This window comes from Athene noctua, chromosome Z (genome assembly GCF_965140245.1).
Source record: "Athene noctua chromosome Z, bAthNoc1.hap1.1, whole genome shotgun sequence".
Classification (NCBI taxonomy): domain Eukaryota; kingdom Metazoa; phylum Chordata; class Aves; order Strigiformes; family Strigidae; genus Athene; species Athene noctua.
Genome location: NC_134077.1, coordinates 52,911,397 through 53,018,950, shown reverse-complemented (window position 1 = coordinate 53,018,950; position 107,554 = coordinate 52,911,397). Strand labels below are relative to the sequence as shown.

The following is a 107,554-nucleotide window of genomic DNA, read 5'->3' as shown; positions in this document are numbered from 1 at the left end:
TGTTTGAGGAATGAGGTTTTGTTATTTTAAATTTTTTCCTCCCAGTCTAACATAGCTGTTCACCTATTTATGCAGTGATTATAAAAATGGTACCTTAAAAATCAGATTACCAGCCTACATCCTTCGAAAGACCCAGTCTAATTCTGCAGCTTGCGAGCACAAACTGCTGCATGCAGAGAGGCTGCAGGTCAGCTTGGGTGCGAAGCTCCCGCAGCCACAGGAAACTGGAATTTGTGTCGGCTTTAACTCATGAGTGAGAGCTTATGTGGCTGACCTGCAAAAGATTTGGTGGTAGTGAGAAATGATTTGGAAATATGCTGGCATATCCTGGTCTGTCTTTAGCTGGTAAAAACGTGTAACAGGTTATATGTTCAGTTTTTAAATCTACAGTTAGACATTGTGCCTCATTTACTGAATCTTTTAGTAATCTGGTTACTTGAAAGTAAAAAGACTTTAGCTTATCAGATACAGCAGTACTTCATTTACTTCATGCTGGTTTTCTGCATTTTTTAAAGAAGTAGATTGCACTGCTCTAAAGCAGGGGAACATTTCTTGGCATTTGGTGCAGGCCTTTTAGGCTGAAGCTCACTAGTAGCATTACATTAACGTGCTGCTTTTGCCTCACTGTTCTTACCATGACAGTGAGTTTTGCTGGCTAGTTATAAGTTGTGAAATAAGTAACTCACATTTCTTACGTTAACAGATAAATTTTGAGACAACTATTGGGAGTACAAAGAAACCATGAAGCTGTAAAAAACGTGAAGGTTTTTTTTTTTTTCCCCTGTCCTGCTTTGTTGACTGCAATTTGTATGCTGTAGACTGCTGCCTTATAAGAGTGTTAGCAATCTTCACTGCTGACAAGGAACAGGAAAGTGCCAGGGAGAGCAAATGTGCAGTGTATGACTACTAACTAACCCCTCTCTGGATAATGGTACACTCCTACCATTTTTTCCAATGTAGAGACTATATAGTACTGGACTGCAGTATTAAGTATCCATCCAGATATAGGCAGCCCTTTCATTATGAATTACAGTTCAGTTTGTCACAACTATCCTTTTAAACTAACTTTAAAAAAAAAACCCACTATTTTTTGCTTAGGTAAATTCTTCTTCACAGTAAGGATAGCTCAGCTTCTGAAAGTTGTTGGTACCTGTCAAAGTCCTGCTACTCTGCCAGGTCAGGCTGTCCTTACCAGGGCAGAAAAAAAAAAAAATTACAACCAGTAACTTTGTTTCCAAAATGAGCAAACAGTTTCCACGTGCTTAGGTCTGACCCACTTAAAAAGCTTCAGCTCTAAAAATAACTGGTGGAAGAAAGTCCTGGTAACAGAACAGTATAGAGGAGTGGTAATACAGAGGGATATATTAAAATCTATTGGGGGGGGGGGGAAAGAAAAAAAAAGACTCATGTTAAAGTAACTGCATCCCAAAACTGAACTGTGAATACCTGTCATAACTTTCCAAAACTAAATGACTGATTCTTCAAGTAATACATGTGGCTGCTGAGGAAGTCCAGTGACCAACGGTATTACTGTTACAATGCAGTACATAAAATTGTAGATATTGTGAATGGTGCAAAGCATTGCAAGTAACTGAATATATCCACACTTATCCTATGCCACCTCAGTGTACACATTATATTTTGTAATGACATTCAAGGGTCTGGCAGCAGATTGACTTCTTTACATGGATCTTGTAAATCTTTCTAGCACCAAATAATGGATCTTTGTTACTGGAAGCAGCATAAGAAAAAGCAGAGGCGAGTTGATGCCACTTCTAATATTTTAACTGCTCTGAACAATAGTGTTTCATGTAGTAGTAACAATGACCAAAAAGAGAGAAGTGACCTCTGTGTCCAGATCCTGCTGCTGGAAGAGGAAACATGCACACAGAATGCACATGGCCTAAAGGGTTTAAAACACACTGCTTTTGAGTACATACAGTCATACGTATTAAAATATTAGTTCATGTATCGTTATGTAAAACCAGTTCTAAAGTAGTCATCTGAGCTATAGTATCTTAGCAATATTAAACATGTTTGCGCTTGACAGTATTTTGATTCTATCCTGCTAGCTTAATGTACAAAAGCATTAATATTTTAGTCTTATTGTAAAAGCAAGAAAAGTTCTCTCTCAGAGGTAAAGGACCAAGATAATGAAACATTATACAACCTATCAAATATATACCATCAAATCTACTTATTATTATAACAAAGTCTACATTTTATTGCACACCACATAATACAGAAATAGTGAAAGGATAGGGAGCATGGATTCAACAGAAAAAAAAGAAAAAGTACCCATGTTCTATCTGGCCAGTTAGGCTCAAGAAGGACATCATGATTCAGGAGGCTGAAGGTAATAAACTCTTTCAGAAATAAAAAGTGGAACAACTAACTCTCTGAGGTAAGTAAATGCTATATTTTTCAAACTAAATCAAAATACTAATACATGATAAATGAAGAGGAAAGAATGTACTTTGTCTCTCTGAAGGATGTTCAAATCAGAAAACTTGGAGACAGTGATGGCCTTTAGGTAGGTAACAGCAAATACTTAACCAAATTGCAAGTAGCTTTATTGTATGTTGTAATATTGATTTATATAAGAACTTAGCAATTGTCATAGTATCTTTTATCTAATTATATATGATTACATTTTCCTAGTTTTGCCTTATGTCAAATCAATATATCAAGACAATAGAACTGCTTATGTTAATAGCTTGACGCCAGCTACTGAATGTTCCAGAGTGAAGGAAACAGTGAGGTTAGAATGCCCATAACAAAGATGAACTCCCATTATTTCATGTGAAGGTGATGGAAGAATAGTAGTTACCATGAGCAGGTCTATCTTTGGTGATGTAGCTCTTTACTGCTCAGCTTACAACTTCATGTAGTCAATTGAGTTCAGTAGAATTACACTGCTGGAAAATGTATATGATGACTAGGTCCACTAAGGAACACAATGTCACCCTCTCTACCTGTTTGGGTGCCCTTGCCCCAGAATGGGACCTTGGGCCCTGCAATGGACTTGGGATGTTTCTACTCCAGGCAGGGGAGATTTAGGCACTAGAGAATGAGATTCATGTTGGGGGATGAGAGAGTGGCTGTAGGAAAGGTCAAGGTCAGAATGCCCCTCACTGGTGATTAAATGCTTAGCAGTAAAGGTCAGAGGAACATCAGCCTCCATTCACAATTCTCTGTCTCCTGTAAGGGCACCTTTGCCCTTTAAAAAAAAATGAAGCAAGGGGTCTTTTGGTAAAAATGCCATATTCCTTATCTATACCTGTTGAGAAGCTTGTGTAGGGCTGATGTTCTGCCCATGTGAAACATCCACTTGTGGAAGGAACCTGGATGGAGGAGCAACTTTGGCAGACAGCCCTTTCCTAGACTGAAACGAGTAATCTGGTGTCAGAAATGTTAGGCACCTGTGCTCAGGACTGCAAGTTCAGGCTTTGCATGCAAATACATAATCATACTAAATCTATCACTGATACTTATTCAGTGTAAAAATCCCAACAAAATGCTTGGTTTCATGTCAGCTGTAAAATTCAGGTTTTCTTTTGTCCGTTTCTTGTTGTTTGTGTATGTAACTTGACAGTCACACACTGCGTATAGTGAAAAGCTGCAAATGAAGACATTACAGACTGTTTTCATCTGCCATGCAGGACCTTTAATCTGTTTGGAGTTTGAAATCCGTATTACGGAAATTTTGTTTTGCTTGATAACTCAGAGCATCAGAAAACTAAGAAATTTTTGTAAAGGTTTACATTCATTTTAGAAACCAATTAAACAGACAAAGATAAGACAGGTTTATAACTACTGCTATTTGGGGCTATCATTGTGGAATCTCTTGGAGAAGTTATACTTTCTTCTTTTTAAACTTTCTGAAAACAAAGCCAGATTCTCCAAAACAAAAAATCTCTAATTTTACTGCTGAAATATTTCTGAATTCCTCATATTTGTCCCTTTCCAAAGATACTGTGACCTCCAAAATGCCTATTAAAGCTGCAAGTGCATTGTCTCTACAGTCAATAATGACATCCCTTTGTCTGCTATCTTTCATGAGCAGCACAACTTCAGGAGGCTTTCATTCCAGCTTGTAGAACGTTTTAAATAAAGATATTTCAACAATTGCTAACACGCTGTCTGGAGACAATGTTTGTTGAAGAAGTCTAGTGTGGATGCTGCGAGTGATGCCAAAAAGCTCCGCAAAGGCCTGCAAAAGTTTTGTTGCAGGTTTAGGGTTTTTTTGGTTTTGTTTTTTTTTTTTTTTTATGTGTTGCAGTAACGTGGTCGTAACATTAATGGGTTTCTCCTGACTAAAACAGGACAAAGTAGCTTTCCAATTCCTTCTCTTCACTGAAAATACATGTAGTTTCATCTACAAAATAAAGCAACTATTCAGAGGCAGGCACAGATGATCAAGATAAACAGTTCTTATACAGTATTTTATTACTGTTATCATATTCATGGAAATATCTACATAAAATTTTCTTTTGTTGCTAATTATGGGTAGCTATTTTTTTTTACAATTTAAGAATTGTGCGGAAATTCATATTCTCTTTGCTGAGTTAGAATTTCCTGTTTCAACATTGAAGAATGTCAGAGCCTAAGAGATATGACTTGACTACCAGGATTTTGTAAAGCTGTTTGTGAGCAGATAATAGCCCTAACTTAGTTACTGTCATTATTTCCACAGATGCAAAACTGTTTGTGATGTCTTGAATGAGGAGGAAGCTAGAAAGGGCACAGTCTAATGAAATTAATTTTATTCTGTAGCAAGCATGTCCTGCATAAGTGGATCTATGTGAAACCTAAGGGAGACACAGTGGTAAAGTTTGGAGCTTGGACTAAAGTGTAGTGGAACTGTATTTTGTTTTACAGTGGTGTGCTGAGATATATCTGCACTCTGAGATGGAGGAAAGAGACTGTTGTTACGAAACCTGTACTGTCTCTAATCCTACATTTTGAAGGACAGCAGGCAGTCTGGTTTAAAACGTTTTTAGGTCCTGTACTAAGGATAAGATTAATTTCAAAGCAAAGTCGGATGTACAGTAAAGGCATCATAACAGAGAAAATGTTAGGATAAAAACATAGCCTCATCACATAAATCAGAACAGTGACTGGCATTCTTTGGGCAATTGTGTCTGAAGGGCTGAGATTTTTACAGCGTGTTTGGGGTTACTGTAACTGAAACAGTTGCCTGTGTTCCCTGAATGAACCCTGTTGAGTGTCCAGGAGTATTTGCACTGTTTATAAACCTCGGCAGAAAGAGGACTTGCAGCTCGCTGCAGGCATCGCTGGCGGTGACCCGCCCACATGGCTGCTGTGGTCACAGGGGTGCCTGCGTGTATGGTCTCCTGTCATAGAGGCTTAGCGATGGCCGGGGAGCTCCGTTCACTGGTTTTGCTGAACAGAGCAGCAATTCGAGTTAAACCGTGAAACCTGTACGTCTCACTGTAGAGTCCCACTTGTAAGCTGATGGAAGCGTTACCGCACGTGTTTGCGGAGGTTGGCCGATGTAATGAACGCTGCTGCGGTTTTAAGCGGAAAGGGGCAATTCAGAAATTTTGTGGGAATACCAGGCTAAGTTTATACAAGTGTGCTGGCCACCTAAAGCGGAGTTGCCCTTGGAGCTCCCGGGTCAGTGTGCTCCGTCGTCCGACATCAGAGTCGCTAAAGTGGACGTGAACTATATCAAAAGACTGGTGACGACACAGTTATGTGATGACACCACATTATAAACTCTTACTAATAGCCTGCCTAGGCACGCGTACAAGCAGACGGGGGTTCCGCCAGCCTCAGGCGCAGGTCGCGGCGTCCCAGGAACGGGCAGCGGTAGGGCGCGGCGCCGCTGTCCGCATGACGGGCGGGGCGGGGTCAGTCCCGAGCGCACCGCATTGGCCAGAAGAGCATTTTTTGCCAGCGCTGGTGCTGTACGCTAATTGGCCGCAGCCGCCCGTCGGGGGCGGGCCGTAGCCTAAACCCGGGATTGGTTGCTCGCTCCTGCCGTTATTTAGGATTGGCCGCGCGTGTTGGCGGTGGGTGGGTCCGGCGGCGTTAATGGGTGGTGGCTGGGGGGCTGCTCGGAGTTCCGAAGCTCGATTGGCTGTCGCGGCTCGTCGGGGGGCGGGGCAACGGTAGTAGTAGTGGTGCGGCGGTAGCGCTGGTCGCTGCTGGCCTGCCGTGCCCCCCCCCTCCCCGCCGTGCCCCCCCCCTCCCCGCCGTGCCCCCCCCCCTCCCCGCCGTGCCCCCCCCCCTCCCCGCCGTGCCCCCCCCCCTCCCCGCCGTGCCCCCCCCCCCCCCGCCGTGCCCCCCCCCCCCGCCGTGCCCGCCCCCCCTGCCGTGCCCCCCCTGCCGTGCCCGTTGGTTCAGCCCTGCGCAGCGGCCGCCCCGGGACCGCCGCCACCGCTGCAGCGCGGGGTGCAGGGGAGCCGTCCGCGAAGATGATGAAGGGGGCGGTGGGCAGCCAGGTGGCTGCCGTCATGCAGGAGAGCTTCAGCTGCGCCGTCGCCAACCGCTTCTATCACCTCCTGGACGACGAGTCGGACCCTTTCGACATCCTGCGCGAGGCCGAGCACCGCCAGCAGCAGCGCAAGAAGCGCGATGAGGCGGCGGCCGCCAGGAGAGCCGGTCTTGGAGGCAGGGCGGGCGGCTGCAAGAGGGGGTCCCAGAAGGAGCGTAAGCAGCCCAGGAGTCCTCCCGCGCTCAGGGCGCTGCCGCAGCCCGGTAAGCCGGCGGCGCCTCCTCGGCGGGGCGGGAGCGCCTCAGAGGGCGCCGGGGGCAGCGGCTCGGGGCGGGCGGGCGGTCCCGAGGGGCGAGCGGCCCGGCAGCCGGTTTTCCGAAGGAGCGAGGTCCCGGCGGCGGTGCGGGCAGCCCGGGACCCGCAGCGCGGCGTGTCGCGGCGCTGGCTCCGCGCTTGCCCTGCCTCTTGGCAGCCGTGGCGTGGCGTGCAGCCGCTGGCCGGTGGCGGCCTCAAAGCCGGGCTGAGAAAACCCAGCTTGCTGTATTTTGGCCGTGGCTAATGCTCACCTGGAAGTCCCCTTGGACAAGCGGATAATAACCGTCGCGTCACTCCGGGTGGCCGTGCTTGGGCACGCTCCCGACGCGGTCTCGCGGAGCTCCCGCGCCCGACGCGTAAGGCTTCCGAGGGGAAACGGGCCTCTGCACGCGTGAATGAAAACTTAAGAAATAGTCCTAAGAAAGAAATAGAAGAGCTTTAACTCTTCCAGTGCAGCATCTGACGTTTTCGTGCTGGTTTAGCGTCCCTGCCTATGCTTTTCATCGCTTGTCAGCCTGGCGTTAGATGTTTTCTTGGTACCTCTGAGTTATGTGGCACTTCAGCTTCTTCAGGGTTATAATGTGCATGGGGATCTGTGCTTAGTTTTTCTTAAGCTTGCACTGATGTCCAGCTTCGAATAAAAACTCGTTTGCTGGGTGAACTCTTTAGTAGAGTGTTCAGGCATGGTCTAGGTTTCTTGGCAGCTGCTGGGTTTTGATGGAAAATGCTGCTTGAGGGAATAGGAAGCCAGTCCTCTTGGCAGCAGAAGGCTTTGCTGGGCTATATAGCTCCTTGCATTTGTAGGCGTTTTTGTTAGTCTGATTGTTAATATTTACCTGGTGTTGAGCTTCAGGTTGCTGGATTCAGTATTGTAAGTATCTGAGAGCTGACTGATGGTTTCCAGTATTGAGAATCTCTATGCAGAAGATCCAGATCTTAGCCTCTTGAGTTGTAAATTCTCATTCTTCTGCAGCAGGCAATGAAGCTTAACACATTAACTATTTTTAAGATATTAATTTCTTCCTGTAGTAAAAGGTCCTGTCAAATTAACAGTAACTGAACTGTGTGTTTCAATGCCCTAGAAAAAGGTGCGACCTTTTGAATTGGGATTCTTGCTTATCAAGTTGTTGACAGTGCTACCAATTCTATTGCTTAGACTTGCAGTCTTACACTGCTCCAACAGTGATTATCCAGCCTCAGGGAGCAGAGAATCTTTCAGTGTGAAATATTCACCAGTCAATGAGCATCTTTGTAGAGGATTATTTTAACAAGTTGTCACTGTCCCTTTGTGGTTGTTGTGTGACTTTGTTGGAGATCTCTGCCTGTAGGACCAATATGCACCGTAGTAACAGGCTTATTTTATTTAAATGATACTTAGCTGTCATTATCAGCAGAAGTCAAATGAGCCTGTTCAGTGAACAGCAGAGCCTTAAGTTTTGATGAAGAAGTTCTTGAACAGGAATGCATGGTTATCGGTAACCTATCAGGAGTGTGGAATTTTGTGAAGAGCATAATTTACATTCTATTTGTCTATAAGTATCTTAAACGTACAGGTTCAGAGTGCAATTCTGTGGTAATACACAGTGACCCAGTGGAGTGTCTTTGACTATTTGCTGCTACCTTGATATTAAGAAACTTGATTTGTCATCTAGATGCAGCAGGCATGTGCACTTTGTTTTAATTTCCTGCTAATTTAAAATGAAGAAAAGACTGATGGCTTATAGTAGCCTTTGTGAAAGTGAATTAACATCTATCTTAAGAGTTATTTGCTCTGAAATTGCTGTACTTCCATCTTTAAAGGAAGTGGCCATCCTGGATTTTGTGTGTGCTGTATGTTTATATCTTAAGGGGCTTGTTGTGAAGTAAGGACTGTAAATGTATAGTGCCCAGGGTTCTAAATCAGGGCAGAGAGTTGAGACTTGGCCCTGTCTGCATGCTTCTTCTTTGCAAGTCTGCTCTGAAGGACAGAGATCACCCTGGTTGTGAAACTAATGACTAAACTTGTATTAAAAAAAAAAAACCAAACCCAAAACCAAAAAACCAAACCCAAAACACCAAACCACAAAATATTTTGTTTCCAGTCTAAGTATTTTTTTTTTCCCCCCCCTGGATTTTGGGCATAACTCTCTGATTTAATTTCACTGATTAGGAATTAAACACCATAAATAAGCATCTAGAGCCCTCTGAACAGCTGAATCAGATTCTGGTATTGCAGTTGAAATGACAAAATCCAGTCTTCATTGTACTAGTGTTCATTGAATCATCACAGAACAGCCCAGGTTGGAAGGGACCTTGAAGGACTGTCTGGTCCAATCTTTCCTGGAAAAGGCCAGCCTAGAAGAGATCATCTAGTGCCCTGTCCAGTTGCATCTTGAAAACCTCCCAGTGACAGATACTCCACCATGTCCCTGGAGAGGTTGTTCCAGTGAATGACGGTTGTTTCTTTCTGATACTAAGGTGAAACCTTCCCTGTTGCAAATTGTACCTGTTGCCCCTTGTCTTCTCCATGTGGCTCCTTGTGAAGTGAGAGCCTCTATCCTCTTTGTAGCTCTGTGATGTGGCCCCCACTGAGCCTTCTCTTTTGCAGAAAGAGGAGACCCACCTCCTTCAGTCTTTCCTTACAGGGTAGGCTCTCCAGCCCTTTGATCATAGCCCTCCCTTGGACCCCATCCAGACTGTTTTGTCCAATTACTAGGGTGTTTTGCTTGTTTGGGTTACAAAAAGTCTCCTTAAAAGTTTCACGATTTTTGCTTTATTATTGTTGTGCTGTATTATGTGTTGTTTCTTGAGCATATTAAATCTGAACAAAATAGTCTTCACCTTCAGAAAGACTTGAAGAAAGCCTAGTACTTTGATCCTGCAGTATATAAGAAGTCTTACAGCAGTCTGAGAGACTTCTTTTGGTGCTATGTTTTGGTGTTAGAGTGGAAGATTTACTCACAAAGTTATGTAAGTGGACATTTCTTTATTTAGTTCTTCACTGCCTTTTCCAGAGGAGTTTTTACAGAATTTCTGGATGTTTTCAATTTGAAACAAACCTCCCAAGAGGACTTTGCCATATAATTCAGTACTTCGGCATTTAGATTCCAAAATATTTATTATGAATTGATGCTGTAAGGAGACTGTTTAAGTAGAAAATAGACTCCTATTTCATAGTCTATAAAAACCTACACTTCTGACCTTAATGATGTATCTTTTATTTTTTACTGTCTGTCTTACTTTGATTTTTAGACTGTATGCTGAGAATTTGGGTGAAGGCTGTTTGTAGGTATTACAGCTCTTATAATTGTATCACTTAACATTAACTCAGTTCATTCTTAGCACAGTGGCCAAATTGCGTTTGCCAGCTCTTTATTCAAAAGGCCCCATTGCAGAGCTTGCATTCTTTACCAGCCCAGGCAAATTAAATTTGTTGATCATGCAGTAATAAGCTCTGTTCTGTTGAAATCTCTAAACCTTTGTTGCTAATACCTCTAAAAGGTTTTCTTCTTTCATGTACATTTGATGACTCACATAACATTTAGATGTAGTTCCTGAATACTATGTGTTTGGGGTTTTAGCTACAGTTTTAAGTTAACATGGCACAGAATCTTTCTGGGGAATTTTATTCTGACTGAAATTTTCTTATTTTTAAATAATTTATTCCCATATCATTCTCCCAGCTGCATAGTCATAGGGATTGTCTAGAGGAAAGCTGCAGCAGACAATTTAGTAATTGAGTACTGGCACACATGGAAACAAGATACCACAGAATAGAGTAACTCCATGAATGTTTCTTTAGTGTGTTGCATGCAATAGCTGAAGTCTTTTTTTTTTTTTTTTTTTTTGTATTTTGGGATACTGTGGTGGTATTCTGAAAATCATGCAATTAGCCATGCTTTAATTCACAAAATTAATCGCCTGAAGTTTGGAATTAAAATCACATGGATACACACACGCAAAGAGGGGAGGAAATAAGGTTGTTTGTGCAGACTTAAATCTGCTGTACTCTGAAATAAGTCCCTGAGAGTGTGAACTGCCTTTTACTATTTCCAGTTAAGCAGCTTTATTGTAAAGGAAGATTGGTTGTCCTTGTATAGGTATTATTGTGTTACTGAAGTGCTAATGAAATAGTGTCTTTGCATGTAACCGTAATTAATAACAGAGATCCTTGCATTATACCACAATTTCTCCACTTGCCCTTATTCCAGACCAACTGGAACAGTATTCCTGTTTGGCTTTTGTACTTCTGAACTCCCATTAAATTGTTTCTTGAAGCTCAGATTTTTTTTCATTTTAGAAATGAGCTGTTAAGCTGAAAGCAGAGAAGGGTTTCTTTGAATAAGTGGAAGGAGAGATTTGAACCTAGGACCAATGATTGTGCTGCTATGGTCTTTTTTTTTTTAACATCTAAAATGCTGTTGAATCTTGTTCAGAATGAAAAATTTTAAGCCTAGTTTAAATTTTTTTATTTTGTGCATGTGTGGGAGGTCTGTGCTAAAAGATAAATAACTCAAGTTTGGTGGTACAATGTTATTTAACCCAGAAGAGTTGCAGTGCAGTGATACAAATTACATTCTGTAAAGCAGCTGTAAAACGACAGAGGAAACTAACTATCAATAAGTGTAAAGTAATACGTATGGGAGAACATGGATCGAGGTGGGGGGCAGTTGTTTCCAGCTATATAGCAACATGGAAGATATTTCTAACTCAAACTATTATGGTTTAGGAAAGAGAGTTTGGAGTCATTGGGACTGTTAAGAATAGAACAGCAGGTCTATTTCCAGTTGCCGTCTAGGAGAGAAGCAGTGTTGGGAATTACTGAAGTAGCAGTAGCAAGGAAAACAGAAAAGACATTCTTATGCCTTTGAAGTAACCTTACCTTCCCATGTCTTGAAGTGTGTCTGCTCTTTTGGCCACCTCAAAGATGTTAAAACTAGAAAAAGCACACTAGAGTGACATGCATGATGAAACTTGCAGAAATGTTCATGTATTGGGAGAAATGTAGATTAAGTTTTTTGTTTTGAGGGGGGATGTCTGAGGATACAAAAGGAATGTATATGTAAGTGCAGATGAGGCTTGGAGAAGGTGAAGAATATTTATTGGTTCTTATTTTACAGAAATAAAGGGATATAATTTCAGACGGATTTTATGAAATAAGGAGAAAGAATGTTTTTTCTACAGGGAATATAATTGAGCTGTGGCCCTTGCTCTAGGGTGATGTTGATATATCAAAGCATATATCTATTCAGGCAGGAGTCCGGATGAAGACATGGCAACCCATCTGTGGATCTGTCCTCCATAAATCAATGTTTAATAGTCTCTGATTTAGAAAACCACTAAGGGTAGATTGCCAGGTGGAAAGTATTTTGTTGTTGGTTTTTTTCCTTTCTTCAGATACATGCTGTAAGATACATGAGTCTTTCATCCAGGTACTATAGGTGCTCTAATGTTCATCTTAACTGAATCAAAACTACACAGAAGTTGCCTTTGCTCTGTTCCTGTGTGTGCTACTTGGGCAAAATAGGAATGTTCTTAATTTGACACTTCATCCCAGACTGCATTTGTGGAAATGCAGTATGGATGAAATTGTCTCACTGGATTTGAACGCCACCTATTTTGGTGAGATGAGTTGGTCTCAGGCTTGTGAGAAATCATAAAACACTATGATGCAGTGTTGTCAGCTGGATTTCAGGTCAATACAGTGTTTTGGTGCTCTTGGCAGCAGTAACCTCCCTTAGACTGTGAATTGCATGCCAGCTGCCACCTTCACCTGCCATGCTCCTTACATAAGGGAATGCAGGAAATGGAGCAAGATTTCTGCTTTAACTTTTAGTTACTGACAGCATTTGCAAGCTGGGCTCCTTGTGGTGCCCGTCTAAAATCAAGGTTTGCTGCACAGAACTGTTTTTTTCCCTTAGAACTAAAAATTTATTTTTTTTTAAAAAAAAGAGCACACTGTCTCAGTGGGGGCCAGTGAAGAGCCACAAAACCTAGAAAACAATCTCTTTCCAAGCAAAATATATGGATAGAGAAACTTGGTGAGAACTAAACAGCAATGCTCAAAAGGCAGCTAGATTTTGCTGTGTTGTTTTAAATCCATCTGTTAATACATAGCAAATCAGGCAATGCAGGTCTTAAAAATACAATTTCTGCTTTCCCGGTTGCAAGTTCTGTGATACATGCATACTAAAAACACTTTTCTAGAAAGTCTTCCTATCTAAATGCTGCAGCATAAACAAAACTAATACTGGTAGTAAAGTACTAAAGTGAGGAAGGTCAAATCCACTTAAGTACATTAGCTTTGTATGATTAGAGTTTTAACAAGGGCTTGTAGAACTGGGCTTTTTCTCTTTAGCAACTTCTAGTTCTAGTACCTGGTAATTTTAGTGTTGACAGACTTCTTTCTAATAATAGCTCAGCTGCTGCTTCTGGAAAAAAAAAAAAAAAGCTGTGTCTATTGAAACAGTTTAAGCATCAGATTTCTCTTCTGATTCCTCAGTTTAGAAAGTAAAGTGACAGACAACCAACAGACTGGGCTGCTGCAGTAACCTCCTGGGGAAGCAGTGGTAAGGTGTGGAATAGTGGGCAACTAAAACACAGGAAAACCACCTTAAGAGTCTAAACTTGGTTAGTAGGTTTTCAGCATGATATTTATTTGTAAGACCTCAGGTAAATAATCCACAAAACTCCAGAGCTTTTTTTGTGGTTTTGAAAAAAAGCTGCATACCAGTCTGTATATACAATTAAGCAGACAAAATTGGGGTGTACTTGGAGATGTAGTTAATGAACAGTCAAACTATACCCCAGTTCTTTATAAGTAAAAGCTATTATGGCTGTGCTACACAAGATTGTGGTGGTTTGTTTTGGCTTCTTTTTTTTTTTTTTTTTTTTTTTTTTTCAACGGGTAGGTGGCCCTTCAGCTCCTTAAATAAAAATGAGCCTGTGTTGGGACAGACATATGGCAGAGGATTAAAATCAGATAACTTATGCTATCACTGGTGCCAAGGTCCAGTTTAGTTAGTTTGCCTTTATATACAGAGCTGAAAGATGTGCTGGTATTTTAACTGATACACAAACAGGTCACAAGCTTCTGCCCTGAGGGTGACTTATTTTATTAGAGAGGTGTAGTGTAGCATATGTTTTTAATCCACTGCTGCATGTATGACAAACCATTTTAAAATATTTTTATACAGGTAATAAGTGCCACAAATAATCTTTCTAGTACTTAAAAATCCAGCTGCAGTAATTGTTAGCATCGAAGTGAGATAGCTTTGCACTGAAATCAATGTAGAGCTGTTTTGTCTAGCATGGTCAGTGCTAGTGATAAGTAATACACTGGCATATCTGTCAGGAAGACTTGTTTTGAAGTACTTTTAAGTACTAAAAGCAGAGACCATCTTTTTAAAATGACTTTCGCATCTTCATTTTTTTTTGCCATTACTTTATTAGTTCTAAGGAGCTCTTTGAATCTTAAGGTGACATTGAAGATAATTCTAAGTATGCGGAGAAGGTGGGCTCTGACTACTGCATTCTTGCCAAGTTACTCTGTTTAGAATAACTGATGTTTTTGATAGCCAGTGAGAGGCCCAAAAATAAATTAAAATGCACTCTTGTATTGCAGTTGCACATCCAGATCCAAACAAAGTAAAAATTAGGTCAGAAATAAGCAGTCACTTTTTCCACAGCAAGGTTTGGAATTAACATTTGTATAATTGGTGGTGTAGTTGAGATGTACATAGAATGGACATGTTTCCCAGCAGCATGTCAATTCTGTATTCTTTATAATTTTGCTTTTTATTAAAGCATCCTTGTTTGAAAAGCTTACTCAGAAACTGATTTCAAAAGTTGTCCTTTATCCAGAGATTCCATCATAATTTTTGGGACACAAATATACTTGCTGCTTTAATGATCAAGCAACTCCAAACCCTGAAAACAGAAAATTAGTGGAATACACTATGTCAAGTGGTTTGTAGTTTAAAGAAAACCAGAGCTAGGGTTGCTTCTGCAACAGAAGTACAACTATCTTCTGTTTACAGATATGACTGTCATTGCTAGATAATAAAAAGCTTTATTTACCACTCTTCTACCTTATTCACTGAGTGGATAGTTCTTTGAAGTTTTCTTTTTAAAGAACTTGTTACAGACTTCATGCTTGCCACCTAAGCTTTGATCAGAGATCATCTTATATGAGCATTTCTGTGGAGCTATGAATTAATTTATATCTTAATACTGTGACATAGGATAGGCTTTTTTCCCTTTATGTGCTAGCGAGAGAGGCATAGTAGCCAGGACTGTCATTTGTCCACTAACCTGTGTTCAGTGACTCCCTCAGCATTGCAAGGCTGCTACTTGTGGAAAGAGTATCTCAGTTTTGTTGGTCTGAGAAGAGTGTTTCTTTAGTTCTGAGACTGACTGACTTAAACCAATACCTTTTTCAGCAAATAGTGTAAGTATAGGGGCCTAGCAGACAAAAGGCTTGCTTCTGGAAAACTTTGTCCTAAATAAAGCACAGAATTTGGGAAAATGGGGAAGGAAGCACATAATGAACTTTATTCTTATGATAGATTGTGTATGAGTTGAGTGGATAACCTCTGTTTATTCTCTCCTATAAATACACCATTTCTCTGCATTCACCTTACCCAACCTGCTCTTCCTTAACCCTGACAGTGGCTGAGCAAACTCCAGAAAAGCTTAAATACATTTTATCTTGGAATGTGTTGACATTGTAGAATCAATTATTAGTGTGGAAGCCTTTGTGCTTACTGCTTGGGTTTCTGTCACTTAAACTTAGTGACTTGTAGTGTTGGTGAATGGTCCTCTTCTCCATAGAACAATAATAGGAGGTGACCCTCTTCTGGTTGTTGGATACCATAGCTCTGAGCTTAAAGTAGAGGTGCAGGCTCATACTTCTAAATTCAGCTCATCAGGCAGGAGGTGTGTTGTCTAATGATCAACAACTAACACCTGTCTTTAACAGGCCTTCTCTTTCACTCACTTTAAATGCTCCTGAAGTCATCTTGCAATTCATGTTTTCCACTGAAGCTTCTCTGCCTTGTCCTGTAGCACACTAGGAAGATCTCTGAGAAACCATGAGAGAAACAGTTTTTATTCTTGATTTCTGTAACTTAGTGTGAGTGAAATGAGATTTTTCTTCAGCCTGTCTTTTCTGGAAATGTCAGAGCTGTGTCAACACCCATAGCGTTTTTGCCTGAGGGCTGGTTCATCAGTGCAGAAGGGAAAGTAAGTAAATGCCTTTAAAATACACAGTGTCTGGCAACATTAATTGCTTTTAGTATTTTGGTGGACTTGGGAGTGGAGAGGGTAAATCAGAAGACTGTAATCAACTCATTTCAGTCAGTAGTTTGGTAACTGCAATTCAGCTTGTTATGAAACTGTTAGTAACCTGTATCTGTGTGTTTGTGTAGGCCAGAAGCGAGCACCTAAACGGGGAGAACAGCAAGGATTCAATAACAGAGAAGCAGAGGTGAAACAAGACAAAACTGACTGGAGACCAGCTTTCAGGGAATACCATTCCTATGAGACAGAAAGACAAGTGGAATTCACAGTGGAAAGGTATGTGTCATACAGGGAGAAGTAAGGTGCCTAGTGGAGGATCTGCACAGGGGTGGGAAGGAAAAGACTTAATCTTCTTAAGGCAGATCTAGGAGCCAGACATCAATTGAAGGTGTGGTTGCACTATTTGCATGTACATTTGTTGCAAGAAAACTTAGTTCATGCCCATCAGAGCTGTACTTTCAGCTTCCTCACAGATTGGTTTGGAGCAGTTCTGTTAAATGGTAGAAATATATAAGACAAAACCGAAAAGTGTAAAGATCTGAAAATGTAATCCCTAGTCTGGAACATAAATGTTCATTTCTGAGCTTGCCTACCAAGCTTTGCAGGACATGTGGTGCAGGTTCCAAGTTGAATGAATTTTACTGTTCAAGCTGAAATGTTTATCATACTGTTTACTGCTTGGTCAGTGAATGCATATCAATTTTGCTTTCTTTATAAGCACTAGAAAATTCCACAATAAACCTTTAACATTTGAAGTTGTTCTTACTTTACATCACAATAGTTGGTATTTAACAAGTTCCCTGAAATTTTTAGCAGTTGCATATAAATCTGGGTTTAGACAGTGGAGCTATTGCCTGATAAAGTTGCTGAAGATTTGATAGTTTTATAATGTCTTATTTAATGTTTTTAGTATTATCAATAAACAGCTGAACTTTCTATTCCTGTTATCTTTAATAATTCACCTGAGTTCAGTTTATGTCTGTTTTTAATGACAAAACTAAAACTGTACTGTGTGCTGTGTAAAGATGCACTCTAAAAATTGTACAGTAGCTCTCATACTGATGTCTCACAGTTGCACAAATACAACCACATGGATTTTTTTTTCTCCTTGTTAACTGTTTTGTAGGAACAAAAATCTCACTAGAAATCTTCTTTTTAGGCCAATTGAAAGATTAGACCGTGAAAGGCCAATAAGAGGTCGTGGTGGAGGAAGAGGTAGAATCCGAGGTAGAGGAAGAGGTAGTGGAATAAATAGAAGTTTCGATGGCTTTGACCAAAGAGGAAAACAGGAGTTTGAAAGACAAAGTGGGAATGTTAAAACGTAAGTGTTCTGTGGGCTGCTTCTTACTTGGTGTACAAGTAAAAAATTGTCAGCACTGCAGTAGTGTCTCCTAAGTATTCTGTTCCCTTTTTCTATATCCAGGTAGGCTGGCAAAAAGTCAATACTGGTTTTAGTCTGAGATCCTAATGAAAAAAAGCTCTTGAACTAACAGAACTCTGTTTCTATCTTTAGAGGAATGAAAGCAGATGACAAAAAAGGTGGAGGTGGAGCTTTCAACTGGGAAACAGTTAAAGATAATACAAGGTAAAATATTATCATTGCGCCCACCACAGATCATGATTTTCCATGACCCACCTTAGATCACAATTTTCTGTTCATCAGTTTCATGTCCATTTTTAGCTTTATAATTGCTTTCTATTAATTGTTGTGGTGAATGTAGCTTTACAGTTTTCTGAACTAGTCTCCTTCATGTTGGTGGGATGAAATTGTATCAAAGGCACGGTGTTGTTTCTTTAATTAAGACTGCCAAAATCTTTTGACTTGGGCCAAGTTGTCTTTTAACTGAAATAATTTATGACTTTTTCCAATAGTCAAGTAGGTGGGACTCTGGCATTTAATGGCGTTGTTAGAAAATGCCGATTAAAAGATTGAAACTCTCAGTGGGCTTAAAGTCCAGTCTATTCTCAAGTTTTATGGATCATTTCTAAATTACAAAGCTGTAATGTGATTTCAGTGTGGCTCTGGAAGTAATATTTAGCTGACTCTACCACTGAAATACATTTTAAAGCTCACGGGAGGATCAGTAATAGAATGTGATAGCTTATTAATGGTAAGTTAGATAAAAGAAAATTGGGAATTTTCTGTTCATTTCTGTATTTTTCTTACTGTTTTCTATTCAATTTGAAAAAAGCTCACTGGAAATGTCTGTTTTTGTTCATTCTTTGCACCTAGCAATATGCTACTCTTTCTGGTAGCTTTTGTTCTCATATACATCTAGAACTCTTTAATTGAAGGCTGATAAAGGACAGAGAAAAGGCAGTGCTTTGAACTTACAGCAAACATCTTTGGACACAGTTTCATTCACAAAATTGTTTTTAAAATAATTTTTTTTAAATTTAGATTGTGGATTCAGGCAGTCTGACTAAAAGGTTGAAAAATACATCACTGATGCATAATAATTTTGGGGCCTGATATTCAAGTTCTTCTGAAAGGTTGTACGAACTTATCTTCTACAATATTTAATACTAAAAGATTGGTTAGGTACTGTAGCTTTTGAAAAGAGAGGATCAGCTAGGTTAACACAGTTGTGAGCTGATAGCACAAAACTAGCTGACCAAAAGCACAGAAGTAGTCTCTATGATGTCAGGGAAGGTTGTGTGAACTTCATAAAATAAAAGAAATTTAAGATTCTTTATATTTATTCTTGCTAGTTAAATTTTTCTAGTTCAGTAGCATCAGAACTTATGTATAAACATGAGATATTAATGCTTTCCTGTGATGTGGGGTGTGTGTGTGTTAGAAGTGACTTAAACTGGAGTTGTCTAAACAATTCTAAAAGCATGTCAGTGCCTTAATTGTGCTCAATGATGCATCAAAGCCAGAAGGTGTTAATTTTAAACATGTATGCCTACCAGTAGAATGAAAGTATGCTACTGCTCCCACTTGACAGTGAACTAATGTCTGTGTTACAGAAAATATTAACTTGGAGTATGAATTTTACCATTTGAATAGTTGAAAAGAAACAAAAGGGCATGTTCAGACATCAGTGATACATTGTAACTAAGTACTGGTATTAGTATTCACAATTGAGTTATTTTATTTTCATGCATACTTTTTACTTATTTTGATTAAAAGTACATAGAAGTTGGATTTTCTTAATACTTCTCATTGTTAGTTACTCAACTAGCTACTTAGTAGATCTACTTTCTGTTTATGTTCCTAGAGGTTGTTCTGTTTTTTTCCCCTCCCTAGGAATTCTGGGAAAAAGTGATGTATTGATATGCAAGGCTTTTCCCAGTGTGACCCATAAAGACTTTGTTTTTTCTGTTTACTGTTTTAGTGGGATGGAACAGACTGCTCCAATGGAAGAGACTGCAGAAACATCTGAGAAGCCACGGTCATCTGAAGGAGAGCCTCTGAACAAGTATAGTCTGACTGAAATATTTTCTTTCTAAATACAAAGAAAACAATTGACTGTTACTGATATACTTGTATTGGGAAGGCATATCTGAAATGTGAACTGTGAAGTTTTGCTAGAGCATGGACTTAAAAGTAGAAAAGCTTTGCCTGTATTTGTGAGTCAAGGAAATGCATCCTTAATTCTGACTAAAGCTTGGCTTATATGGCTGCAGATTGCATTTAGTTGTCCAGTTATGCTTACATTCCTACGGTTTGTGATAATTTAAGGAGGAACTACCTATTGTCTCTTACCTTTTTTAATTGGCTAATTTTTAAAAACTGCCTTGCTTTTTGAAGTTCTCTGAGAAAAAGGTATTCAAGGTGCCTATGCAATGGTACAAACAATTAAAATACACCAAGATAAGATTCTCTGACTCAGTATTCATCAGTCACTAATACCAGGCAGTTGTCATCTATTCATTAAGAGCCTCTGTAGAACTTGAAAACCTTGCTGGAAATAGTATTGCAGTGAACCTCAGAAGCAGGGAAACAGAGACAAATCTGCCCCTTGTCTTCTAGCTTTCATTCTGATCAGTGTCCAGTGAGAATTTACTTCACAGCAAATAAACACTGTCTTAAGAAAAAGTAACTGGACAATCTTGTCCAAGTAAAATACTTTAAGGAATAATGAAATAGCTTATAGCATCTCCTGATGGGTGGAAGAGGGTCAGTGTAATATATCAGCCTTCTGTTGCTGCGAAGCCTTTTTTACGTACTGATGCAGCTCCAGTTACTAGTGGCCTTCATTCATTTCTTAATCATAAAGCTGGCTAGGCTACAAAACCTGTTTTATATGTTCAGTTGTATAACCCTGTAAGAAGCTGAGTTGATACAGTTTTGATTCTTTTAATTTTAAACTAGCTTTTAATATAGCTAGATGTGGGTATACATGGGGAAATCAGTCTCTGAAATTGAATCACTACAATCGGATTTCCAGAAAACTCTTTCTAAACTAACTTAGACCAGATAGGTAGTGTAGATAAACTGTCAAAAATGCACTGTTTAGTGCAAAAATGCACTAAATATGAGAATAGTTATTCAGCTTTTTTGTCAGCTCCTGGTACCTTTACTTGTTTTTAGTTGTTTCTACTCCAATTCAAGCTCTGTAAATGTCTCCTGACGTCAGTAGAGTGTAAAGCATGAGAAGTATATGTAGTGGCAAAGGCATCTCATAGAATCTGCCAGTTGTCTTTAATTCTTTCCCCTTTCTTAGAGATCACTAGATATTCAGTCGGACTGTGAGCCTTTCTGGAAGCTCCTTTTTGTTTTTATAAAAAACTTCATTTAGGAATAGTCCACTGAAACCTGTAAGACTCAAAAATGCAAGTAACCTACAAGTACAAAATTCTTCATTGTGTACTCTTTTCAGTGTCCCGAGGACTAGCAGGTCTGTATCCAAAATACGGATTACATACACCTCATTGCACTTACCTTTAGGGGTAGTGTCATCTTGATGACTTTATGTATTATGGGAATAGTGCCTAGGTAATTAGGGATGGCTGTATGGCATATGCCTTAACAAGGTGGAATTATTTTTGTTGTTCTTTTAATATTTAAAAGCAAAAGCTGGTGGGGTATGGTTTTCAGACTTCAGGATGTATTTTAAGGTCTTGTATGCTTAGGCTGCCCCTGCTCTCCAGAGCTCCTGTGTTCTGACAGGTAACATAAACCAGCAAAAGATTCTAGCTAGGCTACCTTCTGCTTTTGCTACAGCTTCAGTATTGTTGGGTGTAGGAGTGTGTGTTTGTTTAAGCTACTGCTAGGATTGTTCTCATTCTGACTCTTACATGCAGCGACTCCAAGGAATCCATGTCTTTTCTACTGCTTACTGCTGTTGTATGCTTGTACTGGGGAAGAGACGGAAAACTTGGGTTTATTTCTTCTCTCATTCTCGTTCCTGTTGTGGTGGTTTAAGTCCAGTCAGCAACTAAGCACTGTGCAGCCACTCACTCCTGGCTCCCAGTGGGGTGAGGAGGAGAATTGTAGAAAAGTAAAACTCATGGATTGAGATAAGAACAGTTTAATAACTAAAACAGAATAAAATATAACAACAATAATAAATAATAATTGTAATGAAAATGAATATAGCGAAGAGAGAAATAATGCCCAAGAAGAGACAAGTGATGCACAATGCAATTGCTTACCACCTGCTGACCAGTGCCGCAGCAGTGATTTGCCCCACCTGGCCAACTCTCCCTAGTATCTATATGGAGCATGACATCCTATAGTACAGAATATCCCTTTGGCTAGTTTGGGCCAGCTGTCCTGGCTATGCTCCCTCTCAGCTTCTTGTGCATCTCCTCTTTGGCAAAGCATGGGAAAGTGAAAAGCCTTTAGCTTAGGATAAGCACTACTTAGCAACTACTAAAACATCAGTGTGTTATCAACATTATTCTCACACTAAATCCAAAACACAGCACTGTATGAGCTAGTAGGAAGGAAATTAACTTTACCCCAGCCAAAACCAGGGTATCTGTTGTAGCTGTTTACATTAAAATGAAAAAAGTATTTCTGGAAACTGGGAATAATCTGTCTGTGTGGAGATACTGTATAGCTTTCTGGCATGGTACTGGATAATTTCAGTGCAACTCTGGAAAGACTTCTGTAGGCTTCTGTAACTCATGGGGTCTTGTCTCGGGGACTGTGTCAACATTGCTGTCCTTGAACTTCCATTTGAAAAGTATTGCAGGACAAGAGTTTCTCTAATACTTCTCTAATATAAATTATTTCTTTCCATGTCTCCAAATTTCCTTGAGTGTATCAACAATATCTATCTCTGTTTATAGCATCCCAAACTGCATGCTAATAGTTGTTTTCCTGCAAATAAAAAGGATAAAATTTCCTCACAGCTGCTTTCTATTGAACTTGTCTTCACAGTCTGAACCATGTAACATGCTTCTGTTGAGTGGTAATTCAAATGAATGGATTTTTCTTTTTATTCAGGATGACACAGTTAGATCAATTCCTATTGAAGGTATTTGCAGAGTTAGTATTTATTCTGTGGGATTTCCTTCCATTTCTTCACACAGGGCTTTATTCCTTTTTCATGGAGCTATGTATTCTTCTGGCTACTTAATAGGAAGCTTTCAAAAGTTGTCTTCAAGCTCACTGAGGTATTTACCTCTCTGGTTTGGTTTTGTTTGTTTTTTTCCCAGTAGTGACTTAAAGCTATCCATAGACCAAGCCAGATCTTAAGTGTTTGGTTCAGTGTTTTTCTTCTATAATTAATGCATACAGTTGTCGCTTAGTCTTACCTTGTTTAACTTTTAATTTTGTTATAACTGGTGGTAATGCTCCTGTAAATAATAACTGAAAAATTCATGTCATTGATTTCTTGATACAAGCTGAATAAGCATTTGCTTTGTGCTGCTGAATAATACAAAAGCTGATCTGAAAAAAGCCCTCTATTATTATTTTAATAATATTAAAATAATCAGCCAAACAAGTGAGCTGAATTACATTATTTTCCATTTGCATTTCTGCATATTAATGTGTTCATGCAGAGCAGTTCCCACAAGAAAGGTACGCACAGTAAACAAGGTGTGACTTAGAGGGTTATGATCATCCATTGAAAACACTGAAGCGGTAGGAACCATTACTGAAGGCTCCCATTTGGTGTTTTGGTATGTACTTGCATTGTGAATTCAGTTTGTTTGTGTCCAGAGGCTGTGCTTAGCTGTCTGGCAGTATTTTGTAAGCATGGTGGTTGGTGTGCCAAGGAGCTTATTAACCTGATTAATGAAAATGCCCACCAAGCAATACCCAAAATGCATAAGGTTAGAAAGTAGAAAGTAGTGCATAGAGTGCACTTCCATGCAGGCTTGGTGCCTGAAATAACCTGCTACAGCCAAGTCTTTGTCAAAATGTGATACGCAGGTTCCTGCTGCTGTGCTTCAGTAATGGGAGGTGTTTCCCCTTGGGAGCTGCCATCCTAAAACAAGTTTGTACTGCTAATAACCTAGCAGTAGTTGAAAACCTAGTTGAAACCATACTTTGAAGTAAAAATCACACTGTACTTTGCAGTTGAAAAACCAAACATTTGCAGTGTAAATCCACTAGTATTTCCTTTAGGACAGGCAGGTGGTTGTTTTTGATAGATGTGTACTTTTCAAAGCAGTATCTGTGATTGCTTTTCTGAGGTCAAGTTGCTGTGTAGTGAAATGTCCTCGTGTTGTCTTATGATGATAGAAATTTAGATCTGAAAGGGGTCTTGCTGGGCCAAGGCATGACCAGCATACCTGTGCCGCTTCTTATTCCTGTCTGGTTAATTTTAATGTCCTCTACTGATAGGCTTTTCAATGTCACTTGATGGTCTTTCCAATACACAGAAAACAGAAACTACTGTGTGTGTTTTTTTTTTTTTTTCTCCTGAGTGTCTTGAATAAGCATCACAGATATGCAAAGTTTTCTTTATGCTCTTTTTTCCTGCCCTGCTAGAGGCTTTGCCCCGCCTTTTCTTTCTCCTTTTTTTGCCCCGCCTTTTCTTTCTCCTTTTTTTGCCCCGCCTTTTCTTTCTCCTTTTTTTGCCCCGCCTTTTCTTTCTCCTTTTTTTGCCCCGCCTTTTCTTTCTCCTTTTTTTGCCCCGCCTTTTCTTTCTCCTTTTTTTGCCCCGCCTTTTCTTTCTCCTTTCCTGTGTAGATCATGTAGTTTAGACCTAATATCTGTCTTGCAGTTCTATTCTGTACTTTCTACTTGTTCTGATGTAGAAGACATTACTCAGTTAAGACCTTGTTCCACCTCACCAGCATTGACATCTTGGGTTACCTGCAATACTCTTACACATTTTGGGGGGTTGGGGTCACTCCCTTCAGAGCTTCTGCTTTGCTAGTGGTTCTTTCTGTATATGGATGGCTCGTGCTTTTTGCCTGGAAGTACATATTCCTGCATGTCCTTGGGACTACCTGGTGGTGGTTGTTTTGATTGTTTTCAAATCACTCAGTTGCTGTAGCATCTTATACCACTGGTCAATCCTTCAGCATTCCTGAACACCTGCACAATTGCCCTTTTCTTTTGCAATTGTTGTGCCATAGAAAATGCAGTAAATGTATTATATATTACCTGCAGATAACTGTACAGAGCTGGCCTTAAAGCCCCACTCAGATGCTTATTCTACTTTTGCAGACTTGAGAGATTGATAGCTACTTCTCAAGTACTTGTTGCAACCAGTTCTGCTATCCTTCTACAGCTCTTGCCAAGGACTGAAATAGTGTCTCCCTAACGTGGTGAAAACTTAATGGGAGAGGAGGGCAAAAGACTTCCTAAAGTTCAGATCAACAATTTACTGAATCTGTCCTGAGGTGGTTGTTTAGGAAGAGATTAACCAATTTAATAGAGACCCTTTTTATTAGTTTACATTCTCTTTTTTTTTTTTTTTCTTCTTCCTCTGGGTGCTTGCAGCTAGTCTTGTTTTTCCAACACCTATTCCCAATACTGAAACTTCAGATAATTGATCAAAAATTGTCTGGCTTCTTGCCCTTGAGGATGACAAATTGAAATGTTTGGGGTGCAGTTGGTTCTTAATGCTCTTATCCATGAAACATTATCTGTTGTTTTTTCAGAAGAAGTTGCATCTTTCACTAGTATCCTTTTTATTTAAAGCAGTATACTCATTAATTTTTTTTTTCTTAACAGTCCTTCTAATATAGTTTCAAATATCCTTAATTAGTTTGGAACTTCAAGCTGCTTACCAGTCTTTTAACATTTAATTTCTGGTTGATCTAGCTGAATTTTCAAAATAACAGGGCATGAAGGCATATCAGAGTGTAGGCATACAGTACAGGATTTGCATAATTTTTTTATTTTTCTGTGAAGTGCATTTAAAACTGTATTCATCCTAGATCCAAAATTAAGGGCTGTCTTACTGTTCAGTTCTGCTTCTACCTGTCATATACTGGTTGCTTTAGGAAAATACTGTATAATTTTGACTGGCAAGAAACAGAATGCTTCTCTGCAAGATCAAGGAGGAAGATATAGGAGGAAGAGATCTAACAGGCCTGTTCCTATACATATGCTAGTTCTAAACATACAGAACACTCCCAGCAAATGTGTGTGTTTTGATGGACTGTTTGTACAAAAAACCCCAAAATGTGCAGTTCACTGACTGTCTTTTGATTCTGCATCTTTCCACGATAAATTTCCAACTTGCATCTAATCAACTGTGTATTTCCATTGGAAAAATCATCAGCATTTTGTAAAAGAAAACTTGGAACTGTGATTGAGTGGAAAAGAACAAATTCATAGTTCTTCCATCAGAAGGGACTTATTGAAAGGGGTTTATTTTTTAAATCAGTGTTGGGGAAATACTTAACCAAGTTTGACTGCTATTGTGATGCATAACTGTTTTGTGTGGGAGAAGAGATAAATGGTTTTTCAAGTGTCTGGAAGCAATCAGTGCAAGTTTTCCTGTAGTTCCTGGTACCTGACTTGTTTCTGCAGCAAACAAATATGGTGATGAAGTGAGTTGTGCTCCCTGCATGTGATACTGCTTAGTAAGGAATAGCTCTCTGCAAATTTCACTAAAAGTACACCTGTAGTGTAGTCTAGTAGCTGCTGATCCTGGACAAGTCAGCAGTCTTGGTCAGCATCAGAAAAGTGGCAGAAGATCAGTCATGCAGTGATGAGTGAAGGTTTAGTTTTGTCTTATGTATCTTGTCTTATGAATGCAGACGTAAAGCCTCAGACTCTGTCTTTACAGTTCAAAAATATGCAAGGCAAACTCTGATGTACTCCATATGTTCTCCCTGAACATACCATCATTATTGCACTTTGTGACAAATTAAAACTGGGCTAGGACTAATCTGGTTTTGTATGGTGGTAAATACTGTCTCCTTGTGTGCTACTATATCTGACAAAAGAAATCAAAGAAGCATCTTGTGAAATTAACAAAGGAAATGTTAATAATTACCTAGAAGATCCCATGGTGTGATCATCATGTCTTTTTGACTGAAAGCTACACTGAAACATGAATCTGTCTCATATTGTCATCCTGCAGTATGAGTCAATAAAACATGCAATTAGGTTGTTTTAAAACTTCTTGCTCTGTTTTTTTTATTATGGCTGTATTTGCTAGGAGTTGATCCACTTTTAAACAGTAGGGTTAAGAATATGCCAGATCAAAACACAGCCTGGTTTTGTCTAGAATCTGAAGTGCTGGAATTTACAGTGAGACTGGATAAATACCAGAATTTACTACAGGAGGCTGGAGACTGCATTTGTTCATACAACTAAGTTCAATGGGCCATAAGTATATTTTCCAACTTAGATTAATGTAAAACTTGCACATCAAGTTACTGTGGGGAGTAAGTGAAATTGAGAAGAGTAATTTGGTGAGAAACATTCCAAATGTTTTGTTTAGTATCCTTACTTTAGAGATTAGTGTTCTTGTTCATCCTGGCATGTCTTTTTAATGGTTTTTACTTTACAACTATAAACCTTTAGAGTTGCTGAAGGAGAGCCAATGGAAGAAGTAGTTCAAGAAATGACCTTAGATGAGTGGAAAAATCTTCAGCAACAGAATCGACCAAAGCCTGAATTCAACATCCGGAAGCCAGAATCCACTGTTCCTTCCAAAGCAGTGGTGATTCACAAGTCAAAATATAGTGATGATGTAAGCATTGCCTCAGGAATTCTGTAAACTCTGCTTTATGCCCAGTGTTAGGAAACTGTCTCTATTCTTTCTCTACTAGTTTCACTATAATCTGAACATATTAGAAATCAGTATCTAAGATCTGTTACTGTAATGACATATGTGCCCCAAAACTTGCTTTAAACATACCGTCTGTTCATTTTCTTCTCTCAGATCATCACCCCTATTTTGTATGCAAACACCTAATATATCAAGTTGTTACACCTCATGGCTCAATCTCAACAACATAAAACTTGTGTTCTTGCTGCTGCCACTTATGTAGATCCCTGGTAATGCTGCTAGAGAAACTTTGGTTTACTAAAAACTTCTTATCCTAACTTTGAATCCTATTTAGCTTACTTGCGAGTATACACTTGCATGTATGTATTAAATTTGGGTTTTGTCATCTGTTAGTCTGGATGCTAAGTGTCCTATTTCTCATCTGTGCTGGATCCCAGCTTTCATTGTGCTCTTGAAATATATGTTTGGGTGGTTTTTTTTCAGTTTTAGGGTCCTGCTTCTTAATAGTAACTCTCAAGAGCTTGTTCTGTGGTAATGTGCTTTTTTCCCCTCCTTTTCCCCAATTTTTATTCCATGATATCACTGGGATTGACACTTCAGGGAGAACTGCCAGTTGATATAATTGGGGAGGGGAGGTTTCTTTCACAGATTATTTACAACTACATGACAAGTTGCTTACTTAGATTTCAGATTTTGGGCACAACAGAAGTATGTTCATATATTTGTAGTCTGGCATGATGGAATTCTCATCCTTAAAGTCCATATGCACTTATGAATACACATATTATCCTTTGTCTGGTTATAATATTAACGTCAAAACTTGCAGCTTTTTAAGCCTTAATAGTTTTAGATTACTGAGCTCTTCCAGGGACAGACACTAATACTGAAGTGACCTGTGCCCTTTTTAGCATGGCTTTTGGTGGTCACAGTTACTGTTATCCCCTCTTCTTTCTCTGAGGGGGATGGTGGTGGGGTGGGAAAAATGTTTCACAACCTCTGAAGAGAGTATGCAAGTGTGTGAACAGTATATGGTGGTTTCTGTTCTTTTTGCCTGTGAAGTTTCTTGGCTGGCAGTGTCAAGGGGCCTTGTCAAAATGAACATAAAATAGGATGTACAGGATCTGTGTGACATGGACAAGACAAATCCCTGTGTTAGACATTGAATAAAATAAGTGATTCATTACTCCATGGGGTGAGTTTATGTATATGTTATCATTACTACAGTGCACATTAAAATTATGATGGGAAATAGTCTTAGGAATGCACAGAGTTAAAACAACAGTAATCTCATAGCTGCAGACAAATAGACTGATAGATCCATTAGTGGTCAAATACTGTGCTTTACTACGGCCTTTTAGCCATTACTTGAAGATAATTATAGAAATAAGTAGCTTAAGCCTTATTCTCTGGTCTCTTAGAAAACCTCATGGGTAGGATTTCTGAAAAACCTCTTCAGTGTTACAGAACTGGTACAGAAGACTTTGTTGCCAGGACTCTCTAAGCCAACAAAGAACTATCCCAGGCATCTGGGAAGCTGCAATTGCCTCACCTCTGTTAAAACCCTGCGCTAGTTAAGGCCTGTCTTCTATTCTGGATGTAATTTTCATTTATCTGCTTCTTAGTCTGTAATACAAGTGTGCATGTGTGTATGTATCATGGAGGGGAGAAGGCTGTACGTGGAAGCTGTCGGCTTTAATCAGATCCTCTTTTTAGTTGCAGAAAGACTTTGAAGATGACTCTCATGTCTTTCGAAGACCAGTGAATGACATAACATCTCAGCTGGATATTAATTTTGGGAGTCTTTCACGCCCTGGCCGTGGATCAAGAGGAGCACGCGGTGGTTGTGGCAGACGAGTTGAAAAGGCAGGACCACAACCAGAAGTAGCGGTAATAGTTTTCATGGGTTTTGTTGTTGTTTTCTTGGAGATTTATTTTTTTTTTTGCTTGTTGGGAGGGGGTGTGTGTCCTGCCTTCTTTCATGTGGAATTATTTGTTTCCATAATGACAGGCTTGTTTCTAATTCCTGCCTCATAGTAAGTTGACCTGGTTATTCTAAGTTGCTGACCCATACCATGTTACTTAAAATTAAATACTGGTTCAGGCTTACCCTTCTTAACACATACATTTCAGAAGGTCTGGTTATTAATTGCTGTAATGGTAACTAAAGGAAAGGATGCAATGAAGACTTGTTTCTGCAATGAGTTTTCATATAAATTGGGAAATAATTAAAATGACTAAAGGTTTGTATCCCTTACAAAAAATTTCAGTGTAGTAGAGTACTTTGATTACCAAGAGTGAGATCAGTAAATCTGGGATCCTACCAATGAAGACATAATCCTACAGCATCCTACATAATGATACAAGTGTTCAATATAATCAATAAAAAAAACCCTTCCACTGACCTTTTTCTTTAAAAAAAAAAAAAGGCATTTGTGCACTGAAAAATGACAGCTTTATTCTTCGTACTAACTGAAGGTCTCAGTTTACTTCTGTCTAGTATGAGTAAAATACTTTAAGGTGAGGAACTTACAGAATGATACAGAAGTGATTTGATTCGTTTGTTTCATCTGTTTGAAAGAGGCTTTTTGTCATAACAGAGCAGAGTTTAAAACCACTATCTAACATGTGCAGTAGCCTTAGAACGTAAAAAGATAATCATGCTGCTTCTAAAAACAGACAGTATTTTGAGTGAGATGTCTTTACTTTTTTTCTTCACTTTGGTCTATGGAACTTGTGATCTGGTCCTCCCCAGGCAGTAGATCAGCATTATAAATATGTTCACACTGAAGAAATGATAGTAATCATAACTTCTGAGACAAATGCTTAGCTTTTCTGTGATACTGATGGATACAAACCATTGAATAGACTAATGAACCCTTTTCAGGGTAAAATACATATGCATAGCTATCAGAAGCTTCTGAAATGCATTAATTTTTATAAAGCTTCTTTTCTTACTTTGCAGGTGCAGCTTGTTGCTCCAAACCCTGATGATCCTGAGGATTTTCCAGCTTTAGTTTGAAGAACCATCATGAATGGTGGTATCTCAAAGTAGCTTTTGTGTATCTGTGAAGAGACCAGTTTTATGCTGGTGCGGATGAAGTTTGTTTCTACTGGAAAGGTTGTTTGGGTTTTGGTGTGGAATGATTGCAGCCCTCTAATGGAGTTGGGTTCTGGAGGTACCAGTGGGCTGGGATCCTGTCACAGGTTCCAGTATCTGCCTCTGTGTTTGAAATTCTGTATGAAGGCGCACAGTACTTCACTACAAGTCTTCAAATGAAGTTCAAGAGTACAGTGTTTAAATGTGTATATAGAGTTTATATCAAATTCTCCATGATACCATGGTGAAATTTAAATATGCACAATATGGTCTGCAATTGAGACTGTATTTAGCTGCACTCTTGAAAGCTGCTTTCTCTGTCTCTTTGAAGTTGTGTATTTCACTCAGTCACAGAGTTTGGCAAATAAAGTGTCCATTGGTTTGGGTTTGAGGTGTTTACTTTCATGAGTCAGAGTAGCAGATTGAAGCTTCTGATATTTGGATGTAGTCTCAAAAAAACCCCAAACCAACAAAAAAAAAACCCAACCAAAAAAACCAAAACCACAAAAAGCCACTAAACAGAAGGCCTTACTCACCCACAACTTTAGTGAACATCTCTCTAAACAGAAGTGAGCTTTAAAATTAATTGCTTAACTGCTTTGAATTGATAGGAAACCATAAATCTTGCTTTGGTAACAAGACAGAATCTGCAACTACTCTGAAGATGTTGAAGGTGAAGTAAAGTAAGAATTTTGAGCTAAAGACAGAACTAAACATTTAAGGAAGCTTTTAATTTTAGCAGGAGCAAATACAAACTAAAATGTTTCATGCTTACCAAGAAGTTTGTGTGACATTGGGAATGAGGTGCAATATCCTTTCCTTGCAGTTTTAACATCCTTCCTTACTTGAGCCAGATACCCCAACTTGTTACATGTCAAAGGGGACACTCAGTGCCATTCTTGGGGATCTGAGAAACAAGAAAATGATACCAGAAGTGCTGAGGGAAAGAAATGAGAGGACAACCTCACTGGACATTTTGGAAGTAGCTGTCAGCCTCAAAGGAGTCTTCAAATGCCTGCTCAACTTGTATTCATTCTTTCAGTTTACTGGTAACACAAATATAAATATTTCATTTTTTTTCCCTGTTCTCTGCCTCACTTCTAACTAGCCTTCTTTGAGAGCAAATAGTGGATGAGACTTGGAAGAAAGAATTTTGCTTTGGAGTAAGCTCTAAGTATTCAGAAACATAAGTAACTCTTATCTCAGTGGTAAGACTTTACAGAACTAGGACATAATCATCCTAGAAAGACTACTGACTCTTCTATATGCTCTAAACAGATGGTCTGCAAAGTAATGCTGCCCAAAGGACTCTTCTAAGATTGTTAAATGAAGTACATGTCAATTTGCTGTAACGAGGTATTTCACAAGGTGCTCCTTTTAGTGGCATAGACTTACTCTGACAACTTGCAGTAGAAAGAATGTGCAAAAGGAAGCAAAGTGCTGGTGTTAGAGGAACCCATGCTACTGCTTTTTGAGTAGTTAAACTGGGTGAAATAACATATATGGCTCACCTTGTAGGAGCAAGCTACTTGAAATGCAGTTTAAGATTTAACTGCTGCTACTCTATTTAATAGGTGTTTGAGTGTTTCTGCCAAAAATGGTAATTTCATGATTGTGGAACAGAAGTGACTTTATCTACGGGGGTCTTGGAATTTTTTTGCTTGTTCTTCCTTTCCTGTCCCCCTTATCCCATTAGATAGGGAAGAATGTGTCTGAATTTTTATATTTTTGCTTGCAGGGTGAGTGTATGTCTAGATGGGGAGAACTTTTTTGCAAGGCTCACCTCTATTTTCTGTTGTGTATTCTCTTCTACTAACACATCTTTTTGCTAAGGAAAACAGTAAAATACTTAAAAACAACCTTTACTTTTTCTACTAAAAATCTGAAACCTTGTTATGCTACTGGGCTGAGTCTGGTGTAATGCAGTTGGTTCAGTTCTGACTGTTCTCTGGGAAGGCTGAAAGGATTGGTTTTTTTTTTTCAGTCTGGTTCCTGCTACTGCAAAGTTCCTCTTTATTCCTCTAAGTTTGATTATTTTTTTTCAAAACAGAATGACAAATAGTTTCTTTGGGGAATGCTTTGAACAACTTGTCAGCGTGTATCTATATAATTAGCATTTGGTCAGCAGATTGTTTAAAAAGTCCTGAGGGTTTTTTTTTAAAAAATATAAGCTGATTTTAAGTGTTTAATAATAATAATAATAATTTAAAAAAAAAAATAAACAAACCCTCCTGCTACCTAAACCACAACCCACCCAAGCCAAAACTGAGCATGAGGTTAAGTGTAGTTGGTTACGACTCATTAAACCAAAAGTGTCTTAGAGCAGGTAGGTGTGACAATTTTTTCAGTCTGTTAAACTCTTAAGCCATATTCAAGTTTATCTAGTTGATAGTATCTAAGTATTGAGAAGAAATTATTAATTGTAAGTGGTGACAGTGATCCAATACCTTTGCCTGGCTGTGGGAAGAAAACTTATTCAATCTCAGTCATGTCATATCTAAGGTACCAAAATAGCTGTATCGGTGAAGTACATGTCTGCTGCTAACAGTCACTCCTGGTAAAGCAAATGGTAGCAGATGTAAATATATACACAAACACTAGTAAAACATGGCATGCATCTCAAGAAGAGATTGAATTGTGTTGCAGATTTTCGTCATGTTACTCTTTAATATACTACTATAAGGTACTCTTCTGTTAGGATTACTGTAGTTGAGTGGCCTAGGAAAAACTACTGTATTTCAGCTTAGAGTTTTAGATTAATGTAAATCACAGTAAGTTTGTAAAGAAATGAATTAATCCCTCTCCACAGCTGTCACTTATATGTAATAGTGTTTATACTCTGCATACTCACTCTCCATATGCTGGCCTGGCCAGCTCAGGGAAACCTTCACTCTCTTTAAAGAACTGGGAGAGAAGCATTACACCACCAGTTGACAGCTGTTTATCTAAAACAAAGGCCACCCTCCAGTCATCTCCGTGTTGAGATAACTTTGTCTCCTTTGTGACAGCTGTGGTCTGTCACACCGTGGAGCTTCACAAGCACATCACCTTTGTCCATCTCCTCTCAGCCTTACTTTGTTTTAGGGGCTTACTGGTAAGTTGTGTGAAACCAAACCCAAAACCACAAATGCAAGAAAAAGCAAACATATCTTTCTCAACAAACTCTTCGTGACTTAGGCTTAAAGCGCGTGCGGTTTCTCTTCAATGCCAGCCTTGAATGCTTCTAAATGGCATATCCACTCTGCTACAGCATCATTTTACCTACTCCTGCATAGGCTATGTAGAAACTGTAATGTGAAGAAGGCTAAATAGGCAAAATTTTTCAGAAAAACTGTGAACAGATTATTCTGTCAGTGAACTAACTTGTCAATGAATTTGACCTGGGCCACTGTTCAGTTGTTCTCTTTTTTTCAGTCCTCTGCCCTCCCCTGCCCAGAGCCAGTACTCCTTAAATTGCTGAAGATGTGATAGGGCTTAACTGTGTTTTTCTCTGGACATGACATGCATAAACTGATGTTTTCCAGGCAAAACCCATCATTCACTCTTCAGCTGCCAACTCTTGTCAGAAGGTGGTTTAAATGTTCGTGTAAGTTACAACACATGAACACAGATTTTTCCAGCCATAAAAATGTATCTCTGGAGCAATTGAAAGTTTACTTGCTTGTGAAACAGTTTCTGCTTGGGCAGGTGTAAATTCTGAATTTTCTAATGTAGGTAAGGTAAGGGTGATTAGAAGTATTTGAGTTGGTCAGTATTTTCTGCTGTTGGGTTTGGTTTTTTTTTTTTAAAAAGACTATCAACTTTCATGCAAGAAATGGTGATCCTGAAAATTTAGTTTTTACTTTTGAGAAACATTTGCTTTCATGGTAAGTATCAAAGGATATAGTATTTAATATGATACCTGTTTCCAAAAATGACTGCTCTGTGATTATAGAGGAAGGAAACTAACTAGAACTCCATGTTCTGTCTTTTCTGGGTTTTTTTTGTTGTTTTTTTTTTTTTTTACTGGGTAACAGTATCCCAACAATTGGAAATATAATTACTACTGTTTTCCAAGTGAGTCCCCTGAAATGTAGAGCCAGAAGTTCTCTATTTTTGAAATTAATAAATGGTATGTTTTAAGGATCTGTGCTTTATTTAAAGGTTTTCAAGCAGCTGAGATTCTTGCATTATTTTTCAGAGCACATATGAGTCAGTGTGGTACAGATATGATGGTTTTCTGCTGAAGTTTTTTTAGAATGCTGGAAATAAAAGTGAGAAAACAAACTTCTGAATATTATTTTTAATTTTAAACAATCCATGTTTACAATTCTCACTATTCAATATTTTGTATAAAAACAAATACCATATGTAGTATTTTCAAATGAGACACAAATGCATCTTTAACTACTTAATATTAAAAGATAATATGAAGCTTTATCTTAAAAATACCTTCAGCAAAATAAACTCCCATTCTGTCAATCCAAGTTAAAAAAATATGATTAGAAATATACAATTTAAAAATAATCAGGATGAACAGTACTGATTAATCAAGAAATTTTAGATCTTGATAGTCTGTACATGAGTTTATGCAAGACAAACAGTCTTCAACCCATTAATATAAAAACTGCAGTGCAACAAACTGGTGAATAACACATTCTTTTTTTTTCCTTTTTAATGCATGAGTCTCTACAAATCTTTTATTTTTTTGTTTTACTTCAGTAACACTTCCTCTATCGTCATACTGGGGCAAAACACAAGGTCTGGGTTAACATCTGAGTTAAGTTATTGATGCTGTAATGGAAGCTAGCAATTTGACCCAAGATACTGCAGCTTTTGAGTATGCTGTGTACTTTTGAGTAAGAGATCAAGAGAGACTCAATCTGTCATGTACTTGAAAGAGGGGAAGGAATTTCTAAGGGAAAACTCCTAATGGATGACAGCAGAAATAACTTCCTTCAGCTGTTCTGTGGTACAATGGTGATGCAGCTGCTGCCACACATTCCATTTTGGCACATAATAATTCACAGTTCAAAAAAGATTTAGAAACTAAGGACTCTCTCATCCATGACCACTCTACATTCTTGTACTTAAGACAGCTTTGGTATGATATAATAATGCTAGACAAAGTACTAAAAATTCAGAAGAAAAAAACCTAAGCAATATGATTAGATGGGATACAATGAGGTAATGAGTTAATTTTCCATATAAGGCTGTTTGGAGAGTTATAATGTAAAATCCCTTTGACATTTATGTGTTTCTAAGATACTGGGCGGTCGAAGGGGTATCCTGAAACACATTCATGCCAAACATGCAGTTTTGGTTTAGCTAGAATTGCTATTGTGTGTGTTTGTGCACTTGTTTTAAGCAAATTTACTTCTGATGAACCTGAAAGTTCTAATAGCTCTGCTGGTTACTTTAAAAAGGCAAATTCCAATTTGGAATGTGAAATGGACTGATTATTTTTAGGTTAAAAATAAAGATGCTAAAAGAGGAAGCTCAGCTGAGAGAAGGGCAAAGCCAAACACAATAAATATTACAGTCTTTCTTGGTTAGACTCTCACCCTCTCACCTCACTAGTTTCATTCCTCCTGCCTTCCAAGATAAGAATTTTCTTCAAAAATAAACACAGATTCGTATTTGCACAAAATACCTATTATTGTGGTTATCTATACTTCAGCTTTTGGGCAAGTGGCTTACTTAATTAACCCTGAAAGTCTTTCTTTTTTTTTTTTTTTTTCAGTCCCTCCTTTTTAGGTGCTTTTTACCTGGAACAAATCGGGGGGAGTGTGAAGATTAAGAGGAAAATAAAAAATATTTCAGGTCTGAGCCTCTTTTGTATTCTTTGTATTCACACTTGCAAATTTTGACTGTCCAAGCTCATGGATGCTACCTGTAAGCTTACTTACACTTCACATTCTGCTTCCCCTCCAACTCATGATGTTTTTTCCACAAAATATTTACAAGCCAATATGTGATTATTCATACTGGCATTTAAAAATCCCCAGCCTAACAGAAAGCTTAATTTTCAAGGATGTAGACTGAAACTAGTCACTGAACCTGCCCACTGACATTCGTAAAAAGAAAATTCTCCCTGTTGTGGATGTAATCTGTATCTTTAAAAACTTCAGTTATTCCATTGCTAACACTTCAGATCTCTCAATTTCTTCTACTTTCTACTGCAAGAGTCACTAAAACAACAGATAACTGTATCATATTTAAGGCTATGTGGTAACAGTCCTCATCTGAAGGATATACAGCTATAAACGTCAGCTGGCAGACAAGGATAGATTACTGCAAAGCCAGCTTTGAGATTTCATAATGTGAAAAGTGGTAGGGAAAAAACACTCCCAGTGTTTGAAGACAGTCTTGTAGTGGATAAAAATTTCAGTCTCAGACAGATTTGTTTAAAAATTACACTGTTTCTTAACATAGGTAAGCTGTAGTTTGTAAAGTGTTAACTGGATGTTAAAAACTATGCCTGCCCCCGAGTTCCACTACTATTCTCAGTGGTACAGAAAGCTTATTTTCCCTTTTAAGTGTGCTGCACTTGTTAAGTGTCTCAAAGCTAAAAACCGTGACATCCACATGTTATCAAGTGTCCCAATAAAAAACAGGAATAATTCTTACCTTTTAGATGTGCTAATCTGAAGTCTCACCTGAAAGACTTAAAGATAGCAAAAGAAACAGTAATGACACTTCAATATGACAGCACTGCTTTCAATGGTAAGCTGTTTTTCCTCCCCCGTAAAATCATACCAGATTTAAAGCAATTACAACTGGTTAACAGAGCCATTGGTTGTGAACAACTAAAAATCTATTACTATTAAAAACAAGTTAATTGCTTATAGTTATTTTTTCAAAATAAACCACACAACCTTTGAAAATAAAGCACTCTTTGGTGGACGTTACTTTGTGTACTCAATACTGCAGCTTCATAAAAAAATTCATACAAAATAAGAAAGACTAGCCAATTAACACAGGTGAGTACCAATACTATAATAAAAAAGCTTTTGTGGTTGATTTTCAGTCTTAAGTGGAGACTTGAGCCAAGTCTGAATGGACAACACAGATTTATATATTTAAAAGCTCCCACCATCTTTTCATTTCTGGTGGTCAGCAGCTAAGTGATTGCCATCACATTTTATACACATGCATCATACATACTAGCAAGCCCTCTTCATAACAGAGAGCTTAAATATTTACACCTGAGTCTGAATGTACACAGATTTTGTTGGTTTTGTTTGAGGAAGTGTTAGCACATAAAGTGTCTACCAAACATGTTGTCAGTCCATTTTATTCTACAAGTATGGAAGAGATTCTTCTGGTTCACTTTTGCTGAAAAATGGAGCCACAGTAATCTTCCTTGAATTGCATCAAGTCCCCTCTAGTCACATCCCCTTCATTGCTGAATAGCCTCTTCAACACTGGTTGCTTACTTGAAATTTAATGCAATACTGTTCTAGTCCTTAGGATGGATTGCCTGCTGAAATAAAACATATTTGAGGAAAAAAACTTAAATATGTACTCAGTATGTATTTGAAGCAAACATTTCTGGCAAGATTAAGTGGGCAAATGATACTTCAAAGAAAGAAGATAAAAGTCACTGCATTTAAGAACACAGCAATATTGGTTGTAAAGAAAGCACGAACTGGTCTGATCATAGACAATACAAAGAAAGGTTCTGTTCCATACACAAACGCAACACAGGATTCAGAGTACCATAATTTCATTAAGCATATTGGCTGTAAAGCATTTCCTTCCTTTTCTTTCTTTCTTTCTTTCTTTCTTTCTTTCTTTCTTTCTTTCTTTCTTTCTTTCTTTCTTTCTTTCTTTCTTTCTTTCTTTCTTTCTTTCTTTCTTTCTTTCTTTCTTTCTTTCTTTCTTTCTTTCTTTCTTTCTTTCTTTCTTTCTTTCTTTCTCATATAGACAAGCTCTGAAATGCTGCAGGTAGTTTTCAGTGTTTGAACAAGGGTGCAGAAGGCTGCTTTACAGTTCTCAGCAAAGCAAAAGCACACGAGATTAATTTAAAGTGCAGTGCTCTGTTAGTTTTTGTGTTAACCTCTCTGGTTAAAAGAAATAAAGGAATCCATACATACAGTTCTCATACATTTCCCCCCATAGTCACAAATATTTTTTTGTAATAACTTGACCTGCATTTCCTTGAGCACCTCTACATACTAAAATTCCTTCACCACTCAAGATTTCATTTCTAATCAACTAGTTACTATATACACAATCCTAATTGTGATGTGTGGTAACACAGAAAAGACTGTTTCCTTTGTCTCTTAATGTGATTCAATTGGTTTGGATCTGATGCACATACCTTGTTAAAATATAAACACAAACTTCTTACTAATTGGCAAATTTACAAGAAAGATGTCTTAACTGAAGAAACAAGGGCATGAACAGAAAAAGACTCTGGAAAATGCTCTAGTAATGAAATTTCTTGCAGTTCAACGGTAGTGTTATTTCAATCACAAGATATAAATATGTTTTGTCTACCTGTACTGATCTTCTGTAGATGGCAGCTGACATCTAGAGATGTTCGACAAAGGAAATGCAGTGGATGTTACAAATAGGATTGAAATTCCCTTAATTCTCTTTGCAAAGTCAGAACAGAGTGTTTTAGCTGTAAATAGTTGCTTTGGCCGAAAAATCATTCTAGAGGCATTCTATCACAGCATCTCCAACAGCTTGAAGGATGAAATGGCAAATGAATTACCCAGCTCACCATTAGGATGGGTCACAAATGTGATTCATTTGCAGTGAAAATTGACTAAAATGACCTAAAGCATCAACAAATAAGATTAATACTGCAAGATGTTTCCACTGGAACATATCAGGCAAGAAAATTACAAAATAAGGGTACACAGTAATGTTGGAAGTTCAGAAAAGGCAACCAGTTCTTGACAAAGAGAGATGTTGCCTAGTGCATGATCTCAATTTTGTAATAATAATTAATGTCCTCTACCCTGCAATCCACTTGATCTGGAATAGGCCAATCAATCTGAGCACTATGAAGTAATGCAAACTGCATAGACTTCAAGAAATTAAAATAAACTTAGATGAAAAAACAAAGAGATGCTTAAAAAAAAAAAAGTGAGGTCTTGTCAAATGCTACAGGAAAAGTAAAAGGACACTTACAAGATTAGCAACAAGGTACTGCATTCTAAGTCCATGAAATTGTACAGTCATACTGAAATACCCTTTAGAGGGATCAGCACCCAATTAGCCCTCTCAGATGACAAGATAATTAAGAACTCCAGAATTGTGACATAACTGTTTAGGACAAATTTGAATATTGGATCCAAGCATAAAGTGACTGATTTTTTTTTTAATCTCAAAAGTTAGAAGAAACGGCATATGGAAGTTTTAGAAAATCTATTAAAATATGAAGCAATTTATGAAGTCTAAGATCAGTCTGATCCTTGGCACTCAGAGTCATAAATCTGGCAACACGTCTAAAGGACTTTTTTTCAAAATATCTTCTATGAACTCTTTTAGGTATGTTGTTTCCTCCTAAGGATAGGTAGTCTCATCTCACACAACATAAAGGTCAATTCTGAGGCGTGTTTTCGAGGAACTGAAAATCTCTGTTCAATTGCACATGTACATATACACAGCTACCAAGCATTGCAAGGAGCTTAAAACTGGGAAAGACATGTAGAATAAAAACAGCAGGCAAAATTCCATCAATTCTGTTTGAACCAAAACTGACATGGTGAAAACGATGCAAAGTGGAGGAAAAATCCAGCCAATCAAGGAAAACCCTGAGAAATACTCGAGATCTTTAATAAAACATATATTTCAGGAAAAAGATATTTTTTTAAAGAGATTGTTATACCAATCAAAATGTAATTCATATAGCCACTGCTAAAAATTATTTGACCATAATTCACTGCAGTGTACTCTTAATTACTATTTCCTTTGCCTAATAAAGTGAATATTTCATAACATCTGTAACAAGGAAGGGGAAAGAAAAGCTCCGTGGGGAAAAAGTTGCAAAACAACTTGGAATCTTCAGCAATATTTGTAAACCAAGATACACAACTACCTTCTATGTCATTTGCCACCTTTACTCTTCCCAACAAAATTAGGTTTTTTAATCACCTGACAGATCCATTCAAAAGTTTTTCACTATAAGCACAAGACAAATTCTGGTCAATTATAACGAATAGAAACTGCTTGGAAATTGTTTTAAGCTACACTCTCAGGATCATCTTTGATAATGACCTGGAGAGCTGCCACAGAGGGGCGTGAACACATGCACACACAAAGACACAGTAATAGCATGGCCATATGCTTCTGGGCCAAAAGGCACTTTCAGTCTTGGTAAATCCATCCCAATTTAAAATTTCACTAAGCTTTACCAAACAGGTTCAGTTCAGTATCAGCCATACTCTCAGTACAAAATCTCATACCAGTATACACATGCATTTTATACACTTCCACCTCTCCACTACTACTGCATTTCAGTTGTCCATCAATTTCCTCTAAGTTTTGACTTCATGTACTGGCTAATAATTGACTTAATGCTGTGAACAACTTTTCTACTTCTTACTTCAGGCAGAGGTTTGGGAAAGAAGGGCTTTTTTTTGTTACCAAAATCACTCACCTTCAGTAATTTTGGCACACATTAGGAAGTACAATATAAAATTCTCAAAGCTGAAAGACTGAGCAACATAAATAAGATTTAAGGTTCCTGATATTCTCAGTACAGGACATAAACCATAAAATTGTTTCTCATTTCCCATCACTAGGAGAAGGAATTGAACTGTGGCAAAACCTTCTGTCAGCAATGGATATGCCAGCTCAAAGTATTTACCTAGAAAACAGTTACTGGATCTGTAAAGAGGGTAACTCTCACCTTTTTAAACTGTTTTTTCTTGCAGCAGACCTGGTAGTTCTTTTAGTAATGTCTGTACTGTCAGAAATGCTAGGTTCAGAGGTTTTATTTTTCTGAACACGGGACTGCAGAATTACTCTGGAAAGAGTAGGAAAAAAGAAAGATTACATAACCTGAAAGTTTCTAGGAAAACACTGGAAAGACGCTATTACAGTTGCAATTAGAGCTAACAAGTATCAGCTGGCTTTTCACAAAACATTCTGAAAAGCAAACTGCTCTGCCTGAAACACATCCTTCTCTTTACAGCATCCTTGTTATGATTATGGTAATGCAAGCTGTTTTATTAGGAGCACAGCAGTTTGCTTTCTTGGTTTCTTGGGGGGGTTGGTTTTTTTTGGTTTGTTTGTTTTTTGTTTTTTTTTTTTTTATTTTCAAAGAACAGATTAAATTAATGGTTTTGAATTTCCTGTTACATTTTTGGAAGACAAAAGGTTAAGAAATCGTATTTAAAATTACTGCAACAAAACAAAAAAAGATAAAATCTGAAGTTTACAACAAAACCAAACATTGTTTTCCAGACTGATACAGAAAGGAAATCAGAAAAAAACCCAAGTAATGCAATCTGTGAAGACCTATGTCTAAATATCCTATAATTAACCATGAGATAGTCCTTTCAAATATGGTAGGCTAGGAAAATCATTGCATATGCTGGCATTTTGCTCTTACAGGGAATTACTACACCATACTCAAAACTCAGCTTTACATGAATTCCAGATTGTGAAATGCAAACAACTATTTTTAGCCACCAGCCAACTGGTTTGTAGGGAAACCATGTCTTTGGTATTCCTAAATACTTGTAGTGAAGTTATGATACTATGGAGACAAAAAGTGAAAACTGGTCAATGGAGTCCACAGATAACTATTTAGTGCATAATTTTATATGTCTATTCCCTAGTCATTCTATCTGTGCAAGGTTCCAGCTATAAAACTATGCATCATTTTAGAGATTCAGAGCTAAGAGTAACATAGTTTTTTGGGGTTTTTCCCCCATTGTTATTTGACTCTAATTTTCTGTGGCTTTACTGAGTCCATCTGTGTCAGCAGATTATATTAGATTGGAAATCAAAACTTTCATTAAGTTGTATAAACTGTAGTCTGGTTGTTTAATGCCCTGAAAAAACTGTTTTCAAGGAATCGTAGATAGGTACATAAAATGTAACTTCTGGAGCAAAAGTAGACAGGCATACATGGAAAAAAACATGAATATTTTCATATTCATGTAACATATTCACCAAAAACAGAAATGGAAAAAACTCCTATGCTTTCAAAGTTTTATTTGGGCTTGATACCAGAATTAGAATATGCATCAGTGATGACACAATTTCATCTGAAATAAATTCTTTACAGCAGAAAAATTTTCATCAACCTTATGTCCCACATACTTCTAGATTGTTTAGCAAACAGATGACTATAGAACCACAAAGTTCAAGTATTTCTGCTTAAACAAGTCTCTCTTTATTTCAGACTTGCAAAATCTTGTCACTTAATTTGCAAAAGTCCAAATCAAACAGTCTTCTCTTCCTCTAAGATACAATATTGTAATGGAAGGTACTATCAAAATGGAAAGCAAATTCTACTGTAAACACCACACATACAAAGTCAGAGGAACTGGTTATTCAAAAGGCTGAAAACAAGAAACAGATACCTTCAACATCATATTATGCTTCTGTAAACAACATAAATTCATCTAACAAGAATCTGTTTTCCTTGGATGCCCAAGGTGAAAAGGCTCAAAACCTGGACATTCACTTTATAATTTCTACTGTGCTTGTAAACCAGTTCTAACAAGTTCTAATATTAAAACTTAAAATTCTCTTTTCAGTGCCACAGTTGTCATACAACACGAACAAATCTGGGCTACTGCACTTACAACTAAGCTTTAAAAATGACACGAGTGGTGAAAAAAGACTTGCACTGTACCTTTTATCTGTGTTACTAGTAACTTCCAGGACCAAATGGAAAGGCACAAAGCTGGCTTAACCCTGTAACATTTAGTCACTGAAATATAAGCATGACCAAATCATGGCAAATGCTGGTTTATTAGACCTCATGCAGACAGAAATATGGAAAAATCATGTTTTCTCCTTAAATATATACATACAATGTCTGTCTGTATAAAATAAATCTAATGTATTGAAGTGCTAAGACTTGGACAACAGGCCCAAGCCAGAGTTGACCTACAGATGAATCCTGTATATTTTATAACTGAAACCATTGCGCTAGTAGGTATTGTACTAAGTTATAACAACGCACTTACGCTGATGTAAAAAGTGCTAAAGCTTTAAAGTACTGAAGCCTGAACGACAGGCCCCAAGCCGAAGCTGCTAACTTAGTCTGGAATCATTAACAAAGTATGTAAGCTCGCTAGTGAGAGACGCAGCTTAGACAAAATATAATCAGTAGTGAGGAGAGAATGTATCCAACTCCCCTTGTTTAGCCTTGTTCAAGGCTGAGAACCCACGCATCTGGCCTTGTTAGAAACTACATTGGTCTCCCCCCCTGAGCCCTGGCCAGGCTCTGGTGGAATCCAACAGGAGAATGAAACCAGAAATTTTCCACTCAAAACAAAGGTCCCAGCTATTCTTATATTAGGTATATAAGGCTGGGCCCATTTGCAGCGACTTTGGCAGCCTCACCCATGGGTGGACGCACCCCGTAGGATTTCCCCCTTGCTGGGACAGGCTCTGCAAACCCTCGCTGTAACCGGGGCTGCCCAGCCACTGCGGGGCTGGGTGATGGTAATATATGCAAGTGGTGACGTATTTTTCTTAATCTCCATTCTCTCTCTTGTGTAGTAATGATTTAATGCATTACCCTGTTTTTCCTGTTTGCTGCTTTAAGTGCACTATTCTGCTTTTTCTTACTGCATGTTTTCTGTATTACACTGTTACATTTGCTTATCACTAGTAAAATACACCTACACCTTTCACTCTGGTGTCTGGCTTTAATTGGTATCCTTAATCAGCAGAATATAAATTGGTGTCAGAAGTGGGATTCAGCAAAAAATGCCATGATTTAAGTTCAAAGGTAATTTGTCAAGTCCACCAGATACTCCCGGTTGGAAAAAATCCTCCCTGTATTTCACAGGCCCAGGAGTAGGCTCAGGTCAGAGAGCTGTGCAAACAATGGGAGAGCTGGCTGAAAGAAGCCAAACCATTAGGTGTTCTAAATTATATGAAAAGGATACCTATTAGAAAAGAGACTACAGATTCAAGTAAACGAGGATGGATTTTCTTAACTGCATATAGAAAACAACACCAGAGTAAAGACAGGCTGTTGTTAAGACCACTCCCAGATGGAGTGACAGATGAGTGATTTACGGAGTCAAATAGTGATGTTGTAATGCTGGAATAAGTTGCTTGCTGACAAGCTAGATACTTGTCAGACAGTGGCAGAGAAAGCCACAGTGCGAGAAGTACAATATAAGTATAGTAAAAGAAGAGGGCTGGATTTGTTGTGTACTTTGACCATTGGCACCGATATTGACTCTTGAGACCTGGAGGTTATATATTGTATGTATGGTGTTAAATTTGGATTTGTCATTTGTCATAATTGTCCTAGTGGTACTTGTGGTTATAAGTGTAATTCTGGGTTGTCTGTGTGAATGGTGTAAGGGAGCTCCCTGTGTGGTAATATAAGATCAATCTGTTTAATCTAAGAGTGTGTGTGAGTGTGTGAGATGCGGTACTACTGTAAAAATGTTATTAAGACTCTTTTGATTACTGAGATAGGAAATCCCCTTTGTGATTGCGATAGAAAAATAAAGTAGCTGGGTGACCTTGGGGAGTGGGACCCCTGAAGGAGTGCAGGGAACAGAGATACTCGAGACAGCCCTAAAGACAATGAAAATAGGATTTCTCACAAGGAAAAGTTCATGGCTTTGCTAAAAGACAGCATGTCTCGTGAAAAGAAAAATAAATAAAAAATCCAGTGTTCCAACTAACAAGCTGTGGTGAATATATACATAAAGAGGGCTGAATAAACCTAGCAAGAGAGTGCAGAGTTCTAAAACTAGGAATTCAGGGACAACTCAGCCTACAGCACCCCTTCTCTAACCTGTAACGGGACCCTGCATCTGCCCGGGGAGGGCGCCCCCCGCTCCCTGCGCCCCCCGTAAGTGGATCACCACTTCTGGGGTTGAAAGACAATCAGGCACCGTTTTCTGACTTGCACCCTTTGCATGAGGCAAGGGAAGTGAATCAATATTATGATCAGTACACATGAATTAATGGCCAAGCTCCAGGGCAGTGCGTGCAGAAGGACTGATGACCCCATGTGGAGCTTAAGTTTTTGGGTTTTTTTAGAAAAAGCAGCCCCTGCAAACTGTAAATGCCCAGACTGACACTGGAGCAGAGGCCTTTTTAATATATTGGAATCCCAAGAAATTTAAAGGACAACTTGTAATTACTACGGTTTAGGAGGAAAATAAATTAAAGCTGTACAAACACAAATAGAAATGAAAATAAGAAACCTCCCAAAATGATTATATTCAGTCATGATTGTTCCTATTCCTGGATATATAAAAGGTATGGAGATTCTAAAAAGACTAACTTTAAATCTTTCTGATGGTCAATATCAGTTTGGAGTTAAACCTGTATTAGTGCCAGACCTGTTATAGCCGGCAAAGTAAAAATGCCTCCTGTGCAGATCCCAGCTGCAACTAAGCCACAATGAAGCAGTACAGAATCCCGGGAGGACATGAAGAGATATCACAGACAATTAGAGATTTATTAGATGTAGGAGCTTTAAAGCCGACCACGACAGCATGGGACAATCCAATATGGCCTGTCAAGCAACGTGATGGATCCTGAAGAATGATGGTGGATTTTAGAGAACTAAACAAACATACCCCACCGCTTGCAGCAGCTGTGCCAGACGTCACTTTAATAGAAAAAGTTCAGAAACATCCAGAAACTGGGTACGCTCTAATAGATTCAGCTAATACATTTTTTACCATCCTGATTGCAGAAGAACATTGGGATCAATTTGCCTTCACATGGCAGGGCCAGCAATACACCTTTACTAGATTACCACAGAGGTGTTTGCATAGCCCCACTATCTTGTCATAGAACTAGAGCTGAATATTTAGATAAAATACAGCTGCCTCCTCACACACAATTAAGTCACTATATAGATGATGTTTTGATCCAAGGAAATGAAGAGGAAGAGGTACAACAAGTCCTTGAATTAGTGGTAAATCACATGAAACAGAAGGGTTGGGAATTTGACCCTGAAAAAAAAAAAAGAAAGAAAGAAAGAAATGAAAATCCAAGGACCGTCTCAGACAGTGAAGTTTCTAGGAATTCAGTGGCACTGTGGGCATTGAGAAATACTGCCTAAACCCTGACAAACAAAAATATTTTTTTAGATTTTAGATCCATTGGGCTATTCAACTTCTGGAGGCAACATATTCCCTTATATACCATAACATTGGGATAAATGTTAACCCCTTGGTATAAGGTGACAAGGTAAAAATATGAATTTGAATGGGGAAATGAACAGCAAGCTGCTTTTGAATTAGCTAAAGGAACCATTCAAGAGGCTTTAGATTTATGGCCTCTGCAGAAAGGATAAGTGGAGTTAAATGTGTCAGTAAATGGATGCCCAAAGATCACAGCATTCTGTCCAAAGGCTCCAACAATCATGACAGCCCCATGGCCTTGATCACCTCAGAAATCCATCTCCTTTTCCAGAACAACCTGTCTTAGTTGAACTCCCCACACTGGGAGCAGCACCGTTGGTATTGGATACCCCAATAAACAAGTACACCTGGAAAGCCAAAGATGCTCATGGAAAGGAGCACAAAATGAATACCAGGTGGATTATCCCATCTTTCTAATTATAACCCACCTCCGGTTCTCAAAATGAACCAAGAAGCTTTTCTTTCCTTTTTCTTGCAGGTAAAACCCCCCGGAGAGAGATATCCTGAGTCACGACGGGGGATCCTTATGTGAATTTAATTTTTTGCATAGTGTTGATACTATTTTATTAATGTTTTTAGGATGTATTGTCTACCATTGCAAAATTGCTTTGGGTGACCATTCTCTTCTTCCTTGGCTCCAGGGGAAGCTCTGGCTTCCGAAGTATTAACCAAGAATGGGAGGAAAGCGAATTTGTGGTTTTAGGTCATTCTGTTGCCAGTATTATGAGGAAACAATAAACACCAAATCAGGAGAAGGTCCTTTTGCTAACGGGGCCTGGACTTTAGAAGGTCATTACTGAACCCATGAAGGCGAGATGGAAATACCAAGGCCTAAACTATAGATGCCCTCTGGGCTGGGGAGTGGAAATACATTTTCCTGCTGTGTAGGCAGACCCCAGCTCCAGCGAGCCAGACCACCATCTTCAGCTCCACAACTGACAACAACAACCAGAATCTATCCCCTTTTGATACTTAATTTTGTGGAGGTTGCTCTGTTGGTTCTTGCTATATTTTCTCTTGTGGGATGTATGTGTTCATCTAGTCAGTATCCATGTAAACTGTCTTGCAATTGTACTTATACATGTAGACAGTCATGTCCTTCCACCAATTCCCAAGGACCAGGAGCACATCCTTAGGCCCAGACTCAGACTCATTTTGGTTAAATATGTTTAGATAAAATATTAACTGACATGGTTATTGTTACTGTTACCTTTATTATATTGGTTATAATGTTGTTAAGCATTGTTAGTATTAATATTGTTTTATTTGTTATTTGTAGTGTTTTTACTCATTTACCTTTGTTTAAATCTGAGATAGGAGTTTCTAGGCCCAGATGACACATGTGCTTTAGGATAAGGGGGTGTGGAAACCGATTTCCCTGCTGCGTATGCTGACCAGGGCAGCAGACTGTGTGGACTGCCAGAGCTGCAAAGACTCAGTGGTACATTGCCATAACCGCGGAAAAATAATGGATCACATGTTAGTGGTGATTCCAATTTACTATAATACATAGCCTTATAAAATGTTTCGGTTTTGTAGAGTTAGATAATTTTGAGCATGACATATTTGTTATGGATGTTGTTAGATATATGCTTGTTAACTGAAGATATTCATATTTGTTAAAGATATTATTAGTTACATATTTATTAACAGAAAATTTATATATCCGTTAAAAATGTTATTAGTTATATGTTAGCCAAGAGTGTTATTAGTTACCACGTTGTGTGCTATTTCTATCCTTTCTCTCCTTATATATCTATCCTTCGTGCCACCACGAGGACAGCAATGTCGACCTATGGGTTGGTGTAAAAGACTGTGTTAGACTGTGCTTGTCCCAACATTGCTGCTGCATCACTACCACTACCTGGCCTCAACATCCTGTCGCCATGAAGAATTACACTCTGAAGGAGATGAACTGTTCCTGAAGAAACCACCATATCTGCCTGAAGCCAGAACGACTACATCCTTGGCAGTGCCTGTCAAGCTGTGCTTGCACATGAGCCAAGTGAAGACCACCGTGAACACCTGGGTATGTGCACATGGAAGAACACAGGGTGGCACATATGACAATGAACTCTGTGGAAATGGGTGGACTCTTTGGAGGAATTGTGGGGACTGGGACAATAAAAGGACTGTGTACTCTTTTCTTGGGGCTTGGAGCTGGGATTTCGACATCGTATCTCTCTCAGAGGAGCTTGGAGCCTGTAGCAACCTTATCACCTGCACCGAGACTGAGACAGTGGGATGTTGCTGGTTTTGTGGTGGTAGTAGGTGATATTGCTGCACCTCTTCTGTTTGCTATCTTAGGTATTCTGACTTTTTCTTCTTCTCTCTGTCCTATCACTATTATTGCTTGTTATGGGAAATAGAGCTTATAAAGTTGTAGAGCATTTAACCACACTTGTGTCTTAAGTTCACTCCTAGGATCATTTAAGAACCCTCCCCGATATTGGATCGGGACATGCCTGATGAGATATCATCAACTGATGAACGAAGACTAATGTCAATAACCATAGAAATGGTTTGAGAGCCATGATTCACCTATAGGTCAAAGGACCAAATGAAGTGCTAAGGCTTGGACAACAGGACCAAGCCAGAGTTGACCTACAGATGAATCCTGTATATTTTATAACTGAAACCATTGCGCTAGTAGGTATTGTACTAAGTTATAACAACGCACTTACGCTGATGTAAAAAGTGCTAAAGCTTTAAAGTACTGAAGCCTGAACGACAGGCCCCAAGCCGAAGCTGCTAACTTAGTCTGGAATCATTAACAAAGTATGTAAGCTCGCTAGTGAGAGACGCAGCTTAGACAAAATATAATCAGTAGTGAGGAGAGAATGTATCCAACTCCCCTTGTTTAGCCTTGTTCAAGGCTGAGAACCCACGCATCTGGCCTTGTTAGAAACTACATTGGTCTCCCCCCACTGAGTCCTGGCCAGGCTTTGGGTGGAATCCAACAGGAGAATGAAACCAGAAATTTTCCACGCAAACCAAAGGTCCCAGCTATTCTAATCCACACAGATTCTTGTTGATCTCTGGTAGGTAAGGCTGGGCCCATTTGCAGCGACTTTGGCAGCCTCACCCATGGGTGGATGCACTCGGTAGGATTTCCCCCTTGCTGGGACAGGCTCTGCAAACCCTCGCTGTAACCGGGGCTGCCCAGCCACTGCGGGGCTGGGTGATGGTAATATATGCAAGTGGTGACGTATTTTTCTTAATCTCCATTCTCTCTCTTGTGTAGTAATGATTTAATGCATTACCCTGTTTTTTCCTGTTTGCTGCTTTAAGTGCACTGTTCTGCTTTCTCTTACTGCATGTTTTCTGTATTACACTGTTACATTGGTTATCACTAGTAAAATACACCTACTCTTTTCACTCTGGTGTCTGGGTTTAATTGGTATCCTTAAATAGCAGAACATGTATATATAAAAGAAAGCAAGTTATTGGAACATGATCTAACAGTTATAGTCTTTCTCTTATAGGTGTCCATTCTTTCCAGACACCAGAAGTTCAGAAAACAGGTCTGTATACATGGCTTAAACCCCTATACTTATATAATATGAACTGAAACACTATGAAGTGCTAAGATACCGTCTTGCACAAACACTTAAATGTCTATCTTTTCAACATACCATAGATTAAGTCCCTACTTCCCACTGAACTTAATTTAATCTGTTTAAAACAAAGAAAGAAGTTCTAAATCGGAACATAACATAAAAATATCATATATAACTGCACCTTTAAACCAAACAAAGCACATCATCCTCTTAAGACTGCTGTATTTACCAAAGGGTAGGGAGAGGAGATGGCATATGGGATCAGCTCAGAGCCAGCTGCGAGCATGGCAGAATCTTTAACATCATCTGCTCTTCAGTCAGTACGTATGTCGTTTTTGTATCTCAGCAATACACAACTTCACATGGCTACCCAAAAGTAAAGATTAATTGAAATCCCTGTGAACAAAACATTAGCTGAATGATCACACAGACACGTTTAAGTCAGACTAAAATTCTAAGCTTCCAAGGCTGACTGCACCTAAGGAAAACACAAAGTCCCATTTACACCATCGTCTGATACGCTGTTAGAACTGAACACCTAGAGCTGTCTTGGGGTCCAACAACTGTCAGCTCAGGAGCAGTTAACAGTGCTATCAGAGCTTTTATTAGAATGCTACTGCATACATGTCTAAGGTAAGAGAAGAAACTAATGTGTGGCATTTTGATTTAACACAATTGGACTAGCAGCCTCATGTGATAGCAGGTTTGATAGATAGGCTTTAAAATGGACGTGAGGCCATAGTAGAGGAAATCCTCCCAAAACCTCAGCACCAAAAAAAAAGCCCAAACTATATTAGAGAAGGGTAAGATCCTCAGGACACTCACCTCACTGCTTTGTAACTGTTCATGTAAAATAGCATGTCATGCTGCACAAGACAACAACCAACTTCTAGAAACACCAGCAGTAAGGGCACCTGATATATATACACAAATGTTCTCCTAACTCAGTAAAGTATGATTTAAAAAAAAAAAAAAAAAGAAGAACATTTCCTGAACACAGGCTACAAGATCAGGATGCTGTAAAAGCCACCCTACTAAAATAGGTAATTCATATTTCATAAGAGTTTTTAATCTCCAGTTAATTTGTAATGGAAGTATCACCTGGTAATTCTGAACCTAATATACTCCCCAAATACTGGACTAGTTTATACACTACTTTCTTATTCAAGCTAATATACTGGCCTTTAAACAAATCAAAACCTGCTCAAATGGAACAATGTTTTAAATAGTTCACAACTTATTTTCACCATCTAACTCACAGCAGGGTGGGAGGACGGGTACATCATCAGTACACAAAAGCCCAAACCCTGCAATCCAAGACAAAATCCACAAAACTTGAAATGCCAGCAAGGTAATATATCTCAGAGAGAAATAAACCGACACAACAAGCTGCTTTGAAAGAAAGATGATTGCAGTATTCTAGGGAGGCATGAGGGGAAGGTTACACAGGAGCATGTCTTCTCTGACCTGCCATGGGCATTTTATTCTTGCCAAGGCTACCTGTTTTATGAGATCTCTCAAACACAATAGCGCTTTCTCCTTCATCGCCTCATGATTTTTAGGAAAACAGGCCTGAGACCTCTATCACTGTTCCAAGTCAGTGACAGGCAACAAGTGACTCATTTTCAATCTACAGGCTTCAGCCAACAGAACTGCAAGGCTAGCCCAGAGATATACATGATCCTGACTGATAATTTGATCTCTTAAAACACAAGGGACACTAGCTGCATAATGGAAAGAACGTTAATCTACCTTTTAAGAAAAGCTTAAGTGTTTTGTCCTTCCAGACATAAACCAACATTGTATGACTGTCAATCCTGGATATGAACAGCAGCACCAGTAACCCAATTGCTTGCATTATGACACATTTACCATCACCACACAGTCTTTTTCCCTCTGGCAAGGGAGTTTTTAGACAGAACACAGATACCATAAGAGAAAGAAAGGATGATAGCTGAGTGAAATTGATCTTACAGTATTAAAAAAAAGGACAGATCTTTTCAAATTTTTAACCCATTTTAAGTTTAGCTTTTTAGTCTGTATTTAGAAATCTGAGGTCTGACTTCTGGAAAACACTGAGACAAGAAATACTGCTACATTCAGTGCAAAACTTCGAAAACAAGCCTCTAATTTAAGTATGTTCTTTGATAAAGCTAGGTACCAATGAAAAAAAGAAAAAAAGCTAGAGTGATCTTCAGTTCTTTTTCTTTTTTTTCCTCCAAAAGAATAGATTAAGAAGACCTTAGCTAAGGCTAATAGGATAACTAAGTTGTTCACAAGCCCCCCAGTCCTCACTCTTCAGTTATTACACTGTTTACTTTAGCAGGAAAAGTCCCATACTTTTTAAATGTGCAGACAAATTGCAAGGCCAAAGGTAAGAAGGACACAAACTCTTAACTTTAATGTTCTGCCAGGAGAGAATGTCTTTTCTTACTTATTACTCTGGTGTAAAACACTTTTTCTGACCTACTTTTTCTCTGGGAGCACCAAAGTTTCAAGCATTCACCCAAAGTGACCATTTCGCTTTGAGAGTGGTGGTGGTGGAGCAGCTCCAGGGAGACACAGTAGCAAGCAAAAAGTTCCTGTCTGGGTTTCCTGGCAGTTCTGAGGGCTGCTGTTTTGTTTGGCCCAAATATGGAAGCTGTCCTGGGATGAAAATGTTGCATCTTTTAAGTGGAAGTGAGGCACAGCAATCACTGCAACCACTCTGACAAAGAAAGAGTGAAAGCTGTACTCAAGGGACTAATAAGCTTTTAAGGCTTTACTCAGCTCCTGAGTCCAAGTAATGGAAAGAAGGGGTTTAACTACTCTGATAAAGCTCTATAAAAAAATAACTGAAAACAAAAGATGAAACAAGATCGGCTGGGTAAACAAGTGAGCCTTGACCCTGCCTCATCTCCTCTTATGTTAAAAAGGAAAGAAGTCCTATTTTACCATCTCTTATGGCATGTAATACTATAATCTCCTAGTAAAAGAAAGACCTACTGAAATATCTAACAAATTCTAATTCCTGACATTTCACATGACTCAAACGACCCTTTGGGAAACTAAGCACCTGTGCAAGTTCATGAATTTCAAAGCAAAACTGGAGCTAACATCTTCATTTGCAATATGCAAAGCATAGGATCATATTTTAAAGCAGTACTTTTTCCTTTTTTTATAAATATAATTTTGCTTATTTGCAGGAGCATGCAGAGAAGAAAGTCTTCAAAATTATGAAATATCCTAATAATAAAAGCTCTTCACCTTTTTGTATTGCAAGCCAGCCATAAAAATAACTGTTATTCCAAATAATATATACAAAGATACAACAAAGCCAGAGCAGTGAAGTTTACTCTTGCAACAAAGCCAGTAAGAAACATGATATGAAAACATGCATTTATGAGACATACTAGACAGAAAGTGTGAACTATTGTAGAGAAATGGAATGGGACACTTACACAGTGGCTCTCTCAGGGGGTCCTGATGGTTACTATGTTCTTAAACCATCTAGACAGAATAGCAGGCTGGGCAGAAGGGAGCCACATACAATCCACCAGATGACAATGCTACACAGTGTAGACACCAGCATAGCTAGGAGCCATCTAAAAAAGGGGTTGGAGGGGGAGGAAAAGATGAACAAAAATTCAAAAGCAAAAGCTATTGGTGCATTTCAGCTTGTTTCAAGTTCTTCAAAAGCATATTTTTCTATAACCTTTGCCAAGCATTTTCTTACTTTCTATGACTGTAATAATCCATGCAACTATAAATTGCCAAATGTAGTGTCTGTGTGTTGCTGGAATCAAAGACAATTTTCTGAAATCCTCACTAAAGTTGTCTTTCCCAAAGAAAGTCTGTATCACTCTTTTGAAAACAAGTGCATGGTGGAGCAGTACATCTCTGACCACTTGCTGTCATCTCTTAGGCAGTTTGACAAGCCTCCTATATTCATACATCCTACTTCACAATCATATGTTTTAATACTAAAACATTAGATCAGAGCCAGATCAGTTTGTAGGAACAAACAACTTAGTAACACTCAGATGATGGGGTATATTACCTTTCTGTGTTCAAAGTAGCAAAAACTAATTCATAATCTTTTGCTAAAGGTGCAGAATATTCCTTATTAGAACATATACAAAATATCCATTCATCAAAGCATAACAAATGTTATACACAAATCCCTTGTGAGTTAAAAATAAGCAATGCCACTAGCTCTTAAAGACTAATTGTCCCAGCCTCTGGTGTTCTTATTTTGCCTTTTTAATTTTTTTCTGTGAAACAGAATTACATAGAGGATTTAAAAGCTTCTTTTTGTTTGCTTAGATAAAATTTATCCATTTTACTGCAAGATTAATTATTTTTAACAGTCTGAACTAAAAAGGAAAAAGACATCTTTTCTAGTAGGGAAGACTTCTGACTCATGCAGGGCAGCTAAATATTTTGGTTTAATAATAGTAACACAAAGAATGTAAGAAGTTATACATTCATTTTTTCACCAAACTATTTCAGCACAAGCTGCAGACCATACAAATAACTCAGGGGAACAGGAGAAGAGAAATTCCAACTCCCTGTGCTACAATGCATACTATAAAACCCAACTAGCTCTACATCAGTTCTTTTAATTCTATGGAAGTACAGGCTAACTAGTTTTAATTAGAGCAGTCATGTTGCAGAATGCTTCATGAATGGAATAATATTTTAATAGCTGATAAGCTTTCTGCATATTAAGACAATGGTTGAATAGATTATAGAGTCCACATTCATTCTATGGAGCATAGAATAAATGACATCTTCACAATGTTTATTACATGACTTAAAAGTGCCTTTTATGAAAACAGAGTTGCTACAAGCTACAACATATGCAAAGGTGACTATGAACTTTCTTTTACAGGTGGTGTTTTGGTACTTGTCTAAAATAAACAGACTAGCATACCAGGTTCCCTGACAGAAATGCACTGAAAGAGTGCTGCTTGCTCTCTGCCTTCCAGATCTACCAGCCATTAACTCAATGCCCACAGGATTTAGGGAAAGTTCTTTCCAAGGAAGAGGAAATGAAAGGAAGCTAAAGATTCTTCTTTCAACATTTCTTTTTAGGCAGCTGACTTTACTTCAAAAAACAGCGCGTACCTTATTTCAGTCAATCAAACACCACCACACAGAGTCACATTCTTCCATTTTTATACTACCATAGGAAAGACAAGAGAATGTTTGTGATGAAACTAGAAGTAAAACATTCAGGAATACGGGAACTTGTAAAGACCAGACTACTGGAATCAAAAACAATGCAGAACACTATAAACTGAGTAATGCAGTTCTTCAACCAGGTTCTCCTGCCTCCTTAGCTCTCACCAAGCTTTCAGAGAAATGGTGAATCTGGTGCTTGTTTTAAAGAAGTGAAAGCAGTCTTGGCAACAGACTTCTGGGGTCAGAGCAAAGTATGCATAAAGAAGAAGATAAAAGTATTTCTGACATTCAGAAATTCTTACATTCAGAAACCAACTTACGTTAGAGGAGATGCAGTTGGAGTTTTTGCCTGCCTTCTACTTTTCAGTGCACGAAGCTTATCACCTTGAGTTACACAGTTTGTTTCATCTTCATCGCTGTACTGAGTAATTGGAGGGGGGAAGGGATAAACCAAGATTAAAATATAGATAGACACTTAAGAACTAACCTTATCTTAAATCTTAAAGTCAGAATTATCCCAACAGGAAAGTTTGCCAGCATAAAATCAAAGGAAATTCACTTGCATAAATACAATTCTGTTCTTTCCCATTTCCTGTTTGCTGCTCTTAGAGCTGTAAACCATTAAGTGGTGTAATGAATTACATGCATCAGAATGCTATCTGCCTTTAAAACAGCAGAAACTTATTATCAAGTCTTTGCTTAGGTACAGTACAATCTTCAGTCAAGTACAGCATTTCCCTCCACTTGCCATTTTAAAAAAGCACTACCATTTTTTTAAAAAAGGGAGCATCAAAAGGTATTATAGAAGTTGCAATTACTTAGAAACTAAAAATAGCAAAACCCCTTTCATCTCTTTCCTTTAAACAACACAGTGAAGTAATAGATAATCCAAAACAAAATCACAGTGTTTTTGATTGCAAATCATGAGTACCTTTTTTGTTCTAATATTTACCTAATTACTAAAGTATGATAAGGATTTTCCTACTTCTCCTGTGTACTGCAGTTCATTTTTCATACTTCCTGTCCATACTTCTTTTTCCCATTCATACCCCTTGATATAGAAAGGGCAAACAGACAAAGAATGTGACTAACAGAGTTTAGTGTACCCACAGGTTTGTTCAGAACCTGAGAGATTCTCAACAGCAGTTACAACTTTTACAAGAACACAATATTCAGGTGTTTACCAGTTCAATGTCCTTTTGGATGGTTCTCCTGTCTCTTGTGTCATTGATCGAAATATCATCTACTCCTGACAGAATTCTTGTTACAGCAATTTTACGGTTTCCTCTCAACTTTGCACGGAAAATATCTCCTTCTGTCCAAAGTTCTGCCTGTTTGCTATCATAATATGAAAAAAAAAAAAAGGCCCAAAACACAACAAATTAACAGCAAAGATTAAGTGTACAACAAAAGAAGAAAAAAAAGACATCTAGACCTATTTTTAAAATAATTTATAGTCGATCTACTTACTCCATCAGGAAGTGTTGTTGTGGTCCAATCACTGAACCAGGTCTATTTATTCTAATCCAGGCAATAGTTTCAGCAGCTGTCATCCGATAATGCTTCATAATATAACAGGCAATAAGTGTACCAGTTCGTCCAAGACCAGCTGTGTAAGATAAAAGAATGGCTTCTTTTATATACCCATCTTCATCTGGAATCTGCTGTAGCTACAAACATTGTTACTTGGACAAATAGTTGCTTGCTTAGTTTATTAAACAAACCTCTTATTGATCAAACTTGGCAAGCACAATTTACCTTTTGATTTTTTTTTTTCCACATACAAGGTTACTAACACATTGTTCATGTTTTTTGAGTAGACAATCTTCCAAAGGCAGTGACTTTACAAATATCTGTTATTCACTTATCTATATATGAATATGTATATACGTATGAGAATGTTTTTATGCATGCAATAAACCAGCTGGCTTTGTTCCAAATTCTCAAAGCACCTTCTTGCAAATTGATCATACATTGCACTGAAACCAGTTGCCCTTCCAGCCCCTCCTCTAACCGATCTTTTACTTTTGTTCCCAAGGAAAAGACAAATTTTGCAAAAAGCAAATCTGAGTACTAGCCAACACAGGCAAAAAGTACTTCAGAATGAGGAACCTTATTTTCAATGGCCCTCAAAACAGTTCTGTTTACCTTGGGTAACATGAAAAGGAAAGGAGGACAGCTCCAGCTATGTGGGTCCTCTCCTCTATCACTTGCTGTAAATGTCAAACCACACATCACCTCCTCATTTAACAATCAACTGATCAACATCAGTATAAAATCTTTAGTATGGCCCAACAGCCAAGACAATCACACAGCACTTTCCTTGCCCAGTTTCAACAACAGGCTACAGTATTCTACTTTTTCTCAAGAGTAAGAGCAAGTTGAGGAACATAAGGTAGTCTAGACACCATTAGTATGATAAATGTCAAAGAACATCTTAATCTGAATGAAAAAAAAGCATTTGTATCACTGATACTCAATATTCAGGCATAATCAATTAAGTGTTACGCCCAAATTTATCACCTTAGTGGAGAGTAAGAATATGCACTGGCTTCCTAACAGTCAAGATGCTGTTTTTACCAATGCTTCCACTTCACAGTATAATCCTGTTAAAAATGCAGCAAATGGATAGCAGATCCACGAATAAAAACTCACTCTTTGCAGGTCCCAGGCAAATGGGTTAAGAAAAGGACTTTCTCCTTCAATCACAGCATTAGCAGGTATGCTAGTGATGCGAAGTTTGTGGAGAACAAATGTCTGATAGACTCTTAAAGATGGTGTGGGAAGGGAAACACAGTCCCTCTAGAACCACAGAAAACTATATTTATACTAGCTGCACTGGGCATGCTCTAAGTATCTTTTTCTTGGCAGTCTAACTCTGGAGGAACAGATATTCAGAGCATGCCCAGTGTAGCTAGTATAAAGGGTTTCTGAGGGATAAAGATGTCTGTGGTTCTGGAAGAACATTCATACTTCATGAAGAATCTCCTCAAAAAGCTGCACTGGCATTTTTAGAAGTCTATCACTTGGTATACTTAACCATGTGTTTTCATAAACACCTGTTAACCTTGCCAAGACTTCAAATTCCTGCTCAAAAGCATCCTTTGGGAGTGGTAACACTGTCTAGCAGAAAGAGCTGTTAATATTGGCAAGATCACTTTTCCCAGCCTCATTCTTGAAAACAGCTGGGAAGATTTTTCTGGAACTTGAAAAAAACCACAAGATGAAGAACAGAACAGAAGTACATCAAGAACCTGTATGGAAAAGCTGCAGTCTGGCAGAGATATTAATAACTAGATATAATGGTATCAAAGCACAAAATACCTCAGGAACTCTAACTATAAGCATCACTTGTAATATAAATTGTGTTTATACTATACCTTTGCAATGAACAGCTATAACACCTTCAGCATTTTCACAAATATTTAGAAATGTTTTAACTATAGTATCACCAGGTGTGCTTCCATCAGCAAAGAAGAGGTCAAAATGCTCAAATCCGGCATCTGTAAATCGTTTGGCATCGTACAGTTTTTTGTTGAGGCGTATTATAGTGGTGACCTTATGTTTCCTGAAGTATGGGAAATAAGCCTCTGGGGCATGGTGGGGATAGCCTATTTGAAAAAATAAGATAAAAAAAAAAAGAATAGAGTAAGGCTCAAAATGCAGAAATAAACAAAGAGGCAAAAACAAGAGATGAAAACACTTTCAAAATAGAATTCATGTTCAACATAAAGAAATAGACTAACTGAAAATGGAATTTTAACATAATCACCTAGGTCAGATACAATTAAACCAAGCATTAAAATTTTACTGCCAGTGTTCTTATAAAAGAAAAAGAGCCAAGGAAAAAACACACTGTTTGAGGAACAATTTTTAAAGCTTGTTCTTACTGATAACAATCAACTAAGAAAGCAGTGGGCTTGTGTCCCCCACCTCCTTCTTTAAGCATACCATTTTCAATTTTACTTCTTGAATGAGGTCCACTGAAGGCAATGAATTTGTTTGGTATTATCCAGTTAAAATCTCCATTTTCTGCTCTCTGTCAAGAGAAAATGCTTGGTTTATCATTATCCCTGTATTTTCAGGCTTTTCCTTATTGTTTCAAAATACATGCTAGATAGAAGTGATGTACATTTGAAGTTATGTTAATCTCCTGTTTTCTGTTCCATTGGGAGGATGCCAGATGCTCTCAACCTCACTTTTCTTGCCTGTGTTCTCTTCCTAAATTAGAGTTTTAGAACAACACAACTGATGCCCTTCAGATGAAGGACAACTTTGAATTTTTAATAGGTTTCTAGATTATGAACTTGGCCTTATCTCTGTTCACTATTTAAATCATGATTTTTTTCGATTCTAAGAACACAATTTTTTCTTTTGAGATAACTGGCAGCTTTGCATTTCGGAGACTCCATACAGCCAAGAATTGCAGTCCTTCATTGTCACATTAATTTCGCATGCCCCAAAGTGAATTTTATGGGCCTGGAGTTTCCCAGTCGTTTCATTCTTTACCTCAAAGAGTGCTATTATACCTTTGCCATGTGTTCACAGATACGTAGTTCAATTGCTCTCCAGAATTCAGTTAGACTTGGACTTATATGCCCTTGAATTTCTCATCAAGATTGTTCAAGCATATACATGACCTCTAAAAGGTGGCCAAATTCCCACTTCCCAGTCATCTTCCATGGCTTTAACAATAATGGAAAAAAGCATTTATTTCCATTTTTGTTTCTGCCTTCCCCCCCATGTTTGAGGCTGACTATGCTTAAATTTGAATTTTAATATTCTCTGTCTGACCACACATCTTTATCTAACAATCTAAGTTTAATTAGACAAAACAGAAATGGAACCTAATACTAGAAAAAAAGTAACACGTATTATAAACAATCATCTTATCACTAATAACAGCAAACAAATCAGAAGTTTGATACTGAACACTTACTTCATAATGCTCATATTCATTTACATCAAATGTATTGAAATCCAGGAAACCATACTGAAAAGCCTAAAATTCAAAATACAGCTTTTAATAAAGACAGCACCTTTTCAATAAAGACCATTTATCACTCTTCTAGGTTACTGAAATTCTGTTAATACCTGTTCTACTCTTTCAGAGAGATTTCTTCATATATTTAACAAAAATACAGACCAACTCAGTCTTGGTTTAAAACAGGTTTGTAAATTTTAATATAAGTGAAGTTAGACAAGCAAATCCACTCTTTTCTTCTTTCATCAAATCACTACAAAATTCCAGACTACAGAAGCATTCAGTCTTTTTATTACTGCTAGGTGTACAATATTAAAAAGAGAAAAATAACTGGCAAAAATTATCTATTGAAATTATGAGTACAATCTAAAGTCTGAATTCAAGGATTGCAAATATTTTTGTGCATGAATGCTATTTGATCTCAATACGATGATAGTATCTTCACTGATTCCAAATTGTTTGCAGATACACAGTCCTAAGCACACACTAGTGTGGTCTCTGATGTACTGTAATTATCCACAATTCTATTTAATACTGTATAAAAAATGTAAATATCTGGGTAACTGGCAGTTGACCCACTTGTTAAATCAGGAAGCACAAACAAAGTATCTCCAGGTATTTAAAATACTACATTCTAATCTCTTTCACTGCATAATTTTCAGCAAATTTCCTTGCTGTTCAGTGGTACTAAGAATAATAGCAATTCACCACTCCTGGCATACAAGCAGCCAACGTCAAAACATCCCAAAAAAGCTGAAAATCACAAACCTGCAAGAAGCTGTCTTAATGAGTAAAACCATCAGTATTTGGCAGATACTCATATACAAAACAGTAGCAAGGTGGAGAGCTGCAGAATTCCTCATTGCACTACTCACACAGACTAAAAAGAATGCATATAAATTCCCCTGTCCTTCAATGCCACGTTACTTCACCACTGTATTGCTATAAAACACTAGATTATGATAATTAGTAGTCTAAAAAAAACACACCTGCCTCCTGTTCTATTTGTATTACTAAAGCAAAAGCTGAAGTCATTACCACATGCTTCAAATGCCTAAAAACTATCACTAACCAATTTAAAAGCACTTTCAAAGGATATATTCAGCCTAAAATGTAACATCGGGGGGGCATATAATAAACTTATCACACAACCCTGAGGAATTAGAGGTGTGACTTACTGCCCTGAAAGATGCCTTTTTTAAAATCTTCACTAGCTGATCATATAAGGTATCAGTTGGCTTCTATGAATGCGGTACATAGAAGTTTTGTTAGAATGCATAATAAATTGGAAAATCTGCTACTGCATAACTCTAATTGGATCCTAGGTTCCTAAATCTTCTTTTTCTGCTGGGCAATATTTAGCTGAAGTTTTGCAATACAAAAAATATTGTTTTACTGACCTTGTTTATTGCATAAAAACAGTCCAGCAATGTCAGATGAAAGCTGCAAGTACCAAAGGAAGCATCCCTATAAAATATGATGACCAAAACGGTAAAATTATCCCATTTTAATAAAAGTGAAAGCAACTAAAGATAGTTCTCTCAAACACCTTTAAAAAATTGCTTCAATTACTACTATAATGAAATAATTATGTCAAGTGATTACTTCTGTTTTCCCTACCTTGCATCTTACAATAATATCAAAACATAAAATAAGTTATGTTAACAGATAATACAAGAGTAAGATTATTCCAGTTATAGTTTCGGTGAACCTGACGTATTCAATTTCTGATATGGACACTGAACTGGCATTTTTCAGTGTTCATGTCAACACAGAACAGACAACACAAACTCCTTGTGGCAAAAGCTAATGCCTAAATTAGAATCATATTAACATGCACTCTTAGAATACTTTCATCTGAAGTACACTTTTAAGTAAGTCAAATTTTAATACACTGCAAATTTTTTCTTCAAACTCCATTTAAAAAAGATGCTGTGCATGTACATTCTATGTATATGTGAATGGCATCTTCTTACTAAAACTATCAAGATACACATTTGTGAAGATATATTAAAATACTTTCCTTAAGATGCATAAAATAGTTTATGCTTAAACATGAGGAGAAACTGGTTTTCATTAAATACAATTTTTTAAATTCTGTAGACCCAAGAATGGCATGTTCTTAGTATGTGACCACTATTAATTTCCATAAGCACTGCAGAATAAGCATTCTACAAGAATACTAAAGTAAAAAAAAAATTTAAAATGAATCTTCATCAAAGAATATTATGTCTTAGCAGAACACCTTCTTTTGAGACCATGCATCCCTCATCGGCAGAGAATCATTAGAGTTTTAAAAAAGTAAAAAATATAACATGTTCAAATTTCAGCTGAGAGGAGGAAGAACTTCTGGAGAACCTGGATGGCTGCCTCTGCAATTTGTTTGTATCCTTTTCCTCTGTAATGAATCAGTGTGAAAGGTGGGGGAAAAAAATCACCAGAAGAAGGAAATATCAGAACCCCACTCAGGTAAAAGAGAGGACAGGTAAAGGTGACATTGCAGTGGAAGTCTGTTAGGCCACCTGACCAGGAAGAACAAGTGGATCAGGCCCTCTACAGACAGATAGGACAAGCCTCACATCTACAGGTCCTGATCCTCATGGGGAACTTGAACCAGTCCAATACCTGTTGAAGAGACAACACAGCAGGACATAAGCAATCCAGGAGGTTCCTGCAATGAACTGGTGACAACTTCCTTCTCCAAGTGATACGGAAGCCAATAAAGTCAGTGCTCTGCTGGACCTCATACTCACAACAAGGAGGTGCTCAATGGGGATGTGAGAGTCAAAGGCAGCCTCAGATAACAGTGACTATGAGATGATGAAGCTCAGAATCCTCAGGGCAGAGAGGAGGTTGAAAATCAAGCTGACAACCCTGTGGACTTCAGGAGAGCAGACTTTGGCCTCTTCAAACATCTACTTGGAAGACTCTCATGGGATAAGGCCTTGGAGGGAAGAGGGGCCCAAGAAAGCTGGTTAATATTCAAGGATCACCCACTTCAAGCTCAAGAGCAGTTCATCTCAATGAATATGAAGCAGGCAAAAATGCCAGGAGGCCTGCGTGAATGAACAAAGAGCTCCTGGCTAAACTCAAACACAAAAATGTAGCATACAGAGGGTGAAAGCAAGGACAGGTAACCTGGGAGGAATACAGAGACAGAGACATTGTCTGAGTATCCAGAGATGAGGGAAGGTTAGGAAAGTTCCAAGGTCAGGAAAGTTAAAGCCCTAATGGAATTTAATCTGGCCAGGTATGTCAAAGAAAACATGAAGGGCTTCTTTAAGTACACAGGCGACAGAAGGAAGACTAGGGAAGGTGTGGATTGCTCAGTGAGACAGGAGATCACGTTACACAGGACATGGAAAAGGCTGAGCTACTGAATGCCTTCTTTGCCTCAGTCTTTACTAGGAAGATCAGCTTTCAGGAATCCCAGGTCCCAGAAACCAGGGGGAAAGGCTGCAGTGAGGAAGATGTACTCCTGGTGTAAAAGGACCAGGTCACGGAATACTTCTGCAAACAGGACATACCTAGGTCCATGGGCCCTGATGGGGTGCACCCATAAACACTGAGGGAGCTGTTTGATGTCATTGCAATGACACTCTCAATAATCTTTGATTGATCATGGTAACTGGGAGAAATGCCTGAAGACTGGAGGAAAGTATCACCCTCAACTTCAAGAAGGGCAAGAAGGAATCCCCACAGAACTACAGGTCAGTCAGCATCATCTCAACCCCCAGAGAAGTGATAGAGCAGCTAATCTTGAAAACGTCAAAATAATCATAAGAAGTAGTCAGCATGGATGCACCAAGGCAAAATCATGCTTGACCAATATGATGAACTTCTACAATGAAATGACTGGCCTGGTAGATGAGGAGAGAACAGTGGATGTTGTCTACCTGAACTTCAGTAAGGCCTTCAACATTGTCTCTGTAAGATCCTCATAAACAAGCTAGTAATGTGTGGGCTGGTGGAGCAGACAGATGAATTGAAAACCGACTGAATGGCTGGGCTCAAAGAGTGGTGGTCAGTGGCACAGAGTCTGGTTGGAGGCCAGGAACTAGCAGAGTACTCCAGGGGTCAATACTGTGTTCGACCCTGTTCAGCATCTTCATTAATGGGATGAAGGTGTAGAGAGTTCCCTCAGCAAGTTTGCTGATGATACAGAACTGGGAGAAACGGCTGGTATGCCAGAGGGTTGTGCTGCCATCCAGAAGAACCTTGACAGGCTGGAGATATGGGCTCACAGAAGCCTCACGAAATTCAAGGAGGAGTATATAAAGTCCTGCACTTGCAGAGGAACAACCTCAGTCACCAGTACAGGCCAGGGGCTGCCCAGCTGGAAAACAGCTTTGCAGAAAAGAACCTGGAGGTCGTGGTGAACACCAAGGTGAACATGAGTCAGCAATGTGCCCTGTGACAAAGAAGGCTAATGGTAGGCTGGATGTATGAGAAAAGTATTGCCAGCAGGTCAAGGGTGGTGACTCTTCACCTCTCGTCAGCACTAGTGAGGTCACACCTGCAGTACTGTGCCCAGTTCTGGGCTCCTCAGTGCAAAAGAGGTATGGACAAAAATGAGAGGTATGTGCCAAAAAGCCACAAAGACGATTAAGGTACTGGAGCATCTCACATAGAAGGAAAAGCTGAGGTAGCTGGAACTGTTCAGCCTGGAGAAGGCTCAGGGAGGACCTTATCTATGTATATAAATACCTGAAGGGAAGGTGCAAAGAAGACAGGGCCGGGCTCTTTTCAGTGGTGCTCAGTGACAAGACCAGAGACAGTGGGCATAAACTGAAACATAGGACGTTCCTTCTGAACATCAGGAAACAGTTTTTCACTCTGAATGTCGTGGTTTAAACCATCTGGCAGTGAAACACCATGCAGCCACTTGCTCACCCTCCCTCACCCCCAGGGAATGGGGGAAAGAGTTGGAGGTGTAAGGGTAAGGAGACTTGTAGGTTGAGATAAAAACAATTTAATAATCCAAATAAAATTAAAATAATAATGATAATAATAATAGTAATAACAGAAAATACAAATGAGTAATGCACAATGTGATTGCTCACCACCTGCTGATCAATGTACAGCCTGTTCCCAGCTAGTGATCCCAGAGAAGAAAGAATCCTGAAACCACCGTCCTGGAAGCCAGAGCGAGCTTCCCAGTCAACACTTATCTATATACTCAGCATAGGCTGCTAACACCCCTTATCAGTAGTCTACACTTAAAGCTCGGGCAGTGAATGTGTTAACGTGTTAAAACTTCAGAAAAAAACTCCAACCCCACATTAGTACTGATAAATGCTACATTCTTCTTCAAAATATCAAGGTACAGAAAATTCTAACAATTTGTTATTTACCTGAAAGGAAGATACGAAATGCTTCCAGCCAATATAAGCCTGTACACATCTTCTGGAGATTCTCTCAGGTATATTATCTATTTTTGTGGAAAAAGACAGAAAAGAAAATAAAAATATGACTTTAAGATTTATATTAATACCTTCAAGTCACTTGTTTACTACAGAAGGCTTAATTAATTATTACAGAGTTCAAAAGTGCTGGGAAACAGTGGCACGAAGAACAATGGTATGCAAGTGTGCAACAATAAAACTAAAATAAACAATATAAAATACTAGTCAGCCAAAAGGAAGATATATTTTTAAACAAAATTTATAAATTTGTGCAGTTGTTCAACTATAGGCTACAGTGAAAAAGATTCCATCTGTCTGGGTCCTTCCATGTTTCTACTGCAACTCTGCTGGACCAGTTTATAGATTTTTTCTTTTTAATTAAGCTTTTCAGACATAATCCAGAACACAAAAACCCACAGAGATATCAGCAAAGCTATGAATCATCTGGTCTACAAAACAATGTAGTGTACACTCATCAGAAAGGATTAAAACAGTATGCTTTAATTTTCCTACAGCGGTGCATCTGCATTATTCAAAATCCTGTACTTCCTCTTTTCCACTGGTGAGGCAGTATCCAGTAACTAAATCCAGATGCCGTTAAAGGGGAAAAAAAAAAAAAAAAAAAAAAGCAAACTGTAGCTTCAGAAGCAAAATCCTAAGAACGGAATGAAGTAACATACTTGAAGCACTGTGTCAAACTTTCTACTGTCAAAACCACACACAAAAGAATTCACAAAGGACCAGCTCATGACAAATATCCATATGGTCTTCCATCATGACATGCCTGAATCTCTCTTGGATAGTCTCTAACACTAAGGTCTTCTTAAAGAATACGTTAAAATTCCTCTTCTATGCAAATAATTTCTTCCAATACATCAAACACCATCTACAGCATGGCCAAGAGATAACAACTGTTAATAACAAGCTGTCATTAACAGGTCAGTATTCAATAATTTCAAGTTAATACTTCTTTAAAACTGCATTAACTAAGCTTTAACACGCTACAGAAAGCTATTTTTTTCATTAATGTTTTGTAAAATTATTTACATAACTTATATTAATGACCTCACACACATATTCTTGTGAGGTGAGAATGAGAGATGGAACAGATGTTAGAGAATACCCAACAAAACAGTTTGAAACATATCCTAAACAGCTAAAACATACATGGCAACAGATGATGCCTTTTAATTTTTCCTCTGATTCTATTACTGTGTTAAGTATTTTCTAAGCATTCTTCCTGTACAATTAGCAAAACCAAATAAAAAATTACTGAAGTAGTTAAGTAATGAAAATTGTATGTTTTGTGTGTGTGTGCGCGCTTCTGCTGGGGAGGGATAAGTGACTTTTGCATTTATATTTGAAGTATACAACAGGAATAGAAGAGAGACTTAAAAAGTCGCCAAAATACCATAGAATAGCTGCTCCTCAGATGCCAGAGTTCACTTGCTATTCTGCTGATATATTCATTGCCTAAATTGGATATAAAGGTTACATTCCAAGAAATTTCAAGTTGGGTGCTTTGATACAGTCACACTTTGTGTTGTGCAGCACAGTGAACACATACTGCTAGCAACCACAGAAATCTATCACCACTTGTTATCAGAAAAAGAGCCCTGCCCCAGAAAAACTTACAAACCAGAGAGATGAAATGGCATTAGCAAACAGCAGAGACAGAGTTTGTAGCCAGAAATGAGTCACCTGGAAAGAACTTGGGATATGGTGCTGTAAGCCTGGGTAATACACAGAGAGTACTACTTGTACAACAGACAAATAGAAATGCAGCTAATACTTGCTAATACTGTAAAGTGCATGTAGCTCAGAAAGGCCAAGGATTTCTCCTGTATCTCTGCTGAGCTTTTACCTGCTTAAAGAAAACAAGCTTTAATGCAGAAGCATTTGTTTGCAAATACAAGAGCTACTAACATTAACTGTTGTATTAAAATAGGATACACCCGAGGGTGCTGAAGGAGCTGGCTGGGGTGCTCGCCAAGCTGCTTTCCATCATTTACCAGCAGTCCTGGCTGACCAGGGAAGTCCTGACAGACTGGAAATTGGCCAATGTGACGCCCATCTATAAGAAGGGTCGGAAGGATGATCCGGGAAATGACAGGCCTGTCAGCTTGACTCTGTTGCCCGGGAAGCTGATGGAGCAGCTCATCCTGAGTAACATCACACAACACATGTGGGACAACCAGATGCTCAGGCCCAGTAGCATGGGTTTATGAAAGGCAGGTCCTGCCTGACAAACCTACAACAGGACGACCTGCTTATGAGGGAAAGGCTGGGGATATTGTCTACCTTGACTTTAGCAAGGCTTTTGACACCGTTTCCCACAGCATTCTCCTGGAGAAACTGGCTGCTCGAGGCTTGGATGGGCACACACTTTGCTGGGTAAAAAACTGTCTGGATGGCCGGGCCCAGAGAGTTGTGGTGAACGGAGTTAAATCCAGTTGGCGGCCGGTCACGAGTGGTGTCCCCCAGGGCTCACTGTTGGGGCCACTCCTGTTTTATTGATGATCTAGACGAGGGGATAGAGTGCACCCTCAGTCAGTTTGCAGATGACCCCAAGCTGGGTGGGAGTGTTGATGTGCTCGAGGGTAGGGAGGCTCTGCAGAGAGAACCTGGACAGGCTGGAGCCATGGGCTGAGGCCAACTGGAGGAGCTTCCATAAGGCCAAATGCCGGGGGCTGCCCTTGGGCCACAACAACCCCCAGCAGCGCTACAGGCTTGGGGAGGAGTGGCTGGAGAGCTGCCAGTCAGAGAGGGACCTGGGGGTGCTGATTGACAGCCGGCTGAACAGGAGCCAGCAGTGTGCCCAGGGGGCCAAGAAGGCCAATGGCATCCTGGCTTGTGTCAGCAATAGCGTGGCCAGCAGGGACAGGGAAGGGATCTGACCCCTGTACTCGGCACTGGGGAGGCCGCCCCTCGATTCCTGTGTTCAGTTTTGGGCCCCTCACTACAAAAAGGACATTGAATGACTCGAGCGTGTCCAGAGAAGGGCAACGAAGCTGGTGCAGGGTCTGGAGCACAGGTCTTACGGGGAGCGGCTGAGGGAACTGGGGGTGTTTAGTCTGGAGAAGAGGAGGCTGAGGGGAGACCTCATCACCCTCTACAGCTCCCTGACAGGAGGTTGCAGAGAGCTGGGGGTGAGTCTCTTTAAGCAAGTAACAAGCGATAGGACAAGAGGGAATGGCCTCAAGTTGCACCAGGGAAGGTTTAGACTGGATATTAGGAAGCATTTCTTTCCAGAAGGGGTTGTTAGGTGTTGGAATGGCCTGCCCAGGGAGGTGGTGGAGTCCCCATCCCTGGAGGGGTTTAACAGTTGGGTCGACATAGCACTGATATGCTGTAGGTGGGAACTGTCAGTGTGAGGTTAATGGTTGGACTGGATGATCTTCCAGGTCCTTTCCAACCTAGTTGATTCTTTGTGTGTGATTCTGTGTGTGTGAAAATAACTCTAAATGTTACAGTATACTGAAACATATTAGTTCTTAAGCACAGATACAACTTCTGAAATTACATTACCAGTGAAGTTGGCAGAAGCACCATTTTAACATACAGGCACTTGTATATGGACTTTCCTTAACGTAGTTATATGAACACTTCCTACATACAAGGACAATTTAAAAAGCCAACCTGATTTTGACATGAAATTCCTATGTCTGCCATCGTTTAGTACGTACAAAAAGCACACTGCAGGAAGATAGCATTTTTCAATGTGGACAAGCTACTAAGAAAAAATACACAGTACTTCCTGTACAACTGAAGCAATATAAAAAGTATATTCAAGGAAGAAAGGAAGCTCTTTGAGTTGGACTTCTCAGAATTTTCTGAGAGACCCTGCTACACTTCAGCTGCGTCACTGCCACACATTCATGTATGACATATGAACAGTTGCAGAGACAGCAGCTGATGTAATAGTCAAATGGTGTTCTCAGTGAAAAGTGGCTTACAAAAATATTAGGTTAGTCTGAGGATATCTGGACAGGTGCAATGGTGTGGACCGCTTCAAAATAGAATAATGGCATTCAGTTTCTACACAGAATGGGAAAGGCCATAAACAGATACTTCACAAATAAAGTATTCTGGCAGTAATACAAAACAAGAAGCTGTGACTTGTGTGTGCACACCAGATCAGTTTCTGTCACAGCTTAACACCACAGGAGAGCACTCAGATGGAAATCTTGGATGCAAGCAAGGCAGGGTGGATGTTGAACATGAATGAGCCTGGATTCAGGCTGTGGATGAACTGAGTTTCAGATATGGAAACAGGTACGACTTAAGGAGTGAGGGAAGGAGAAGCAAAGGCTGAGGAAGCAACAGATCTAAAGGCAGTAGAGGCCACATCTGCATCAGGAAGCAGTGTGCACTGGCAGAAATGCCTATGTAGACTGACAGCCAGCACTGGAGATCTGACATCTGCACTATGCGCTTCCAACAGCTTTTCACCTTAACAGCTAGTCCTAGTCTGGTCCTGTGGACTGAACACCCACTACCTGTTGGGATTGATCCTAGACTGCTCCATGAAGTGAATCAAAATGCAGTGAGCAGGGTTAAGGAAAGATTAACTTCAAAAAGATACTCCTCACACAAACTGAAACTGTAACAAAGTTTTTAATATATATATATATTTTTAATATATATAAATTATATATAACTGTACATAAAACAGTTTCTGACCAGGAGGAGGCTACTAAAGCCTTAAAAATGAACAATTTCACTGGAAGGATGTGGGTGAACAAAAGACTAAAGAAAGGCAGTAAAAAAGAGAGAGAAAGTAAAAGTGATCAGAGAGACCTGTAGTAGACAGAAGTGTTGAAAGACAGAAGGACTTTCTAAGGCAGTAAGCAGAACTGAAGTTTCAAAAGAGAATGGAAATGCTGCTTGCATGAATAGCAAACCAAAGATGTATTTGTAAATTCATAGGGTGTGTACTGGGAGGAGGAGGGGAACTTGGAAGATAACCCCCAGAAATCAAAACATACAACAACTGAAACCCATTTGTCCAGATGCCAGTTATGTTCCATTTCTGCTGTGCTTTCTAAGCTGACAGAAACTTTCACAAATAAAGTTGTTTTCTTGTTAATGCCAATAAAGCAACCACCAAGAAGTACTATTAAACAGATGAAAAATATTAAAATAAATTTCAAACAATGATATTAACTGTTACTTAGCAGAAGCTGGCATTTTCTGGGATAGTTTTTATCCATTCTTATATAAACAAATGGAGAAAAGTCTATTAGAATTTTACACTGATTTCCCAAGGGGCTCCCTTCCTGCAGGTCAGGGCAAATATTAAAAACAAAGAAAGAAAGCAGCTTTTTAAAAAACTTGGGAGAATTTAGCAGACCTGAAATTCACAAGTACAGTTGTATTGGTTTTAGAATCTTCCTACAGTCATACACAAGTGTAGATGGGTGTACACACGCACACACAAATACAATGGAGAAACTCATAAAATTCTTTACAAATCTTTTAGTTAAGTACCTTCCAGAAAAATTGTTACTGTAAAGAACCAAGATCTTTCAATCCAAAATAACATTTTACCACACTGTGTAATTACTTTTGTACCAACAATTTAGAAATTTCCTTTCTGTATGCATACAAAAAAATATTCTACTGAACTTTAAAATACAGACAGAAATTTGCGATTACCAGTTGAACCATTAACATTGCTCTAATCATCCTTTTCATTTAGGACATCTGTTTCTAATTAAGGGACTGCAGGCAGCTCTGTGAATGGTCAAGAACCATCCAAGCGTTGAGTACTGGGAAAGGTGCACTCAAGCACTGCTCTTGCCAACATTGCTGTGTAGTCAAACAGCTGCTGTAACGTTCACTGAATGAAATAGAAAGACTTGGTGACTCAGTCTTTATTTATGAGCATATAAAATCAACCATAGAATGACAGTTCTTTTAGCAAGCCATGTTATTGATTTATATAAATGTTTTCAAACCAGCCCTATTTTTTAAGCAAAGGTTTCCTAGACTAGCGTTACAATCATGAAAACAGTATTCACAATAGGGTGAAAAGTATTCCTGGTAGAAAACGAAAGGAGTCTCTTGAAAAAAGGCATCTTAATCTTCAATACATGGGATTGCCAAGTGAAACAGTAATGCTGCATGCAAGATAAAACATGTTGGATAATAATCACCTATGACATAACTTGCTGCTTTTTCAGTAAAATTAAATAAGATATTTAAATAAGCTGTACTGTTAGAAACTGTACCAGCTCAAGTCTGTAAATAGCACTTTAAATTCATGTCTACAATGTGCTTAGTGTAGTCATGTTTATCCACCCGTTCACCCTTAATTGCAAAATCTACTTAAGATCGCTACCTAAATCACACATTTTACCAACCATACTGACTTAAAAGCAACAAAATAATTGATTCATTTTAAACTGCTTACAAGCAAATTTCATGTGATACAATTCCAAAAATGTCACTCACCAAAACAGCCTGAACTGCTGCAAACTGCAAATAATCACAACCCACCCGTTCTGAACAAATACAAATAACTACTGTGTGTGATCAGACTCAAACACAAGCTCATATGCATGTGTAATTTTACTATACCTTAAAAATATTAAATATTTTTTATTAAAACCTCCATTGGATAGCATAGTCAGTTAACACATTAATTTTTCTAGCAATATCCCTTAGGAAAAAGAAAAGTTAAATACAGATTAAAATAGAAATATATAACAAAATTAAAATAGAAATATATTAGAACAAAAAGCTTCCTGTATGGATTCGCGGTGTACTGAAGAAGTGCACGTGGCCAACAGTCCCTTCATTAGCAGAAACAGTCATTAAGTGGACAAAAGTGGCAGAGGGGGAATAACTGATGAACTCTTTGTTCATCATGAACAAAAGCAAGAAACCTCCAGTTACCTTTTCAACAGGAGAAGGGAAGTATAGAAAACCCTATTAGCTGGGAACTGACTGGGCTGGGCACATCAGTACTTCAGGACAGCTGGGAAAGCAAGCTAGTACTATAGTGAGGGACCCACAAAGAGCAACCCTTCCTCTGCTATGGAGACAAGTGGTCTGGTAAGAACATCATGAGGAAGAACCTAGTACAAACCTCAGGGAGAAGCTGCTGTCATGAAGAGTAATCACAATTTTCCAAACACAACTCAGAGAAGGTAGATTTTTAGAGGACACAAGCACAAATCAAGCCTCTTGTCCAGCTCATCTCTGCGACTCACTTGTCAAGCACAAACACCTCTTACCAAAATGTAGCTGAAGGTAAACTCGGTTTACCCACCTGTAATTTGAGCACTGTTGCAGTTACCCATTTACTGCCCCTCTGTCTGGACCACTAAACGAACAGGTTTGCCTGCTTTCCCACGGCTTGGTCAGAGATAGTTTGCAAATGAGATGTTAAGAACAAAGCGGTTCAACATCACACAAACAGGTGCTGATAGTGCAATCTTCAGCTTCTGCCCAGCATTAGGTCCACAGCTAGAAAGGACACTAACAAATTGAAAAGGCAAAAAAACCAGTACTGCAGATCAGAACGGATGAAGGAAACGCTGCTTACCCTGAATAAAGAAGATGAGAAAATAGACAAAGTACAGAGATGAGTCCTGGAGAAGGTGACCTGAATTACAGCAGTTCATGGGGCGGTACCCTCGGAGGGTCACCCTCCAAGTACATAATTAATGCCAGGCCTGAGAAAAAAAATACTGTTACTAAGTTAATGCACCCAAGGGGAAAGGGGGGAGCTTGGGAATTGGGTGGACAGGGCACAGAGGGTTCATATTCTTTCTTAGTATGGAAGGAGCAATGATGGAAGAAGCAGACTTTCCTCACCCACAGTCAAGATCCTGGCGAAAATCAAGAGAAGCCACTGTAGAGATCAACTCAGAAGATCACTGCTGCTTTGGTAGAGTGGTAAGGCCTGAACAGTGCAGATAGCTTCCGAGGAAAAGCAATTTTTCTTTAAAAGGTGAAGAAAACAGATGGGTTTTTCCCCCCCTCCCTTCTTTCCCCTCACCCCCTCTGCCCAAATAAAGTGTAAACATTCAACCCCAACACACCGAATTCTGGCTACTCTTTGTGTGGCAGAATGTGCCAAATTTATGCTAATCTACACAGAAAAATATTATTCCCATTATGCAGAATAACATCAGTAAAAATGAAACAAAATACAGAAACAAAGTAGATGGAAGATGAACAATAAAGAAGTTAAGATCTAAATTGTTAAGATTTACTCTAAAAAATCATATTTTATTCTAAAACTACATACATAGCAACCTATTTGAAAACTTTGTTCTTCACTTTTAAGGCCATGTTATACTAAAGAGGTCTGTAGCTTGAGTTAGGCTGTGATGTCACATGAAAGTACACCTGGAAGGAAGCAGCAGATGTGGGAGGGGGGAGAAAGAAGTGTGTAGCCTGGAGAGTTCAGAAACTGTCTCCACTGAAGAGGAAGGAAAGACAAGTTAGATGAAGGGGAGGGGCGGAAACATTAAAACAGACCAACTGTGAAGAAAATACTGGGAACAGACTTTGCCTGTAATGAGAACACAAACAGCTGCCCTTACACTTCACCACAGTTAATGAAGACTTTCATAACTGTCTTAGTAGTCAAGATTATCATATCCCCACATGATATATGTACACATATATATATTTAAACAAAAGATGGTGAACAATAAACCATGCTAATATATGCATTGAAGCAGAAGTTAAATCATATTCTGTTTAAGAATATAAATTTAAGGTCAACAAGTCCTTAAAATGATGGATGTGGAAGTTGCTAGCCTAAAATATTGAATGTTTATGGGGACATGCAAGTTCCAGAGAACTAATGATATACAATTCACTACAGTGTTACAGTTAAAATGTGACTGTGTTAAAAAAAAAGAACAAAATCAGAAAGCACATACACTTACGGTGCCTGTGCTATTCCTGAAAAGCTGGCAGCCTCTTATTCCTAACAAGAAACTTAAAGCACCTGTATATACAGAGAACCCTGCACCTAAATCTGTGCTTAAGTTATCAAAGGCCTTACAACATGCACAGACAAGCATTATTTTCATGACTAACTCTGCAAAGGCTACTTTCCCTTTCTACTTCCTTGGTCTTCCCATCTGAACTCCTCCAACCTGATGCACTGCCATGCAGTTCCACAATCTAAGGTAAACTATTGAAATGGGAACCCACCAGGAAGCTAAAAAAACAAAATCAAATGAGAAAACACATTCAACCCACAGAAAATAAAATACAGTGGCAACCTGCCACTTACACTGTAAAGGATCAAAAATTAAATGACGATACTCAGTTCAAGCAGCAAAGAGCAATACCAACAGGACATGATCTGATTACCTAAAATTACAGAAAAGCTTCTTAGTTTTGACCAATAGCTGGATGGATCCTTCTTCACCAAAAACCAAAGCACTCTGAACTGAAGTAGCAGGTGGATGCTTAAGCTTGCATATGTTCCAAATAAAGAAGACCTCAATATTATTTCAGTCAGAAAATATGCTTATAAACATATATTTATCATGCATTCTGAACTATCCTATACTATTGTTCGCATCATAGAGAACAATCCAATTCTCCCTGTAGAAAGCAGAAAAGTGGGACTTGTATGTTTGAACACTTCAGCAGTGAGTGCTGTAATTAAGCCTGCCTCTTCATGAAAGATCATCAAAGGGTGCCAGAGGGGGCACAGTCTTTGTTCTGTGATCTTCCTTCACTGGAATGCCTCTCACATTGATCTGGGAAGAAACTGTACCCTACTTTATAGAAAAAGCAGTACCAAAGCGTGTTGCTCTGGAAAGAAAATCAGCATCTAGCTAGAGCTACCTCACCATCTAGGACGTGCGATTATGCAAGACAGACATGCCCTCATTCAGCGAGGGGACTGACACTCACCTAGTGCTTCTGTTTGCCATCGGTCTTTAAGGGAAACCACTGAAATATTCAACTTGTCCCTAATAACGTAAGCATGAGTCTGTGAACTCTGAAAATTACCAGTGATTTTCAGTAGTCTCTTTCTGCCATATGTCAGCTATCTGCAACTAACCCTCCCACATGCATCGCCTCGTACGTCAGGATCTCATGCCATACTTCAGCTGGATCTGTGTTAACATCCTTTCCATACTCTGCAACTCCCACCTCCTTCACCGCGGTTCTCTGAAGAGAAAACTGCCTACTCCTCTGTCCAACAGCCTCCATTTTTAATTACTGTGCTTTGGACTGTCATAATCCAAACAAATTAATTTTAGAGGTTTACTCAAGCCTGTCCAAGCATTCCCCTTCAACTGCATGTTGTTATTGCAACATGGCAAGGCTACTAGATGATCAGAAGTAAGGTTTGTGTCAGGTTTTTGTATACTTTAGATAGTAAACCACAGTATTTTTGTATTAGATTGTTTTGCTATTAATTTTCTGTACCATGGATTCTGCTCAAAATGTCAGCTGCTATGCTGCACAGTTCTACTACACATATTCAGAACAAAAGTTTAGGGAAAAACAAAACTCGCTTCCCTCCAAATAATGGCTGATAACTGAAGCCAGTCCCCTCCTGCTTTCTGAGCCTCCATCACGGTTAAGTCACTAGGAAGTAGTTTTCCTAAAAGTTGCAGCTGTTTTGCCGACACAATGCCTTAACTGAAAACAAGTTTGGTAAGTCACATTGCCAGTTTCCATGTGGTTTAAGAATGCAAAGGTTTACAGCAACATTCCTAAATGACTGTGTTTCAAATACGGTGATATATTTTGATATCTAGTTCTTCATTTGTATTAAGTACTGTAGAAAACAGACAACAGAGAAAACCTAGGGAGCCAGGAATGCACCTTATGCATGATGTAGAGAGGCAGCAAGGAGCTAGCATCAGGGCAAGTACTGTATAGTGTTACAGCTAATAAACGGAATGACCTAAGGTTACATGAACTTTGACCCCTCAAATCTCCCACATCAAAAACCACATAGGTTCTCACTTCATTCTATTACTCAGTAAACAAGAGAGTTACAATGAAGCTGTGGTACAAGCCAAAGCAAAACATGAATATAGCACATCACATCTTCATTCTGAAACACTCAGCATTTTATTACTTGACTACACTTTTGTGTACCAAACACACTGCAGTTGTGGAGTAAAGCCAGTCATTTTCCCTTCTGCAGTCAGGAACCTGGCTAAGTACATTTCCAGCCACTTTGTATATTCCCAGGCTTTATACTGGCTCTAAGCCTACCACATGATCTCACTCCTTCTCCTAGGCTAACTGAAGAGATCACCTTACATTAGAAAAGCAGCAGCTGGTAAAGAACAAGTATATTTAAATGTGCATGAAATGGGAAATGATATACTGTACTTTGTGGAAGACACTATTTCTCTATTTTAGAAAAGAATAAAGAGAGTATATGTGGATAGGAGAAAGGAAAAACATCAAGATATTTGTAAATTAAAATATAAAGATTTTTTATTTCAGTGGTGCTCTTATTTCTTAGGAGCACAGATTGCAGTAGAGAGGAAATAAACCAAAACGAACACAACTTCATTCACCTGCGAGACTTTAAAAACTGTCTTAGTACGTGGTACCTTACTATAAAATACATTAGTAGGAAGATTATTCAAGAGAAAATAATCATTCTTATCTTGCTGTTTCAAAACTTGAATATGAAAAAGTGAACACATTAGCAAGCTGATGTAATGCAAAAATTTAAATACTTACTGCGTAGGAGCCTATGAGGAATGCAGCATTTGCTTGTTTTTTCTGATCAAAGCCAGTATAATGAATTATTTTCTTCCTTATCAATGAAAATGACTGTATCAAGAAATGAACAAGATTATGATTTTGTATTTTAGAGTTTTCATGCCTTCTTTTACAAAATTAGAGGAACGCAGGGGTCTGTTCACCAACTTTCTGTCACCTGTATTCAGAGGACCACGTACACTGTAGACGAGTCCCTCATAAGCTTTGGAAGACTCTCTTGCATCCCTGCCTAGATTGTTCCACTATTTTTCCCAGTATCCAGCTGCAATAACTTTTGATACAAATTACAGTAATCTTTCTTTTTCTCCTTAAATGCATTTAGTATTTCTGACTTCAAGCCCTATGTAGCAGATAGGCATTAATGGTAAGTAAACCCAAAGTGGCATTCTCAAAAACATCATGAGCATATTAAAGTTACAATGGTTTTGAAAAAAGAATTTATACTTCTTTTATTCTTACAGAAAACCTGACTAGAGAAATTAACTAGTAGTTGTTTCTAAGGATCAGAACTACTGGAAAAATATAGACTAAAAATACAGATTAATCTAATTAATATTAGACTTAAATATTTTGAAAATATTTCTAAACTTTATAATAAACATCTTAAAATTTCATCTCAGCTTGGCATATAAAATTTCATCTCTACTTGGCATTGCCACATATCTGTAGTGGCAGCAAAAAATATCCTCTAACTGGCCCTCAAAACAAATTCTGATGTGCATGAAACTGTATACTTTGATCAACTGCTAAGCCATCATAAAATGTCACTGTTTAAATAGTAATGTTACTTGCTCAAATGCTATTCAATGCACTCAAGACAAATAAACCCCAGATCACGAGCAGTACTATTTTCTCATCAACACTAACACGACTCTTCAGTATCAAACTCAAGATACTCAAAGGGATTATAATATAGACTTGTGTTGCTTCAGAGCATCCTGTAAACAAAAATCAGAGAATCTCATCTTCAGCAAACCTGTTCATAGTGCCACAGGGACAAAGCAAGTCTGAATTATGCAAACTAATATCAGTGACAGACATCAAGGCATGAAAAAAAAAAGAAAGTATCTGTTAAAACTATAGTGTTCTGCATACTTACCAGTTTTCACAGTTCAGTAGCAGTTTCAACATCTAAGCAGTTTTGAAGAGGTAAACTGTGATTCACATTAACGCTAATAAGTTTTTTTTATCTGCCTAATAAGTTTTATACTCCAACATCTGTTAGAGGTCGACTAACTTGAAGTCACTCATGTTAATTAATAGAGGAAATATCCGTTTTAAAGACACTATGCTCTATCAAGATCCTAATCCTGAAAACTGCTGAGCACCCCTCAGAGAAGATAATCTGCAGTAGGAGTACAGCAGTCTCTTTCAGGACAATGTCATAAACACTATCAAAGATCAAATGTTTCTTCTTACCAAAGAGATGTCAGGACCAGATGAGAAGCCTAAGTCAAACAAAAACTATCCCAAATAAAAATGTGTTGCATTGCACTCTCAAGCACACTCCACACTGGCAGATTGCCAAGAAGACTGAATGCCAGGGGGGGGAGCTTTTCATTTAAAGATGTTTGTTCCCATTTAGCAACTGATCTTTTAGGAGTTTAACATCAGTTACTGCCACAGTTGTGCATCTTCTGGATCTTAAAAATGAGTTTTCTCTCCTGATCCTTCTTTGCCCTAAATTCACCTTGATAAAATTCAGCATTTATATTCAAAACTTTGCTGGATTAGGAACCCAGGAAAGCACCTGAGCAAAAAAACTTTTGGCCCATTTGGTTTTGTTCTTTAAAAAGTCAAGAATATTGAATAAAAAAACAGGTGTTACCTTTAATTTCTTATTTAGCTTGCAGCAGTATCTGTAGACCATTGCAAGATTGAGTGGCCCAAAGTCTGCATAGAAGCTGGTGGGAGAAAGGCAAAAAATTGTACATAACCTCCGTAAATGCCTTTTTTTTGTTTATCAGATGCACAAAGCAAGGAGTAATAATACACGTGATATATGTGCATCATTCTAAAAACAAGAATGCCTTCTTACATACATATTATTTTGTTGGAATTAAGTTTTGTCATCTTTAAACAGGGAGTAAAACTTTCTTCTTTGTTTTCCACACACCACAACTCAAAAGCAAACTGGAATACTCAAAGGCCTGAAAAATTCTCACTGTATCACTCTGTGACACCAGTTTAGAAACTCTATTTTAAGAACAACCCAAAAGCTTTACTTTAAGAGAAGGTAATTAATATTGCTAGACAAAAGTGAACACAGACAATAAAGACTGACTAGTACTTTCAAAACCAGCAAAGCACACTCTTGGTCAGAAATATTTAAAGAATAATGCAGATCACATACAAAGGCATACGTTGTTCACTACATGGAAAATAATATATCCATTGTCAGTTCATAAAGGCTTGAATTGATTTTGTCAGTTTTTTCTCTTATTCTAGGAAGTTTAGACATTCCACTTAATACTCAAGCAACCAAAGACATCCCCTTCAGCTCAGCAGTCCAGTGTGCACTTCTGAATATATATTGTTGCATCATGTTCCTATGTCTTCTAACAAGAATGGGTACAGTGAAAACTTCTGCTTTGAAAAGATTTTTAAGAAACCCTGATGGGAAGCCAAAAAAACATTATAAGACATATAAATCATCATGGCAGAGAAGCCTGAGAGGACCAAACTCGTGTAATTAGTTCTATAATGGGAATAGTATGTTTCCCTCAGCTACATTTAAAAACAATGTCAGTCAGACTGGTTTGTCATTGCTGTTGTTCTGACTAATTTATTTCAGAAAAAAAAAAATGGAAAAAGTAAGTCTGTACTTACTTCTCATATACAAGTTCATCATCTGTGCAGAAATAATGGGTATTTGCAGCTCCACTCTTTGGTTTTTGGCAGAGAATTGCAAAATAAAGGCGATCTGAAATGCAACAAAATGTAAAGCTTTTACAAACACACACTTTTCTGCTGAAAATTTTAAGTATTACCTGTCAACAGAACAACTTTAAATGGTTTAAAATGAACCAAATCTTCTTTTAAGTATTAATGAACAAGATATTATTACTCTCTGGAGTTAAGCAACAAGGCACACAAAGATTGAGGCTTTTTGCTCAGCAGTGTTTCTGTAATCCAGAACTCTTTGGTGTTCTTTCCCAAACAAAGCGTTCCCAGGAAAACTACCTGTTTGACGACTTTGCAGTACAGCAGGAGCCCAACTGCACCCAAGCACACAGCAGAGACCTACCTCCTTTTGGCAACAGACCCCACCTGTTGCATTCCAAATACCAACACACTGCCCCCCCCCGCTAAGCCACAAAGCCCTCACCACCTCCTAACACCTATGTTAAACTAAGCGGCAAAGCACGCTGTGCCGAAACACGGGCACTTCCCATCTTTCCCTAAAACGATGATCTCAGCAGTAGTGGTGTGCAATCTAAGCCTGCAGGCGACAGACGCGGGAGGGCTGCGAGGGGCAAGGCGGGAGCCCACTGCCGCCAGCGGGAGCACCAGCGGAGGAGCCACCACCTGGATATCCATCCCCAAACACATCACCATCCCCACCCTTGCTGCCCCTTCAAAGCCTGCGTGCACGCAGGCAGGCAGGAGGCACCTTGTGCTTGCCCTGGCTTTCTTTCTCAAGCTGAGGGGAAAAAAAAAATACGCCAGTGGTATTCACATAGATATAAATTATTTTTATGGCTGGGGGAGCTGTTGCCCCAGTGAACTTTAAGCACCAACTGTGCTGCTGATGTCAACTGCTGTGCTTGCGGTAATTGGTCAATAAAAATCGAGGCCTTGCAGCACCGCAGCAATACTTTTCTTCCTTCTGCTGAAAAAATATAATAATATATGGATTAAAATACAAACCTAAAAAAAATTATTTTTTGCAAACTAGTTGCCTGGAACAGATATATTATTTAAATATAAAAACAGATCACCTACATATGAGCATAAAATTTCAAAGCATAATTTCTGATGAAGAAAAACTGTATCTCCTTTTCCAGAGAGCAGGAAAAAAAACAACTTTATGTTTCAAAACAGAATCCTCCATGACTAGCACTTAGTAAACATTACTTGTATCTTGAAAATACACGGTGAAGTATGCCATGAAAGGAGTCCCCACATCTGCCTTTCAACACTCACATGCTCCGTGCTCACCTGCGTACTGTGATATCTCAGGGGGTGGAGGCAGACACCACCACCAAAAAGTATACATTTGCTAAATGCACATTTCAGTAGAACAGCAGCCTGATGTGAATGGTTTGGCTTAAACATTTACAGGTCGGGGCAACCAGCAGGGTGTACAGTAACTCCTGAGCAAGTCAGGCACCTCACCTACTTCCTGATTCTCTCAGCAGAAGCAAGGCACCAAACTCGCTTAATTTCTGATAGTCACATCTTGTAGGCACAGCAGCTGCAGTACTACCTGGGAGGTGCACTACCTACTTAGGAACTTCTGTACCTCCCAGCATTTACCAAAGCATCTCCTGAGAACAAGCCAAAGGATAAATTTTAGAGTGCATTTTTAAGAAGTGACTAAACTGGCCCACAAAAATACATGTGGAGAAGCAAGTGCACCAATACGCCAACTGGCACAAAGTACACTATGGGGAAAACTGCTCTACAGAAAAGACAGTCCTGGGGAAGTGTTTAGGATGAGACTTTGGGGGTGGAGGGAGCCCCAGCCACTGACAACTCTCTAGCATCTGTCCCCACCACTGTGTTACTCCCCTCCGCTGTGTCAAGGTGGATCTGTGTAAATCAAAAAGGTTAACAGGTATCCTAGCACCGTATTTAAAACCAAACCAAACCGAAACAAAAACAAACCTGCTTTGCTGGTTTTACTCCCCTCTGCCCTAAGAATGACAGCTAACCTATGTATGTGTGAGGACTGAGGGCAAAGGAGGAAGCAGAAAGGAGAACTGAGAAGATATGATATCTAGAGATCGTGTTTAAACTGGCATTGCTAGATCAAACACATGTCACACTACTGCCCCAAGCTATAACTTCACACCACTTTTAAACTGATTTAATGGCTAGCTGCCACCAGGTTCCTCACAAGAAAAAGTTTTCTTCTGAGTTAGCTCACTGAGGGGTTAACAGTGGGAATACACAGCCAGAATTTTTCCCTCAATGGCATTTGTCCTTTAGGTGCAGTTTAATTATTAACTTAGACTGAGCTCTCCGTGTACACAAACAACATCTGCATCGAAGACTGGGCAGAATGGCTGTGTATTCAAACTGACAGGCTACGTTCTTGCACACCAGCTTCTCCACATAAACTTCACATCACTTTTGAAAATATAAAAGCACTACACAAAGAGTAATCCAAAATCCTCAAATACAAAAGGAGGATCAAAGTGAAAGGAAATATATTTGCACAGGTCAAAGACCTAAAATAATTTATTCTTTTGCTCCTAAACAGGATTTTGCGTAACAGAATCACTTGCTTCCTCAGCGTTCCCACTTTTACTGAGACTCTTTTGCAACTTTTACAAAAATGTCCAACAAAAATAAGAATTCCTATCTTGAGTGAACAGTTTAAATTGCTGTTGGCATTCATTTCTGCACTGGTATCTCTGGATCATGTTAGCTGTTGCTATTTTTAAAACACCTGAAAGAAACTTGAATCTAATGAATTTACAGAATTACCACACAATATCAGCAGTGCATGTCAAACGCCAATATCCTGACAAGCTGCTGATTCCTGTGCATCGCTAACAATTGCTCCCTATCATGTAAACATGTTCCATGTTTTCTGTAGGAAGATTTTAGAAATGAGCTACACAGAGGTCCTTTCCCATAAGTGTATCTACCTTTCTACTGGCTTATCAGCTTGATATCAGACTAATACTCTATTACTCACCATGTCTGTTTTTACCCGTTTTTTTGCAAACACATTCCTAGCTCTGTTTAGCCAAAGATTAGTTTGTTGATTTCTTAACAGGAGTAAAACATGGTGAGAAAGGAGAATTCCTTCATTAAGGATCTGATTGCAAGATGAGGGCTTATACATAAAATACACCAGAGCACTGATTAATTGATTTCACTAGGACTCCACGAAGGTTTGGACTGCAGGAACAAGGCTTCCATTTTATTATTTTTATGCTTTCTTTGCTAATTTTAGGGTTTTAGTATTTCACTTACATACAGTGTACTTGAGCACTTCCAGATTCCTGCAAATTTCTGGTAAAAGGTCTTCCTAAAACTATCAAACTAGAGCAGACCTTTCTAATTGTCCCTTGGAAGAATGAGAGAGTAGGGCTCACTGCCTTACAGGCTGCATCTGCACTGCAATTAGAAGACATGTCTGCAGCATGTTAGGTATACTTCAGTTAAACTTAATTTTGTTAGCCTCATATAATAAAACAGTTAAAATACAGAAATATGGATGTCACAGTAGGCAATTAATTTCAGTAAGCATCCAACGTACAACAAAGCAAGCCTGCATACTCCTAACCGAGGACTATGTTACCATAGCTCTGCTACTGCTGGAACATGAACTAGTGAGATTAAAGCTAGCACAAGCGTGTCTACACAAGCTATAATAATCACACATCTGCAGTGTGCTTACAGGAGGAAAAGCATTTTGCTTGTTTTTCAGATCTAGAGTGTTCTGTGGAAATAGACGTGTAGAAAACTGAGAGCTACCGCTTCAAAATAATGTTAATGTGAATATAGAGATGACAAAATAATCTCCTTCCCTTTACTCTCAATAAGCCGGATGCTTCTCAGGATCTGCTGCACAAGCCTTCAAGAAAGACATTTTGGTAATTTGAGAGACAACTAAATACCAAACAGGCACTCACTTCAGGGCAAGTCTGCATATGATCAGCAAAGGTTATTTCATAAAAAGATAAATTCTACAGCTCCATTGTTAAACAGATGCCTTAAATGAGAAAGTCAGAGGAGACTGACATTACAACAAAAACCGGTCTGTTTTGAATTACCAGGAATGTAAGCAGGGAGTTATTTACTATTGTAAAATAAGTCTATTTCTAAATTCAGAGTTGGTACATGTGGTATTTTGTTGCATTTGCTTTAAAAGACTCTAAAATACCAGGAAGATGCATGAGAAAACATAAAAGACTAATTCTGTTGCAATGTCAAGACAAAAAGCAAAATTGTACAAGATTTTCTTTTTAGCCATTCTATCCGTGGAAAGATTCATTCACTCATCACTGTGATGACAGAGCTGGCAATTAGAACAACAGCAGGGCCTCTAAAAAGATAATGAAAGCACACTAAAAAGCTAGAGGAACTTTTTATTTAATAGAAAACCATGAAAAAAATTGTTTTCAGGACCACATCATAAATGATCAACAATACTGTGTTAATTTATTTGAGTCCTTGCATTCTGCTGTTCTAGTCTGGTACACCACACTACGTATGTTCCATGCACTTTTCAGTGCTGCATTAGATACCAAAAGCCTTAAACTCATATTTAAAATCTTAACTTTGAGAAAGACTTGCAAGTAACTGAAGTTGTATTAATAAAAGAGTAAATACAACTTTTCTACTGAGATAGTTGTATACTGAAAACTAATTGAAAGTATTGATAGTCAAAATGTTGGAAAACTTAATGATACTCAGTGGAAGTGTGTTTAGCATTCAAAAAAAATTTTTTTTCTGCATAATACATAAAGTTTCTAATGACAAGCCAGCAATATTAGAAAAACAAACGACAATTCAATGGTTTGAAAAAAACCCAACACAAAATAAAAAAAACAACTGACCTATCAATTAACATATTAAACCAAATGCTATTTCACAAAAACCAAGTGGCAGTACAACAATTCTATCAAGAAAAAAACAGGAATATACAGTACAGTTTAGAGCACCCTTTAAGATGTGAGTTCCTTACTGTAAACAAACTGGATGTACATTTAGCAGAAGGACTAACAATGTCAAGACATGCCCCACGGTGTTATATCATGTAAAATTTAATTACATGTATAGTTATTGTAGTTACTTCATTTAAAAATTATCTACTGAAAAGAGGCGAGAGAGAAACACACACCTTTTGCCTGAGGTTTACGCATTATAATTCCACATCTTTAAAATGTCATTTATAAATTCAGCAGCCAAGGAAAGGAAATCAACAGCTTTCAAGCATCTCACACTCAATTGTTACATTTTCTTTAGATCATATATATTACTTCTTTCAGAGATCAGAATAATATGGAAATATGCTTCTAATAAACAGAAGAAATGCAGTCAGCTTCAGCAAACTGAATTCATACCAGCAAGTCTCATGCATTAGTTGACAAAGAGAAAATGGTAAGGCTTACAGTGCAGCTTAACAGACCAAAACAATTTTTTTACAAGAGAAGCTTTTCTAAACTAGTCTTAACAGTAAACAAAAAATGTAGATGATTCTGATTAAAAATTTTTCTGACATATGGCTGATGCATACAATTCATTAGGAAATAAATAAAATAATTACTGTATTTTCAGTATAAAATCCATGCAAATAATGGATTACAAACTTTGCTGTTTATGAGTAACATCACACAAGAAAAGATCCATAAATCTTTACAGCTATTCATGTCTGGTTTCTGCCTGTCTTTTAGCAAAGATGAAAATGAGAGTAGCCTGCAACGTTCTTAATGTTACTGTTCTTAACGTTCTTAGTTCTTTCTGTAAGAAGGTAAGCTAACGCAGATCTCTCAGCCTTTACAGAGGCTAAAATATTTACCAGCATGTCCATTTGCAAGAATAAGGCCTTATGCTTTACTCTACATCCAATCCAGAACTATTAATTCATTTCTCAGAACTGCATTATGAGAAGGCAGAACTGACAGTTCAAAACTTGAAATAACTTTTCAAACAGCTGAATAAAAAGGTAAGGTTGTGGGCTATTTCTTTCATAGTTTCTCTTTTAAAAAATACATATGACATACCAGCATAACAACAATTAGACTATAATTGTTCCATTTCTGGAAGCTTGTAAACAGCAGGCACTGTGCATGGTAAGAAAAGACGAAATGAAATATTATTAAATATAATAATTTATTGCATTTTAATCAGGTTTGTTATACTGTGTACTGCTGCATAAGGTGAAATCCCACTGAGAAAATGCAAGTCAAAGCCTAGGTGCTCTACTGTATTATTTAGATAGGTGAACATTTCTTTGGAGGAAAAAATACAGTAATTTAAGAGGCCTGCTGATGCCAGACGTGCATTATCAGGCCCAAGCAACTGCTACATGGGAATGGTTTATGGAGCTGTTTGCTGGAGATCTGAGCTGGACACGTCTGCAAGGTATTCTAGGTAGTGAAATGCCTTTAATATCAAAAAGTCATCACCTGCCAAACGAAGTTTTTACATTTAACCTTAAAACTGCACTACCATCATTTCCTGTATAAATGGTTGCAGTTATTACACATCTGGAGTAATTGTAGCATTATAGTTCTGCGTTTAAGGACACCATTATGTTTCTCTATGTAGGCAGGAATATTTAGGATTTTATTCCCTGACATTATTAGAGCTTTTTAAAAAAAGAAATCTGGTATGCTTTGGGAGTTTACATTCTTCCTACATGGCTATACCCAATTTTCAAAACAAAATCTTATGGTTGTTTTTATTTATGTATATTTATTGTTATCTAGTAAACACACCAGTTAATTTAAGGAACCCTGTTTCTCGACACAGGTAAAACTGGTGCCTTTTGTCTGCCTTTGCTCTTTGTATTTTCACTTGCTCTGTCTACAGACAATTCTCGGTGTCCTTCACAGAGAAGCGATGAGGCTTATTTCTTGTTTTTCAAGAGAAGTTGTAAATACTACCATTCTCAGATTCTGACCGAGGACATGAAAAGTAATTTGTATTTTTCTGCTTTTAGGCAAACTATTCTCGAGCATGTCTTTTAGCTGGGGAACTCAAACCGAAATCCCGATTATTTTGGCTGTGATGCAGTTTGCTTCTCCACAGAGGCTGGTTCTGTGCCAAAACAAAGCATGCCTCAAATCATAGGGCCACGAAAAGGACAGAGGACACTGAGCAAACCTGCCTGCTCGAAGCCGTTGGCACTCGACTGTCGAGGTGTGAGGCTTGTCCATTATTTTACCCATTAGCCGGCAAGCACAGCGTTAGGAGAAAGATGTATCCCCAATACAGAGAGAACAGTTATCCACCTCCCCCCCCCGAAACATGTTTTACTGGTTCAAATACATTTTCCCTTTACTCTCCTACAAGCAGAAAGACAGTACACGGCGACTGCTCGGTACAGCCAGAGTTATGATAAAACCAGGGTATTTACGCTTCTGGAAGAACGGCGGGACTAGCGACGCTGTGTGAAACGCCAGAGAGACGCAAGCGCTGACCCGTCGCACAGATGGCAGGGGCGGCCGCCGCCGGCCGAGCGCCCCGGGGTCCCGGCGGGACAGCGGTGACCCAGCGCTGAAGTCTTCCTTCCCCGCCGCCGCGCCTCCCGCCCGGGGGCCGGCACGGCGCCCACCGCCGCGGGGACGGGACGGGACGGACACCTCAGCGGCCTCCCCCCCCACCCCCCGTCCCGTCCCGTCCCGTCTCGTCCCGCCGCCGCCACCAGCCCGGCCCCGAGTTGCGCCTCAACTCTCCCGCCGCGTCGCCACCCTGCCCGCCCCCCCGGCACGCCCCCCTCACCGGCGATCCTCAGGCAGGTTTCCGGCCCGGCGGGGGGCGGCTGTCGCCGCTCCACCTCGCTCCCCACCGCCCGCGACGCCGCGCCCCGAGTTCTCTTCAGAGCCGGCGGCGCCGGGGCTGTGCGGCGCCGGGCCTCGGCCCAGCTCTTCCGCTTCATGGCGGAGGCGGCCGCGCCGCTACGGTGGGTGCGAGGCGGTCCCGCCTCATCCCCGCCGCGCCGCTCCCCGCGGGGCTCGGGCCGCCGGAGGGGAGGGACCCCGCGACGACGACGACGACGGCGGCGGCGGCGGCGGCGGCTGACGCGTCTCCCCGGACACCGCCCCCTCCCACCGCCCCATGCACCTACGGCCCCCCCGCCCCGCGCCGGCGGCAGCTCCCGGCCCCCTCCCGGCACCCCCGCCGTCTCCGATTGGGCCGGTGCGGCGTGGCGTCACCGGCGCGGAGCGGCGGGGGCGGTGATGTCATAGTGGCCGCTGTAACAGGTGGGCAGGGGGAGCGCGGCCGCGCACGGCCCGGCCATCGCCGCCGCCTCGGGGCTGCTGGCGGCCGGCGGGGCTCTCGGCACCTCGCCCCGGCCCGCTCGCCGCGGTGAGGGCTGCTGACGTGGCGCCGGGCTTCCCCCAGAGAGGGGCGCGGCGCGGGTGGTCACAGCGTGACCGAAACGCAACTCTTGGGGGTGCGAGGGCCCGGCTGCGGGGCGAATGCGCTCCCGCGGACGGGCCGGCAGCGCTTGCGCTGGCGTAGAGCCGCCGCCGCCTTTGGAAAGGAGCGTTTGCCGTTGCGTTCGTCTTGAGGCGTCGCGGTCTTCCAGGTGCCTCTCGCGACACATACCGAAAGAGGGTCCCGAGAGGACATGGCCTTGTGCAAGGCCACCTGAAACCGCTCCGGTGCGTGCAGTCGTCTTCTGGTCTGAACATTAAATGGATTTATCTGGAAGGTTAAAACCGCTGGGTTTCAGTCTGCTTCTCAGACATGGTGCTAGCTTTAAAACACACCATTATTTTAAGTAGATGTTGAAATAAACCATGCTAGTTGTTAAAACAGCCTCTGAAAACGGCTCCCTCCCGACCTCTGTCTCATTGGCCGTGACAGAACCTTTCGCTGAAGCATTCTACCATCTGTTGCGTGTGAGGTCAGTGTTCACCTTGGAGTAATTTCCAGCTTTCACTGCATAACTTTTTTAAAATACTTTTTGTAAATAACACCAGAGACCTAAAATTCTGCTGACACTTCCAAAGCTATTTCTCCTGTTTATGAATGTGGCCATCAATGTTCCAAATCACAATGCACGTGGGAATTATTGTCTTGCAGGGCACCAACGAATGCGGTGAACCTGTGCCCAGATGCAAAATGCAGGGCTGATGGCCTAATTTGGATTGCTCTTCTGTTGAATCCTCCTCTCTGTCTTCTTCCCTCTTTTTTTTGTCTGCAGTTTGGAAATCTTTCTGAAGAAGTGATTTTGCTGGGATAACACAGAGGCCATGATGTGGTTCCTGTCAGTATTGAAATGGGGAAGTTGTATGACTGCAACCTACAGAGCTGTCAAACTACAACCTAATTCATTCCAGTCACTTTCAAGAGTCTGTAGTTCTTTTAGCCAGCTTTATTTTGTGTATTAGTGGCAATAGAACTATTCCCATTGTGCATTATTTTAATTCTACTGAAAGCAAAAGAAGCAGAAAAACAGATAGCCAAACACTTCCTTTAAAATCAAAAGCACCAAGAACATGAAAGTGAAATAATTACAAAACAGAAGTGGAACCAAGACCTAGTGTCCTCAGCAGTGATGATCAGGTGAATGAAGCAGAGTGGAAGCACTCACTACAAATAAACAAGTTAGCATTCTTTCTCTTTGAAAATTAAGTTTTCTGCATTTGTTTTACAAACATAAAACCAATTTTCTCGCTTGCTTTCTGCTGTGCTTTAAATAACATAGAGGCACAAGCACGCCAGAGTTTCTGATGTACTCAAAAATTTTGATGGACTTGGGGAGCCCCAGAAGGAGCAGACAGCTCCTTATTTATGAATGTAGGGGCAACGATTCATAAAAAGTGGACTTTATTCCCCTGTGAGCCTCAGCTGTCAGTCCCAGTCCACTGTGCCAAATTCTGAGGAAGCTTCTGGCCAGCTGTGAAATCACGTGGGTTCAGAGCCTGCACATGACTACTTTTAGTCCTGTGCCAAGCCCTGTACATTAATAATATCCTTCTTAACACACCATATCAAAATGTGTATGTAATTAATACAGTGCTAAGGCATAGTACCTTTGATGGACTTACATTGCTCATATCATCATGTTTCTTAAGCAGGCCTTTGTCAAGGAACACTGCATTTAATTTCACATGCTCTTAATGGTGTAGAGCTCTCTGGAGCTTGCTCTGGACCTGTCAGTGACCTTAATGGATGCAGGGACAAATCTCTTCACAGAATACTGTTTCACAATTGCATTAGTGTTGAAGCTTAAAAGGGGAGAGAATCCGCAGGTGAGATATGTACAAATAGTAGCATTTTATAGTGAAGGCCAGATCAGAAACTGCAGAGGACAATACGCTCCTCCATAAAATCTTGGACAATCTTATTTTAAAATTGCTAAAAAGAAGTGACTCATAGATGAAAGACGACACATCTACTTTAATGAAAGCAAGATTCTGAACATAAACATTTCTAGAAAAATGGGTAATATGAACTCTGACAGAACTTCAAACCAAAATGCTGTTTTCCTTTGTCTAGGACAGAAACAACTAAGGGCATTTTTTCAGAGATGCCTTGCTCTTGAGATAAAGTATATGCATACAAGGGAGAATATTCTGCTGCAGATCTTCATAGGAAAAGTAATTGACTATGGCCTACTCCAAAACTGACAATCTGATCAGAAATATGTTTAAGACACACCTCTCCTTGGCCTTACAGACCCACCTTTCTGTATTACACAGAATGATTGCAGACAACAGATGATGTATTTAAAATATTTATTTAAAACCATAAAATGCATTTCAGAATGTCTGCCAGTGCCAGATGCAAAAGTAGGCATACGCTGAAGTCCCAGTGTTCAAAACTCTGTTTTTTCAAGGTATACTTAATACAAGATTGTCACACGGTTCCATAAGCTTTAAACCAGTGCTGAGAAGTATTGGATTGAAAGTCAGTGTGATCAGCTGAAGGCAAGAATCCCAAATTCTTCCTGAGAAAAACCAGACTTTTTTAGTTTAGTGCATCTTGAACAAAGATTTTTAAAATATATTAGCAAGATTGTTTGATGAGGAAATAATAAGCCACAGGACTTTTTGCATTAAGCCTCAGTTGTGTTTTAGTTTTTGTGATACGCAATGGAAATAGCAATTTCATGTCCATCTTCAGTGCTGGGTAGTTTATTCTGTGCTCTTATTTTCTAGATAAAGTTTCATATGTCCCATAAAGACACAACAGTACTGATGCCGGTGGGAATTCACTGGAGAATTGTTCTTGCAAAGCACAAGTAAAAAAAAACTCTACTGTGTCAGTGTCATATGTCAATAATCTGGGGTTTGCTTGTGAAATTTACTGGCTTAACTCCTGCCAGCTGCAAAACTGTGTTAATGGGAACATGATCCAGCCTGTTTTTATCAAGGTGCAAAAAATGAACTTCATTGCCTGGAATGGAATGAGAATAATATGTAAATAGTTGAATAAATATTTACTTATTTACTATTTTGAATATTTACTTATTCAAAGACTAAGTGAATCAAAGAAGCATTCTGATTTCCTACTAGTTCTTGTACAAATGCATACTAGCTCTATAGACTGCACAATACACTGTATTTTAAACAATAACAACGATTATTTCTTAAGTTATTAGAAGTAAGGAACACTGAGGCATCTAATTGAATTAAACCTGCTCTAGCATGATGTTTACTAATGATTTGATGAGATGACTTTGTCATGTTGCAGCCCCCGCCCCCATGCGTTACTCCTCTACTAAGACCATATTAAATGCCTAGAATCGAATGTGAAAGCAGAGTGTAGGTTAACACCACAATATTAAAAAAACTCCTCCAAACTTCAAGGCAGTTGTTCCATCAGGACTGTGGTCAGCCTTGTGCCACTTCTGTGGGAGGCAGGACTACACAGTGACATTTCCACAGGTTCCTTCAGCCAGCAAAACCACACAGTTCAACACAAGACTGTCTCCTTGGGATCCACAGGGACAGCAGCTGAGGTGGTAGCATTAAAGTAAAACATCTGAAGGAGAAGACTGTAGCTTTCACACAAAACAAAGATGCTCACCTGGGCCTAAAATCAACGTTCCTCCCTGCTGAGCGGGATCTCCTTGAAAGTCAAAAGCCGGGCCAGTCATCGCTCTCCACACACTCTTAATGCTTCCCAGGAGCACGTTTGATTTCACATGAGGGCTCCGCACTAAACAAGACAGCAGAATACTTGTTATCTAGAAATACATAAGCAAGTAAGGAGAAAACAAAATTGAACAGCTGCTACGAATAGTTTAGAGTTTTTTCATTTGTTCTAACAAAATTTAACCTACAAGAGATGGTCTGGTGGGCAACTCCCTTCCTATTGACACCGTGATTATACTATTAGAAAGTTCTCATTTTGTTCTAAGTCTGAACAAGGTGAGAAAGTTATTCTTACCTGATACATTATTACCTTCACCTCTTTTCATGCCAAATGTTTTATAAATTTCCCTTTGTGGATCTACATACATTTCGTGTGTATACCCAGTCAAACTGCAAAAGGTCTGCAAAATACATGCATACAAAAAAGAAGTAGTATTTTTAAGGTTACGACAGTAATTAGGATCTACTGACAGTGGAAAGAATACCCTCTACTGCCCCCCACCCCCCAGTTTGGAAACCTGTGAATTTGCCACGTTTAAATTAAAGGCCAAAAATTTTTTGCCCCAAAACTTTTACTAAAACGAAGCTTCCAGTGAAATAAAGAAAAGACATTTCCTTCAGGAGCAAGGTTTTTAAACTGCAAGTTTTTGTTATTTGTTTTATTCATGTACTAACGTTAGAACTGTGTCATAAAAAGGATATACTGTCCTCCTTTTCTGTGGTTACAAATGACCGTCTTTCCACGCAGTTCAAAATCCCTCAATGAAGACCATTAAGACACAATAGACGATAGAATGTATTTAACAACTACTGTATTTACCTTGATGTGGTGATAAGATGACTGTCCAATAACTATAAGCCTCACATTTGCTTCCTAGAACAGAACATGGGTATTGAAACTGTAAAGAGGAATTCTGTTTCTGCATGGCTTCAAAGCATTAGCAGAATTTGGTGTTCTGAGTTAATGATCACAGTGCACTGAGTTACAATTATTTGAAATTATCATCACTTACACATTTGGAGCCTGCACTTTTTGTCTATCACCCACAGTTAGCAGCTACATTAATTTATTAAGTGAGAAATTATTTTCAAAGATAAATTAGAGATGTGTAAACTTTTAAGCTTTCTGTAGCATTAGTAGTGTCATCTTTTCAACTCATTGCAACCTGCTATGATTCTGGAAGTTCAAAATTTCCACTCAGTTGCACCTGCGTCTAAAGAAGCAGCATGCAAGTATTGGTGCACATACAAGTACATCTGTGATTTACATATATGGATGCTCATGATATAACTTGCATCTGCATGTACTGCTGTCTTTTGCAGGTTCAACGTTAGGCCTGGGTCTAAAATAGAGCCTAATACTTAAGTTCACTTAGATGCTAGTAAAACAGTTAATAAAATCGGTTGCTTTATTATTAGAGTGTAATACTTGCCTTTCCCATATACAATCATGTTGTTTGATATGAAAAGAAGCTTTCCTAAAACCAGAATATCCTTACTAAGAAAGGCATGGACAGTTTTGATTCTCTGTATAAACTTATTTGAGCAGCCAGATTAAGGAAATGTCATTCTGAGTGACACTGATCAAGCAGTTTAGAAAAATCTGTCTGGAGAAGGAGACCTGCCAAAGAAATTGCCCCTTTTAATCCCCAAGTTCCATCTAAGGCTTGCTGTCAGCAAGGAGCTGAGTCAGTGTCATCGGCTATGCTGCTTTTGGGAATAAAATATGACAGAATTTCAATCAGCGGCCTAGGAGAGACAGACTGACCTTCCACATTTAGCAGGGGATCATGTCCTGTATCTCCTACCACCCAACAAATAACCGTCCACAGCAACCCCTGCCCACTCCATTTCTTCTATCTGTCACTATGTCACTCCTGTTTGTGCAGCTGCCTGGAGAACAGGTCACACAACTGATGCAGCTCACAAACAACCATAGAAAAAGAGACTATTTTTAAGCCAGATCAATTCTCTGATCCTGTTCCATATACAACCATCAGTCAGCCGTACTGGCATAATGGAAAGGGCAGTAGATAGTGGTCAGGAGAAGACAGCTGCACCCAGGGCACTACTAATACCAGAAGAAATGCCTGTCAGATGTTGTCTAACTGTTCAGAACACAGCAGAAAAAAAAACAGCACCAGGCTAATAGGGCAGGGAGAAATAATGCTGCTGCAAGAGAGCGTGTAGTGCAATAAATCCTTTCCTGTGTCTGGTAGGCAGATACATTACTGCTATTATAGCAAGCAATGAAAGCACTTTCATTTGAGGGTTTTTTTTTAGCTTTTTTTTTCTTTTTTTTTTGGGGGGGGGGATTCCTAGAAGGTTTAAGCCTCGTGCAAGCCTGCAGCGGGACATAAGAAATCTACTCAATTACAGAAACGCCAGGTACATATTAAGGACAGAGTACTTACTTGTAAAAACGCCTTGGGGACTTTTGCCAGGTCTTCTACATACTCCTTACAGGTGTAACACAAAAAATTCTGCAACATAGCCAGTTGGACATGTCAAAAACAGACATAATTTTATAGCAGCAAAGCACCAGGTTATGATTTAGGGCACAAATAATTTTGGAGGTGATTGAGAAGTGGGAACAGAAAGGATTAAAGTTCTTCGTGGTCACGAAATTTGCATTAGGATCCTGTTTTAATGCAATCTTGAACAAGGACACTGGGTTTGGGGCCTTGCTAATATTTTTGTCTCTGGATATTTTCGGGATGCAAGTGCTGGCTTGCCAGTGGGAAATCAGGGAACACCATACTCGTTTCCCTAAGCACACGGCTGAAGAATTACTATGTCCTTTCAAGTAAACACTGTAATTTTACCAAAGAACGGGGGTTCTCAGAAGCAGAACCGATTCGCTCTGCCGTAGCCCAGCTTGTGTGAGCTCCCCGCTCCCGCTCCCCGCCCCTCTCACAGGCGCGCCGGGGCCGCCCGCAGGGAGCCCGCCTGGGCTCGGGGCCGGCCGGTCACGCCCCCGGGCAGCCGCCCGTCCTCACCCGCACGAACACCACGATCGCTTTCCGGTCCCCGTACAGGGCCGCGAAGGGGAAGCTCCTCCCGGCCGCGTCCACCACCGGGCAGCGGGCGGCCGCTCGCAGCTCCGCTGGCTCCGGCCGCGGCCCGCTGCCCCGCGCGCTGCCGACCTGCCGCGTGACGAGCGGCGCCGGCAGCCCGGCCATGGCCCGCTCCGGCCCCGCCGCCTCTGCCGGGCCCGCCCGGCCGGGGAAGGAGGAGGAGGAGGAAGGATAAGGCGGAGCCAGAGCGGAAAGCGCGGGGTCTGCATGACTGCGGGGGAGCGCCGGGGCTGCGCGGAGGGCGCTGGCTCCTTCCCGCTCCCGGGAGAGTCAGGGCCGGCGGGCACGCCCCTCGCTCAAGGGGGAGCCGGCCAGTTCAGGGCCTGTGGAGCACAGGGCAGAGAGAAAAATCCGCCGCCGACATCCCTACGCGTCGGTGGCACTCAGCACGCAGTTTGTGTCTGGAAAACGTAACGAAGTCAAGCCGAGCCTCCCGGACACTGTGTGCGAACGGAAGGAGTGACATTGCTTGCAGTTTGAGGGCCAGGGTGTGCTTTGCAGGACGGCACAGCATTTCAGAGGGCTACGAGCCAGCTAGAAAATTCGGGTTTCAAGGGAACTGGCGAGCTGCTCTATGACAAAAAACAGACCCCGTTTCCTTACTGAAGTAAAGGAACTTCATGGGACTTTGGCAGGTGAATAGCAGAGGGTGCTCAGCAGTGCAAGTGGTTGTGTGAGAGTATCGAGTGCACACAGAAAGGAGAGAACAGATCTCCTTTCAACAAGAACAGTAGACAGTATCATAGTCGTTTGGATTGTTGTGTTAGCTGAAAATTTATGTGAGGAGGAGAGCACTCTCCTTTTCTTAGCGGGCAAAGAAGTATCAGAGGCAATAGGGCTGGAGGGATCTCCAGAAGTTGTTCTTTATGAAGCTCTCTGATGATGTTAGTTCCACAGTGCCTCTTGGCAATCTGTCCCAGTGTCTATAATGTTTACGTTCGTCGAACTTACATCCCCTGTACTTTGTGTTAAGCCCACTGCTTTTATATTACTACAAGTGAGCACATAGAACAGGTTAATCCTTTCACTGCATCAACTTTTCAACTACATGCAGACTATTGGTACGTTGCCTTGAGTCTTCTGTTTCCTAGACTAAATAATCCCACCTTTTTTTTTTTTTTTTTTATTAATAGTTCTTTCTTCTCATAGGCCATGTTTTCTAGAATTTCTAGAATACAGATTTTGTAGTTTCCTCTGGACTTTCTGGATGGTTTCTGTCGTTCATGAAGTTCAGTGCCTAAAACTAGACACAGTATTTTAGCTAAGCATTAGTTTTTCTTCACGTCTGGGGTCTGTACGTCCACTTAAACATGCTGGCATTGTGGTTGTGCTTTTTGAAACAGCGTATTTTTATTGACTTTTGTTTGACCTGAGAGCCACTATCACTCCCAGCTGCTCTGCTCCAGACCTTCCCTAAAAGGGAGTGCATTACCACCATTTCTCTTACAGTAGTCAGTGGAAGAAGTTCTCTCATGTCACAATGTCTGAAAAGTCAAATTAGCTCTGTGTAAAACATTTACACAGGATGATACAACATAGTTGGCCCTCCAGTTAGGATACATCCCAACTCCATTTTAAGACTCTTGCCAAAAAGGCCTTCAGGGCATGTAATGTGCTTTGTGCCATGTTAACATGAAAAACAAGTCAGCTCTTCATTATAAATAACAATATGAGGGAAAGTGGTCCCTGACTGACAGCTCTTTACAAGTTTCCAACACATACACAGGTGAAACTATCCAGCCACTAGCATAGCCCTGTTGTTTCAGTAATGAAAGCTTATTTCATTATATGGATCCAGTTGTGGCTTTGCTGTGGACATAGTAATAAGAATACTACTTTGCTGAACTAGTGAGTCAGTGTTTGAGTGTTAGCAAAGCACTTGTGTATTTGCCTATGGCTGTGTACTTTAAGGACTAATCTTGCAGTCCAGTATGACCTCAAAATTACTTTGATTTAAAATGCAACGAGTTCAAATTGGAAAGAATTTCTGAAAATCATGAAGGCTACATTCTGCTGGATACAGTTGGACTTGATGATCTGAAAGGTCTTTTCCAACTTAAATGAGTCTGTGATTCTGTAAGAATTTGGGCAGTATTCATTCCTCATTATTATCATCAAGCTTCTTTGTTCAGTTAACAGTTGCCTAGGTATTATGCTGTCAGACAGATTTCTTCAACCAGCAGCCCATGAACCAAACATGGCCTGTGCAGCACCTCAGCAGTACTGATAGGAATGGCCTACCTACCCTTGACTACTACAGGACATAGCAAAGCAGGGAGAACAGACCACTTTTGATATATTTTGCTCTTTGTCTTGGGGCTGAAGTGGGCAGACTAGGCACATAACCTTGCAGTGTAACAGCTGTAGTAAAATCTCCAGCATCGGGCAGGGCCCAGGGGCACAGATTGGCACTTGCTCATGAATTTGTTACAAAGACTCTCAAATAAACATCCAACCACCAAAAATTTTTTTAAAAAAATTGTTATTAACACAATTAACTAGCTCTCCATAAATTACAGGTTCAAATGTCTGTGAGAGAACAGAACAACTTTCTAGGGTTTAAAGGCAACCCAAACCGCTCTATCACTCACCTGACAAGTGAGGGCTTTCAACCTCGAGGACCTGCTCAGGGCAGCGTCCTGACCCAAGGCACCTCGAGGAGTTTCCTTGGGCAGCATCCTGACCCAAGGGGAGAGTCCTCGACCGCAGCTGCTGCTCCAGGGGACGAGCTCCAAATGGCTCCATGGTGACTCCATTTACACGCTGGCCGAATCTGACCTGTAGTCAATAGCGGCTCCCATTGGCCAAAGGCCCCAATTGCCACGAGGCCCTGAGACAGAGGCAGCCCAAAGCTGCTACACTTCAGCAGCCAAGAAGCTCTGCTTTCATTGGGCGGATACGCCTGCTACAGAATTACAGGTTGAACAAGGGCCCTTGCCACTGCATCTGGAAATCAGAACCTGCACAAGAGGCAGTCATACCATGATGGGGAATCTGCTGCTGCTACAGACTCTGGGTGGGAACACAGATAGGAATGAGCCTGCTGATGAAAAGAATTGGTCAGGGTGGTGTCACAAACTCAAAGGATACTGTCCCAGCTCAGTCTGTGCAGAGCTAACCTAGTGCCTAGAGTCCAGAGAGCTTGTTCTCACTTACTGGAAATGAAATCTCTGAGGAGCCCAGCCTGTCTGGTAGGGCTGGTAAAAATTCCTACTAAGCTAATCAAGACTGCCTGCAGACCTTGCTCTTTTATGCTATTTGGCCTCTTTAGATGAAGAAACATATCCTTAACATCTGGTTTCAGCAGGGTACAATTAAGGAATAGCAACTTTCTTCCAAGGATATTTGCCAAAGCATTCTCTAAAGGCCCTCAGACAGTGTGATTCTAATTTTTGATGGAGATTCTTAAGTGTTGCTAGAATACAAATATGAATTGCCGTCACCCCCAGTTTTATGAAGAAAAAAACAGTTGAAGACAGTTGAACTCTGACATATCCTCTGAAAGAGGGAACAAAATTGGCAGTCACTTTTGAAAGCTGCAACTGAAAGCCTTTCATTTATGTATGCATAACAAGAACACAGACATTAGCTCCATTGACTTAGATGGAAAGAAGAACTCTGTATCTATGGCTATTCTGGACAGTACTGACTGTCTAAGAGTGCAGTCTACTATAACCATATAATTCTTTAGTGTGAGCTGTGATTTGGAAGACTTCCCCTTCTTTCCCTTCCCCTCTTTTCTTTATAGGTCTTAAGTACTGAAATGGCAACTTAAAAAATGTAGTTATCAGAGTGATGTCTTTTTCAGTGTCATAAGGAGAATCAATTAGTACATTGGCATTATTAACCATGGTGTAACATTCAAGACACAAGTCACTTTCTTTACTGAAGTGCAATTTACAGTTGTAAAGAGAAACTTAGCTAATATTTAATTAACCAGCAGTTGAGTTACTTTGTGCTATGGATAGAAAATCCAGATTCCTACCATTTCAAGAGGGAGAAAAATAATTACACACAGATGTGGAATAATTTATTTGTTATGTATTGACTAGTGAAACAAAATACCAGCTGCAATTATGCAACCTGAATTCCTTTATTTACAACAGCTGAACAAAATATCTGACAAGAGAGGCGTGGTCTATATCAATAGCATAAACACTGTCTAGAGTATATGGTTGTAAAGCAACATGTTATTATGAGTTTACTGCAAGATGTGTTGTTTATTTAGCACAAGTATATTTGGTTTTATCTGTTATTTAGCTAGGGATAACATGGTTATTACTTATCAGCTAAAAATAAATTAGTGTTTACAATTCCAGAGTAAAAACATCATGCTAAGTGCTAGTTAAGTCTGAGTTGGTTTTAAACTGTTGTTGTAATTAAAAAGGAGTAAAATGTGTACTGTCCTGGAGATAAGAGGCTTTTTCTTTTATGGCTGCCTTTCGTTGTTTCTTTAGTGTGATGATATACCGGGGGTACACTAGACTTCTTGGCAGAAGGTCATGGGACTGATTCTTTTGATCAGCAAGGGGAATAATTTGCAGCCTTGAAAGTCTTCTCCATTTTTTCTACTTGGTGTGTGCTCTCTCTCCTGATGTGATTTCTGTTTAGTTTTGCTTTCTGGGTTGTTTTTTTTTTTTGTTTTTTTTTTTTTTTTTTCTGAGGGAGAAGATGCTACAGTTTCAAAACTTGTCTAAGTTTTTCACTTTGATTTTTCACTCCTTTTAAAAATTATTCAGGATTATTTACAAGACTAAGGGCCTTGTAAATCTGGTGGCAGTGTCAGCGTGTGTTGTATACTGATTAACTGTTGTTTTCACAACAGAAATAATTAAAAATATTTTAAAATCTACTTTAATGGTTTAGTGATTATACTGACATATGGAGATAAAAATTTTCTCATGTTTGGCATATTTAGTTTTGTAATATAAACCTGACAGAGAGAGCAGTAACTACAAACTTTGCTACACAACAAAATGTAACAATATTAAATGAAATGCCCACATTTTGTGTGGTGTAGAGAGACTTTAATGCATTTAGTAAGAGCTCCCTGTATTTGATCTATTTCTGCTTTATAGCTACTCTGTGTCCTGCAGATGAAAACCAGCGATGACCATCTATATGTCCAGACTAGCAAATTATATGTGAAGACGCTGTTTAGTTGCTCCAAGTGCCACTGGTTTGAATCTTTCTTTAAAGAACTAAGAGGAAGCAAATTTCTCACCTGAAAAAATCACTACATAAATAAGTAAGACACAGACACTAAGCAAATAAAGATCTGCTGCAATCCAAACTTGCCAAACAGACTTGTCTTATACCTTGTTAGTAGTAAGGCTCTTAGAAAGTAAGCTAATTATCTTTAGTGTTTAAATTATAGTGTAAACTAGATCAAAGGATTAAGAGATGAGGAATGGGAAGAAAATCAGAGGTGATCTTGGGGAGTGTTCATGCCAAATTAAGCCTTGTTATTTAAGACACTTGCACTGGTGTTTTACAAGGTAAATAAAAATTTTCTTGAAAGCTTTAGATAGTATTGGTTTCTTTTCTCCTCCCCTCCCCCCCTCCTCCCCACCCCCCCCCTTTTTTGCCTGTGTAGGAAAAGCATACTTTAAGAAGATTGTAGCTCCCAGCTGCTATTCTGCTATTTCTATTTTTTTGTGTTCATGGAGAGCTGGGTGTATATTTAGCAGTGGATTCAATTCAAATGGATCTTTTGCATGTGGCAGTGTTGATATTTAGCTACAGTAAGGAATTCCCTTCTTGAGGTTGGTGGATGGTATAATGTATTTGCTGGAGGCTAATCACTTGAGATAACTTAGTGCACACTTGAAACAGGTCTCATTTATTTCCTGGTATATAATTAAGAGTAGTATTGCTTTGACATCAGACATCTCTTGTGCCTTTTTGCTAGAGGGATCAATTAGGAACTCAGGACAATTCCCATATAGAGGTAGATTAGATTTATTTTTTTGCAAGCACTTAAACTTGCTGATTGCTCGTATCTTGAGGACTGCAAATCCATGGCCCATGTCCAGCTTCCTCCCTTTCAAAATGGCTAAAATATGTTGCCGAATAACCTCTTACTATCGTGTATCTGACTGAGATGATGTATATACTAAACTTGGATGAAGTAAGCTACAGGTTTAATTTAGTAAGACCTTCCTGAATAAAGTATTTAAATAAGAAAAAGGAGCTCAAAGGTAAAGTGTCTAATAGTCATCATGTGAATCCTTGTCAGGAACTTTAGAGTTCACAGCTTTCCATATGGCTCTCCCAAGAGGGCCTTCAAAAGTAGTTTCTTTTGTTAACAATGAAAACTTCCACCATAGCCAGTAAAATTCATGACAGAGCTGAGGCAGAGGGCTCAGTCCCCAAAAGGGTCTGGAGTTTGTGTGAATGTTGGTGTGAATCCTGAACTTGGTGCTTTGAGAGCTGATATTTGGCTTAAGGCTTAAGAATGTGACCCCTGCTATATCTTCCAGTGTTTAAACGAGAAAGTTGTTTTTCTTCCTGCTGTTTGCATCATAATTATGGTATTTGCTTCAACAAAGATGTCAATCTGCTTCAGAAGATTTTTACTTCTTAATGAAACTATATATTCTTTCCTTATTTTTCAGTTGATACTTTCAATTCTCTTTATACATGCATTTCTAAAGTAATTTGTTTACGCATAAAGCTAGCAGTAAAAGTGAAGAATGGAATAAATGGGGTGAATACAAATGTGTTAAATATACTTTAGTTATAGACAACTATAAATAAAAATGTATTAATATATCAGCTAGAATACAACTTCTCTGAAACATCTGTAAATGTAAAAATAGTGTTATCTTTCTTTGCAGATTGGTGAAAGGTCATTTAAATTAGTTCAAATTTATATGTACTTTTGTTCATTACACCATCATCTTTGATGTTATAAGTTAGCATGTGCAATATCCTCCTGTCTGCAACCAAAGATTTCACACGTAAGAGCTGAAGAATAAAGTACACACCAAAAAAATTTTTAAAAGAAAATGGTAAAGGAATGAAAAATGGCTGATTATATTATCTTCAAAACTCTATTATTATTATTTTTTGTTTTCCTCATTATTTCTCTATAAAACATTTGCAGTGATTTTAACTTAGTTTCCTTGATGCTGAATTTCATGCATCAACCATTTGTTAAAAGAAGATTCTGCCATTTCTTCATAGTACATGAGTCAGATTATTTTTTCATACTGAATTCACTTGCTCTTGTGCTCTCTCCAGAAAGAATGATCAACAGCCACTGTTCAAGTATTCTTATTAGGCACTTCAACATTCAAGCTGTGGCCCTGCCATGGTTTCCAAGGTCCTGACATAGAACTCTAGTGACATCAATATAGATTTGATCATACCGAATCCCAGAATCATCTAGGTTGGAAAAGACCTTAAAGATCATCTAGTCCAACCATTAACCCAACAATGACAGTTCCCAACTACACCATATCCCTAAGCACTAAGTCGACCCAACTCTTGAACACTTCCAGGGATAGGGACTCCACCACCTCCATGAGCAGCCCATTCCAACGCCTAACAAACCCTTCTGGAAAGAAATGCTTCCTAATATCCAGGCTAAACCTTCCCTGGTGTAACTTGAGGCCTTTCCCTCTTGTCGTATTGCTTGTTACTTGCTTAGACTCATCCCCAGCTCTCTGCACCCTCCTTTCAGGTAGCTGTAGAGGGCGATGAGGTCTCCCCTCAGCCTCCTCTTCTCCAGACTAAACACCCCCAGTTCCCTCAGCCGCTCCCCGTACGACCTGTGCTCCAGACCCTGCACCAGCTTCGTTTCCCTTCTCTGGACACACTCGAGTCATTCAATGTCCTTTTTGTAGTGAGGGGCCCAAAACTGAACACATGAATCGAGGGGCGGCCTCCCCAGTGCCCAGTACGGGGGTAAGATCCCTTCCCTGTCCCTGCTGGCCACGCTATTGCTGACACAAGCCAGGATGCCATTGGCCTTCTTGGCCACCTGGGCACACTGCTGGCTCCTGTTCAGCCGGCTGTCAATCAGCACCCCCAGGTCCCTCTCTGACTGGCAGCTCTCCAGCCACTCCTCCCCAAGCCTGTAGCACTGCTGGGGGTTGTTGTGGCCCAAGGGCAGCCCCCGGCATTTGGCCTTATGGAAACTCCTCCAGTTGGCCTCAGCCCATGGCTCCAGCCTGTCCAGGTCTCTCTGCAGAGCCTCCCTACCCTCGAGCACATCAACACTCCCACCCAGCTTGGGGTCATCTGCAAACTGACTGAGGGTGCACTCTATCCCCTCGTCTAGATCATCAATAAAACAGGAGTGGCCCCAACAGCGAGCCCTGGGAGACACCACTCGTGACCGGCCGCCAACTGGATTTAACTCCGTTCACCACAACTCTCTGGGCCCGGCCATCCAGACAGTTTTTTACCCAGCAAAGTGTGTGCCCATCCAAGCCTCAAGCAGCCAGTTTCTCCAGGAGAATGCTGTGGGAAACGTGTCATACAAATAGGTATTACAACAGTCAATTTGTAAAGCGTATTTGTTTAAATGCTGTTGCTACCATTAATTCTACAGAGGGAAATTAAAGAAGCAATAGTTGTTGTTTGAAAATATCAGAAGAGTGAAGAAATCTGGCTGACAGTCCAAGTGAGACCAGCACAGCATCTGTAATTGCCATGGCAGCAGGAATCATTTCTTGATAATCTAATTTGTGCGTCCCTTTCTGAGTGGTTATAACCACTGTTGCTTCTCTTAAATGGAAAGACCATAAGGCAGAAAAAAAAGAGTCAGAATTTTTTGGGTGATCTTTTTGGATCCCATTCTACCTCCCTCATACTGCTTAGTAGGCTGCTAATAGCTAAATGAGTCTGAACAGGGATTATGTATGTATGTATATTTCTATAAACAAACATATAAAATGGCTTTTGATGGGCTTAGTGTGTGGGAATATTTATTCTACTCTACAAATGTCTTCTTCAGGAAGTATGGTCCACCTGGGACATGCATGTATAATTATTATTTTTTCTCCATAACACATTTTTCACATGGGCATGTGTGTGTGTGTAGCTACTTTGGAATGCTTCTTCCATGGCCTGTGCCTCTGTGTCCTTATGGCAGTGATTTTTGAATAAACGCTTTAATAAGATACTTTTAAAAATAATACTTTTTATTATTTTTCCTTGTATATGTGTGCAGCTGTATTCTAAATAGATAATTGTAATTCAGCCCCTGTTTCCATAACATAATAAGGAGCTTGTTCACACCTGAAAGTTAATTCTGATTAAAGTAGATGTAAATTTAATTTCTGTAGCTATTGCTGAGTAACTCCACTTGTGGATGTGCTTATTTGAACTCTGTTTATCTGAAATAACTTTCAAATAATGAGACTAAATCAGAATAAGGGATAATTCTGCAGGAAAAGACATGGAAAAACATGAAGTTGTTCAGAATATACCTTATATTGTGGACAAACTGTGAGAAGTCTTTTAGTGTGGAACAATTTTAGCTTTCTATGGGAATTTGAGGAGATATAGATTTCTGAAATCCCTTTGTTGTTGTCTCTGATGTCACTTAGATAAGAGAGCTTTTATTTAATTTGAACTTGAACTAAGAGAACTGCTTTCTTTGAAGAAAATTGATGGTAATCTTCTAGAGTAAGTTATTTACTGTATTCCTGTTCTAAAAATAAAAGAACAGGGATTTAACAGCTGGCTTGCTGTGCTGAATGATGGATAGACAAATTTTTGCACAAAGAGGGTGATACTGCCTGTCTGCAGTTTTATACACAGGTTTAAGTATTAAAAAAAAAAAAAAAAAAAAAAAAGATTGTACCTTCCTCAAAAAGGATCTGGGGGTTCTAATTGACAAGCAGCTGAACATGAGCCAGCAGTGTGCCCGGGTGACCAAGAAAGCCAACGGCATCCTGGCTTGTATTAGAAACAGTGTGACCAGCAGAAGTAGGGAGGTGACAGTCCCCCTGTGCTCTGCACTGGTGAGGCCACACCTGGAGTGTTGTGTCCAGTTTTGGGCACCTCAATACGAGAGAGATCTCGAGGTGCTGGAGCGAGTGCAGAGGAGGGCAACGAAGCTGGTGAAGGGCCTGGAGAATAAATCCTATGATGAGCGATTGAAGGAGCTGGGACTGTTTAGCTTGAGGAGGAGAAGGCTGAGGGGAGACCTCATCCCTCTCTACAGCTACCTGAAAGGACAGTGTAGAGAGGTTTGGTGCTGGTCTCTTCTCACAGGTAATTAGTGATAGAAGAAGAGGGAATGGCTTTAAACTGCGACAGGGGAGGTTCAGACTGGACATTAGAAAAAAAATGTTCACAGAAGGAGTGGTCAGACAGTGGAATAGGCTGCCCAGGGGGGTGGTAGAGTCCCCATCTCTGGATGTATTTAAGGGTCATCTGGATGAGATGCTGGGGGATATGGTGTAGGGGAGAACTTTGTAGGGTAGGGCTGATGCTTGGACTCGATGATCCCAAGGGTCTTTTCCAACCTGAATGATTCTGTGATTCTAAAGAGTTAGAATCATAGAAGGAGTTTTGCCATGTTACAGGGAAAAGCTATCTGGGGTGTGTGTAAAAATTCCATTTTCCTGGGTAGACCATCTCCTCTGCATTGTTGATGCGTTTGTGGGATCTAGACAATGGTTTACTTCTGCCACAAAATTTGGTGCTACATTTTTGCAGGATGTACTAGAACTTGCACTGGAAGTCTTGTAAAAGATGAAGGAAATGAGGAAGTAGTATGTCATGAGTGCAGAAGTTTCTGTTATTAGTTCTCCTGACTATTTGAATGACAATTGTTGACCTGAAATCACAAGCTTTCATTAAAAAGTTACTGGTTCTACTTTTGTAACAAACAGAAGCTTGAAAATACTACTCATGTACCAAAAAAATGCAAATTCTGCTTAGAAAGATCCCCAAATGTGTCACCCTTGATAAGATTCTGGGTCAAGAGCCACCTTTATTTGAAGCTGGTGATATTGAAGTTACCAGTGGCCATTTCTGTCTAATGATTCCTGTAAATGCTGCAATGTTCCTCCTGTACTTGAAGTGGGGAATGTGGTTGTACCACTCTTATGAAGTCTGAGTGAAATAAAAGCACTTTCCCCATTGAAGCTGTGGCATGACCTTACGTTTTCCTCTCCAAGCACTTATCAACATGTGAGCTTCTAAAAGTATGCACAAATACTGCACAACAGTTTAAGACAAGAGGCAAAGGAGTGTACAGTATCTAAATAAAAATGCAGTGGAAATTTAGGTTGACAGAATGTAATTGCAAAAATGTGATTTAGTCAGAACTCCAGGGATAGCCTTGCTCACAGTGCAGTGGAGATCTCCAAGGACTGTAAATATTTCAGATATAGGTTTAATACCATATCTTAAAGACAGTGCTTCCAACAATTCAGCCTGACACCATGCTGGCATATTATTTAATACCACCTCAGGGGTAAGGATATTACCAATGGAGCACTAGTGTTAATGTCTGCTATCTACCTAAAACCAGGTGCTACTTAGCGGTTACTTGTTACCTTAAAAAAAAAAAAAAAAAAAAAAAAAGCATACAGCATAGATTTTATATAATTTACACTTAACAATCTTTCAGATTTAATAGTCTTTCAGAGGATTAGGATACACAGCAGGACTTAGAGGAAACAAGAATTTGTGAACCTCTGATGTGAGGACTGAGACAAATCCATTATTGCTGGGTGTGCAGGAAAAGCCTATGGGGGATCCACCTCTCATGTACCCCTCACACTAATATGTCTCAGTTGCAGGCTCCATGAGTTTCTTTCTTCAGTGAACCTTGTAAAAACATCCTGAGTCAGTGGGATTCCACTGGGGACCAGTTAAAGTGATGTCACAAGTGAAACAGCCAAGATTTGGAGAACTGGTGTTGGGGTTGTACACGTTTTCTTTCTCCTAGTCTTCTTACTTGTTTTCCTCTGTCCAGTGTGGTTTATGCATGGGTCACAGTCCCTTTGGGGGAGTTCCTACCCTGGCGTATATTCTCCATGAGCCACAGTCCCTTTGGGAATGTCCCTGTCCTGGTGGCAATCATCCATGGACTGTAGACCCTGAGGGGTGTCCCTACCCTAGTTCA

General features: G+C 39.5%; 3 protein-coding genes across 10 annotated transcripts; 1 reads left to right on the top strand and 2 right to left on the bottom strand.

Annotated features, from left to right (window-relative positions):
- Positions 1-6,361: 6,361 nt before the first annotated feature.
- HABP4 (hyaluronan binding protein 4) lies at positions 6,362-30,645 on the top strand. Its single transcript, XM_074933067.1, has 8 exons — positions 6,362-6,726; positions 16,186-16,333; positions 17,217-17,378; positions 17,571-17,642; positions 19,399-19,482; positions 26,955-27,123; positions 28,876-29,049; positions 30,125-30,645. The coding sequence occupies exons 1-8, from the start codon at positions 6,444-6,446 to the stop codon at positions 30,179-30,181; spliced, it is 1,149 nt and encodes a 382-aa protein (XP_074789168.1). The 5' UTR covers positions 6,362-6,443; the 3' UTR covers positions 30,182-30,645.
- Positions 30,646-30,771: 126 nt separating this feature from the next.
- Positions 30,772-88,313, bottom strand: CDC14B (cell division cycle 14B). 7 transcript variants are annotated; one of them, XR_012635638.1, is made up of 15 exons: positions 88,053-88,313; positions 80,253-80,346; positions 79,252-79,327; positions 77,382-77,474; positions 65,634-65,710; positions 61,680-61,746; positions 60,235-60,297; positions 59,247-59,334; positions 58,676-58,906; positions 56,766-56,904; positions 56,480-56,633; positions 55,616-55,716; positions 53,570-53,713; positions 41,109-41,225; positions 37,707-37,724 (listed from the first exon to the last, which is right to left on the bottom strand). XR_012635638.1 is itself a non-coding variant. In XM_074933063.1 (14 exons), exons 1-13 carry the CDS (start codon positions 88,207-88,209, stop codon positions 53,602-53,604), a joined length of 1,452 nt encoding a protein of 483 aa, XP_074789164.1. In that variant the 5' UTR covers positions 88,210-88,313; the 3' UTR covers positions 30,772-37,724; positions 53,570-53,601. The 7 variants fall into 7 exon arrangements, 6 of the variants coding, with proteins under 6 accessions (XP_074789164.1, XP_074789165.1, XP_074789162.1 ...); XM_074933063.1 differs by lacking the exon at positions 41,109-41,225 and having other exon boundaries at positions 30,772-37,724; XM_074933064.1 differs by lacking the exon at positions 41,109-41,225 and having other exon boundaries at positions 30,772-37,721.
- Positions 88,314-90,738: 2,425 nt separating this feature from the next.
- PRXL2C (peroxiredoxin like 2C) lies at positions 90,739-95,595 on the bottom strand. Of its 2 annotated transcripts, XM_074932116.1 has the most exons (6): positions 95,383-95,595; positions 94,798-94,866; positions 93,204-93,257; positions 92,679-92,784; positions 92,316-92,447; positions 90,739-91,682 (listed from the first exon to the last, which is right to left on the bottom strand). In XM_074932116.1, the coding sequence occupies exons 1-6, from the start codon at positions 95,563-95,565 to the stop codon at positions 91,555-91,557; spliced, it is 672 nt and encodes a 223-aa protein (XP_074788217.1). In that variant the 5' UTR covers positions 95,566-95,595; the 3' UTR covers positions 90,739-91,554. The 2 variants fall into 2 exon arrangements, with proteins under 2 accessions (XP_074788217.1, XP_074788218.1); XM_074932117.1 differs by lacking the exon at positions 93,204-93,257.
- Between the last annotated feature and the right edge of the window lie 11,959 nt (positions 95,596-107,554).

Bases quoted from the DNA above. Each gene is read 5' to 3' on its own strand.
- HABP4 (XM_074933067.1), top strand. From the start codon at position 6,444: ATGATGAAGGGGGCGGTGGGCAGCCAGGTGGCTGCCGTCATGCAGGAG. The intron at 17,643-19,398 runs GTAAAATATTAT...TTACTGTTTTAG, and splicing joins ACAGTTAAAGATAATACAAG to TGGGATGGAACAGACTGCTC. The intron at 19,483-26,954 runs GTATAGTCTGAC...ATAAACCTTTAG, and splicing joins GAAGGAGAGCCTCTGAACAA to AGTTGCTGAAGGAGAGCCAA.
- CDC14B (XM_074933061.1), bottom strand. From the start codon at position 88,209: ATGAAGCGGAAGAGCTGGGCCGAGGCCCGGCGCCGCACAGCCCCGGCG. The intron at 77,475-79,251 runs GTAACACCTGTT...TTCTTGATACAG, and splicing joins AGCTAAATAAGAAATTAAAG to TCATTTTCATTGATAAGGAA. The intron at 65,711-77,381 runs GTAAGTATTTAA...CCACAAAAATAG, and splicing joins TCCTCATAGGCTCCTACGCA to ATAATATACCTGAGAGAATC.
- PRXL2C (XM_074932116.1), bottom strand. From the start codon at position 95,565: ATGGCCGGGCTGCCGGCGCCGCTCGTCACGCGGCAGGTCGGCAGCGCG. The intron at 93,258-94,797 runs GTAAGTACTCTG...GTTCTGTTCTAG, and splicing joins TCCCCAAGGCGTTTTTACAA to GAAGCAAATGTGAGGCTTAT. The intron at 92,785-93,203 runs GTAAATACAGTA...TGTATTTTGCAG, and splicing joins CATCTTATCACCACATCAAG to ACCTTTTGCAGTTTGACTGG.